This window comes from Pleurodeles waltl, chromosome 8 (assembly GCF_031143425.1).
Source record: "Pleurodeles waltl isolate 20211129_DDA chromosome 8, aPleWal1.hap1.20221129, whole genome shotgun sequence".
NCBI lineage: Eukaryota > Metazoa > Chordata > Amphibia > Caudata > Salamandridae > Pleurodeles > Pleurodeles waltl.
Window position 1 is genome coordinate 1,389,635,494 of NC_090447.1, and position 123,171 is coordinate 1,389,758,664.

Below are 123,171 nucleotides of genomic sequence, written 5' to 3' on the forward strand. Positions count from 1 at the left end.
GTGATGTCATTAGGGTCAAGGTCATGTGACATAACTTCCTCTGTCGGTGGTGGCTCAAAGGTCATTTAATAGCACTTGCTGTGATCCCATTGAAGTAACAGAGTTTGTTATGTCACTTCTGCTGCCCCTGACATTTTGGTAAATCCACGCCCAAGCCTACCTCTTCTTTATACTATTGATATTACATGTAAGTACCTTGCTGCATTGATATCTGACCTGCTGGCCTCAGTGGTAGCCTTGCAGTATCATTGAGATGCCCCAGTAGTAAGGAGCACCACATAGGCATTCAACAAAACGTCCTTAAGAGGGTCGCCTCTTTCCTCTCAGGCTGCACGCAGAGCATCCGACTTCCTTCCGTCACTTCTACACCCAACAACATCACCTGAGGCGTACCCCAAGGTTCCTCCTTCAGTGCAAGCCTGTTCAACATCTACATGACCCCCCTCGCAGGCATTGTCAGATCCTACAGACTCAATATAGTCTCCAACGTAGAGGACACTGAACTAATCCTCTCACTCACTAAAGACCCCCAGAACACCAAAGCCAACTTCCGCAACGCCATGACCAATGTAACAACATGGATGAAAAACAGCTGCCTCAAACTAAACATCGACAAAACGGAAGTCCTGATCTTTGGGAAGGACACCTCCATATGGGACCACAGCTGGTGGCCAGCAGAACTCAGACTAATGCCCTTTCCATCAGACTATGCATGAAACCTCAGCATCATCCTTGACTGCCAACTATCCATGAATCGGCAAGTAAACTGAGTCACCTCCTCCCATTTCTGCATCTTCCGTGTGCTCCTCCTAATCTTCAAATGGATCCCTACCGACACCTGAAAGACAGTCATGCACGCCATGGTCACCAGCCGATTTGACTTTGGCAACGATCTCTGTGCCGGAGTGCCCTCCCAGCTAGTTAAAGGACTCCGGACTCTACAGAATACCTCAGCCTGACTCATCCTCACCCTCCCCAAGTGCTCAAGCATCACCCCACACCTCAGGAACCTCCACTGGCTCCCTGTCTAGAAGAGATGCCAAGTCAAAATCCTGACACTCGAATACAAGACTTTCCACAACCCACATCAACCATTGACTGAGCTTCTATAACCCCAGCAAGTAAACTATGCTCTGCCTCGTTAAACCGTGCACACACAACACCCCTCATCCATTGCAGCTGCAGCGGAGGCCACTTCTTCTCCTACACCACAGCCAAGTCCTGGAACAGCCAGCCCCTTCACCCCTGAACAGCTCCCTCCCTGGCGGACTTCAGAAGGAGACTCAAGACGTGGCTTTACGGAGGCGACACACACCCTTATGGACCAGATGCCATTAGGGGTTATAGTGCTGCGCTTTACAAATGCTATGCTTGATTGATTGATTGATTGATTGGAGCGGACTGCAAAAAAGTTCAAAGCTGTTAATTTGTTCCTTTGGCTTGATTAGACAAGTGCAATATGACAAATGCTGAATGCACCTACTCTCAACAAAAGTGCATGTTCAATCTGCTCCACTATCGGAAGTGCACCTAAAAATGTGTGCATTCTGTTAACATATGTTTAAGATAAAACAAATATGGAATGGAGCAACATGTATGCAGTGCTTAATTTGTAAATAATAAGGTGCCGGTGCCCAAAGCCCTCCTCTTAAACACGCGGCTGTTGCAATTAAATGTGTGAACACAGAATACTGAGGCGGCGTCATCCTGAAGCCATCTCGGGCCTCTTCAATCCACTTCTAGCCACTCCCTGCCCATTCAGCTCACTCTTGCAGCTTTCTACTTTCTCCATTTATGACTCTTTTTCGTTTTTCCCTTCCTCCGTCTTTCCCATATGTGTCTTGCTCGCAGCACATGCTGGAGGCAGTAGAATAAGCCCCGACCCTAAGAAATAAGTGCTCAGCACCGGAAACAACAACAACAAATTAAGCACTTCATGTATGTCTACATTTCACATTATACACGCAGCACAATAGTGCAAAATGTGATTTCACAGTTTTACTGTAGTGTGAAGGTTCTGTAATTTGGCTGCTGCAGCTATTACAGAAACTGCTCTGGCGCAAAAAAATTAAAACAAAACGCAATATAGCATTTTTGCTACGAAATGGAGTAAAATATATTGCAGCAGATCATATTACAGAAAGAGTTGTGCATCGAAAATGGAGGACATTGCGTGTACAACCATACGTAAGGCACGTGTCACTGATAAACCGTTTTAAACGATCAAGTGGTGCGAAAGGATTTACACTAGTGCAAAGCTTCTGTAATCTAGCCCTCATCTAAGTATTTTCTTTATTAAACGCCCCCCTGCCCTGTGCTGTGTACGTCACGCACGAGGGTGAGGCAGTGAGTTACTCATATTCGCTGCTGTGCTTTAGGATTTTTTTACCCTCAAGCAGGCGGAAACAGCACCGCACGTAATGTTGTTGGTGTAATGAGTCACGCACAAACACCCAGCACTGCTGTGCAGGACCGGCAACAGAGGATTGTACATATGCTTTGATTGACAGCAGGGCGTAAACAAAAAGGCGTCTCGCGCAGCACTGCTCCTCTGATAGGTATGCGGAGTGAGACTGGTTAGCCCAGCACCTCCCACTAAACCATGAAGCTTTGAAAGTCAAAGCCTGCAGTGTGAGAGGGTCCGTGCTCGACAGGGAGTGTGTCCACACAGGAAGGCCACGATGCTTTCCCATCCCAGGCTTCCCGGCTGTGAGGCTTTGCACGCATGATAGATCTGTTTCTCATGAGGAGGACGTGCACACTGCCGGGAGTGTACATCGTGTTGAGCCTCACCGAGCTGTGTCTGCAATGTAAGTACACACGTTGACAGGTGCGCGCCACCAACACGGGCACCCTGCACTGCACATTGAGATCGGGACGTGTATTTTTATTTATTTCATATTCCTTGCGTGTGTCTGGGGCACACACATAGGTGTGTCAGACTGGAGAGGCTCATTTACCACAATACAATATCATACATGAAGGGACCCCAGACAAACATGAATCAGTGGGCGTTTGTTAACAGCAAATGTAGTTTAAGTGTAGTTGTAATACTCATATTACGTTGGTGTACATATGCGTCACGTGGCTCTGTGATTATTACACAGTGGTGCACGGGTAGCTCTGGTGACAGGTTATAGTGAAGCTAGACCTCCTGTGTAGAAACAAGGTGTTGTTAGTGTAAAGAGTAAACGGAGAGCCACTCGGGCTCTCCGTGTTTCAGTAACGTGCTCAGCGTGTCCGGGAGGGGCACGGAGCACCAAGCTATAAATAAAGGACGGAACTGTGGTGACGCAGTTCCGAGTGTGGCAGCACATATACCAGTCTGTGCGTGTTCCTTCCATGTCGATGCGCCACATCTACAATGGCGACGAGCGGGATGCGAGTCATCGCGCCGTAGGTGCAGAACATATAACGGTGTACAGAATAAAAACACACGTACCGATTGAGGAGTGCAGGCTGCCGCGTGTGAAAGAAATTCACGTGGTGCGGCGTCAACCTGGTGACGATCGATTGAAGTCTGGGGCCTCGTGGTGTGCCTCGCGCTAGCGGTGGGTGGTGCCGTGTGGTTTCCCAATCGGGGAAACCCAGGAAGGTGAGCCCTGCCCCGCCCCGCCCCCAGAAGAGGATCGTCGGCGGGAGCGAATCGCTCCATTGAGTGCCCGGCCCTAGGGCGTGTCCGCGCTGCCGGGAGAGCAGCTGAAATTGACGAGGTTCGTCAATTTCAGCCGAGCGCTCTGTTTGGAGCGTCTCCGGAGGCGTGACGGCTTCGTTTGAGGAGCGCGTTCCCCGAGGCTGGGGAGCTTGGGGAAAGGACGTGTTCTCCCCGAAGTAACAAAAAAAAAAAAAAAAAACGAAACCGTTTTTTTCCGATTTCGAACCGGACACGTGCTCCCCGAGGCTGGGGGATCTCAAATAAAGAGAAAAAGAACAAAGAACGAAGAAAAAAATTATAATAAAAGGAGGAGACCTGCAAATAAAAAAAAACAAAAAAACAAATAAATAAAAAAAAAAAGAAATAAAAGAAAAGGAAATAGTAAGACAAACTGGCAGGCAGACCCTCAGGAAAAAAAAAGATAAAAAGATATCTTAGCCTGTGCAAGACACCGGAGTGAGACAGTGCTAACATGAGTGCCCAACCACAAGACAATGCTAATAATGCCAACCCCCCTCAACCACCAGGACATCCTCAACTTCCAGCACAACTAAACAACAGTATTCATTCCTCACTTACCTCTTTACCACCGTTTAGCCAGCTGATTGACCCAGCCACAGCTGCGCCAAGGTGGCGACTATGGATAAATCGCTTAGAAAACTATTTTTGTGCCACCCGAGAGACGGATGGAGCAGTGCGCAGGTCTGTGATGCTTTTGATGGGTGGAGATGAGTTACAGGAGCTTTTTGATTCTCTCCCTGATACAGGGGATAAATCTGATTTTGACGCAGCGGTGACTGCTTTAAATAGGCATTTTGATCCTCAACTTAACTCTGATTATGAACGTTTTAAGCTCAGACAGGCGCAACAGACAGAGGTAGAATCAATGGATATGTTTTATGCCAGGTTGAGAAAACTGGTGAGCTCGTGCACGGGTCTCAACCAACAAGAAGAGATTCGAGCGCAGATCATTCAAGGATGTCGGTCGAATGCTTTGAGAAAACTCATTCTTCGGCAACAGGGAATGTCCCTTGATGACATTCTGATTCTGGCGAGGTCGCATGAACTGTCAGCGGTACGAGCAGATGCTATGGCGGCAGTGAGAGGTCAGTCAATGGCTGCAGCGTCGTCGACTCGTGTGGTTCAAGTCAAGGAGGAACAAGTGGATGCCGTCCAGACACGCCCGGCAACGCCTCGTAAGCTGAACCCCGCTAAACCTAGTGAGAGGGCCTGCGGAAGTTGTGGCTATGAACATCGATCGAATGCTGGGTGCCCCGCAAAAGGGCAATCGTGTAACCGCTGTGGTAAGCCGAACCATTTTGCGAAAATGTGCAGGTCCAGGAGAAACAAGCCGGGTGAACAAAAAGGAAGAGAAACGAATGTCAGAGCTGTGTCCAAAGGGGCGGAGGAAGGAAGGGAGCAGGCGACAGCGAGTGGTCCGGTATTTGAGGAAGATGAAGATGAGGACATTTTTGTAATATCTTTCACGGGAGGAAAACCAGGGAAAAGGAGGCAGCCGCCCATGAGTGATGTCTACGTCAATGGCACGCGGGTTTCTGTACTCATTGACACTGGAGCGTCTGTCAATGTCATGGATGAAACCCTCTTCAAAAAGTTGGTACCTGCCCCGCCGCTTACGTCAACAGCTACTAAAATATATAATTATGGGGGAAGAGAGCCCCTTCCCCTCAAAGGAACTGTGGAAGTGGCCGTAAGCAGTGGAGACAGATCAGCAGAGGCAAAGTTCTATGTCGTAGCCGGGGATCGTGGCACTTTGCTAGGGTGTCACACGGCTGAAGAATTAGAGCTGGTATTCTTTGCGCGTCAAATATATGACACTCACGTGGAACGCCTCCTCCATGAGTTCTCGCAGTTGTTTGAGGGTTTAGGACGTTTGAAAGGAAAACGCATCAAGTTGCACGTAGACCACAATGTGACCCCTGTGGCTCTACGACACCGTCGGGTGCCTTTTCATCTGCGGCCGGTTGTTGAACAAGAGTTGCGGTCGTTGGAAGAACAAGGAGTCATTGAAAAAGTGGATGGGCCTACGCCCTGGGTATCACCGTTGGTAATCGCACCGAAACCGAAACAGCCAGGAGCGATTCGTCTGTGTGTTGACATGCGCCTGCCGAACAAGGCTATCAAAAGAGAGAGGCATATAACTCCCACCATGGATGACATTATTGCGGATCTGAATGGAGCCCAGTGGTTCTCCAAGTTGGATCTCAATGCGGGGTATCATCAGCTGGAGCTGGACCCTGAAAGTAGGAACATTACCACTTTCTCGACACATGTGGGGCTAAGACGGTACAAGAGACTGAGTTTTGGAGTGTCGTCAGCTGCTGAAGTATTTCAGAATGCGATTCGAGAAACGTTGTCCGGATTGCCAGGGGTAATTAACCTAAGTGATGATATCCTGATCTACTCCAAGACGAGAGAAGAGCATCATCGTCATTTAAGGTCAACGTTGAATCGACTGATGGAAGCTGGGCTAACCCTTCATAAGAAGAAATGTGCTTTCTATCAAAACTCAGTAGAGTTTTTCGGATATGTCTTTTCAAAAGATGGTCTGCAAGTAGACCCATGGAAAGCGGAAGCGATCCGTCAAGCCCCTGTTCCGCAAAATCCAACGGAAATTCGCAGTTTTCTAGGGATGGCCACGTATTGCGGCAGGTTTATACCACAACTTGCCACCATGTCTGAACCTCTTCGACGACTAACAAAAGGGCAACATCGGTGGGACTGGACTCCGGATGCACAACAAGCGTTTGTGGATATTAAAAATGCATTGCTGGATAAAGCGACTATGGCTTATTTCAACCCCGGTAGGAAAACTGAAGTGGTGGTGGATGCGAGCCCCGTTGGGCTTGGAGCCGTGCTCTTACAAGAACAGAGGCATCAAGAGTGGGTCCCTGTTGCCTACGCTAGTAGAGCACTGTCAACGGTTGAAACCCGGTATGCGCAAATCGAGCGTGAAGCTCTAGCCATTCGTTGGGCGTGCCGCCATTTCCATCTATATTTGTATGGGCACGAGTTTCAAGTAGTGACTGACCACAAGCCGTTAGTCCCTTTGTTTGCGGGTAGTACACGTTTGGCGCCTCCGAGAATTGAACGATGGGCTGTTCTACTTCAACCTTATAGGTTCACGGTTGTGTATCGGCCTGGTGCGAATAATCCTGCAGATTATCTGTCTCGACACCCTCCTCCAAAGCTGTGTGATGGTCATCAAGAACAAGATGAAGAAAACACTGAACTCTTTGTTAGCATGGTTGTGCAGTCGGCATGCCCTAATGCACTTCTCGTAACTGACATTGTGAACGCTACCCAGGAAGATGTAATGTTGAGTCACGTCAAAGAAGCGTTGAGTCACAAAAGATGGAAATATTTTCTAGAGAAGACCCACATGTCCTGCCCTGATCAAAGAGTCGCTATGCAGAGTATTTGGAAAGTGCGTGAGGAGTTGTCTACTGACAATGATGGGTTGGTTCTAAGAGGAAGGAGAATCGTGCTTCCCCAATGTCTCTGGTCGAAGGTGATCGAATTGGCTCATCAAGGGCACCAAGGGGCTGCTAAAACCAAAGCAAGACTACGAGCAAAGGTTTGGTTCCCGGGTATGGATACTCAGGTTGATGAAATGGTAGGGAGATGTCATTCTTGCATTATCACGTCAATGGATCCTTCGAGCTGCCCAGTAGAAACTGAACCGGCCACTCTGAAACCCTGGGCTAAAGTGAGCATGGACTTTGGGAGTTTCCCAGATGGTAGACTGACTGCTGTCTTGATTGATTCATATACCAAGTTCCCCGTGGTGGAAGTTATAGCGTCAACGGCGTTTGAAAATGTACGGCCTGTTCTACAAAAGACGTTTGCTTTGTTTGGTTTGCCTGACGAAATCCGAACTGATAATGGTCCTCCTTTCCAAGGGCAAGAGTTTAGGTCATACCTTGACTGTCTGGCAATTCGTCATCGTAAAATAATGCCTTACTGGCCTCAGGCCAATGGGGACGTGGAAAGGTTTATGCGCACCTTGAACAGAGCTCTAAGGATTGGAGTCGAGCAAAATGAAAACAGTGAACAATGTCTGTATCAGTTTTTGAGTGCGTATCGTCAAACACCTCATAGCACCACTGGCTGTGCTCCCTCTTCTTTGATGTTCAAAGTGTCTCCACGTGATTGTATTCCCTCTGGTCCTAAGTGGAGACCCCCTGCATTGGACGTAAAAGCCACTCAGAACCGGCGAGAAGCTACCAACCAACGAGCAAGTATCCGACGACGAGCAAAATATCGAGGGTTCCAAGAAGGGGATCGAGTGGTCGTGAAACATCGGCGAGGAGGAGGAGGAAAGTTCAGAACGCCGTTTGAGCCGGATGTATGGGAAATAATTGGCATAAAAGGGTCCATGATAACTGCAGCACGAGGGAGGAAGAGAGTAACACGAAACGTGTCACATTTTAAGAGGGCTGGTCTAAGAGAGTTGACCAATGATGAAGGAGAGATAGAGGACTTTTCGGATGACTTACCACTGCCGGCAGTGGAAAGGAAGGATGTTACCGAGCCAACAAGGATCGAGCAAACTAGACCTGGTTGTGCTTTTGAACACAGGAGTGGTAGCGCTAGAAGTGCGAGATATGACTTGCGCCCTAACCCTGTACCGAATAGTCAGCTGAGGGATTTCGTTTGTTGAACAGGGTGAAATGATCTCCAGCTGTCTAATTTGGACTTTGTGAGTGACTTGAAGGTTCAGGGTGCTAAGGAACGAATTTGTAGTGTTCTCAGTTATTGACTATTCATGTTTATTCATTTAATTTGTTATTGAGGGTTGTTCCGTATTGAAAATGTTTTCACCTTTTGTTTAAGTTCAGTTTGGTTATCTATGTCCATGTGGAGTAAAACATGGGAGGGATGTAAAGAGTAAACGGAGAGCCACTCGGGCTCTCCGTGTTTCAGTAACGTGCTCAGCGTGTCCGGGAGGGGCACGGAGCACCAAGCTATAAATAAAGGACGGAACTGTGGTGACGCAGTTCCGAGTGTGGCAGCACATATACCAGTCTGTGCGTGTTCCTTCCATGTCGATGCGCCACATCTACAGTTAGTAAACTGGCAGCCCAAAAAATATCAAATAAGTACAAAAAGAGTGAAAAAATCATATGGAAGGCAGAAAATAAAAAAACATAAACTGCCCTCCACTTTTGCATCCCCCGTTCCTTATTTCCTGGGCCCTTATGCCACCCGTTCGCCAAATCAACCTAAATGCGTGGAGCCTTTCTCGCACATGACCCTTGCAGAACATGCGACTCAGCAATCCTCAACTAATCTGTGATGGCCGTTCCTGCACATCGATGCCGCTACATTGGAATGCAGTGCTGTAAACAGGGACTTTAATCAAACACACAAAGGGGGTTTGTAAGGAGGGCTTATTTAAAATACATAAAAAAGAAAGGAATCGATTTTAGGACAGACAATTCATTAATTATTTTAGTTTCCTGAATTTTGAGACTTTATAAATCTCAGGCTGGTACAGGAGTACCTACCATATGGTGCACTGGATTTCTGTTTAATTTGGCATTTTTGTATATTCTTGAGTTTATTTTCAAGGTATTGCTGGTTCATTTTTTCGGTAGTCTGACTAGATACCACTGAGATCAGCCTCAATATTAGTTATATAATGAGAGTTTTCCACTTAGTCTACTGTTTGCTAATGTATAAGTGATAATATATAAATGTAAATATTTTGCAAATGAATAGGTTTCATTTATATTTTTACTACCAAATATCCTTTGTAAACACGTTTGTTAGACCTGACATTCTTGCTAACTTTTTGCCCTCTGACCGCTTATTTTTCTGACTCATTTACTGCTTACTTTTAGGAATCTGTGCACTTTACCACTGCTGACTAGTGCGAAAGTGCAAGTGCTTTGTACTCTAAAAAATTGTAACATTGGCTTCTCCACAACTGGCACATTTAAATTACCTACAAGTCCCTAGTAAAGTGCACTACTTGTGCCCAGGGCCTGTAAATTTTATGGCAAGACCGGAGGCTCCTATTATGCAACTGTCTTTTCTTTATTTCTAATAGCAGCTTCCAGTCAAGAAAAACTACCACTCCCATAAGGCAAACGACAAGTAGCCAATGGGAAAACAAAAGTAGTTTACAACAATAATGCACCAATCACCGCCGTATCCATGGAATAATACCCCTCTTGACTGAAGACAGCCCTCTTTTCTTGCTGCTCTTCAGTCAAGATAAGTATTACTCGTTTTCCGTTTTTTCTTATCGTAGCGCGTTATTAATATGCACCAGGTGTTTATATGGTAATTGCGTTTGTAGTTTTACAGCCAGCTTGTCAGCCGCATTCTTTGGTTTTCCCCTAGCGCGCGCGCTGTTTGTAACGGTCTTCGTGACCGTTTGTGTCTCTGCAGCGCGCGAAGGCTTATTTCAGCCTTCGTGCGTTGGTAAGCTCCCCGCGTTACCTCAGCTCTGCTCTGGGACGCTCCGGTTGTGTTTGTTTACACAAACCGATCGGCACAGGGCGATCATCTGGATTTCCGCTGGCCGAGCTCCCGGCTTGGTTTTCTCTCAGGATTTATCCCCGCCCGTAGGCAGAGCCGGATACTTTTTTCTCCTCTCTTAGAGAGAGGTTAACCCTTTCCTACCTGTTTGGGAGGGCTTGTTTGCTTCAGTACCATGGACAGCTCTCAGGCACAGGTTTCTCATGAGGAGGAGGATGATGCTTTAAAGGAACATTTGAATGATTTTATCCAATCTTCAGTGGATCAGGCTATGGTTGCCTCTTGGCAAAAACTTTAAAAAAATTTGGAGAATTCTGTGGTAAATATTGTGTCCAAAACCATGCTGGCCCATTCTGCGGTGGAAAGCAGAAAGCGTCAAACCTCTTTAAAAGATGCAAAAGCGACGCTAATTGGAAGTGACTGTGTTTCACACAAGGCGGAGGACGCGGTTCCTCAAGGGCCTCCTAATAAGGAGGGGTTAATTGCTAAGTCTTTAAGAAAATGCATGGTGAAAACTAAACATATATCGTCCCCTATTAAAATAACTAAAATTTTGGACACAGATGAGGACATGATGAGGCGAACGACCCGAATTCGGATGCGGTCAGTTCTGATGAGGACGTTGGAGATTTGTACTTTCCTCCTCCAATTAAGAAAGCCAAACATGCTTCAGGGTCCACCGTGGTTCTGGATTCAGAAGGGGTTCCTATGTTTGATCCTGGGGACATTCAGCACCCAAATTCCACAGAGTGGCTTCCCTCAGATCATGTGGCGGACTATGTCACTGCCAGACTCCGGACCCCTCTGGATAAGCAATTAAAATCAGAGTGTCCCGCCCTGCTTTATCTTCTAAAATAGCAGTGACACCAGCTATTGACTCTTCACTCCTGACGTTCTTTACCAGGTACGGCAAAGACCCCCGTAAAGGGGTAGATAAAGCTTGGTCCACGTGCCAAGATAAGCTTTTGGACATTGTGGGTCCCTTGACTCGCATATTCGATATAGCGGAATCAGCTCGGTTGGATCAGAGGGCCATTGATCCTGAAGAACTCTCTTTATGGGCGCAGCGTGCGGTATGCCTGTTGGGGAATGCTAATTCCTCCATTACTCACGAAAGGAGGAAAGGTCTCCTACTCAAGTTGGATCCAAAGTTGGTTAATTTAGCTGGGTCAGATCCGGGTGTGAAAGCGGAAGGTTTGTTGTTTGGTGATTCTTTCATCAGAGAGCTAAGCAAATACGTGACTACCTTTTCCTCGTTGGACAAGGCGCAACAATCTTTAAAAAAGGTGTTTGCTTCTCGGGTTTTCTCCAGGGCCGGTAGAGGTAGGAACCGCTTTACCGGCCGAGCCTACGCTAATCAAGGTTCCCGCGGTCCCTCTCAGAGCACCTATCAAGATTACAGGCCCCAATTCTATCCCCAAAGGAGCAGGGGCTTCAGGGCCAAGGGAGGCCGTAATTCCAGAGGCTCTTCACAACTCGGTAAGTCCGACTTCTTTTACTCCTGTGGTGGGAGGTCGCATTGCGCAGTGTCTGTCAAAATGGGAGGATCTTACAAAAGATCCTTGGGTTTTAAACACAGTACAAGGTTATGTTATAGAACTCTTTTCAGAACCTTTTCAAGAGATTTTTCCTCCTCCTCTTCAATTTTCAAACCAAATGTCAAATTTAATTTCGTTAGAGGTCCAGTCTCTTCTGCAAAAACAGGCTATTACTCCTTGTTCACTAGACTCTTCAGGTTTCCTCAGTTCTGTTTTCCTAGTCCAGAAAAAGAACGAAAAAATGCGTCCAGTTATCAATTTGAAACAGTTCAATCAATTTGTTCTTTATCGACATTTCAAGATGGAGACCATTCTCCATCTCAGAGATACTCTTCTTCTAGGAGATTGGTTGGTAAGGTTGGACCTTCGGGATGCTTATCTTTCGGTTCCCATCCATCCCGCTTCGCAGAGGTTTCTCCAGTTCCACTGGGCAGGTCAGTACTTTCGTTTCACCTCTCTTCCATTCGGCCTCTCCTCCGCCCCTTGGTGCTTCACGAAACTAATGAAGCCTGTGGCGGCTTTTCTCAGAGCGCGAGGCATCCGCCTAGTGATTTACTTAGACGACATTTTAATCAAGAGTCAGAGTCGCACCTTGCTACTGTCTCAGGTTCGTCTTGCTTGCACTCTGTTGGAGGATCTGGGTTTTGTTGTAAATTACGAAAAATCCTCCTTAGATCCGGTTCAACAGATCGAGTTTCTAGGTTTCCTAGTGGATTCGGTATCGGCTACTCTCCTTCTCCCGTCATCGAAGATCAAATCCATAAAGTCCGAGATTCTTATGATTCTTCGCAGTTCTTTCATATCCCTCAGATCTCTAGCAAGGATTGTAGGTCGGCTTTCCTCCTCAATTCAAGCGATTTTTCCGGGCCCCCTGCATTATCGGGCGTTACAAAGGTTGAAGATTCGTCATATACAAAAAGGTCTCGCTTATTCAGATATTATAGCTCTAGACCAAGATTCACGTGCAGAACTCCAGTGGTGGATAGACCATTTAGACGCATGGAACGGCAGGACTATCTTCGCATCACCCCCAGATCTTGTATTAGAATCAGATGCAAGTCTGTCAGGTTGGGGAGCCCGGTGTGGTGCAATCTCGACTGGAGGTTCATGGTCTCTAGAGGAGTCAAAATTGCACATAAATTGTTTAGAGATGCTTGCCGGCTCCTTTGCAATCAGGAGCCTTGCAAGAGACAGGATTTCTTGTTCAGTTCTGCTCAGAATGGACAACATTTCGGCGGTGCGTTACATCAATCGACTCGGAGGCACCAAATCCAAACCTTTAGCGGAATTAGCGAAAGGGTTTTGGGAATTCTGTCTTCAAAACAAAATCTCTGTTCAAGCCGAGTATCTTCCGGGCAACCTCAATCTGGTAGCGGACTGGTACTCCCGTTTCTTTCGGGATTCCAGCGACTGGATGCTCAACCAGCAGGTGTTCAACGCCCTACTTCACAAGTGGGGACCCTTCCACATAGATCTCTTTGCTTCACGGCTAAACGCTCAACTTCCACGATTTTTCAGTTGGCTTCCAGACCCTCTAGCTCTAGCCTTCGACGCGTTTACTCAGGATTGGTCGACTTCCCTCAATTACGCCTTTCCTCCTTTTATCTTGATTCCCAGAGTTCTGGCACAAGTCAGGCGTCAACGAGCTTCTCTGGTCCTCATAGTACCTTATTGGCACTCCCAGGTGTGGTTTCCTTCCGTCCTGGAACTGTCATTCGAATCCCCGATTCTGATACCCTCCTTTCCAGATCTTTTGACCAATCATCAAGGCCTTCGTCACAGTCTGGTTCTACAAGAGTCCCTGATCTTATCGGCGTGGAAAATTTCGGGGAATCCCGATCTAACATTTCAATTTCGGCAGAAGCTGCAGCCTTCATTGACCGGGCTACAGCTCCTGGGACAAAGAAGGCTTATAGATCAGCTTGGTCTCTCTGGTGTAGCTGGTGTGTGGGAAGACAGATTGATCCCTTTACAGCGGATGTGTCTCTGATGGTCAACTTTCTAGCGTCGGAAGCTAGTAAAGGTAAGTCCTTCCGTACTATTAATTTGTATAGGTCTGCGATTTCTTCAGCTCATGTTTATTTTCAAGGAAAACCTATTGGGGAACACCCATTGGTTTGTCGTCTTTTAAAGGGAGTAAAATTTTCTAATCCGCCTAAACCTAAATACAGTTCTTTATGGGATGTTAATGCGGTGCTAAAATTGTTTGTTTCTTGGCCTGACAATTCTTTGTTATCTTTAAAACAGTTGTCATCTAAGCTGGCTATGCTTTTATGTTTGGTTTCTTTCAAACGGTTATCTGATGTTAGAGCTCTCGATGTTACCGCTGGTTATTTTACCCCCTCCGGGGTCCTGTTTAATGTGGCAAGGCGTACCAAAACTAACCTCTCTTCAGTTTTTTATTCTTTTTTTCCAGATCATCCTAAACTCTGTGTGGGTCAATGTTTGAAGACTTATGAACAACGGACAGCCGATCTGAGAAACTCCTCTTCTACCCAATTATTAATCTCTTTTAGGAAGCCTTACAACCCTGTTTCCTCTCCTACGTTGGCCCGTTGGGTTCGGGGGATTATGTCTTTGGCTGGTATAGATACTTCTGCTTTTGGAGCACATTCAGCGAGAGGAGCCATGGCGTCCAAAGCTTTTTGGGCCGGTTCTCGTTTAGAGGATATTCTCAGGTCGGCTGACTGGTCTAATGATAATGTATTCAAAGTATTTTATTGTAAACCAATTCAGCATGCCTCTTTAAATGTGATTGAATCGCTTTAAAATTGCATAATAGGAGCCTCCGGTCTTGCCATAAAATGTAGATTTTCCTAGTAATTTATGAAGGAAAGTCTTAATTTTATTAAAGACACGGAGGCGAGTATTATCCCGCCGCTACAAATTCTAACTCTGTGTTTTGTTACCCTCCCTTTTAGCTTCTACTTCAACACAGCAAACCTCTTCATAGGAATCGTTTGTGTACGGCGACCCCTCCGGTGTTTCCTTTCAGGGATTGTCAAGAGACGGGTCATCAAAACCTGCCGGTCTTCCTTCAGAGACTTTTATTCTATCTACAAGAAGTTTTCTCACTCTGTTTGGCGTTCTGTATTTGTTGTGTTATTATTCCTTTGTTTACTTCTGATTGAGTTTCGCACAAGAAAAGAGGGCTGTCTTCAGTCAAGAGGGGTATTATTCCATGGATACGGCAGTGATTGGTGCATTATTGTTGTAAACTACTTTTGTTTTCCCATTGGCTACTTGTCGTTTGCCTTATGGGAGTGGTAGTTTTTCTTGACTGGAAGCTGCTATTAGAAATAAAGAAAAGACAGTTGCATAATACTCGCCTCCGTGTCTTTAATAAAATTAAGACTTTCCTTCATAAATTACTAGGAAAATCTACATTAAATGCTACTAGTGGGCCTGCAACACTTATTGTGCCATCCACTACAGTAGCCCTTCACACGTCTCAGGCCTTCCACTGCAGAGTCTTTATGTGATGTTTAAACTGACATTTCACCTTGGCAAGTGTAACACTTGTCAGGCCCAAATTTTCCTTTTTATTACATGTAAGTCACCTCTAAGGTAGGCCCTAGTTAGCCCCAAGAGCAGGGTGCAGTGTATTTAAAAAGTTGGACATGCACTTTTTAGTTTAGCATGTCCATATAGTGGATAACTCTTAAATTCGTTTTTCACTATTGCAAGGTCTATCTTGCCCATAGGAGAGCATTGGGATTACCTGAAAGCATCTTTTAAGTGTAATTTCCAATTGGGAAGAGATAGAGAAATGGAGTTTGGTGTCTCTTGACTCACAATTTAAAATCACAAGTTATGGTGAAGCCAGATTTTAAATTGTTAGTTGGAAAATGCCACTTTTAGAAAGTTGTCATTTTCTTACCTCAAACTATTCCATGCCTAAGTCTGTCTCTAAATACACACCTGGGTTGGGCTGGGTGACAGCTACACTTTGTGAATTCCCTCTAGACAGCCAAAAACACAGAACACTCAGCTGCATCTGCATTCATCTGCATACTGATGGGTCTTCCTGGGCAGGGAGGGGCGAAGGGCTGACACTTGAATTTCAATACGTGGTGTCCTCTCCCCACTCAAAGGACTGATCAGCCCCACAGATAGCTTGCAGACAGGGCTGGGATGAAAGGGACTTGTGATCTTCAGAGAACTCCTTTGAAGTCTCCCCTACATCAAAGGCCTTTTTGGGTATAAGTTCTGTACCCCGAACCCCTACAAATCAGATCTCTAATGGAACCAAGGACCCTCTGCCAGGAAGGAGGACTGCTGTGCTGGCAGGAGAGACTGCCCCTCTGCAACTGCATTGCTGCATTGGCTTACTGCTGCTGCTGTAGGAGAGACTGCCTCTTTACTGCTTGCTCAGTTGTGTTGGCCTGCTGCTTCTGTCCTGCAGTGCGAAGGACTGGACTTGCTCTCTATATCCTTGCAACCAAGAATCTCCAAGGGACTGCTGGTTTGCCCCTTGTTCTCTGCAGTATCAGGGGCATCAAACACTGCTTGCAACTCACCTGGTGCTGCTAGACTCTGCCCCTGTGAGTCCTACCCTTGCCCCTCTCCAGTTATTTGCCTCAGAAGTGGGTTCTGCAGCTGCAAACTGCAAAGACGCAATGCGTCGCCCGAGTGCAGCAGAAAAATCAACACATCACCTCAAAAAAATGAAGCATCGCATCTATAGCTACAAAAAGCGACACATCGTCCAAAGTGTGGCAGAAAAAACAACGCTTCACATCCCCGTCAACAACCCAGCAGCTACCCAACAACAGTGGCTTCACCACTGCGTGACCCGACGATGACGCTCTGCTCAGTCCAGTGACAATGCACTGCATCCACTTCTACAGTACCTGACAACGGCACAGCGCCCTGAGTGCAGGAAATATACCGACATATCGTACCCCTGCCAACGACACATTGTTCCTCCAAAGGTACTGTTTCAGCAGATCCTGTGCGGGTTCTGTAGCCAGCCTACTCCACATCGTCGTTGGCCTAGATTTGTACTTTGCACCACTCCCTCCCAATCGGCGTTGGCCTAAATTTCCACTTTGCACCGGTCCCTCGTGACCTCAAGTAACCTTTCTATCGCTATAGAGTTCTAAGCACTGTTTTCACATTCAATCTTTAAAATGTATATCTCGACTTCTACTGATTGGATTTTTGTCATTCTGGTCTTGTTTTAATCAGATAAATATTATCTATACATATAACCTGGGATCTTTTTGTGGTGTCTTCCTCTATATTATTGTAATTAAATGTTCAACAAATACTTACACATTGCCTCCTAAGTTAAGCGTGACTGCTCTGTGCCAAGCTACCAGAGGGAGAGTACAAGTTAATTTGTGGTGTGCATCTGACTTACCCTGACAAGGATTGTGGTTTCCACTTGGACAGGGTACATACCTCTGACAACTAGGAAAACAATTTCTTACAATGCTTACAAATGTGTGGTATAATCTACAATATACTAACCAATGTAAATTATATGGTCATTTTATTTCACCCCAATAATTGCATACATTATATAATTGTGCATAATAATTACTAAATATATTTTATGGATGCACAATTCCTATGGGACATAAGTTTATTGTATTTTGCCTTATTACTAAAATAGACATCATTCTAAACATTATGAATTTATTGTATTTCACAATGGAAGACCATATTGCTGAAATTACCAGTTTGGGTCAAAAAGTATGCAGACCTCAGTTATATGTCATAAAAAATAACACTTCTGACAACTGCCTTCCCTTCAGGACAAAGTCAAATTGGTTGTCACAAGACTCATATTTGTCAGCCAGAATGCATTAGTTAGATGTTCCTTCCTAATTCAAAAAGGCATGTAAGATTCCATAAAAGTGTACTTTATCAGCACATTTTTATGTATTCCAAAATTCGAAAATTTGTTTGTGAATAGGTCTCGATGTCTATGGTCAATTTCTTACTTCAGTCAATGTCACTAGTTTTGTGCCAGTCTCCTACTGTCAGGTTCATAGGCTTATAGTTCTCCTATCCCCCACAAGTTTAAATTTCAGTTTGGATGAGTTCGGCATCCATTGGTCAATGACTGAGAAACAGTGATCCAGTTCTGACGAGCCTGAGCCCGAGCCCATAAGGACTCCCGAGGAGGAGGAGGAGGAGGAGGGTGTGTGTGTGTTAGAGAGAGAGAAAGAGAGAGAGAGAGGTCTGCATAGTTGTAGAAGGTTAGGTTGAAAGACTTGATGAGGTCGGGTAGCAGCCTTAGATAGGCATCGCCATGTGGAAATGATTGAGCCTTGAGGTAAGCAAAAGTCAGTACTAAAAGAAAGTGAAGTGAGATGATGTTAGTTCTGTTGGAGAGATAAGATAAAATCCACTCTAAAATCATCCCTAGGTTTAAGGTACTTGTGTAGACAGAGTTTGAAGTAGCACTGAATGTCTATGTTTTGTCTTTATATATCAGAAAGGTCCGGTTACATAGATTGCTATAACAAATTACATGAACAAAGCTCTTAGTTTAAAAGGGAGTACATTCTTCTATTCTTGATTTCTTCAGAATGTTTCACAAAATATGTTACATTTAGATATCTTCAAAGGTACGCATTTTCTCTTCTATTTAAAGACGATACGTGTTTCGCCCTTTAATGATGTGGACGCCTAGGGCTTTCTCAGGCTTTAGAATCAGGGAGGGCAGTCTGGAAAAGTGAGAGTGAGCCATACTGCGCTCTGTCTTGGCCGTTTAGTCACTTGTATGTATCCTGGTCCAGATGGTGACTCCAGATGAGGGGAAGTTTCTTGTTCCTGTGAAGAGTCAAATCAGAGGAAAGAGTGTGTGTCTATCTGAGTGTGTGTGTCGGCTGGGGTACAATTTGGCAAGGAATGTAGGGTGGGTCATGAGAGATCATTTGAAGAAACTCACTTTTTATTTATAAAATTAAGTGTCAATGAACTGGATTATAATAACTCTTGTAATTTACAGAGTGCGTAGTGCCAGCAAAACTCTGGTATGAAGCATTGTGCAAAAACAAGTTATTACGTAAATAGATTAGTGTATATCTGTCACTGTTGGGAATTTCAGAAAGCTATGAGAGAGCGAGAATACTTTGGGTGTGTTTTCGGTATTTTAATAGATTTTATATAAAGAACATACTTAAAAAATATTAACACATTAGAATTAGGGGCCAGATGTAGCAAAGGGTTTTTCCCATTCTGTGTCAATGGGAAAATGTGTTCGTACATATGGCCCTAGATGTCTTCTTGGGTGTTGTTTTTTCAAAGATATGAAGGCAAAGCAGCATCTATTAAACAAGCACTTGGTGTAGGACGTGCCCTCCCTGTAACCTTGGTTCATTGGAATGCTCTACGTAATTGGCCTTCTTTGTTCAACATTTGTTGCAGATAACGCTTCTGATTGTTTCTATAGCAAGACTTGGTAGACCAGAAACAATTTCCAAATGAAATAAATTTAGTGAGGTAAGAAAGTAAATTCTCTTAATTCAGATGTTTCTCTCTTAAGCACACATATTAAGCTTTTAACTATGCCAGCATTGCGAAGTTCATAGGTACAGTCACTATAACACAAAACATATAGGCCCATATTTATACTTTTTGACGCTAAACTGCGCTAACGCAGTTTAGCGTCAAAAAATTTAGCGCCGTCTAACGCCATTCTGAAGCGCCATGCGGGCGCCGTATTTATGGAATGGCGTTAGCCGGCGCTAGCAGACCGGCGCTGCCTGGTGTGCGTGGAAAAAAACCACGTAGACCAGGAAGCGCCGGCGTAGGGGGAAAATGGCGTTAGGGCGTCTTAAAATGGGGCAAGTCAGGTTGAGGCAAAAAAATCGCCTCAACCCGATTTGCGCCATTTTTTTCGACACCCAGACGCCATTTAAATGACTCCTGTCTTAGTAAAGACAGGAGTCATGCCCCCTTGCCCAATGGCCATGCCCAGGGGACTTATGTCCCCTGGGCATGGTCATTGGGCATAGTGGCATGTAGGGGGGCACAAATAAGGCCCCCCTATGCCACCAAAAAAAATTAAAAAATATAAAAAATTATACTTACCTGAACTTACCTGAATGTCCCTGGGGTGGGTCCCTCCATCCTTGGGTGTCCTCCTGGGGTGGGCAAGGGTGGCAGGGGGGGTCCCTGGGGGCCGGGGAGGGCACCTGTGGGCTCATTTTGAGCCCACAGGCCCCTTAACGCCTACCCTGACCCAGGCGTTAAAAAGTGGCGCAAATGCGGGGTTTTTTGACCCGACCACTCCCGGGCGTGATTTTTGCCCAGGAGTATAAATACGACGCATTTGCGTCGCCGTCATTTTTTTAGACGGGAACGCCTTCCTTGCATCTCATTAACGCAAGGAAGGCGTTCACGCAAAAAAATTACGCTATTTGCCCATACTTTGGCGCTAGACGCGTCTAACGCCAAAGTATAAATATGGCGTTAGTTTTGCGCCGAATTTGCGTCGAAAAAAACGACGCTAATTCGGCGCAAACGGAGTATAAATACGGGCCATAGAGTGTATGTATTTTGCTGTTTAATGCACAAAGCAGTGAGTTAGTACAGGCCCACACCACGGCCATTTAGAACCAGCTGACCAACGAAGAAGCACTTTAGAATGTGGCAGAAGCTGTTATGTGTGCATCTCAGTTTGTGGCCAATGGGTGAGAATGTCTAATCCCTGCTTCTTTTCTTTCACTTAAGGAGGATGGCCGCAGTACAGCACACATGCATGGCAGAAGGCCTTCTACTCAATGTGCTGTTGCCAGCCGTGCCGGAAATAGGGAAAATGTGTTGAGACCAACACAAAGGAAGTAATGGGGTGGGATCATGAGGACTAGAGTCATGAGGGGCAGAGCAGTGACATTCAGTATGGTCTACCAGTACATATGTATTTTTTTTAATTATGCCACCATAGACATTGAGCCCACATTCCCTTTGCAAGCTAAGCGAAGGACACACACAATGGCCCATATTTATACTTGTTAAGCGCCAAATTTGCGTTATTTTTTGACACAAAAGTGGCGTAAACTTACAAAATACAATTGTATTTTGTAAGTTTGCGCAGCTTTTGCATCAAAAAATGACGCAAATGCAAAGCTAAAAAAGTATAAATATGGGCTAATGTGTGCTAATGTGCCTGTATGTGCTCCATTGTCAGCACATTGGAAAGCTACCCAGTTCTGGATGATTCAGTGAGGACGGCTCTGAACATGACCTGACATAAAAGCTGGCTCTGTTGGAATGCCTTTGGTTGCTAATGAGTGCCAGCACTGGCTATCAGACATTGACCTGACATTTGTGTATCCAATGAAACAGCCCTCATTGCGGCCACCAATGACATCAGAACCATCCTCGACTGAGGAGAAACAGACGCACTCCTCTTCCTGGACCACTCCACAGCTTTCAATACAGTTTCCCACAACTCATTCATCAGAAAACATCAGCACTTGGATATCTGCAGACTGGCCCTCAAGTGGATATCCTCTTTCCTCATGGACAGAACTCAATGAGTTATTTTTTCCCCCTACACCTCAGAACCCAAGAAACTCATCTGTGGACCCCCTGATGGATCATCGCTTAGCCCAACAATCTTCAACGTCTACATGAAGCCCCTCACGAACATCGTCAGCATTGTATCCTACACAGACGACGCAGCTCTTCCTACCTCTCTTACTGACTCAACCAGCCCCGCCAAAGCTAATTTCGCCAACTGCATGAGCAACATCACTGCTTAGATGAAAAACAACTGCCTCCAACTCAACACAGACAAGGATAAAGTCCTTATTTCAGCAGCAACCACGTCTGCTGGGGTGGCTCTTGGTGGCCCTCTGAATTTGACCCACCTCCCACCCCTATAAACCATGCCAAGAACCTTGAGATCATCCTGGACACCCCTCTCCAGAGCAGACAGATCAACACCATCGCCTCATCATGATTCCACATCCTACGAATGTTACACAAGAATTTCAAGTGGATCCCACTTAACACCAGTCACCCAGGCTCTTCTCACAACTAGACTTGACTATGGAAATGCCCTCTACTTTGGAATCCTAGCTTATGTTCTATGCTAACGCCAAACCACGCAGAACACTGCACCCGCACTCATCCTGAACATCCAAAGAAATAGCCACATCTCTCCACACCTCAACAATCTCTACTGGCTCCCAATCCAAGAAATATGTAAGTTCAGGCTACTCACCCACATCTATAAAGCTTTCCACAACACTGGCCCAGCGTACCTCAAACACCGCTTCAACTTCTACCAACCTACCAGACACCTCCAATCCAACCTCCAATCAACCTCCAATCTGCATTCAAGGAAAGAGCACACCACCTCGCATGAAGAAGGCCGGAAGCAGGGGGTGCTCCTTCTCATACCTCACAGCCAAGACCTGAAACGACCTCCTGCAACACCTCAGAATCTCACCCTCCCTCATTGACATGGCTCTTCCAGGTGAAACAAGCATGAGGTTCTCCTTCCCCTTCAGGCCTGCCCATCTCAGTGCCTTGATACCCTCATGGGTGATTAGTCACCTTCTATAAATCCACATTACAAAACATAACAATGGTAGGTGATAGCAGAATTAGTAATTACACAGACCTCTCTACTAAACTCCTTTCCCTACCAGCTCCACCTTCAATATCACAGTGCTCAGTGCCTACATTATCAGAGTATGTGGTGGGAATGAAGGTGTCCTGTGTATGGAAGGTTATAGAACAGATGCACCATTGTTGAGGCCTAAGCCTGCATGATACATACTGAACATGCTGGGATGACAAAGGCTGTGAGACTGGGAGGCAAGGAACACAATCACCAGGCAGAAGAGGCAACAATAGAAGCAAGTGTGGCACCTAAGAGGGATGATGCATCTCTGGAGACAGAGGAGAGGAAGCAGACTGGGCAAGGAGCTAACCTGTGGCTAACACATAGATAGTGAGCTAGAATGACATTGAGGGAGTAGACGAGAGGGTAACTAATTTCTGCCTCCTGTTAACTGGGAGGGGTAGCTAGTGTGTGTGACTGTGAGTGACAGTGATGGGCAAGCAGTTGTCAGACCAGCTTTCCAGAGACATGGAAACTCGGGGACAATTACACAATTTTATAAGACATGGTGCCTGTTAGTTCCTCAAACTGCAGGAACTCGGTAATACTGTGTGTTCGCTAAATTAGTGAATTAACAAGTACCTTCTTTTCAGGCTTTGACTTTCAGAGTGTAGCGGGGATGAACAGCCACAACATACTTTTAAATACAATGAACTCCCAAATTGACAATCAATAACTATATTGTCCAGCCTGTGGCATATGTTTAAAAAAGAGATTATTCACCAACACATTCACAAGTTTATTATGGCGTGATAGATCCACAGGTAATTACGTTTTGATTCAAATAGGAAATACTTTGGGGTTGCAAAACAACCTAAATGTGCACATCTAAGAGGGGCATAAATGGGCCGAGGTGTGAATGGTGCGGTCAGCATGGTCCATACATTTATTTATTATCCATGATACAGTTCAGATTGTTTTGCACAAATTTTAGTATCACTGGATTCGCGACAATCATCAGCACTTTATTTAGTTCAGCCACATCCAAAGGATGCTCGGATCAGAGTAGAACACAAAAGAGAGTTGCTGCAGTTGGCCAGTCAATGGGTCCTGGGTTGAAGTTAAGAAGGACCTCCGGCTTCAGGGAGCACACCTCCCAAGGGTTGTGTTTGGAGAGTTAATGAATAACTACGACTGCAAGCAACAATCTTGAACTCTATCCACCTTTCACAGTCATAGGGGGGATGAGAGGATCCTTCAGACACCACAATAATGGTTCATCTCAAGGGGAGGCACATTGCCTCATGCATCTTGCTAATGTCAGCGATTCACCTTGGAGGTCCTTGAGCTCTAACCTTCAGGACCTGTAAAGAAATGGCTCCCTGTTGCAGTTACCCCCCCACTTTTTGCCTGATACTGATGCTGACTTGACTGAGAAGTGTGCTGGGACCCTGCTAACCAGGCCCCAGCACCAGTGTTCTTTCACCTAAAATGTACCATTGTTTCCAAAATTGGCACAACCCTGGCACCTAGGTAAGTCCCTTGTAACTGGTACCTCTGGTACCAAGGGCCCTGATGCCAGGGAAGGTCTCTAAGGGCTGCAGCATGTCTTATGCCACCCTAGGGACCCCTCACTCAGCACAGACACACTGCTTGCCAGCTTGTGTGTGCTGGTGAGGAGAAAATGACTAAGTCGACATGGCACTCCCCTCAGGGTGCCATGCCAACCTCCCACTGCCTGTGGCATAGGTAAGTCACCCCTCTAGTAGGCCTTACAGCCCTAAGGCAGGGTGCACTATACCACAGGTGAGGGCATATGTGCATGAGCACTATGCCCCTACAATGTCTAAGCAAAACCTTAGACATTGTAAGTGCAGGGTAGCCATAAGAGTATATGGGCTGGGAGTCTGTCAAAAACGAACTCCACAGCTCCATAATGGCTACACTGAATACTGGGAAGTTTAGTATCAAACTTCTCAGAATAATAAACCCACACTGATGCCAGTGTTGGATTTATAAAAAAATGCACACAGAGAGCATCTTAGAGATGCCCCCTGTATTTTACCCAATTGTTCAGTGCAGGACTGACTGGTCTGTGCCAGCCTGCTGCTGAGAGACGAGTGTCTGACCTCATGCGGTGAGAGCCTTTGTGCTCTCTGAGGACAGAAACAAAGCCTGCTCTGGGTGGAGGTGCTTCACACCTCCCCCATGCAGGAACTGTAACACCTAGCAGTGAGCTTCAAAGGCTCAAGCTTCGTGTTACAATGCCCCAGGACACTCCAGCTAGTGGAGATGCCCGCCCCCTGGACACAGCCCCCACTTTTGGCGGCAAGTCCAGGAGAGATAATGAGAATAACAAGGAGGAGTCACTGGCCAGTCAGGACAGCCCCTAAGGTGTCCTGAGCTGAGGTGACTCTGACTTTTAGAAATCCTCCATCTTGTAGAAGGAGGATTCCCCCAATAGGGATAGGAATGTGATCCCCTCCCCTTGGGAGGAGGCACAAGGAGGGTGTACCCACCCTCAGGGCTAGTAGCCATTGGCTACTAACCCCCCAGACCTAAACACGCCCTTAAATTTAGTATTTAAGGGCTTCCCTGAACCTAAGAATTTAGATTCCTGAAACTACAAGAAGAAGACTGCTGAGCTGAAAAACCCCTGCAGAGGAAGAACAGAAGACACCAACTGCTTTGGCCCCAGTCCTACCGGCCTGTCTCCTGCCTTCCAAAGAACCCTGCTCCAGCGGCGCTTTCCAAGGGACCAGCGACCTCTGAATCCTCTGAGGACTGCCCTGCTTCAAGAAAGACAAGAAACTCCCGAGGACAGCGGCACTGCTCCAAAAGAACTGCAACTTTGTTTCAAGGAGCAGACTTAAAGACCCCTGCAACTCCCCGCAAGAAGCGTGAGACTTGCAACACTGCACCCGGCGACCCCGACTCGACTGGTGGAGAACCAACACCTCAGGGAGGACCCTCCGGCGACTCCAAGACCGTGAGTAACCAAAGTTGTCCCCCCTGAGCCCCCACAGCGACGCCTGCAGAGGGAATCCCGAGGCTCCCCCTGACCGCGACTGCCTGAACTCCATTTCCCGATGGCTGGAAAAGACCCTGCACCCGCAGCCCCCAGCACCTAAAGGAACGGAACTCCTGTGCAGGAGTGACCCCCAGGAGGCCCTCTCCCTTGCCCAGGTGGTGGCTACCCCGAGGAGCCCCCCCCTTGCCTGCCTGCACCGCTGAAGAGATCCCTTGATCTCTCATTGAAATCTACAGAGAACCCGACGCTTGTTTGCACACTGCACCCGGCCGCCCCCGCGCTGCTGAGGGTGTACTTTTTGTGCTGACTTGTGTCCCCCCCGGTGCCCTACAAAACCCCCCTGGTCTGCCCTCCGAAGACGCGGGTACTTACCTGCTGGCAGACCGGAACCGGGGCACCCCCTTCTCTCCATTGAAGCCTATGCGTTTTTGGGCACCTCTTTGACCTCTGCACCTGACCGGCCCTGAGCTGCTGGTGTGGTAACTCTGGGGTTGCTCTGAACCCCCAACGGTGGGCTACCTTGGACCCAAACCTGAGACTTGTAAGTGATTTACTTACCTGACAAAACTAACAAAAACTTACCTCCCCCAGGAACTGTGAAAATTGCACTGTGTCCACTTTTAAAACAGCTTATTGTGTTTTATGTAAAAAGTATACATGCTAATGTAATGATTTAAAGTTCCTGAAGTACTTACCTGCAATACCTTTCTTTCAAATGAGATATTACATGTAGAATTTGAACCTGTGGTTCTTAAAATAAACTAAGAAAATATATTTTTCTATAACAAAACCTATTGGCTGGATTTGTCTCTGAGTGTGTGTTCCTCATTTATTGCCTGTGTGTATGTACAACAAATGCTTAACACTACTCCTTTGATAAGCCTACTGCTCGACCACACTACCACAAAATAGAGCATTAGTTTTATCTCTTTTTGCCACTATCTTACCTCTAAGGGGAACCCTTGGACTCTGTGCATACTATTCCTTACTTTGAAATAGTGCATACAGAGCCAACTTCCTACATTGGTGGATCAGCGGTGGGGTACAAGACTTTGCATTTGCTGGACTACTCAGCCAATACCTGATCACACGACAAATTCCAAAAATTGTCATTAGAAATTGTTTTTGCAATTTGAAATTTTTCTAAATTCTTTAAAGTCCTGCTAGGGCCTTGTGTTAGTCCCTGTTAGCATTTCCTTTTAGAGTTTAAAAGTTTGGTAAAAGTTTGAATTAGATTCTAGAACTAGTTTTTAGATTCTTAAAAAGTATTCCAACTTTTAGAAGCATAATGTCTAGTGCAGAGATGAATGTGGTGGAACTCGACACCACACCTTACCTCCATCTTAAGATGAGGGAGCTAAGGTCACTCTGTAAACTAAAGAAAATAGTAATGGGCCCCAGACCTTCCAAACTACAGCTCCAGGAGCTGTTGGCAGAGTTTGAAAAGGCCAACCCCTCTGAGGATGACAACCCAGAGGATGATGATAGTGACTTGGAGGAGAATTCCCCCCTTCCAGTCCTAATTAGGGAGATCAGGGACCCTCAATCCCTGACTCCAAACATAATAGTCAGAGATGCTGCTTCCCTCACAGGAGGGGCCAGCACCTCTGGAATCACTGAGGATAGCCTCAGTGAAGATGACCTCCTGTTAGCCAGGATGGCCAAAAGATTGGCTTTGGAGAGACAGCTCCTAGCCATAGAAAGGGAAAGACAAGAGATGGGCCTAGGTCCCATCAATGGTGGCAGCAACATAAATAGGGTCAGAGATTCTCCTGACATGTTGAAAATCCCTAAAGGGATTGTAACTAAATATGAAGATGGTGATGACATCACCAAATGGTTCACAGCTTTTGAGAGGGCTTGTGTAACCAGAAAAGTAAGCAAATCTCACTGGGGTGCTCTCCTTTGGGAAATGTTCACTGGAAAGTGTAGGGATAGACTCCTCACACTCTCTGGAAATGATGCAGAATCTTATTACCTCATGAAGGGAACCCTGATTGAGGGCTTTGGATTCTCCACTGAGGAGTATAGAATTAGATTCAGGGGGGCTCAAAAATCCTCGAGCCAGACCTGGGTTGATTTTGTAGACTACTCAGTGAAAACACTGGATGGTTGGGTAACTGGAAATGAAGTGCATGACTATGTTGGGCTTTATAATTTGTTTATGAAAGAACACATTTTAAGTAACTGCTTCAATGAAAAGTTGCATCAGTATCTGGTAGACCTAGGACCAATTTCTCCCCAAGAATTGGGAAAGAAGGCGGACCATTGGGTCAAGACTAGGGTAACCAAAACTTCCACTGGGGGTGACCAAAAGAAAGGGGTTACAAAACCTCCTCAGGAGAAAGTGGGTGACACTAGAAACAAAGAAAAAGAGTCCTCTGTAGGCCCCCAAAAACCAGACCAGGTGGGTGGGCCCCGAGACACAACTCAAAACAAAGGTGGGTACCAGGGTAAGAACTGGGATGCCACTAAGGCATGGTGCCATAACTGTAGACAGACAGGGCACCACACCAAGGACACTTCTTGTCCCAAAAACAAACCCCCTAGCAAAATCCCAGGGGTAACCAGTGTAGCCATCTGAGGAGTCATCCTCCTCAGATGAGGAGGTCTTCATAGCCTTCAACTGGAAAAAGGGCCCAACAGGTGAGTTGGAGATTCCAGAGGGAAGTAGACACTTCCACCACCTACTGGTGAATGGGATCCCAGCCACTGCCCTGAGAGACACTTGTGCCAGTCACACTATTGTGCATGACAGGCTGGTGTTCTCAAACCAGTACATCCCAGGTGAGACTGCCAGAGTAAGAGTTAGCCCAGACAGGGTCACTGATAGGCCTGTGGCTTTTGTGCCCATAGAAGTGGGTGGGACTTTTAGCTGGAGAAGGGTGGTAGTCAGTACAGACCTCCCCCTTGATTGTCTCCTTGGAAATGACTACCCAGAGGTTAGTCAGAGCCCAAGAGAGGAACTGGTCCAGTGCCAGTCCTCTCCCAAGGATTCTGGAGGTGCTGCCTCTGCAGTAACTGCAAGTAGGCCCCAGAAGAAAAAGAAAAGAAAACAGTGTAGGAAGGGTGGACAACCTTTAGCCAAGGTTCCAGCAAGCCAAGGAGATTCTGCTCCAGTAGGGGAGAACTCCACAAGTGGCTCTGATAAAGTCCAACCTGACCCACAAGAAGTCCTGGCTAGTCAGGCAACTGTTAAGCCTGAGTGGGTGGCTCCTCAGCTAACAGAAGAAAGAGTGGAAGAAGGGTGTTTACTACAAGATGTGGTAACCCCCCACTCTAATACAGCAGACAGGCACCCTGAACCCAAAGAAGCCTGTAACTTAGCCCCTTCCCTTGTAGGTGAAGAACTAAAGGTGTGGTTCTGGGCACTGACAGCTATCAGTGGCCTCTGCTGGGTGTTAGCCTTTATGGCTGCACTATCCTTGGCATGGTGGTCTGACCCCATACCAAATAGCAAGTTAGGCCCCCTGACCCTGGTGGTCATGGTGGGATTACTCCAGCTCTGGGTAACCTCTTTGGGTAAGCTAGGGGTGACCCTGGCTAAAATAAGATTAGCAGAGGTGGATACCTCTAACCCCAAAATAGACAGAATGGGTGGGGACATTAAAGACAAAGACAAGAGGCAATTCAGACTAGGTCCTATTACTGTGGAAGTGGGTCAGTTCCCCAGAGGGAATGACCTGAACAGGAGGATGTAATGCAGAGTAGGCCCTGCAACAAACCAGCCTATTTCCTCTACTCTTCCTCGCCTGACAGACTAGGAAGACTCTCCCAGCTTTGGCTGAGTCTCCTGGCCTGTGGGCTGGGGGGGGCTTGTGTAAAGAAATGGCTCCCTGTTGCAGTTACCCCCCCACTTTTTGCCTGATACTGATGCTGACTTGACTGAGAAGTGTGCTGGGACCCTGCTAACCAGGCCCCAGCACCAGTGTTCTTTCACCTAAAATGTACCATTGTTTCCACAATTGGCACAACCCTGGCACCTAGGTAAGTCCCTTGTAACTGGTACCTCTGGTACCAAGGGCCCTGATGCCAGGGAAGGTCTCTAAGGGCTGCAGCATGTCTTATGCCACCCTAGGGACCCCTCACTCAGCACAGACACACTGCTTGGCAGCTTGTGTGTGCTGGTGAGGAGAAAATGACTAAGTCGACATGGCACTCCCCTCAGGGTGCCATGCCAACCTCCCACTGCCTGTGGCATAGGTAAGTCACCCCTCTAGTAGGCCTTACAGCCCTAAGGCAGGGTGCACTATACCACAGGTGAGGGCATATGTGCATGAGCACTATGCCCCTACAGTGTCTAAGCAAAACCTTAGACATTGTAAGTGCAGGGTAGCCATAAGAGTATATGGGCTGGGAGTCTGTCAAAAACGAACTCCACAGCTCCATAATGGCTACACTGAATACTGGGAAGTTTAGTATCAAATTTCTCAGAATAATAAACCCACACTGATGCCAGTGTTGGATTTATAAAATAATGCACACAGAGAGCATCTTAGAGATGTCCCCTGTATTTTACCCAATTGTTCAGTGCAGGACTGACTGGTCTGTGCCAGCCTGCTGCTGAGAGACGAGTGTCTGACCTCATGCGGTGAGAGCCTTTGTGCTCTCTGAGGACAGAAACAAAGCCTGCTCTGGGTGGAGGTGCTTCACACCTCCCCCCTGCAGGAACTGTAACACCTAGCAGTGAGCTTCAAAGGCTCAAGCTTCGTGTTACAATGCCCCAGGACACTCCAGCTAGTGGAGATGCCCGCCCCCTGGACACAGCCCCCACTTTTGGCGGCAAGTCCAGGAGAGATAATGAGAATAACAAGGAGGAGTCACTGGCCAGTCAGGACAGCCCCTAAGGTGTCCTGAGCTGAGGTGACTCTGACTTTTAGAAATCCTCCATCTTGTAGAAGGAGGATTCCCCCAATAGGGATAGGAATGTGACCCCCTCCCCTTGGGAGGAGGCACAAAGAGGGTGTACCCACCCTCAGGGCTAGTAGCCATTGGCTACTAACCCCCCAGACCTAAACACGCCCTTAAATTTAGTATTTAAGGGCTTCCCTGAACCTAAGAATTTAGATTCCTGAAACTACAAGAAGAAGACTGCTGAGCTGAAAAACCCCTGCAGAGGAAGAACAGAAGACACCAACTGCTTTGGCCCCAGTCCTACCGGCCTGTCTCCTGCCTTCCAAAGAACCCTGCTCCAGCGGCGCTTTCCAAGGGACCAGCGACCTCTGAATCCTCTGAGGACTGCCCTGCTTCAAGAAAGACAAGAAACTCCCGAGGACAGCGGCACTGCTCCAAAAGAACTGCAACTTTGTTTCAAGGAGCAGACTTAAAGACCCCTGCAACTCCCCGCAAGAAGCGTGAGACTTGCAACACTGCACCCGGCGACCCCGACTCGACTGGTGGAGAACCAACACCTCAGGGAGGACCCTCCGGCGACTCCAAGACCGTGAGTAACCAAAGTTGTCCCCCCTGAGCCCCCACAGCGACGCCTGCAGAGGGAATCCCGAGGCTCCCCCTGACCGCGACTGCCTGAACTCCATTTCCCGACGGCTGGAAAAGACCCTGCACCCGCAGCCCCCAGCACCTAAAGGAACGGAACTCCTGTGCAGGAGTGACCCCCAGGAGGCCCTCTCCCTTGCCCAGGTGGTGGCTACCCCGAGGAGCCCCCCCCTTGCCTGCCTGCACCGCTGAAGAGATCCCTTGATCTCTCATTGAAATCTACAGAGAACCCGACGCTTGTTTGCACACTGCACCCGGCCGCCCCCGCGCTGCTGAGGATGTACTTTTTGTGCTGACTTGTGTCCCCCCCGATGCCCTACAAAACCCCCCTGGTCTGCCCTCCGAAGACGCGGGTACTTACCTGCTGGCAGACCGGAACCGGGGCACCCCCTTCTCTCCATTGAAGCCTATGCGTTTTTGGGCACCTCTTTGACCTCTGCACCTGACCGGCCCTGAGCTGCTGGTGTGGTAACTCTGGGGTTGCTCTGAACCCCCAACGGTGGGCTACCTTGGACCCAAACCTGAGACTTGTAAGTGATTTACTTACCTGATAAAACTAACAAAAACTTACCTCCCCCAGGAACTGTGAAAATTGCAGTGTCCACTTTTAAAACAGCTTATTGTGTTTTATGTAAAAAGTATACATGCTAATGTAATGATTTAAAGTTCCTGAAGTACTTACCTGCAATACCTTTCAAATGAGATATTACATGTAGAATTTTAACCTGTGGTTCTTAAAATAAACTAAGAAAAGATATTTTTCTATAACAAAACCTATTGGCTGGATTTGTCTCTGAGTGTGTGTTCCTCATTTATTGCCTGTGTGTATGTACAACAAATGCTTAACACTACTCCTTTGATAAGCCTACTGCTCGACCACACTACCACAAAATAGAGCATTAGTATTATCTCTTTTTGCCACTATCTTACCTCTAAGGGGAACCCTTGGACTCTGTGCATACTATTCCTTACTTTGAAATAGTGCATACAGAGCCAACTTCCTACAGGACCTTTAGCTCTTTTTGAGTAATACGGGCTTCCTCATCAGGAATAAAAGGTGATGTTGCCCATATTTCAGGGATTGTTGAGCAGGCAGTGTACCATCAATAATTATTAGGCTTTGAGCAGGTACCTGCAGGAACATGGGGTTCTCACAGCCTGGTTAAGAGCAAAGCCTCTCACAAACAGTAGAATGCCTTCTTCTTTGTAAGGCGTAAACAAAAACAGAATTGGTTTACCCAATCCGGGAGTCTGGTACTGGATCTGTGGAGTACCGTCAGCCAAACTTTGTGTCCTGGGGCCATTCTTTCAGGGCAGGTGCACATATCGCCCACTTGAAATCAAGGAGCTTGTAATGTGTTTCAAATGGCAAAACGTATATCCCAAATAGTACCAGTTTGTGTCAGACTTCGTAGCCATTCAGAATTTGTGCAGCTGTTGAAAGGATCCCAGGAATACTAGCACACTTTTATTCAGGTACAGTCCTACTACATGCAAACAGTAACTGTGAGAAATTGGGTTGTTCGTTGAGGAAAGGTGTGAGCCATTCTCAAGCAACATCCACAATCTCTGTCAGGGTGAAACACAAGCAACCCCAAATTAACTTGCGCTTAACCTTCTGGTAGCTTGGCACAAAAGCAGTCAGGCTTAACTTAGAGACAATGTGTGAAGTATTTTTGCAGCACACAAACAGTGATAAAGGGAAAACACAACACAAGTAAAATCCCATACCAAGTTAGGAAAAATAGAGTAAAATGTAATTAATTATTTGACACCAAAGTGACAAAAATACAATTAGTAGAACTGGAGATGCGTCATTTTAAACGTTTAAATAAAAATAGTGCTTAAAAGCACAAAGCGATAATCTGGTCGCACCGGACAGGGCAAAGTCACAAGTTCAGGTTGATTGCAAATGGGAGCAGCCTGGATACAAGTACCAAGTTAGGCTTGCTGATGATTGTACCCTAAGTCCAGGATGTGGAATGTTGCACCTCGCAGCAGCGGCTTTGAAGAGCAATGCTAGATCCGTGCCGATGATGCACCATGCAGCAGCGGTTACGATGAGTTGTGAGGACTGCGACATGGGCTTGTATTGAGTCTGTGTCGCTCTGTGTCGGTTCCAATGAGAAGCTGCAAAGTTTGCGATGCCAACTTATGTTGAGGCTGTTTTGTGCTGCATCGTTTCCGATGAGGAGCCTCACGGCTCCATCAAGTTTGCATCATGCTGTATTGGATCTGGTGAAGTCCACAGCTGGGCTGGCAGAGCACCTTTCGTCACACTTCCAAGGGCCCAAGACTGAAGGGACAACAATTGAGGGGGGGTTAGAACTCACAGAAGACAGAATCCGGGTTCAGGGTTCAGAAGGGTTGGAACCTTTTCCATACCAGATGCCTGATCAGGAGGCTAGCCAACTAGACGTTGGAATTACACTGGTGGCCATGGGTTCAAGGTGCAGGTGCAGATCCAGTCCTTCTCACTCAGGAAGCAAGGGAGAAAAATAGCAGACAAAACGGCAGCAGAGTCACAGGGTAGCAAAGCAGTACGGTAGCAGAGAAGTCCTTGCAGCTCAACAGCGAACAGTCCTTTTGCTGTCTTCTACAGGTCCAAAAGCGATCAAAAGAGTGAGCCTAAGGTTCCAATATTTATACCTGGTGCCCACTTTGAAAAGGGAGGTCCATTCCTTCTCACTCAGGCAGCAGGAGAGCAAAGCAGAAGGGCAACAGGGCAGCAGAGCAGCAGGGTAGCAGAGGGGTACTTCTTGCAGCACAACAGCAAGCAGTCCTTCTGAATCTTCCATAGGTCTAAATGTGATCTGAAGAGTAAGTCTGAGGGTCCGATATTTATACCTGGTACCCACTTTGAAGTGGGAGAAGCTTCAGACGTTTCCCCTTACAGAGGTGTCTGGAATTTCCTGTCTCTCTGCCCTGTCCCATCCTGTCTGGGGGCACAGTAAGCTAGTGTGATGCCCTTTGTGTGTGAGCTGATCCAGTGCCTTTGAAGTGCAAGTCTGGTGGGTGACAGCTCTGCCCTCCCCTATCAAGTCAGACATGGCACATCCTGCCAACACACAGGCTTTCTATTGTAATGCCACCTGGGAGAAATACACAAAGGCCAATTAAACATAGTCATGTGACCCAGGAACAGGCTGCACACACCAAATGGTTAGGACATGAAAATGCGAACTTTCTAAAAGTAGACTTTTCAGAATTGTGACTTAAAATCACAATTTTTCATTTAAGAGGATTTACAATTACAATTCCTCAGACACCAAACTCGATAGTCTTACCTGTTTCCAATCAAATGTTACCACTTATTAAATGTAATAAGGGATCCCAATGTTATCCTGTGGGAGAGGCAGGCCATGCAATAGTGAAAAACAAACGTAATGGCTTTTTTATTGCCAGGACATGTAAAACCTAACAATACATGTCCAACTTTTTAACTGCACTGTACTCTGCCTTGTGAACTGTGTAGGGCCTACCTAGGGTTGGCTTGCATGTTATTAAAAAGGCAACCAGTTTATTTTTCCAGGTTGAAATGGCAACTAAAGACTGTACAAACCGGTTGTAATGGTAAGCCTGAGACATATTTAAAGAGCTACATAAGTGAGTGGTACAAGAAGTTCTACAGTTGCACTAGTGGCATTTAATGTACAGACCCTGGTTACATGTAGTGCCACTTCACTAGGGACTCATACATAATGTGCCAAATGGGTGTCATCCAATTTTATCATGTTTCAAGGAGAGAGCACAAGCACTTTAGCACTGGTCAGCTGTGGTAACATGCAGAGTCATAAGGCCAACAAAAGCGAGATCAGCAAAAATGTGACAATGACGGCAAAATGTTTGGATGAAGACCACACCAAGGCTGACGGGTCTAACAGTATCCCTTAATGATCATGGTTGACCTGGTTTCATGGTCATGGCAGGCTTCCTATAATATTCCTATTGAGTGTATATAATGTCCTGGTACTCCCTTAGCTAACCTGAAGTTGTTGAGCTTCAGCTGTCTTCTGAGAGAGCTGGCTACTGGGGGCGTGAAAGACAGACACAGCATGTCATTTTTATTCAGCTGATAACACTTCCATTCCCTTCACCACAGTCTTTGTTAGGGAATTTCCACTTTCAGGCCACAGTCTTATCTTTATGAACTAGTTGGATCCAATAAGTTCCATTTAAGGTTTTTTGATAAACCATACACACAACAACTTGGCTGCAGCAGCCTGAGCAGGGATGGAGTAAAGTAATCGGCCTCACATAGACATGTAGGAAAACAGAAATAGGTGAGACTGCTGCTGGGAAGGACAAATCGTAAGTCACTTTATTATCCAACAAACCTGGTGCTGCTATAAACTCCCAGCCACACTCTTATGTACATAAATGCAATCCACCTATACCTCTGACACTAAGGGGCACAGTAACTACTGAGAATATGGATTTATCAGGCAGGACCAACAGACAATCTGCTACTGGTGTGAGCCTGAAGGTACATCTCGTGTATGTACCACCCTTTCAGCACGTCTTTGCAGAGTGCATATGGAGATGAATGATTGTCCTAACTTTGACGATTACTAGATGTCACTTTCCATGGTATTCAGCCTTCATGTGTGCCCAGTTACGTTGCCCCATTCCCAGCACCAGTGCTGAGTATGCCTTTTGAGCCAAAACCCTGGGTATTGTGCCCCGAACAGGACATTCACATACCTTGTGCCCAGTCACCACCACCCCATTCCCATTAGACATGACCATTGGCTATTCGGTAAGGACATTAGGTGAATGGTGGGGCTTCATCCTGTCCATTCATCCAGTCTTCCCACCCCTTAGTGCCATTTTGGTACAGCCACAGGCTATACTCAACTATTTCTAAGTGCAGGATCTTGCCTTTCCCCAGGCTCTGCACTCAGTCCATGCCCAAAGTACCTCCTGAACACAGCCTTTGATTGTGTTCACTGAGCACTGGTTATAAGGTACAGCCTTCCACAGTGCCCTCTAGCAAGTCTTTTACAGCATTTCCTTATAGGCACAGCAGTCAGGTCAAGGACTGGAGGGAGTCAGTTACTGGTAGCGGGCCTGGGAGTGAGTGGGGTGAGTTCTTAACAGATATATTCTGGCAAGCCCATATTGAATCAGTCTGCCACTTCTGCTTGTGCTGTGTCCATTGAGATGCTACTCCTTGACCTGGATCTAAACCCTAGCACAGTGGATGTACACAGCACGTCACTGGACATATTGGAGGAAGGAAGGGGCAATCCTTGATGCATGGTCTAACATTGGACTGGAAGGGCATTCATTGAATACTTTTTTTAAGTGTCTCAGAGAGTACTACCCTTCCCAGTCTTATGGATTCCCACAGAGAGGACGTTGTGGGGTTTCTGATTTCTGGCAATTTTCGTTGTATGCTTTGAGAAACTTCTGTAGGTATATTTCTGTTTGTTTTTTTGTTTCTTTGGAACTCCCGTTGTCCAAGCCATTTGGAAAACCAATGCCTTTGGAACCTGAAAGGTAACCGGTTCTTCCTTGCCACATATCCTTTATTATTGATGCATTTCTTTTGTTAAATCTGAACCATCAAAGCATTTTGGATTCTATTTTTGGGAATTATTGGGTACTAATCATTGGAAAGTATAATGTGATTTTGAACAAATCTTGTGGATCCTTTGACTGCACATTTTGAGCAATTACTTTCTATGTGAATAACTAGAGGGAATACCACTTCTAGGGTCTATGGTATGAACATTGCCTTTAGAATGCGTGAGGGATTTGCAAATATCCTAACTAACAATTTACTTTCCTAATTTTAAGTTTTTAAACTCTTACGCTATGTACATGTGTTTATAATGAAAGAGACAGTCAAGGTAAATAGATTACAGAAAAAGGTTGATGGAGCTGTGATTTCGTCATTCTCTTTCTCTAGGTGTCCACCATCATCAGGTCTTCCTTCTGTTCTTCACTGATTAGTATTTTCTCTTTGACTGTTCCTAATTGGTTCATTCTGCTAGAACATTTTTATTGTAGAGGTGGAACTGGGGTGTAGAAGGTGTGAATCAGGAATAGAGATCCATAACATCAGCTGGATGCCGATCAGATATCATATCATACTGACAGATTTGGAGTTATAAGGGTAATCACTGCCCATGTGTTGTGGATCCTTAAAAATTCACCCTGAATGAGATGGAGAAAGAGATTACTGACTTGTCCTACAGAGTGGACAGGTTACATGCCACACAATCTCCCTTGCTGTGAAACTCCACTTTAGATGGGTGTTCAGGAACCATAGCTATTGCTGGGAGACCAGCAGCAGAGCCAACCATGGTACCTTCACAATAATTTCTCCTGCCTCCTCCTGAGAGTTATGGTGGAAAGTCACAAAAAATAAATAGATTTCTAAGTCAGTGCAGTCTACGCTTAACCTTTAAAGCCTCATTGTTCCCAACTCCACAATCATAGGTGGCATCTGCCCGTTCCCATTTAACAAGACGCTTCTCTGTAATCTATGCCTCTGGTTAGTCAAGATACTCCTCTGCCTATATAATTATGAATATTTTCTCAAACAAAAGAAGATTTTTGAGAGAAGAACTCTTACTCAAACTGCAGCTGGAGAATTATGAGAGCTAAAATAAGGGAAGCAAGACCTCTTTACATATCTCACTCATTCTGATCATCATAGTAACAGGATGGCTTGTTGAGAAGACAGGAGTTCTTTTTTTCCCATGATCTTAATGATGGCTCTCAGTGAGGGTTACATGCGGATCGCTGACAGAGTAAAAGAAGGGTGAAAGGAAAAGGACAGGAAGTAGGCCTGTGTGTAGATTTAAAATAAGTTGAAATGTAAGTCTCAATCGACATCACCAGAGCCCATGCAGATAGGAGCGGTGAGACCTCCCCTTTCTTAGAATGAGAGGCAAAGGAGACGGAAACATAGGGGCTTATTCCCAAGCCACTCTGCGCCGCCAGCACCTCACTTTTAGTGACGGTCCAGTGGTGAACACTGCAGGGTCATATTTCAAGGCCACATAAAGCCACCCTGCGTGGCTTTTCATGGTCTTTTAAAGATGGAGTGAGGCAGCGCAGCCCAAGTCGCTGCTTTGCCTCACCCTGCAACAGTGAGGTGTGCCATGGGCGTTACGGTAGGTGTTCCCACGTAACAGCCATGACGCATTCCCAGAATTACGAGATTTTGTAAAGCTGGGAATGCGTCAAAAGCCAGAGGAGGTGTAAGGGAGGCCCAACAAGGAGAACTACTGTCAATTCTCCTAATTTTTTCTTTTCCTATGTGGGTTGCATCTTGCAGCCCACATAGAAAGAGGAAAACACGTCTCATGATTGTTTTTTTGCAGGAAGGTGTCTGTTCCTACACAAAAACAATCATCCCTGCAATGCAGGCACCCTTGTACCATTGTGCAAGGGTGCCTGTGTTTGCACATGGCAGCCCATTGTTAGGCCAGCACAGGGGAAAGGGGCAGGAATGTGCCCTATCTTATAAATACTGCGCATTCCTGCCCTTGTCTTTTGATGCATGGCAGCGCAGCACCAAGGCTTGTTGCGCTGCCCTGTGCCAAAAACTTGTAAATATGCCTCAGAATATTTGCAGAGAATCATTTTGGCCCCAATCGCAGTAAAAAAAAATCTATGAAACGTTGTGTCCAGCGGCTTCAGACAATGATTAAAACTCAAAGTGAAGGTTGTGTGAATTGCAGTTACCCCACTGGAGCTCGTGGAATTGCCTAAAACTAAAACTGCAGGCTGATTGCTTGCAGAGCAGGGGATGACTTTGGTTATTGGAGCCTGAGTGACAGTGAATACCATCTGCGGCTTGAGGCTACAACTGAGTTACGAAGCCAGGAACCAGTATATAGTTAGAAACAAGGTGATTCTGTCGGATGTATTTATGAAAACTGGCTATGATCTTCAGGGGGAGACCAAGAGAAGGTCCTCTACATGTTTTCAACAATGAAATTACAGTACACACATGTGAGATGGTCCGATAAGGTTGGACTGTACATTGTATCAGTTGTCAAGAGCAAGTAAATTGATGTAGTAACAAGGTTGGTGATCCACAATACACTATATGTGCGGAGGCGCAGTGCTCGTGAGGAGTGAAGGGGATGCGAGCATAAGGAAAAAAGTACACAGATGCCAAAGCCTAGCAAAGTAAATCAGCTGCAGTTATGGTGTAAGGAAATGCCTCCTTGGCATGGTTGCCCCCTGACTTTTTGCCTTTGCTGATGCTATGTTTACAATTGAAAGTGTGCTGAGGCCTGCTAACCAGGCCCCAGCACCAGTGTTCTTTCCCTAACCTGTACTTTTGTATCCACAATTGGCAGACCCTGGCATCCAGATAAGTCCCTTGTAACTGGTACTTCTAGTACCAAGGGCCCTGATGCCAAGGAAGGTCTCTAAGGGCTGCAGCATGTCTTATGCCACCCTGGAGACCTCTCACTCAGCACAGACACACTGCTACCAGCTTGTGTGTGCTAGTGAGGACAAAACGAGTAAGTCGACATGGCACTCCCCTCAGGGTGCCATGCCAGCCTCTCACTGCCTATGCAGTATAGGTAAGACACCCCTCTAGCAGGCCTTACAGCCCAAAGGCAGGGTGCACTATACCATAGGTGAGGGTACCAGTGCATGAGCATGGTACCCCTACAGTGTCTAAACAAAACCTTAGACATTGTAAGTGCAGGGTAGCCATGAGAGTATATGGTCTGGGAGTCTGTCAAACACGAACTCCACAGCACCATAATGGCTACACTGAAAACTGGGAAGTTTGGTATCAAACTTCTCAGCACAATAAATGCACACTGATGCCAGTGTACATTTTATTGTAAAATACACCACAGAGGGCACCTTAGAGGTGCCCCCTGAAACTTAACCGACTATCTGTGTAGGCTGACTAGTTTTAGCAGCCTGCCACAAACCGAGACATGTTGCTGGCCCCATGGGGAGAGTGCCTTTGTCACTCTGAGGCCAGTAACAAAGCCTGCACTGGGTGGAGATGCTAACACCTCCCCCAGGCAGGAGTTGTCACACCTGGCGGTGAGCCTCAAAGGCTCACCTCCTTTGTGCCAACCCAGCAGGACACTCCAGCTAGTGGAGTTGCCCGCCCCCTCCGGCCAGGCCCCACTTTTGGCGGCAAGGCCGGAGAAAATAATGAGAAAAACAAGGAGGAGTCACTGGCCAGTCAGGACAGCCCCTAAGGTGTCCTGAGCTGAGGTGACTCTAACTTTTAGAAATCCTCCATCTTGCAGATGGAGGATTCCCCCAATAGGGTTAGGATTGTGACCCCCTCCCCTTGGGAGAAGGCACAAAGAGGGTGTACCCACCCTCAGGGCTAGTAGCCATTGGCTACTAACCCCCCAGACCTAAACACGCCCTTAAATTTAGTATTTAAGGGCTACCCTGAACCCTAGAAAATTAGATTCCTGCAACTACAAGAAGAAGGACTGCCCAGCTGAAAACCCCTGCAGAGGAAGACCAGAAGACGACAACTGCCTTGGCTCCAGAAACTCACCGGCCTGTCTCCTGCCTTCCAAAGATCCTGCTCCAGCGACGCCTTCCGAAGGGACCAGCGACCTCGACATCCTCTGAGGACTGCCCCTACTTCGAAAAGACAAGAAACTCCCGAGGACAGCGGACCTGCTCCAAGAAAAGCTGCAACTTTGTTTCCAGCAACTTTAAAGATCCCTGCAAGCTCCCCGCAAGAAGCGTGAGACTTGCAACACTGCACCCGGCGACCCCGACTCGGCTGGTGGCGATCCAACACCTCAGGAGGGACCCCAGGACTACTCTGATACTGTGAGTACCAAAACCTGTCCCCCCTGAGCCCCCACAGCGCCGCCTGCAGAGGGAATCCCGAGGCTTCCCCTGACCGCGACTCTTTGAACCTAAAGTCCCGACACCTGGGAGAGACCCTGCACCCGCAGCCCCCAGGACCTGAAGGACCGGACTTTCACTGGAGAAGTGACCCCCAGGAGTCCCTCTCCCTTGCCCAAGTGGAGGTTTCCCCGAGGAATCCCCCCCTTGCCTGCCTGCAGCGCTGAAGAGATCCCGAGATCTCTCATAGACTAACATTGCGAACCCGACGCTTGTTTCTACACTGCACCCGGCCGCCCCCGCGCCGCTGAGGGTGAAATTTCTGTGTGGACTTGTGTCCCCCCCGGTGCCCTACAAAACCCCCCTGGTCTGCCCTCCGAAGACGCGGGTACTTACCTGCAAGCAGACCGGAACCGGGGCACCCCCTTCTCTCCATTCTAGCCTATGTGTTTTGGGCACCACTTTGAACTCTGCACCTGACCGGCCCTGAGCTGCTGGTGTGGTGACTTTGGGGTTGCTCTGAACCCCCAACGGTGGGCTACCTTGGACCAAGAACTGAGCCCTGTAAGTGTCTTACTTACCTGGTTAACCTAACAAATACTTACCTCCCCTAGGAACTGTGAAAATTGCACTGTGTCCACTTTTAAAACAGCTATTTGTCAATAACTTGAAAAGTATACATGCAATTTTTATGATTTAAAGTTCCTAAAGTACTTACCTGCATTACCTTTCAAATGAGATATTACATGTAGAATTTGAACCTGTGGTTCTTAAAATAAACTAAGAAAAGATATTTTTCTATACAAAACCTATTGGCTGGATTTGTCTCTGAGTGTGTGTACCTCATTTATTGTCTATGTGTATGTACAACAAATGCTTAACACTACTCCTTGGATAAGCCTACTGCTCGACCACACTACCACAAAATAGAGCATTAGTATTATCTATTTTTACCACTATTTTACCTCTAAGGGGAACCCTTGGACTCTGTGCATGCTATTCCTTACTTTGAAATAGCACATACAGAGCCAACTTCCTACATTGGTGGATCAGCGGTGGGGTACAAGACTTTGCATTTGCTGGACTACTCAGCCAATACCTGATCACACGACAAATTCCAAAATTGTCATTAGAAATTGATTTTTGCAATTTGAAAAGTTTTCTAAATTCTTAAAAGACCTGCTAGGGCCTTGTGTTAGATCCTGTTTAGCATTTCTTTTAGAGTTTAAAAGTTTGTAAAAGTTTGAATTAGATTCTAGAACCAGTTGTAGATTCTTAAAAAGTATTCCAACTTTTAGAAGCAAAATGTCTAGCACAGATGTGACTGTGGTGGAACTCGACACCACACCTTACCTCCATCTTAAGATGAGGGAGCTAAGGTCACTCTGTAAAATAAAGAAAATAACAATGGGCCCCAAACCTACCAAAATACAGCTCCAGGAGCTTTTGGCAGAGTTTGAAAAGGCCAACCCCTCTGAGGGTGGCAACTCAGAGGAAGAGGATAGTGACTTGGAGGACAATTCCCCCCTACCAGTCCTATCTAGGGAGAAAAGGGTCCCTCAAACCCTGACTCCAAAAATAATAGTCAGAGATGCTGGTTCCCTCACAGGAGAGACCAACACCTCTGAAATCACTGAGGATAGCCCCAGTGAAGAGGACATCCAGTTAGCCAGGATGGCCAAAAGATTGGCTTTGGAAAGACAGATCCTAGCCATAGAGAGGGAAAGACAAGAGATGGGCCTAGGACCCATCAATGGTGGCAGCAACATAAATAGGGTCAGAGATTCTCCTGACATGTTGAAAATCCCTAAAGGGATTGTAACTAAATATGAAGATGGTGATGACATCACCAAATGGTTCACAGCTTTTGAGAGGGCTTGTGTAACCAGAAAAGTGAACAGATCTCACTGGGGTGCTCTCCTTTGGGAAATGTTCACAGGAAAGTGTAGGGATAGACTCCTCACACTCTCTGGACAAGATGCAGAATCCTATGACCTCATGAAGGGTACCCTGATTGAGGGCTTTGGATTCTCCACTGAGGAGTACAGGATTAGGTTCAGGGGGGCTCAAAAATCCTCGAGCCAGACCTGGGTTGACTTTGTTGACTACTCAGTGAAAACACTAGATGGTTGGATTCAAGGCAGTGGTGTAAGTAATTATGATGGGCTGTACAATTTATTTGTGAAAGAACACCTGTTAAGTAATTGTTTCAATGATAAACTGCATCAGCATCTGGTAGACCTAGGACCAATTTCTCCCCAAGAATTGGGAAAGAAGGCGGACCATTGGGTCAAGACAAGGGTGTCCAAGACTTCAACAGGGGGTGACCAAAAGAAAGGGGTCACAAAGACTCCCCAGCAGAAGGGTGATGAGACAACCAAAACTAAAAATAGTAAAGAGTCTTCTACAGGCCCCCAAAAACCTGCACAGGAGGGTGGGCCCAGAGCCTCTTCACAAAACAATGGGTACAAGGGTAAAAACTTTGATCCCAAAAAGGCCTGGTGTCATAGCTGTAAACAGCATGGACACCAAACTGGAGACAAGGCCTGTCCCAAGAAAGGTTCCACTCCAAACTCCCATCCAGGTAACACTGGTATGGCTAGTCTCCAAGTGGGATCAACAGTGTGCCCAGAGCAAATCAGGGTCCACACTGAAGCTACTCTAGTTTCTGAGGGTGGGGTGGATTTAGCCACACTAGCTGTCTGGCCGCCTAACATGCAAAAATACAGACAGCAACTCTTAATTAATGGGACTAGAATAGAGGGCCTGAGGGATACAGGTGCCAGTGTCACCATGGTGACAGAGAAACTGGTTTCCCCTGGCCAATACCTGACTGGAAAAACTTACACAGTCACCAACGCTGACAATCAGAGAAAAGTACATCCCATGGCAATGGTTACTTTAGAATGGGGAGGGGTCAATGGCCTGAAACAGGTGGTGGTCTCCTCAAATATCCCAGTGGACTGTCTGCTTGGAAATGACCTGGAGTCCTCAGCATGGGCTGAGGTAGAACTAAAAACTCATGCAGCAATGCTGGGTATCCCTGAACTGGTGTGTGTGAAAACAAGAGCACAGTGCAAGGCACAGGGTGAACAAGTAGAGCTGGAGTCTGGAAGAATGGCCCAGCCTACCAAGAGAAAAGGAAAGTCAGTTGGGAAACCAACTGCAACACAGCAAAAGAAAGGGAACCTCTCTTCTCAGGAAGAAGTTCTGCCCTCTGAAGGAACTGAGCCTTTGGAGCTTGAACCTTATCAGGTTGAGCTCTTGGGCCCAGGGGGACCCTCAAGGGAAGAGCTGTGTAAGGGACAAGAAACCTGTCCCTCTCTTGAAGGCCTTAGGCAGCAAGCTGCTGAAGAGTCCAAAGGCAAGAAAAATGGAACACATAGGGTCTATTGGGAAGATGGGCTCCTGTACACTGAGGCCAGAGACCCCAAACCTGGTGCCACTAGGAGAGTGGTAGTGCCTCAGCTGTTCAGAGAGTTCATCCTAACATTGGCCCATGACATTCCCCTTGCTGGACATTTGGGACAAACCAAGACGTGGGAGAGGTTAGTCAACCACTTCTACTGGCCCAATATGTCCAACATGGTTAAGGAGTTTTGCCTCTCCTGCCCCACCTGTCAAGCCAGTGGTAAGACAGGTGGGCATCCAAAGGCCCCCCTCATTCCACTTCCTGTGGTGGGGGTGCCCTTTGAAAGAGTGGGTGTGGACATAGTTGGTCCACTAGAACCTCCCACAGCCTCAGGAAATATGTATATCCTGGTAGTAGTGGATCATGCTACCAGGTATCCTGAAGCTATTCCCCTTAGGTCGACTACTGCCCCTGCAGTAGCCAAGGCCCTCATTGGTATCTTTACCAGAGTGGGTTTCCCTAAGGAGGTGGTGTCTGACAGAGGTACCAACTTCATGTCAGCATACCTAAAGCACATGTGGAATGAGTGTGGAGTGACTTATAAATTCACTACACCATACCATCCACAAACTAATGGCTTGGTTGAGAGATTCAACAAGACATTAAAAGGCATGATCATGGGGCTCCCAGAAAAACTCAAAAGGAGATGGGATGTCCTCCTGCCATGTCTGCTTTTCGCTTACAGGGAGGTACCACAGAAGGGAGTAGGATTCTCACCCTTTGAACTTCTGTTTGGTCATCCTGTAAGGGGACCACTTGCCCTTGTTAAAGAAGGCTGGGAGAGACCTCTCCATGAGCCTAAACAGGACATAGTGGACTATGTACTTGGCCTTCGCTCTAGAATGGCAGAGTACATGGAAAAGGCAACCAAAAACCTTGAGGCCAGCCAACAACTCCAGAAGTTTTGGTATGACCAAAAGGCTGCACTGGTTGAGTTCCAACCAGGGCAGAAAGTCTGGGTTCTGGAGCCTGTGGCTCCCAGGGCACTCCAGGACAAATGGAGTGGCCCTTCCAGTGCTAGAGAGGAAGAGTCAGGTCACCTACCTGGTGGACCTGGGCACAAGCAGGAGCCCCAAGAGGGTGATCCATGTGAACCGCCTTAAGCTCTTCCATGACAGGGCTGATGTGAATCTGTTAATGGTAACAGATGAGGATCAGGAGGCAGAGAGTGAACCTCTCCCTGATCTTCTGTCATCAGACCCAAAAGATGGCACAGTAGATGGAGTGATCTACTCAGACACCCTCTCTGGCCAACAGCAGGCTGATTGTAGGAGAGTCCTACAACAGTTTCCTGAGCTTTTCTCCCTAACCCCTGGTCAGACACACCTGTGTACCCATGATGTGGACACAGGAGACAGCATGCCTGTCAAGAACAAAATCTTCAGACAGTCTGACCATGTTAAGGAAAGCATCAAGGTGGAAGTCCACAAGATGCTGGAATTGGGAGTAATTGAGCGCTCTGACAGCCCCTGGGCTAGCCCAGTGGTCTTAGTCCCCAAACCTCACACCACAGATGGAAAGAAAGAGATGAGGTTTTGTGTGGACTACAGAGGGCTCAATTCTGTCACCAAGACAGATGCCCATCCAATTCCAAGAGCTGATGAGCTCATTGATAAATTAGGTGCTGCCAAATTTCTAAGTACCTTTGACTTGACAGCAGGGTACTGGCAAATAAAAATGGCACCTGGAGCAAAAGAAAAGACAGCATTCTCCACACCTGATGGGCATTACCAGTTTACTGTTATGCCCTTTGGTTTAAAGAATGCCCCTGCCACCTTCCAAAGGTTGGTGAATCAAGTCCTTGCTGGCTTGGAGTCCTTTAGCACAGCTTATCTTGATGATATTGCTGTCTTTAGCTCCACCTGGCAGGATCACCTGATCCACCTGAGGAAGGTTTTGAAGGCTCTGCAATCTGCAGGCCTCTCTATCAAGGCATCCAAATGCCAGATAGGGCAGGGAACTGTGGTTTACTTGGGACACCTTGTAGGTGGAGGCCAAGTTCAGCCACTCCAACCCAAGATCCAGACTATTCTGGACTGGGTAGCTCCAAAAACCCAGACTCAAGTCAGGGCATTCCTTGGCTTGACTGGGTATTACAGGAGGTTTGTGAAGGGATATGGATCCATTGTGACAGCCCTCACTGAACTCACCTCCAAGAAAATGCCCAAGAAAGTGAACTGGACTGTGGACTGCCAACAGGCCTTTGACACCCTGAAACAAGCAATGTGCTCAGCACCAGTTCTAAAAGCTCCAGATTATTCTAAGCAGTTCATTGTGCAGACAGATGCCTCTGAACATGGGATAGGGGCAGTTTTGTCCCAAACAAATGATGATGGCCTTGACCAGCCTGTTGCTTTCATTAGCAGGAGGTTACTCCCCAGGGAGCAGCGTTGGAGTGCCATTGAGAGGGAGGCCTTTGCTGTGGTTTGGTCCCTGAAGAAGCTGAGACCATACCTCTTTGGGACTCACTTCCTAGTTCAAACTGACCACAGACCTCTCAAATGGCTGATGCAAATGAAAGGTGAAAATCCTAAACTGTTGAGGTGGTCCATCTCCCTACAGGGAATGGACTTTATAGTGGAACACAGACCTGGGACTGCCCATGCCAATGCAGATGGCCTTTCCAGGTTCTTCCACTTAGAAAATGAAGACTCTCTTGGGAAAGGTTAGTCTCATCCTCTTTCGTTTGGGGGGGGGTTGTGTAAGGAAATGCCTCCTTGGCATGGTTGCCCCCTGACTTTTTGCCTTTGCTGATGCTATGTTTACAATTGAAAGTGTGCTGAGGCCTGCTAACCAGGCCCCAGCACCAGTGTTCTTTCCCTAACCTGTACTTTTGTATCCACAATTGGCAGACCCTGGCATCCAGATAAGTCCCTTGTAACTGGTACTTCTAGTACCAAGGGCCCTGATGCCAAGGAAGGTCTCTAAGGGCTGCAGCATGTCTTATGCCACCCTGGAGACCTCTCACTCAGCACAGACACACTGCTACCAGCTTGTGTGTGCTAGTGAGGACAAAACGAGTAAGTCGACATGGCACTCCCCTCAGGGTGCCATGCCAGCCTCTCACTGCCTATGCAGTATAGGTAAGACACCCCTCTAGCAGGCCTTACAGCCCAAAGGCAGGGTGCACTATACCATAGGTGAGGGTACCAGTGCATGAGCATGGTACCCCTACAGTGTCTAAACAAAACCTTAGACATTGTAAGTGCAGGGTAGCCATGAGAGTATATGGTCTGGGAGTCTGTCAAACACGAACTCCACAGCACCATAATGGCTACACTGAAAACTGGGAAGTTTGGTATCAAACTTCTCAGCACAATAAATGCACACTGATGCCAGTGTACATTTTATTGTAAAATACACCACAGAGGGCACCTTAGAGGTGCCCCCTGAAACTTAACCGACTATCTGTGTAGGCTGACTAGTTTTAGCAGCCTGCCACAAACCGAGACATGTTGCTGGCCCCATGGGGAGAGTGCCTTTGTCACTCTGAGGCCAGTAACAAAGCCTGCACTGGGTGGAGATGCTAACACCTCCCCCAGGCAGGAGTTGTCACACCTGGCGGTGAGCCTCAAAGGCTCACCTCCTTTGTGCCAACCCAGCAGGACACTCCAGCTAGTGGAGTTGCCCGCCCCCTCCGGCCAGGCCCCACTTTTGGCGGCAAGGCCGGAGAAAATAATGAGAAAAACAAGGAGGAGTCACTGGCTAGTCAGGACAGCCCCTAAGGTGTCCTGAGCTGAGGTGACTCTAACTTTTAGAAATCCTCCATCTTGCAGATGGAGGATTCCCCCAATAGGGTTAGGATTGTGACCCCCTCCCCTTGGGAGAAGGCACAAAGAGGGTGTACCCACCCTCAGGGCTAGTAGCCATTGGCTACTAACCCCCCAGACCTAAACACGCCCTTAAATTTAGTATTTAAGGGCTACCCTGAACCCTAGAAAATTAGATTCCTGCAACTACAAGAAGAAGGACTGCCCAGCTGAAAACCCCTGCAGAGGAAGACCAGAAGACGACAACTGCCTTGGCTCCAGAAACTCACCGGCCTGTCTCCTGCCTTCCAAAGATCCTGCTCCAGCGACGCCTTCCGAAGGGACCAGCGACCTCGACATCCTCTGAGGACTGCCCCTACTTCGAAAAGACAAGAAACTCCCGAGGACAGCGGACCTGCTCCAAGAAAAGCTGCAACTTTGTTTCCAGCAACTTTAAAGATCCCTGCAAGCTCCCCGCAAGAAGCGTGAGACTTGCAACACTGCACCCGGCGACCCCGACTCGGCTGGTGGCGATCCAACACCTCAGGAGGGACCCCAGGACTACTCTGATACTGTGAGTACCAAAACCTGTCCCCCCTGAGCCCCCACAGCGCCGCCTGCAGAGGGAATCCCGAGGCTTCCCCTGACCGCGACTCTTTGAACCTAAAGTCCCGACACCTGGGAGAGACCCTGCACCCGCAGCCCCCAGGACCTGAAGGACCGGACTTTCACTGGAGAAGTGACCCCCAGGAGTCCCTCTCCCTTGCCCAAGTGGAGGTTTCCCCGAGGAATCCCCCCCTTGCCTGCCTGCAGCGCTGAAGAGATCCCGAGATCTCTCATAGACTAACATTGCGAACCCGACGCTTGTTTCTACACTGCACCCGGCCGCCCCCGCGCCGCTGAGGGTGAAATTTCTGTGTGGACTTGTGTCCCCCCCGGTGCCCTACAAAACCCCCCTGGTCTGCCCTCCGAAGACGCGGGTACTTACCTGCAAGCAGACCGGAACCGGGGCACCCCCTTCTCTCCATTCTAGCCTATGTGTTTTGGGCACCACTTTGAACTCTGCACCTGACCGGCCCTGAGCTGCTGGTGTGGTGACTTTGGGGTTGCTCTGAACCCCCAACGGTGGGCTACCTTGGACCAAGAACTGAGCCCTGTAAGTGTCTTACTTACCTGGTTAACCTAACAAATACTTACCTCCCCTAGGAACTGTGAAAATTGCACTAAGTGTCCACTTTTAAAACAGCTATTTGTCAATAACTTGAAAAGTATACATGCAATTTTTATGATTTAAAGTTCCTAAAGTACTTACCTGCATTACCTTTCAAATGAGATATTACATGTAGAATTTGAACCTGTGGTTCTTAAAATAAACTAAGAAAAGATATTTTTCTATACAAAACCTATTGGCTGGATTTGTCTCTGAGTGTGTGTACCTCATTTATTGTCTATGTGTATGTACAACAAATGCTTAACACTACTCCTTGGATAAGCCTACTGCTCGACCACACTACCACAAAATAGAGCATTAGTATTATCTATTTTTACCACTATTTTACCTCTAAGGGGAACCCTTGGACTCTGTGCATGCTATTCCTTACTTTGAAATAGCACATACAGAGCCAACTTCCTACATTGGTGGATCAGCGGTGGGGTACAAGACTTTGCATTTGCTGGACTACTCAGCCAATACCTGATCACACGACAAATTCCAAAATTGTCATTAGAAATTGATTTTTGCAATTTGAAAAGTTTTCTAAATTCTTAAAAGACCTGCTAGGGCCTTGTGTTAGATCCTGTTTAGCATTTCTTTTAGAGTTTAAAAGTTTGTAAAAGTTTGAATTAGATTCTAGAACCAGTTGTAGATTCTTAAAAAGTATTCCAACTTTTAGAAGCAAAATGTCTAGCACAGATGTGACTGTGGTGGAACTCGACACCACACCTTACCTCCATCTTAAGATGAGGGAGCTAAGGTCACTCTGTAAAATAAAGAAAATAACAATGGGCCCCAAACCTACCAAAATACAGCTCCAGGAGCTTTTGGCAGAGTTTGAAAAGGCCAACCCCTCTGAGGGTGGCAACTCAGAGGAAGAGGATAGTGACTTGGAGGACAATTCCCCCCTACCAGTCCTATCTAGGGAGAAAAGGGTCCCTCAAACCCTGACTCCAAAAATAATAGTCAGAGATGCTGGTTCCCTCACAGGAGAGACCAACACCTCTGAAATCACTGAGGATAGCCCCAGTGAAGAGGACATCCAGTTAGCCAGGATGGCCAAAAGATTGGCTTTGGAAAGACAGATCCTAGCCATAGAGAGGGAAAGACAAGAGATGGGCCTAGGACCCATCAATGGTGGCAGCAACATAAATAGGGTCAGAGATTCTCCTGACATGTTGAAAATCCCTAAAGGGATTGTAACTAAATATGAAGATGGTGATGACATCACCAAATGGTTCACAGCTTTTGAGAGGGCTTGTGTAACCAGAAAAGTGAACAGATCTCACTGGGGTGCTCTCCTTTGGGAAATGTTCACAGGAAAGTGTAGGGATAGACTCCTCACACTCTCTGGACAAGATGCAGAATCCTATGACCTCATGAAGGGTACCCTGATTGAGGGCTTTGGATTCTCCACTGAGGAGTACAGGATTAGGTTCAGGGGGGCTCAAAAATCCTCGAGCCAGACCTGGGTTGACTTTGTTGACTACTCAGTGAAAACACTAGATGGTTGGATTCAAGGCAGTGGTGTAAGTAATTATGATGGGCTGTACAATTTATTTGTGAAAGAACACCTGTTAAGTAATTGTTTCAATGATAAACTGCATCAGCATCTGGTAGACCTAGGACCAATTTCTCCCCAAGAATTGGGAAAGAAGGCGGACCATTGGGTCAAGACAAGGGTGTCCAAGACTTCAACAGGGGGTGACCAAAAGAAAGGGGTCACAAAGACTCCCCAGCAGAAGGGTGATGAGACAACCAAAACTAAAAATAGTAAAGAGTCTTCTACAGGCCCCCAAAAACCTGCACAGGAGGGTGGGCCCAGAGCCTCTTCACAAAACAATGGGTACAAGGGTAAAAACTTTGATCCCAAAAAGGCCTGGTGTCATAGCTGTAAACAGCATGGACACCAAACTGGAGACAAGGCCTGTCCCAAGAAAGGTTCCACTCCAAACTCCCATCCAGGTAACACTGGTATGGCTAGTCTCCAAGTGGGATCAACAGTGTGCCCAGAGCAAATCAGGGTCCACACTGAAGCTACTCTAGTTTCTGAGGGTGGGGTGGATTTAGCCACACTAGCTGTCTGGCCGCCTAACATGCAAAAATACAGACAGCAACTCTTAATTAATGGGACTAGAATAGAGGGCCTGAGGGATACAGGTGCCAGTGTCACCATGGTGACAGAGAAACTGGTTTCCCCTGGCCAATACCTGACTGGAAAAACTTACACAGTCACCAACGCTGACAATCAGAGAAAAGTACATCCCATGGCAATGGTTACTTTAGAATGGGGAGGGGTCAATGGCCTGAAACAGGTGGTGGTCTCCTCAAATATCCCAGTGGACTGTCTGCTTGGAAATGACCTGGAGTCCTCAGCATGGGCTGAGGTAGAACTAAAAACTCATGCAGCAATGCTGGGTATCCCTGAACTGGTGTGTGTGAAAACAAGAGCACAGTGCAAGGCACAGGGTGAACAAGTAGAGCTGGAGTCTGGAAGAATGGCCCAGCCTACCAAGAGAAAAGGAAAGTCAGTTGGGAAACCAACTGCAACACAGCAAAAGAAAGGGAACCTCTCTTCTCAGGAAGAAGTTCTGCCCTCTGAAGGAACTGAGCCTTTGGAGCTTGAACCTTATCAGGTTGAGCTCTTGGGCCCAGGGGGACCCTCAAGGGAAGAGCTGTGTAAGGGACAAGAAACCTGTCCCTCTCTTGAAGGCCTTAGGCAGCAAGCTGCTGAAGAGTCCAAAGGCAAGAAAAATGGAACACATAGGGTCTATTGGGAAGATGGGCTCCTGTACACTGAGGCCAGAGACCCCAAACCTGGTGCCACTAGGAGAGTGGTAGTGCCTCAGCTGTTCAGAGAGTTCATCCTAACATTGGCCCATGACATTCCCCTTGCTGGACATTTGGGACAAACCAAGACGTGGGAGAGGTTAGTCAACCACTTCTACTGGCCCAATATGTCCAACATGGTTAAGGAGTTTTGCCTCTCCTGCCCCACCTGTCAAGCCAGTGGTAAGACAGGTGGGCATCCAAAGGCCCCCCTCATTCCACTTCCTGTGGTGGGGGTGCCCTTTGAAAGAGTGGGTGTGGACATAGTTGGTCCACTAGAACCTCCCACAGCCTCAGGAAATATGTATATCCTGGTAGTAGTGGATCATGCTACCAGGTATCCTGAAGCTATTCCCCTTAGGTCGACTACTGCCCCTGCAGTAGCCAAGGCCCTCATTGGTATCTTTACCAGAGTGGGTTTCCCTAAGGAGGTGGTGTCTGACAGAGGTACCAACTTCATGTCAGCATACCTAAAGCACATGTGGAATGAGTGTGGAGTGACTTATAAATTCACTACACCATACCATCCACAAACTAATGGCTTGGTTGAGAGATTCAACAAGACATTAAAAGGCATGATCATGGGGCTCCCAGAAAAACTCAAAAGGAGATGGGATGTCCTCCTGCCATGTCTGCTTTTCGCTTACAGGGAGGTACCACAGAAGGGAGTAGGATTCTCACCCTTTGAACTTCTGTTTGGTCATCCTGTAAGGGGACCACTTGCCCTTGTTAAAGAAGGCTGGGAGAGACCTCTCCATGAGCCTAAACAGGACATAGTGGACTATGTACTTGGCCTTCGCTCTAGAATGGCAGAGTACATGGAAAAGGCAACCAAAAACCTTGAGGCCAGCCAACAACTCCAGAAGTTTTGGTATGACCAAAAGGCTGCACTGGTTGAGTTCCAACCAGGGCAGAAAGTCTGGGTTCTGGAGCCTGTGGCTCCCAGGGCACTCCAGGACAAATGGAGTGGCCCTTCCAGTGCTAGAGAGGAAGAGTCAGGTCACCTACCTGGTGGACCTGGGCACAAGCAGGAGCCCCAAGAGGGTGATCCATGTGAACCGCCTTAAGCTCTTCCATGACAGGGCTGATGTGAATCTGTTAATGGTAACAGATGAGGATCAGGAGGCAGAGAGTGAACCTCTCCCTGATCTTCTGTCATCAGACCCAAAAGATGGCACAGTAGATGGAGTGATCTACTCAGACACCCTCTCTGGCCAACAGCAGGCTGATTGTAGGAGAGTCCTACAACAGTTTCCTGAGCTTTTCTCCCTAACCCCTGGTCAGACACACCTGTGTACCCATGATGTGGACACAGGAGACAGCATGCCTGTCAAGAACAAAATCTTCAGACAGTCTGACCATGTTAAGGAAAGCATCAAGGTGGAAGTCCACAAGATGCTGGAATTGGGAGTAATTGAGCGCTCTGACAGCCCCTGGGCTAGCCCAGTGGTCTTAGTCCCCAAACCTCACACCACAGATGGAAAGAAAGAGATGAGGTTTTGTGTGGACTACAGAGGGCTCAATTCTGTCACCAAGACAGATGCCCATCCAATTCCAAGAGCTGATGAGCTCATTGATAAATTAGGTGCTGCCAAATTTCTAAGTACCTTTGACTTGACAGCAGGGTACTGGCAAATAAAAATGGCACCTGGAGCAAAAGAAAAGACAGCATTCTCCACACCTGATGGGCATTACCAGTTTACTGTTATGCCCTTTGGTTTAAAGAATGCCCCTGCCACCTTCCAAAGGTTGGTGAATCAAGTCCTTGCTGGCTTGGAGTCCTTTAGCACAGCTTATCTTGATGATATTGCTGTCTTTAGCTCCACCTGGCAGGATCACCTGATCCACCTGAGGAAGGTTTTGAAGGCTCTGCAATCTGCAGGCCTCTCTATCAAGGCATCCAAATGCCAGATAGGGCAGGGAACTGTGGTTTACTTGGGACACCTTGTAGGTGGAGGCCAAGTTCAGCCACTCCAACCCAAGATCCAGACTATTCTGGACTGGGTAGCTCCAAAAACCCAGACTCAAGTCAGGGCATTCCTTGGCTTGACTGGGTATTACAGGAGGTTTGTGAAGGGATATGGATCCATTGTGACAGCCCTCACTGAACTCACCTCCAAGAAAATGCCCAAGAAAGTGAACTGGACTGTGGACTGCCAACAGGCCTTTGACACCCTGAAACAAGCAATGTGCTCAGCACCAGTTCTAAAAGCTCCAGATTATTCTAAGCAGTTCATTGTGCAGACAGATGCCTCTGAACATGGGATAGGGGCAGTTTTGTCCCAAACAAATGATGATGGCCTTGACCAGCCTGTTGCTTTCATTAGCAGGAGGTTACTCCCCAGGGAGCAGCGTTGGAGTGCCATTGAGAGGGAGGCCTTTGCTGTGGTTTGGTCCCTGAAGAAGCTGAGACCATACCTCTTTGGGACTCACTTCCTAGTTCAAACTGACCACAGACCTCTCAAATGGCTGATGCAAATGAAAGGTGAAAATCCTAAACTGTTGAGGTGGTCCATCTCCCTACAGGGAATGGACTTTATAGTGGAACACAGACCTGGGACTGCCCATGCCAATGCAGATGGCCTTTCCAGGTTCTTCCACTTAGAAAATGAAGACTCTCTTGGGAAAGGTTAGTCTCATCCTCTTTCGTTTGGGGGGGGGTTGTGTAAGGAAATGCCTCCTTGGCATGGTTGCCCCCTGACTTTTTGCCTTTGCTGATGCTATGTTTACAATTGAAAGTGTGCTGAGGCCTGCTAACCAGGCCCCAGCACCAGTGTTCTTTCCCTAACCTGTACTTTTGTATCCACAATTGGCAGACCCTGGCATCCAGATAAGTCCCTTGTAACTGGTACTTCTAGTACCAAGGGCCCTGATGCCAAGGAAGGTCTCTAAGGGCTGCAGCATGTCTTATGCCACCCTGGAGACCTCTCACTCAGCACAGACACACTGCTACCAGCTTGTGTGTGCTAGTGAGGACAAAACGAGTAAGTCGACATGGCACTCCCCTCAGGGTGCCATGCCAGCCTCTCACTGCCTATGCAGTATAGGTAAGACACCCCTCTAGCAGGCCTTACAGCCCAAAGGCAGGGTGCACTATACCATAGGTGAGGGTACCAGTGCATGAGCATGGTACCCCTACAGTGTCTAAACAAAACCTTAGACATTGTAAGTGCAGGGTAGCCATGAGAGTATATGGTCTGGGAGTCTGTCAAACACGAACTCCACAGCACCATAATGGCTACACTGAAAACTGGGAAGTTTGGTATCAAACTTCTCAGCACAATAAATGCACACTGATGCCAGTGTACATTTTATTGTAAAATACACCACAGAGGGCACCTTAGAGGTGCCCCCTGAAACTTAACCGACTATCTGTGTAGGCTGACTAGTTTTAGCAGCCTGCCACAAACCGAGACATGTTGCTGGCCCCATGGGGAGAGTGCCTTTGTCACTCTGAGGCCAGTAACAAAGCCTGCACTGGGTGGAGATGCTAACACCTCCCCCAGGCAGGAGTTGTCACACCTGGCGGTGAGCCTCAAAGGCTCACCTCCTTTGTGCCAACCCAGCAGGACACTCCAGCTAGTGGAGTTGCCCGCCCCCTCCGGCCAGGCCCCACTTTTGGCGGCAAGGCCGGAGAAAATAATGAGAAAAACAAGGAGGAGTCACTGGCCAGTCAGGACAGCCCCTAAGGTGTCCTGAGCTGAGGTGACTCTAACTTTTAGAAATCCTCCATCTTGCAGATGGAGGATTCCCCCAATAGGGTTAGGATTGTGACCCCCTCCCCTTGGGAGAAGGCACAAAGAGGGTGTACCCACCCTCAGGGCTAGTAGCCATTGGCTACTAACCCCCCAGACCTAAACACGCCCTTAAATTTAGTATTTAAGGGCTACCCTGAACCCTAGAAAATTAGATTCCTGCAACTACAAGAAGAAGGACTGCCCAGCTGAAAACCCCTGCAGAGGAAGACCAGAAGACGACAACTGCCTTGGCTCCAGAAACTCACCGGCCTGTCTCCTGCCTTCCAAAGATCCTGCTCCAGCGACGCCTTCCGAAGGGACCAGCGACCTCGACATCCTCTGAGGACTGCCCCTACTTCGAAAAGACAAGAAACTCCCGAGGACAGCGGACCTGCTCCAAGAAAAGCTGCAACTTTGTTTCCAGCAACTTTAAAGATCCCTGCAAGCTCCCCGCAAGAAGCGTGAGACTTGCAACACTGCACCCGGCGACCCCGACTCGGCTGGTGGCGATCCAACACCTCAGGAGGGACCCCAGGACTACTCTGATACTGTGAGTACCAAAACCTGTCCCCCCTGAGCCCCCACAGCGCCGCCTGCAGAGGGAATCCCGAGGCTTCCCCTGACCGCGACTCTTTGAACCTAAAGTCCCGACACCTGGGAGAGACCCTGCACCCGCAGCCCCCAGGACCTGAAGGACCGGACTTTCACTGGAGAAGTGACCCCCAGGAGTCCCTCTCCCTTGCCCAAGTGGAGGTTTCCCCGAGGAATCCCCCCCTTGCCTGCCTGCAGCGCTGAAGAGATCCCGAGATCTCTCATAGACTAACATTGCGAACCCGACGCTTGTTTCTACACTGCACCCGGCCGCCCCCGCGCCGCTGAGGGTGAAATTTCTGTGTGGACTTGTGTCCCCCCCGGTGCCCTACAAAACCCCCCTGGTCTGCCCTCCGAAGACGCGGGTACTTACCTGCAAGCAGACCGGAACCGGGGCACCCCCTTCTCTCCATTCTAGCCTATGTGTTTTGGGCACCACTTTGAACTCTGCACCTGACCGGCCCTGAGCTGCTGGTGTGGTGACTTTGGGGTTGCTCTGAACCCCCAACGGTGGGCTACCTTGGACCAAGAACTGAGCCCTGTAAGTGTCTTACTTACCTGGTTAACCTAACAAATACTTACCTCCCCTAGGAACTGTGAAAATTGCACTAAGTGTCCACTTTTAAAACAGCTATTTGTCAATAACTTGAAAAGTATACATGCAATTTTTATGATTTAAAGTTCCTAAAGTACTTACCTGCATTACCTTTCAAATGAGATATTACATGTAGAATTTGAACCTGTGGTTCTTAAAATAAACTAAGAAAAGATATTTTTCTATACAAAACCTATTGGCTGGATTTGTCTCTGAGTGTGTGTACCTCATTTATTGTCTATGTGTATGTACAACAAATGCTTAACACTACTCCTTGGATAAGCCTACTGCTCGACCACACTACCACAAAATAGAGCATTAGTATTATCTATTTTTACCACTATTTTACCTCTAAGGGGAACCCTTGGACTCTGTGCATGCTATTCCTTACTTTGAAATAGCACATACAGAGCCAACTTCCTACATTGGTGGATCAGCGGTGGGGTACAAGACTTTGCATTTGCTGGACTACTCAGCCAATACCTGATCACACGACAAATTCCAAAATTGTCATTAGAAATTGATTTTTGCAATTTGAAAAGTTTTCTAAATTCTTAAAAGACCTGCTAGGGCCTTGTGTTAGATCCTGTTTAGCATTTCTTTTAGAGTTTAAAAGTTTGTAAAAGTTTGAATTAGATTCTAGAACCAGTTGTAGATTCTTAAAAAGTATTCCAACTTTTAGAAGCAAAATGTCTAGCACAGATGTGACTGTGGTGGAACTCGACACCACACCTTACCTCCATCTTAAGATGAGGGAGCTAAGGTCACTCTGTAAAATAAAGAAAATAACAATGGGCCCCAAACCTACCAAAATACAGCTCCAGGAGCTTTTGGCAGAGTTTGAAAAGGCCAACCCCTCTGAGGGTGGCAACTCAGAGGAAGAGGATAGTGACTTGGAGGACAATTCCCCCCTACCAGTCCTATCTAGGGAGAAAAGGGTCCCTCAAACCCTGACTCCAAAAATAATAGTCAGAGATGCTGGTTCCCTCACAGGAGAGACCAACACCTCTGAAATCACTGAGGATAGCCCCAGTGAAGAGGACATCCAGTTAGCCAGGATGGCCAAAAGATTGGCTTTGGAAAGACAGATCCTAGCCATAGAGAGGGAAAGACAAGAGATGGGCCTAGGACCCATCAATGGTGGCAGCAACATAAATAGGGTCAGAGATTCTCCTGACATGTTGAAAATCCCTAAAGGGATTGTAACTAAATATGAAGATGGTGATGACATCACCAAATGGTTCACAGCTTTTGAGAGGGCTTGTGTAACCAGAAAAGTGAACAGATCTCACTGGGGTGCTCTCCTTTGGGAAATGTTCACAGGAAAGTGTAGGGATAGACTCCTCACACTCTCTGGACAAGATGCAGAATCCTATGACCTCATGAAGGGTACCCTGATTGAGGGCTTTGGATTCTCCACTGAGGAGTACAGGATTAGGTTCAGGGGGGCTCAAAAATCCTCGAGCCAGACCTGGGTTGACTTTGTTGACTACTCAGTGAAAACACTAGATGGTTGGATTCAAGGCAGTGGTGTAAGTAATTATGATGGGCTGTACAATTTATTTGTGAAAGAACACCTGTTAAGTAATTGTTTCAATGATAAACTGCATCAGCATCTGGTAGACCTAGGACCAATTTCTCCCCAAGAATTGGGAAAGAAGGCGGACCATTGGGTCAAGACAAGGGTGTCCAAGACTTCAACAGGGGGTGACCAAAAGAAAGGGGTCACAAAGACTCCCCAGCAGAAGGGTGATGAGACAACCAAAACTAAAAATAGTAAAGAGTCTTCTACAGGCCCCCAAAAACCTGCACAGGAGGGTGGGCCCAGAGCCTCTTCACAAAACAATGGGTACAAGGGTAAAAACTTTGATCCCAAAAAGGCCTGGTGTCATAGCTGTAAACAGCATGGACACCAAACTGGAGACAAGGCCTGTCCCAAGAAAGGTTCCACTCCAAACTCCCATCCAGGTAACACTGGTATGGCTAGTCTCCAAGTGGGATCAACAGTGTGCCCAGAGCAAATCAGGGTCCACACTGAAGCTACTCTAGTTTCTGAGGGTGGGGTGGATTTAGCCACACTAGCTGTCTGGCCGCCTAACATGCAAAAATACAGACAGCAACTCTTAATTAATGGGACTAGAATAGAGGGCCTGAGGGATACAGGTGCCAGTGTCACCATGGTGACAGAGAAACTGGTTTCCCCTGGCCAATACCTGACTGGAAAAACTTACACAGTCACCAACGCTGACAATCAGAGAAAAGTACATCCCATGGCAATGGTTACTTTAGAATGGGGAGGGGTCAATGGCCTGAAACAGGTGGTGGTCTCCTCAAATATCCCAGTGGACTGTCTGCTTGGAAATGACCTGGAGTCCTCAGCATGGGCTGAGGTAGAACTAAAAACTCATGCAGCAATGCTGGGTATCCCTGAACTGGTGTGTGTGAAAACAAGAGCACAGTGCAAGGCACAGGGTGAACAAGTAGAGCTGGAGTCTGGAAGAATGGCCCAGCCTACCAAGAGAAAAGGAAAGTCAGTTGGGAAACCAACTGCAACACAGCAAAAGAAAGGGAACCTCTCTTCTCAGGAAGAAGTTCTGCCCTCTGAAGGAACTGAGCCTTTGGAGCTTGAACCTTATCAGGTTGAGCTCTTGGGCCCAGGGGGACCCTCAAGGGAAGAGCTGTGTAAGGGACAAGAAACCTGTCCCTCTCTTGAAGGCCTTAGGCAGCAAGCTGCTGAAGAGTCCAAAGGCAAGAAAAATGGAACACATAGGGTCTATTGGGAAGATGGGCTCCTGTACACTGAGGCCAGAGACCCCAAACCTGGTGCCACTAGGAGAGTGGTAGTGCCTCAGCTGTTCAGAGAGTTCATCCTAACATTGGCCCATGACATTCCCCTTGCTGGACATTTGGGACAAACCAAGACGTGGGAGAGGTTAGTCAACCACTTCTACTGGCCCAATATGTCCAACATGGTTAAGGAGTTTTGCCTCTCCTGCCCCACCTGTCAAGCCAGTGGTAAGACAGGTGGGCATCCAAAGGCCCCCCTCATTCCACTTCCTGTGGTGGGGGTGCCCTTTGAAAGAGTGGGTGTGGACATAGTTGGTCCACTAGAACCTCCCACAGCCTCAGGAAATATGTATATCCTGGTAGTAGTGGATCATGCTACCAGGTATCCTGAAGCTATTCCCCTTAGGTCGACTACTGCCCCTGCAGTAGCCAAGGCCCTCATTGGTATCTTTACCAGAGTGGGTTTCCCTAAGGAGGTGGTGTCTGACAGAGGTACCAACTTCATGTCAGCATACCTAAAGCACATGTGGAATGAGTGTGGAGTGACTTATAAATTCACTACACCATACCATCCACAAACTAATGGCTTGGTTGAGAGATTCAACAAGACATTAAAAGGCATGATCATGGGGCTCCCAGAAAAACTCAAAAGGAGATGGGATGTCCTCCTGCCATGTCTGCTTTTCGCTTACAGGGAGGTACCACAGAAGGGAGTAGGATTCTCACCCTTTGAACTTCTGTTTGGTCATCCTGTAAGGGGACCACTTGCCCTTGTTAAAGAAGGCTGGGAGAGACCTCTCCATGAGCCTAAACAGGACATAGTGGACTATGTACTTGGCCTTCGCTCTAGAATGGCAGAGTACATGGAAAAGGCAACCAAAAACCTTGAGGCCAGCCAACAACTCCAGAAGTTTTGGTATGACCAAAAGGCTGCACTGGTTGAGTTCCAACCAGGGCAGAAAGTCTGGGTTCTGGAGCCTGTGGCTCCCAGGGCACTCCAGGACAAATGGAGTGGCCCTTCCAGTGCTAGAGAGGAAGAGTCAGGTCACCTACCTGGTGGACCTGGGCACAAGCAGGAGCCCCAAGAGGGTGATCCATGTGAACCGCCTTAAGCTCTTCCATGACAGGGCTGATGTGAATCTGTTAATGGTAACAGATGAGGATCAGGAGGCAGAGAGTGAACCTCTCCCTGATCTTCTGTCATCAGACCCAAAAGATGGCACAGTAGATGGAGTGATCTACTCAGACACCCTCTCTGGCCAACAGCAGGCTGATTGTAGGAGAGTCCTACAACAGTTTCCTGAGCTTTTCTCCCTAACCCCTGGTCAGACACACCTGTGTACCCATGATGTGGACACAGGAGACAGCATGCCTGTCAAGAACAAAATCTTCAGACAGTCTGACCATGTTAAGGAAAGCATCAAGGTGGAAGTCCACAAGATGCTGGAATTGGGAGTAATTGAGCGCTCTGACAGCCCCTGGGCTAGCCCAGTGGTCTTAGTCCCCAAACCTCACACCACAGATGGAAAGAAAGAGATGAGGTTTTGTGTGGACTACAGAGGGCTCAATTCTGTCACCAAGACAGATGCCCATCCAATTCCAAGAGCTGATGAGCTCATTGATAAATTAGGTGCTGCCAAATTTCTAAGTACCTTTGACTTGACAGCAGGGTACTGGCAAATAAAAATGGCACCTGGAGCAAAAGAAAAGACAGCATTCTCCACACCTGATGGGCATTACCAGTTTACTGTTATGCCCTTTGGTTTAAAGAATGCCCCTGCCACCTTCCAAAGGTTGGTGAATCAAGTCCTTGCTGGCTTGGAGTCCTTTAGCACAGCTTATCTTGATGATATTGCTGTCTTTAGCTCCACCTGGCAGGATCACCTGATCCACCTGAGGAAGGTTTTGAAGGCTCTGCAATCTGCAGGCCTCTCTATCAAGGCATCCAAATGCCAGATAGGGCAGGGAACTGTGGTTTACTTGGGACACCTTGTAGGTGGAGGCCAAGTTCAGCCACTCCAACCCAAGATCCAGACTATTCTGGACTGGGTAGCTCCAAAAACCCAGACTCAAGTCAGGGCATTCCTTGGCTTGACTGGGTATTACAGGAGGTTTGTGAAGGGATATGGATCCATTGTGACAGCCCTCACTGAACTCACCTCCAAGAAAATGCCCAAGAAAGTGAACTGGACTGTGGACTGCCAACAGGCCTTTGACACCCTGAAACAAGCAATGTGCTCAGCACCAGTTCTAAAAGCTCCAGATTATTCTAAGCAGTTCATTGTGCAGACAGATGCCTCTGAACATGGGATAGGGGCAGTTTTGTCCCAAACAAATGATGATGGCCTTGACCAGCCTGTTGCTTTCATTAGCAGGAGGTTACTCCCCAGGGAGCAGCGTTGGAGTGCCATTGAGAGGGAGGCCTTTGCTGTGGTTTGGTCCCTGAAGAAGCTGAGACCATACCTCTTTGGGACTCACTTCCTAGTTCAAACTGACCACAGACCTCTCAAATGGCTGATGCAAATGAAAGGTGAAAATCCTAAACTGTTGAGGTGGTCCATCTCCCTACAGGGAATGGACTTTATAGTGGAACACAGACCTGGGACTGCCCATGCCAATGCAGATGGCCTTTCCAGGTTCTTCCACTTAGAAAATGAAGACTCTCTTGGGAAAGGTTAGTCTCATCCTCTTTCGTTTGGGGGGGGGTTGTGTAAGGAAATGCCTCCTTGGCATGGTTGCCCCCTGACTTTTTGCCTTTGCTGATGCTATGTTTACAATTGAAAGTGTGCTGAGGCCTGCTAACCAGGCCCCAGCACCAGTGTTCTTTCCCTAACCTGTACTTTTGTATCCACAATTGGCAGACCCTGGCATCCAGATAAGTCCCTTGTAACTGGTACTTCTAGTACCAAGGGCCCTGATGCCAAGGAAGGTCTCTAAGGGCTGCAGCATGTCTTATGCCACCCTGGAGACCTCTCACTCAGCACAGACACACTGCTACCAGCTTGTGTGTGCTAGTGAGGACAAAACGAGTAAGTCGACATGGCACTCCCCTCAGGGTGCCATGCCAGCCTCTCACTGCCTATGCAGTATAGGTAAGACACCCCTCTAGCAGGCCTTACAGCCCAAAGGCAGGGTGCACTATACCATAGGTGAGGGTACCAGTGCATGAGCATGGTACCCCTACAGTGTCTAAACAAAACCTTAGACATTGTAAGTGCAGGGTAGCCATGAGAGTATATGGTCTGGGAGTCTGTCAAACACGAACTCCACAGCACCATAATGGCTACACTGAAAACTGGGAAGTTTGGTATCAAACTTCTCAGCACAATAAATGCACACTGATGCCAGTGTACATTTTATTGTAAAATACACCACAGAGGGCACCTTAGAGGTGCCCCCTGAAACTTAACCGACTATCTGTGTAGGCTGACTAGTTTTAGCAGCCTGCCACAAACCGAGACATGTTGCTGGCCCCATGGGGAGAGTGCCTTTGTCACTCTGAGGCCAGTAACAAAGCCTGCACTGGGTGGAGATGCTAACACCTCCCCCAGGCAGGAGTTGTCACACCTGGCGGTGAGCCTCAAAGGCTCACCTCCTTTGTGCCAACCCAGCAGGACACTCCAGCTAGTGGAGTTGCCCGCCCCCTCCGGCCAGGCCCCACTTTTGGCGGCAAGGCCGGAGAAAATAATGAGAAAAACAAGGAGGAGTCACTGGCCAGTCAGGACAGCCCCTAAGGTGTCCTGAGCTGAGGTGACTCTAACTTTTAGAAATCCTCCATCTTGCAGATGGAGGATTCCCCCAATAGGGTTAGGATTGTGACCCCCTCCCCTTGGGAGAAGGCACAAAGAGGGTGTACCCACCCTCAGGGCTAGTAGCCATTGGCTACTAACCCCCCAGACCTAAACACGCCCTTAAATTTAGTATTTAAGGGCTACCCTGAACCCTAGAAAATTAGATTCCTGCAACTACAAGAAGAAGGACTGCCCAGCTGAAAACCCCTGCAGAGGAAGACCAGAAGACGACAACTGCCTTGGCTCCAGAAACTCACCGGCCTGTCTCCTGCCTTCCAAAGATCCTGCTCCAGCGACGCCTTCCGAAGGGACCAGCGACCTCGACATCCTCTGAGGACTGCCCCTACTTCGAAAAGACAAGAAACTCCCGAGGACAGCGGACCTGCTCCAAGAAAAGCTGCAACTTTGTTTCCAGCAACTTTAAAGATCCCTGCAAGCTCCCCGCAAGAAGCGTGAGACTTGCAACACTGCACCCGGCGACCCCGACTCGGCTGGTGGCGATCCAACACCTCAGGAGGGACCCCAGGACTACTCTGATACTGTGAGTACCAAAACCTGTCCCCCCTGAGCCCCCACAGCGCCGCCTGCAGAGGGAATCCCGAGGCTTCCCCTGACCGCGACTCTTTGAACCTAAAGTCCCGACACCTGGGAGAGACCCTGCACCCGCAGCCCCCAGGACCTGAAGGACCGGACTTTCACTGGAGAAGTGACCCCCAGGAGTCCCTCTCCCTTGCCCAAGTGGAGGTTTCCCCGAGGAATCCCCCCCTTGCCTGCCTGCAGCGCTGAAGAGATCCCGAGATCTCTCATAGACTAACATTGCGAACCCGACGCTTGTTTCTACACTGCACCCGGCCGCCCCCGCGCCGCTGAGGGTGAAATTTCTGTGTGGACTTGTGTCCCCCCCGGTGCCCTACAAAACCCCCCTGGTCTGCCCTCCGAAGACGCGGGTACTTACCTGCAAGCAGACCGGAACCGGGGCACCCCCTTCTCTCCATTCTAGCCTATGTGTTTTGGGCACCACTTTGAACTCTGCACCTGACCGGCCCTGAGCTGCTGGTGTGGTGACTTTGGGGTTGCTCTGAACCCCCAACGGTGGGCTACCTTGGACCAAGAACTGAGCCCTGTAAGTGTCTTACTTACCTGGTTAACCTAACAAATACTTACCTCCCCTAGGAACTGTGAAAATTGCACTAAGTGTCCACTTTTAAAACAGCTATTTGTCAATAACTTGAAAAGTATACATGCAATTTTTATGATTTAAAGTTCCTAAAGTACTTACCTGCAATACCTTTCAAATGAGATATTACATGTAGAATTTGAACCTGTGGTTCTTAAAATAAACTAAGAAAAGATATTTTTCTATACAAAACCTATTGGCTGGATTTGTCTCTGAGTGTGTGTACCTCATTTATTGTCTATGTGTATGTACAACAAATGCTTAACACTACTCCTTGGATAAGCCTACTGCTCGACCACACTACCACAAAATAGAGCATTAGTATTATCTATTTTTACCACTATTTTACCTCTAAGGGGAACCCTTGGACTCTGTGCATGCTATTCCTTACTTTGAAATAGCACATACAGAGCCAACTTCCTACATATGGCAAACGATTTTATTTTTTAAAGTATTGCGAAATCACAGATACATATAACATCAAGGCCTCTGTTAGCGTTAGCTTTAACATTTCAGGGTGTAATATGTTGATTTGGCTTCAACCGGGTCTTCGTTAAGAGAGAAAAACAGTGGCTCCACCATGCACATTAACGAAAATGTATGCATGTGTGTAAATCAATAAATAAGGAATTTTATCTGTAGCGGGAGGATCAGGACATACAAATTTTAGATATCCTTTTCAAGGGGGATAAAGATATTGGAGCAAAGTTCTCAAGATAGTTCTGCCTGTATTCATATGTGAGACATTTTCAGTTGAAAAGTCAAATTATTGAGTAGAGTGACTATTTCCGAATTTTATATTTGAGCCCTGAATAAGTGATTACTCATGAAACATGTATTGGCTGTTATAAATTACTTTGTATGAGACATCATGGTTGTAATGTATTATTTTGTATGAAAAATCTTGTCATATTGGACATTCATCTGGGACAATGAAAAGACATATCTTGTATTAAACATTCATCCATGACAATAAAAAGATATTTCTATCAAATATTCACAGTTGAAGGACTTTATATTGTCTCTCAGATATCAGTTACATCTTGTTGTTGATAAAAAGTTTGATGATGATGCAATTACCTTAATGAGCCTGGTTTCTGTATATAGCAAGTATGGGGATAGATAAAGGTCAAAGGTGGGACTGCTACCTTCTAACTGCAATTCACGGCTATGACAGTAGGTATTGCAAGGGGGTAACTGCAGCAACATTTCTTGTGTATGTGATGTAAAAGAGCATATAGCTGTTAACCATAGTACACCATCCTTAAAATGCCATGTTTATAAATAGGCTCTTCATTTGAAGTATCAACACAGCAAGGGGACAGAGGTACCAACGGGCATATTTACAAGTCCCTAGTACCTTCCTGCGTCACATTAGTGTCATTTTTTTAACGCTATTGTGGTGTTAGGAAGGCTTTTTTGTCACATCGTACTTACAAGCATAGCACCACTTTGCGCCACATTATGCCTGCTCCAGGCATAATGTGTGCAAGGGGAGTGTTCCGGCGCTAGGAGGCCTGCAAAAATGGCACAGTGAAATCTACAAAATTTCACTGTGCCATTTTCTGCGTCATGTTTAACGCCTGCTCAAAGCAGCCGTTAAAATGACGCACCCATAGAAACCTACGGACCCTCTTGCACTTTGCTGCACTAGCGTAAAAATATTTGACACTAGTGCAGCAAAATGCCACAATAGCGTAAAAGGACGCTTTTGTCCTAACAACCACCGTGGTGCACCATATTGTAAATACAGCACACCCACGGTGTCGTTAGGTGGGGCAGGGGGGACGCAAGAACACTGGTGTCTCAGCACTGATGCGCCAGTTTCTTGTAAATATGCCCCCAGGTGCGTAAACTGTCCGGGAGCCAGGGTACGCAGTCAGAGCTTGTTGGTCACAACCAAAGACCCTGAATAGCCCGGCAAGTGTAGAGAGGTACCGGGCGCAAGACCTGTCCAGAAGCATTGACACTCACCTTTTATGGTGCATGGGCACTGAGTGGCTTTAGTGATGTGATTGACACATATAAGAAGTTCTGTTGGGCTGGAGGGGCCGCAAGATCAAACACTGAATGTATAATAAAACTATGTGATTATGTTCATTACTGTATTTTCATTCATATATAGAGTTAGCGTACTTCAAAGTTTCATGCACCTGAAAACTATAAATTAGCACTGCAGAATTGGACATAGCAAAAGTATTTCCCTGAGTCATCCAGTGTTACTACTTGGAAGGACAATCCTGTAAGTCAGTCCTCACTGCATATAACCATCTTCTGGTTTCAGCGCAAGGAATTGCATTGCTGATCCCGGAACCTGTCATAAATGCCACCGTGGCCCAAAACGTTTTACTCTCAATTGAATATTCATGCGAAGGAAAACCAGCCATCACCTGGCAGTATGTGTCGCAACGAGGAATTCAAAACATTATCTTCTGGAAAGGTGGATTTTACGTGAATGTTTCAAAAGGATACGAGAACAGAGTGCACCACCACGAGAACGGCTCAATTGAACTTACGAGCGTCGGAATAGAGGACAATGGCTTCTACACCGTCATTGTGACTGAAGATGCCGGGGCTTACACACACGCCACCATTGTGCTGAACATCAAAGGTATGTATGCATATATTTATTTATTGGGACAATACTGTTGCAATCAGGGAGGGCTCTAAAGCGGTGCGGTCGGTGCAGCTGCACCTGGTGCGGACCTTGGGTGGGGGCTGTTAGAAATAATACAGGTTTAAGAGCACATCCTGCAGAGTTCCTTGTATTTCCAGCAGTTTAGAGGCAACAATTAAAATGTCAAGATATCACTGGAGATTCTTACACCTTGTAATCCCCATTGCATCGTGGAACATTACCTATAGCCTGAATTGTACACGTATAATTCGTTGTCTCTTTAATGGATGTGTGATGCAAAGTGCCCTGACGCCCTACACTGGTATGAGTAGTGCTATACAACAAATGAAATGCATGTGAGAGAGGACCTATAGAGAGAATGGGGCACTGTTGGAGGGTAGTAGTGAGGGTATCTGGGAAGAAAGAGGTCATGAGGGGGCGTGCCAAAAAAGATTGTCGCACTGGGCTCCATCTGCACTACAGACGGCCCTGGTTACAATACATGTATCATTGGCTTCAGAGAGCTAGAGTAGCCTACAGTGTACAGATGAATGAAGAGAAAAGCAAGAAAGGTGTGGTCCGATAGGATGGACGGAGCTCATATTCAGTGTACTTCCATTCAGTCTTGATCTGAGGTGAGTTCTGTTAGGATGTAAGCCGGAATAGTTCACTTTTAAAGAGTTTCATGAATTGTAAGTGAAAGGGTTCTAATCTCAAGGAAGCTTGAGGACATTCCACAGTCTAGACCCTAGAGTGCCAGGAATATGTCTCCCTAGAATGACTGTTGATGTATTTGGTGGGCAGAAGATGATGAGAGGGTTCTGGCTATAGGGGTTAATTTTTTAATATATTCTGTTTTTTTGCTCAGTAGCCCTTAAGGATGCTGCAGAGAACCTTGAGTTTGTTGGTGGAAGATGGTGGAGATCCTTCATGACACGCTCGATGTGGGCGTTTACGTGGCTGGCTGCTTGGTTTGGTGGCCCTTGTAGTCTAGAAATGAGTTTCACGAGGAGGTCCTTGTACAAGAGGCTGAATCAGTGCAAACGTGCCATGACAAGGGCTCTTGTCAGCTATACCAAGTGAATGGAATGGAGTTCTGGGAGGACTTGGCAGAGTAGGGAGAGCTGGAGGTCAAGACCTTTGACTACAGTGTTGACCTGGGGGGCGAGCAACGGTTCAGAATCAAGGTAGCTTGACGTGCCCCTTTGAATACATCTTGTTGTGTTAAAATCAGTCCTTTCTTCTTCATCTCTTCCAGAGATCTCTTATGAAGATGTATATTTCACAGTCATATCCGTTGCATATCTTGTGGCAGCGACGGTCCTTGTGAGCTGCTTTATCCGGTTTTCAGATAATTGTGTGTATTTATTAAGGAAAAGAAATGCAACTCTACAAGGTAGGTTTTTTATTTCAAAATTCAGAATTGCTGCGTCCAGGGTTCCATGAATATGTTTTTAGCATCTGATGAGTTCGGACAAATAGAAGCACTGTCTAGACACAAGTGACACAAGTGATTGGTAAATTGATGTGACGGAAGGCTAATTCTAACAGGTAGATGCACCTACAAGGAATTGTCCCGTTAGAAGAAGAGAAGTTTGTTAAAGAAAATTAGGAACTGAAAACGTTTAGAGAGCAAGAGCATTAATGAATGCATGAGTAGCCCATGCCTGGCTTGTGGGCCTATGCAGGGATACCATTTTTATTAAGAGCGCACATGGAAAAGTGCCGTCTGTATGCTTAGGCAAAAGCCTCTGCCAATCATTGTGTTACTTTTAAAAGCAGGTCTTTGAGGGAACGCTAGTGTCCCTCCTTGTGACCGGACTGACATTGTGTTGGGTTTGCCAGGATGTGGCACACACTGCTTGTCTCCAGGCACCTGTGCTATTTGGCCTATAAATGTAGCTAAACCTACATACACCGTGCCTGGAAGGCATTGAACTTTCACCTCAGATGAATTTACCTGGAAGCAGTAATATCCCATTTCAAATGATATTGTTTAAAAGGTTAGCAGGCAAACATTATTTTAGTCACTCGGTCTTTTCTTTACCTTGGCCAGGGAAATATTGAATTAGGCTTTCTGATGTCTAACTTATTACCCAGAGAAAGCTTCCCAGTGAGGTGAAGGATCTAGGATAATCCATTGAGTTGGAAATTAGTAATGGGGGAGAGACATGGTGTCTCACTGGTCCCGGACACACCACTGGCCTCAGTCACAGGATATGATTTGTGCCCCTCTACCTCCTAGTTGACAGATGACCTTTCCTCTGATGTAGCAGGGGAGTGAAATAGATGGTGGCCAGTGTGGCTTCTTCCAGAGCACGGACCATGATGAAACAGAGTAACGAGAAGGTGAATGATGTGCCAGCTCTGTGGTCAACAGTGAGGTTCTGCATCCAGGCGGATAAGGGTCATTGACAGCTGTGGTGGATGGTCATTGCATGCAGGGAGGTGCATGGGTTTGTTATCACTAGGAGACCTAGATTGCTTATTTGCCAAATACTGTTAGTGCCAGGCTATTGGAGAGGGGCTATCGAGGGCATCAAGTGGTGTGCATGGTCCCTACCGACTCTGTTATCAATTAGAAAAGGGGAAGCCAAGTGGAGAGAAACTAAATATTATGGAGCTTGTGGTAGAAAGATTTGTTCTTTCCGTAGACCTGGAGGGATAGAATGTGAGAGGACAGGTTACTGGGGTGCCCACCTGCAGCGGCTCAGGTCACCTACATATCAACATTGTTTTACATGTATCTTAACTAACATTCGACTACCAACTGTAACCCAAAGAGGACTTTAATCATCAGTAAAAGGTTAATGCAGAGAGCAAACCTTTCATAATCTGACAGATAGCTGATTTAACTATGGCTAAAATTAAAACCACATATCTTCATTAGTTTACCAGCTAAAAGAGGTCCTACCTGTGCTGTGGAAGCAGCACAAATGAGTCACAGTTTAGCTGTAACACACAGCAACTGCTGATTGGGGACAAATGGTTGGCATAAGCATAATTTTGGTGTGGGTGGGTAACCTTTTTGCTGTTGAGTGTTTCTTCTTACATATTAGCCAAGAGCCTTTATATTAAGAACCTCCAGTGGCTCCTGGAATGTTGAGTTATCATGAACCTACTATCTCTTGCAACTATGTAAACAAAAAAAATACATTTAATTGAGAGGATAGTACCTCTAAGAATTCATTCCGCTCTTCATGGACCATACCACTACACCCGGGATATGTAGACAACTCAAATGTCAAAGCCAGATTGGGCTCCATGTGACTTTAGTTGAAACCATCTTTAGTATTGTGAACTTTTCCCGGGGGCCGAAGAGTCATAACATTTGCACAATCGCTACCACCTCAGCAGACCGATCTCATTCTGTGTTCTCCATATAATGTGTCACTGGACACCAGGTACCCACCAGCACCTGAGGTAGTGACTGAACTCTATGTATGGCCCATCTGACGCTTCCATGGGCTGTGAGTTTTTGGGGTGCTTGACAACTTCTTGTTGTCATTAGCTTGTATGGCCAGAAGGAAATGCATGGGTTTAGCTCATCTATATCTATGCCCATCCATTCCTTCGCCGCCTTGGATTCAGGCACTTTCTGCGTCTGCTCCGTCATGTGACCTCCAAGAGGTTCACCACAGTAAGTACATGATTAGAAGGGGCGTGCAAAAGCACATATCTTTTCTGCAGTAAACGTTGTGGCGTTTTCTTCAATACTTCTTAAGAAAGTAACCCTTTGCAAAGAGTTGTGAAGTTTTAGAAGCAAGATAAAATTCTGCAGCAATAGATAATGCAGAAAAAGTAGGAAAAAGGTTGCTTGCTTGGCCAGAATTCCCTCAAAATATTATTGTGAGCGAAAGTCTTCTTTAAGCAAAGGTTTATGAAGTTTATAAAACTTTACAATTTTCAGGCGTTTAGTATGTAAACTAAGCAAGGCTTTGCGGGTGAAATGTAAATTTGGACCTCACTTCCTGAGCACAGAGCTGCTTTGAAACTTCTATATTGTATTTGCTAATCAGCTCTAATGAACAGCAGATCTGTCTAATGTTTTCAGTGAGCTTATATGAATTGTGGAATATTTATTGCACCTAAGTTACATCTATTTTCACTGCTTCCCTTCATGTTCAGCTAACAAAATAGAAGAAACAGAACTGGAAACCATGGTGGTGGGAGGATGAACAAATGCATCCAGTCATCCTAACAGAGAACCGCATGCTATCCCACTCTCCAGCATGGAACACTGAACAACAGAATGAACAAGCCTGCTACACAACAACTCTGCTCATGGAGATCCATATCCAGTGTCAAGTACCAATTAGTTTTTTTGTACATAAAATTGCATTGGGGTTACTATTGGCCTCAAGCAACATCAATAGAAAAGAAGTGAAAAACAGGATTCATGTAAAATATAGTGAGGAGACAAAACTGTATGAAAAGATTGTCATTCTGAAATGCTGGAAGAAAAATGACAGCACTATACAGAATGGAATGAATAACAAAGAAAAAAATAAAAGAAAATAAACAGTGAGAGTAAATGGTATTATATTATGTTATGTTTTTTTACTAGCATTTATAAAGCGCGGATACACCAATTGGTTTCTTGGCACGAGAGTAACAGAAACATTACATACTTCTCACACTTTCCGCCATATACTGATTTAAACAGCCATATTTTTAGAAATTGTATAAATCTAGAGTAACAGGAGGTCGCCCTAATATTAAGTGGAAAGGAGTTCCAAATGGGGGGCGAGTACAGAAAATATGAAGCCCCCCAGTCTCATCGTTTTAAAGGCAGAAATAGTAAGAAGGTTCAAGCTGGTGGATCTCAATTTATGAGTGGTATGTAATTCTGGCTGCGGGCTAAGATAAAAGCTGGGCTGCTTCCATAAAGAGGTTTGAAAATGATGAACCCAGTCTTAAATATAGTTCTCTGTTTTACCGGCAGCCAGTGTAGTTTCATCTTCAGGGGGTGATGTGGCACTTTCTTGGCAGTTGGTAGATTAGTCTGGCTGGTTGATTTTGTGCTAGTTGTAGTCTATGGTTAAGACCCTCAGGAAGGCCCAGGTACAGCAAGTTTGCATAGTCTATCCTCGAGATGACTAATTTGATGATAACCTGAAAAAGAGCTTCAAAGGTAAGAAATGTACCTAGCCTTCTAATTTTACAGAGCTGTACGAAACGGGACGAAATCACTGCCAATAGTTGGGCTTTCATAGGCAGGTTTCTATCAGTCAGAACTCCGAGACTCTTAACTGAACTCTTAGGCGGGGTGTCGTACGCATTGCAGCTGGCCAGAATATGGGGTTCCACAAGTCATGCTTGCTGCTGGTTATGATGATCTCTGACTTGATGGAGTTTAATTTGAGTTGATTACTATTCATCCAATCCTGGATGAATAACATTATATTTTGGAAGGTCACTTTAGATTCTGGTGAGTTCTCGATAGCAAAAATCAATTTAAATTGGTGTGTATTAAGAGTTAGATTCCCAAAGAAATTTGTAAATTTTTGCCCCTGAGACATAGGTCAAAGTTTTACTCATGTTTTGGGATTTACAAAATTCCAAAGAGTCTGTTCAGAAACTTATGAAAGTCATAGGTTTCCATGAGTAATCCCAATTCCCCTAAAGATAATGATGCACATTGACCATGCAAAGAAAATCGGTTTATTTCTGATTAGAGGAAATGTTTATTTGAACATTCTTTCCTCCCATATGGAAATCTTATTTCTATGTGCAAAAAAATCCTTTCCCTTTATCCTTCACAGTCGAAAATATGAGAGTATTCGGGGCACTTTGCCACCATAAATTCACCCTCATTTTTTATTTTTTATATTCACTACTAATTAATGTGTCTGTATATACACCAAAGGAGGACGTTTTACGTGTGGTTAGTATGCCCAAAGGTCACTTCTGTGACCTTGCCCTTGTAACACCAATTTTCACACCATTTAACCAGAGGCATGTGTAGGAAAAATGTGGTCACCTGGCTGATTTTTCTCAGATGAAAGCGAATTACTGTAACAGATCTTGAGATCTATAGGAAGACAGTTATACTTTGATCACCAGACCAAACCATGGTATCATCCATCTGCAACTTTGCCCGGGACTAGAAGATAGAATAGGCCTCTACACAGATGATCCTGGTGACTGCAGTAACTTAATTACACAGTTCAAGTGAAAATGATATGAAGATTTAAGGAAATTTGACGAGTGGCCATGAAGCAGCGTCTAATACTCAAATCATCCATTTTAAAAGAGTACAGTGAGAGATGTGAAACATGCAGGAGCTTTACAATGTGGGGTGTTTGCATATTGGAGATCATCACGCCATGACGTAATATTTTCAAGCATCTCTAAGTTTCTGAACTATGTAGAAGAGGCAGGAAGACTTCCAGTGAATGCTCCGGGTTCATATAGTGAGGGGTTACTATCAGAAATAGAAGGTTTTGTTGCTATTGTACATTAACATTGGCAAGAGCACATCAAGAGTATTATGTTCGAATTGAGTCCACAAGTGACGTAGGATAAGGACAGACTGAAGACAGTCCAACCTACCGCAACTAAGATAGTTCAAGGCATGTGCCAGAAAAAAGTCATAAATGTGAATTTGACATATCCAAACTAGGCAGCGCAGAAGGTAGATGTAGATGAAGGTGCCTTCTGGAGGGAGGTGCTGGAGTTAATGTAACAAACAAAATTATTCGACTTAAGAAAGTCGCGAGTTAGAGAACATCTGGTTAACATTCTGTGAGGTATCCAGATGTGGGTAGAGTGCATAGATTAGAAGAAGAAAGGGGCCATCAATTAAATTTGCCCATTTCCAGCTTGTGGTAGCACACAGAAGCTTATTTTTAGTCTAAAGCTTTGTTATGTCAGCCCTACAATTCTTACTGACATTTTTCACTCACAGGCTGGGTGAAGTTTGTTTTCTTTGCATTGCAGCACATTTAATTATTCTGTATTTGACACTTTATATTATGAATGTTGCTGTGCCAAGTGAAGAGTTTGCTCAAAGTACTATGATCTAGCACAGACAAGACTTTGATAACTATCTGATTGGACCTGCTATTTCAAAAGTATCTGTGTACGGCAAAAATAGAGCACCCCTCTTTATCTCGACATCCCACTTCTGCAACAGCCACGCGGTAACGTGCCTTCTGCTGAGCAATGGGGAGATTCCTTACACTGTGAATGATTGTTAGAATTATCCATTGGGTGATGGTTGAAACGAGTCATTCAATCTAGCAATGAACAGCCTCAGGATGCCCCTCTGTATACAACATATGAGCTCTGTGAGAAAGCTAAAGCTGTCTCTGGCTGACCCATGAAACACTTGAACAGACACCATAGAAAAATAATATCATGAGATCCAAGAGGCAGTGTCTAGGGTATCACACCAGCCATGGAGCAGGGCGGACTCAGTTTCTGGCAGCAGGGTCATTCTAAAGATTTTGTGGGCCCACGCAAGACATATGTTGGGGGCCCTGTTTGGAACAACACTCACATGTATTACACATTTCCTGCACATTCAAACCCACATAATTCCACACTATCGGACATCTGTCTAAGAACCTACTGCAGTGTTTTTAAAAAACGGGCTCGGAGGCATGTGCTGGACGTCAAAGGAAAGATGACTGCTTCTTCCGGGCTTGGTGCGTTGATGTGACGGGGAAGCAGCAGGTATTTGTAACAGAGGTGGACCTAATAGTTGAAAATCGGACTGGAAGTGCGAGAGGGTCTTATCGTGGGGCATATTTTGCTAGAAGCACAGTACCACATCGTCAACAGTGACCTGGGGGCGACTAACAGAGATGAAACACAAATTAAGTGAGGATGGAAGCTAGGGTTTACGATAATGTATGTAATGATGAGCTTTGCCTTACATGGATTGAGGTTCGTGAAGTTGGTGGGCATCCAGTAGCGTGTCAGATATAGTCTTCAACTAAAGATGGTCAAGGAGAGAGGTGCTCCAGTGAATAAGCCAGTCCAAATGTCAACTGGGTGTCATCTGCACACATGCAGAGATGTGACCTATAAACACTGAAAAGTTTGGGGAAATAGTACATCTAAATATTGAGCAAAAGGGGCAACAGAATACATCTTTGTGACACATCACAACCGAGAACTTTAGGATTGGAATGAATAAGGTACAGGGCTACAGATTGTTGGCCACCAGAGCCAGTATTATCCATTTCAATGCGTTATTCCTATATGAGAGAGCCTAAAGGCAAGCATGACTTGGCTAACGGTGTCAAAGGCCATGGAGAGATTAAGTAAGATCACGGCCCCTCCAACTCCGCCACCATCAAGCATCCCACAAAGATCATCATTTACTCACACTATCACCAGGTCCATGCTTCTACTGGCCGGAAACCGACATTGTAAGAAAATTTGTGTTTATAAAGCACATTAAACCAAAAAGGCATCAAAGTGCTAGAAACCAGGTCGCAGAAGAGAAGACAAAAGAAGAAAGGCACACAGAAGCGAGGGTAAGCCAGACCAACCATTATGCTGCAGAGAACATCCACGTTTTCACCAGACTCTGAAAAATCATATAGGAGTCCGTTCCTCCGATGACATCAGGCAGCTTGTTCCATAGCCTGGCAGCAGATACTGTGATGGCTCTGTAAAATGGGCTACTGGTTGAAGGTATTAAAACACTAATCAACAGCAAACACAGTTCTCTGTGTACAGACAGCAGCTACTGTAGAGGTTCTGTAAAATGGGTAACTGATTGAGGGGGTTGTAATGTACTCAAACAGCAACCACAGTTCTCTGTTAGGATGAAGTCACAAGCAAACCGCAAATTAAAGTGTGCTCAACCTTCTGGTCGCTTGGCGCAGAGCAGTCAAGCTTAACATAGAGGCAATGTGTGAAATATTTATGCAGCACTTCAAACTGTAATAAAGTGAAACACAACACAAGAAAACTCTCATAACAATTAAGAAAAATGGTGTAAAATGTAATAAATAATTTATGACCAGAGTGACAGTCAGTCTCGTATAATTACGCCACTTGGTAGTTTAGCGTTGAGAAGGTGCTCCCTGGCTCTCTGCACTGCTGTAAATAGGCCAGGGGTGGAACCTGGTGGAGAAAACAAGCATTGGATGGAGGGATGGAGGAGAAATGGCTCACCTTCACCTGAAGAGATTCCTGAGAACCGCCTGGCCCACTGCTACCTCTCCGTGAGAGAGGGATTCCAAGCAGCAGTGCTTAGTGAAGGTATGACAGATCTTCCACGTTGCTGCCCTACAAATGTCTTGTAGTGGCACTCCCGCAAACAGTGCAGCTGACGATGAGACTTTTCTCGTCGAGTGAGCACGCACAGATGACTGCAAAGGGGACGCGCTGAAACATTTCTGATTGGGCAGGAGCCCTTTAAACCTTCTCATAGCGCGCCCGCTGCTCGGGACGCGCTGAAACATTTCTGATTGGGCAGGAGCCCTTTAAACTTTCTCATATCGCGCCCGCTGCTCGGGACGCGCTGAAACATTTCTGATTGGGCAGGAGCCCTTTAAACTTCTTTCGCCCGGGCCAAGGGTGGGCCCATCCTGCGCCCATCAGCGGCCGACAGAGGCTGGGCTGGGCCACCCCCCTGACATCTATCACCCAAGTAGGCCACATTGGACTTAGCCCCATTTGCTATTGACAACTCTGTGACCCCAGTCAGCTGCTCTACTAAATCTGACACCTTATCGTTCAACCTTGCACCAACACCAACATCAGATGGGCAAAAGGAAAGCAATAGAGGCAGGGGCCGGGGTCGTGCTAAAAGCCAAGCGAAAAAGGCATAAGCATGCAGCTAGCAACTGCGTCATGGATAGAATCGACTCTCTCCTGGGCGAATGCAATGGAATACTAACTAGCCCCCAGGGAAATATTTCTATTGAAACTGGGGGGGGGGGGGCACTTCAATTAACAGGAAGGATGGTCCCATGAAAATCACTGAGATTTTCGTGAAACGTGGACAACAAGTCATTGACACTACAGGGCTGGGCGAGAGTAGGAACGTTATCACCCATACCACCCCCTCTCTAGAAGAAGACCTACCACTTGCCACCAATGATTCCATCCAGCTCAGTAACCGTTTTAATCCCTTAACCGACATCCCTGAATCACACGACGACATCAACCCAGACACCCTGGCAGATGTGCCAGCAGCCACCAATACGCATTTTCCTCATGTAACCCCACAGCATATTGAATGCATACAAGCTCTAAGGAAGGAAGTCACAGAACTCAAGCATATGGTTAACTCCTTAATTGCAATAGTAAAACAGCTAACACACGCAAATAACACGGCCACCACAAACCTTGCCCAAAACCCAATCCTATCAGGCATCATAACAAACCCGCCCAACTTCTCAGCTTCTAGCCACGTCGGCCCTCACCCTATCGGAGATAAGACCTTGAACTCTTACCAGACACCCTTTTTCCACAATTCAGGCATAGGAAACTCACTAGACATCTATCATAAAACCCCCAAACCCATAAGCAACACTGCCTCAAAATACTGTGCACAACCTGCCACTGATCAGTCCCATTTAGGTAATATAGTTCTAATGGTTAACGTTCCCAAGTTAACCACATTGACACGCAAGGAAGGGGCAGACTCTATCAAAAACAAGGCAATCCATTGGATTTGCCATGTTAGAGGCTGCCGATCCATAATATGCGAGGACCTAATGAATGTAGTACGACGGCCAGACCCGGGAACTCACTTTGATATCCTAAAACTGACACTCAAGAACAGGACCATGGTGAACAATCTGGTGGCCCTAGACGCAAGAACAAGCCCACCAGCACACTCATGCATCCAGTTTAAATACCCCAGGCCACCTACGCTCCACGAGGAGTGTTCGAGTTACCACCCAGCAGAACATGTATCCTCTCTTGGTAAATATGATTGACTCACAGCCTCACCTAAAATCTATGTAGGCAAACCTTGCAACCTTCTAACATCTATCACCCCCAGCTCCTCCTTTTACCCCACCACTGTTTGTCCATGTATTCTCTCCCCTACCCATGACACTAAGACCACTTCCAGTCCACTGAACAATCATGACAACGATGCTCCTTCCATCTTGCAGGCACATTGCCCACCAAACCAAGTGCTGCTGCCTAGGCCTGCAAGCACTTCCTGGATCAGGACCAGGTCAGTTCCAACAGAGGAACATCACCAACCACCGCAAGCCTCACGGGTAAACATTGGTATCAACCCATCTCTGCTCACTCAACCACATCTGCCAGACCAACCCCCGACAGCCAACCTTACAAACCCCAGGCATTTAGACAGGATAATTCAGCCACAAACCGGGGTACGACTTGTTTCATGGAACGTGGCAGGTTTGAAATCTATTCTTCCCCTTCCATCCTTCTCCTCCTTTATTGACGAACATAACATATGTCTCCTCCAAGAGACATGGTCACTCAACCCACTTTTTCGGACAGGCTACACAAATTTCCACATCCCCGCTGTGGCCAGCACGAGAGGCAGGCCCTCAGGGGGTCTGACCATCTGGATCAAAACATCACTTAGCTGCCATATATCACAGCTACCTACCGTCTCTCCCGACCTGTTAGGCCTTTGTCTATCCTTTGGGCCTGACTCTGTGGTGAACATCTTTAATATCTACACTCGAGGGGTCAGGGGGGGTCAAGTCTCCAAAACCCTCTGCGCCCTCGTAGCCCTCTTACAAAATTATCCCCGCCATCACAAAACCATTGTGGCTGGGGACTTCAACGTCACATTCGAACCCCTTGACTGGGACGATCTCAGGTCCACCCACGAGGAAGATCAAGCCTGGTTTATCCCCGCCCTGTCAATCCCACCCATCAAGAGATGGACGCCGGTCGCTATCCAGGTCAAATCACTGACCATGGAGTTTGGGCTCAGGGCGCTAAATGGCAGAACCAATTCAGACACCAATGGCAGTCACACGTACAACAAAACTAACCACACCAGCAGAATCGACTATTGTCTATTCGATATAAGATTATGGCCTCTAGTCATCGACATGACGATCATCGAAAGGACTGAAAGTGATCACAACCCTCTCTCTGTCCACACATTAGCTCTAGGTAATCTCCCAGCCACGTCTAACTCCCCAGCAGTAGCACCCGAGGGTATTAGCCTGGCCAACAATAAAAGACACTTGAAATGGGACACGGTCGTGGCTCGGCCCGCACTCATCAACGCTGCCAATAACCCCCTAAAATCCACACTAATGGGCCTAGAGGCAGGTTCTGCAATTCCCCACCAGGAAATAAGCTTAATCCACACCTCCTGCTTTAGGGATATCGCAGCTCACTTCTCAGTACCCCCAGCCCACGACGACAAACGACCCATAGGTAGGCACCGCTGGTTCAACAAAACGTGTTGGTCCCTAAACAAGCGACTAGTTCAAGCCATTAAATCCAAGGACCCCACCGCCACCCGCGTAGCTAGGAAGTCCTATAAATCTGCAATACGCATAGCCAAGGGTGACCAAGATAACAAATGGTGGACAGCACTCAGTGACGCTGTGCGCGAGAGGAACCATAGTCTGTTCTGGTCCCTGGCAGCGCGAGGCCCAGAAACTAGTGGTTTGGACATCACAACCAATATTGCCCCAAGAGACTGGATAGTTCATTTTAGTAGTCTGTACTCCCCTGATCATGATAGCCCCATCCCTGTTTGCACAGGCCCCCACCTAAATCACTCATTAGCACCCACCACCGCAGCACCCCTGTTGTTTTCCCAAAGTGACATAACCTATTCTCTAAGCACTTTAAAACGCGGCAGGGCCCCTGGATCAGACTGTGTCCCAGCAGACCTGTTCTCAACAGACCTAGCATCCTGGTCAAGATACCTCACCATTCTAGCTAACGCAATAGCATCTGGGGCGCCAAGTCCTGAGTCTTGGAAAGCGGCTATTGTTATTCCAATCTTTAAAAAGGGCGACAGATCACTTCCCTGCAACTATAGACCTATTAGCCTAATTGACTGTGTCCAAAAAGTCTTCTGTCACTGCCTCCTAGGAAAGATCGAAGAGTGGATGACTGACCGCGATATCCTTAGCCCCCTCCAAGCCGGTTTCCGAAAGAAGATTTCCACCACTGATCAAGTCCTCAGATTCCTATTATTATATTGGAAAACAGTGTTCATTGGTAAAGGCAGCCTTTATGTAGCTTTTGTGGACCTCAAATCTGCTTTTGACCTAGTACCTCGCAACAAACTATGGGTCACTCTCTCTCGGATGGGAATCCCGGAGCACATTCTTGCCATTTTGATGCGACTCCACGAGGACAACTATGCACAAGTCAGGTGGGGCAACAAGGGCCAACTAACTGATAGAATCCACGTTTCCCGTGGTGTGCGGCAAGGGTGCGTACTTGCCCCGACCCTCTTTTTCCTGTATATCAATGAAATTGTCCCCTCCCTCCTCAGACTGCAGGCTGACGCACCCTCACTTGGCACACAAAAAATCCCAGTCTTACTTTTTGCCGATGACACTCTTCTGATATCCAAGACCCCTAGTGGTCTAAGGAAACTCCTTGCGTGCTTCGAGCATTTCTGCTCATCACAGGGACTCAAAATCAACGCCTCGAAAACAAAACTAATGACCCTTAATCCCCACAGATCTTTTAAAGGGAAGTTTACTTTAGAGGGCTCCTCACTTGAGAAGGTGGGCATCTTCAGCTACCTGGGCATAACATTCACTGACAACATGTCCTGGAAGCCACACATAGGAAAACAAGCCCTAAAACTAAGACAAACAACAGGGGTTCTACTAAAAAATGTCCACCTCTCACACACAAAACCAATTCGCCCAGCATTTCAGTTATACGAAGCCCAGGCCGTTTCCTCAGCGCTTTACAGGGCTGAACTTTGGGGCTATACCAAAACCCAACACTTAACCACCGCTGAAAACAACTTCCTAAGAAACCTTGTGTCCCTTCCGCTAAGCACCCCACTGTTCCCTCTTTTCAAGGATCTCGGTATCAAACGCATTGGTCACAAAGCCCGCCTGCGACCTCTACTGTACTGGCGGCGTCTCTGGACCACTCCGGAGCTCGACATCTTCACTGAAGCTCTAGAGGACATCCTAAAAGCCGACCATCTTCACAGAATCCCCTGGCTACGATGCATCAAGGGTTCACTGTACTCACTCGGGCTCGATGATCTCTGGAACTCACCAGCCACGTCAGTCTTTCCCTCGAAAAGCGAACTAAAGAAACTATACTGGCAAATGGCTAACTACGAAGACACAAGGGCAGCACTCCACACTACACTATCTTGTGACTTTGCCAACCTAAAAGAGTCATGCAAGTACGAAGCTTTTTGGGATCTAATCACGGCCTCAAGGGAAAGGAAACTGTACTTCCAGCTCCGCATTGGAACACTCCCATTAAGACTTTTCACCATTAGGTGGTCACACAATGAATCAACCGTATGCCCAGCTTGCAAAGCCCCCGTCGAGAATCTCCCTCACGTCCTTTATGCCTGCCCTGCGTACACCACCCCCCGTAGGAAATGGCTGGCCCGGCATGCAGACTACTGGGAGTCCACAGCTCTGCGCTAGCCCTGCGAATCCTCAGATCAGACACCGGGCCAACGCTAGTGATCGCCATCGCCAAATTCCTCGGAGCTAGTTGGCTTGTTAGAGGGGAAAACTCTCCTGGATAAAGACTCCAAATAAGACTGCCCCATCACCTGCGCAGCACATTTTATTCCATTTTTATTCCACTTTTTCCATTTTCTCTTATCTTTTACTCCCTTTTATCATTATACTTACCTGTAATTTTCATTATGTGTATTTATTTGTATTTATTACTGCTCGCGCATTTTTGGCTCTTGTAGCCGCAATAAAGCTCCTTTGAATTGACCAGAGTGACAAACATCCACTCATCAGACCCTGAGGTATGCAATTTTAAATGTTTAAGTAAAAAAAGAACGAAAAAGCATCAAATAATAACTATGGTTATCTGGTCGCGTCGGACTTGGACAAAGTCACAAGTTTGGGCCGACTGCAATGGAGCACAAGCCGACTACAGAGAACCATTTAGGCCCACTAAACAACAGCACCTTAAATCCTGGTTGCGTAGTGATGCGGAGTCCTGCTTACAGGATAGTTTGCACAGGCATGATTCCTACAAGCTGTGAAACCCTTGATTCAAGGTCCTGCATCTTCATTGAGGATGCTGTCAACAAGGGACTTGCAATGCAAAGTCCTGCATCACACACCTGCTGGTTCCGAAGAAGTTGCGAGGCTTGCAATGTGGAGTCCTGCATCATCATCGAGGATGCAGTCAACCAGGAGCTTGTGTTTCAAAGTCCTACACTGAGGGCCAGTCGCGCAGGTGCAGTTCCCAGAGGGCTGGTGACTGTGAATCGAAGTCCTGCACCAGAGATGGGTCACACAGTGGTCCAGATGCAAAGTTTGGAGAGACAATGCATTGGGCTGCAGCTCCAATGCATTGATTCTGCTGGTAGCACAGTTGGTGTGGCAGAGCACCTTCAGACCCACTTCCAAGGGTCCGGGACTTAGGTGGCACCACTTGGGAGGGTAGGACACACACCTGCTAGAGGAGGAGAAGCTTCTAGAGCAGTGGTTCGTAACCTTTCATCAGGCGACCCCTTGGGGGTCTACAAAACCTGTTGAGGGGCCCCACAACTACTTATATACATTTTAATAGTCTGTTAATATTTTATAATTTTCTAAGTAAAAAAGCAAAATGTATAATTGAAAAGTTCAAAACATTCTGTGAATGTGAAGAAATTTGTAATTGGACCCTAAAAATTAAGTTGGTATATTCAAAATGATTTGTAGAAGCAGTGCAAGTTCATCACACCGATTATAGCATGGATGGTGGGTAGCCTTAGTTACATTTAGAAGAGATACAAATTCCCTATTAAAGTGAAAATTGTGATAATTTTTTATGTTCGTAGTTTAAAACAATATTTCATCAGTTGTGTATTTGTTAGATGAATGCTTGTTTCCATAATTGTGTCTATTATTTTGCAGTTCAAATTATTTAAATTGCTTAAGACATGGTCTCCAGATTCAGATGACTTAGTGAGGGGTCTCCGCATTCCAGTAATAATTAAGTGGGAGTCCAAAGAAGTCAAAATGTTAAGAACCACTTCTCTAGAGGATTCCAACACCCAGAGGTGCTTGAAATTTCCTGCCTCCCTGCCCTGGCCCACAATAGACTAGTCTCAAACCCCTTTGTGAGAGAGCTCAGACAGGGCCTTTGTGATGTGTAAATGTGGTTAGTGACAGCTCCTCCACCTCCTCATCCTCCGCCTCCTTTTCCTCCTCCTCCTCCTTAACTCAGATATGTCCATCCTGCCAAAACCTACCCTCTCTTTGCCTCACTCCAAGTGACCCAGGATACAGGCAACAGACACAAAATGGTTGGGACAAGAAAATGACGACTTTCTAAAATTGGCATTTTCAGAATTGAGACTACAAATCTGACTTTACCATTAAAGAGAGGTTTTATTTATGTAAAGTAACTTTTACAGTGCACCATTACCGAGGTGTCTTGGCACTAGCTCTGTTGAATGGGCTCAGAAAACTATTAATTAGAGAAAAATCAAGTTTTTAATTCCTTCCTAAAGGAAATCTTCAAAGCCTGAAGAATATTGCATCAAATTGGTGAGCGTGGCCTTTGCTGTTTTGACCATGTCTCGGCAGTATGCCATGATCTGCAATGGTTGCCATTCAAGCAGCAAATTCAATTGAAGACGCTTGTTGGGTACATCGGGCATCTTATCAAAAAGGACACCTATTCTTTCCAAGAGTAACTCCTTATGTCCCCAGAAAGACTCGGTGTCCCCCATTTTAATTGAGTCAGGTGCAGCAAGAGAAAATTTGGAGTCTGTAGGCGCTCACTTGAAATGTCCTCTGTGGCAAGGGGCAGAAAACATACTTGCTCTGTTAGAGATCTTCTCAGTTGCTTTTAGTACTCATGGTGGCAAGACGTTATTGGGCAAGCGTGTGCTTTAAAAATAAACACAAATACACAACTGCTTTATTCAATCCCTTGTTATGGAAAAAGCATCAAAAAGAGAGGAAGTCAGCCTCGCTACATTTTTCACCGAGGCAAAAATCTTCTTGTAATATTTAAAAGTGCAAAGGTAAGGTAATCAGCTTCCAGGACAATTCCATTTTGTGGACACCAAACGTGAATACTTAAAGAACTGGTTTGCTGGGATTCCATAAGTCACTTTTATTGTCGCTCTAATTTTTCATAGGCTTGTTATAACATGCTTCTGGGAGCTCTTGAGTGGCAACTGGTTGGTTTGTATGTCATGTGTGATTGACGACTACGCATCCATAGCAACAGAACAATACTGCACTTTAAGCAATCAGTCAAGCATTTGCAGTACATGCATTTAATTTGCCACTGGACAAAGCAGTTTCCTCTGAATTATGTGAACATGACCTTTTATAAATAAATGTACAACAAAGCCAATGACATATTTATTTATAAACGTCATTATCTTTGTAGGACTATTTACTGCGTGTTAAAATTGTATTATAAATTGGACTCCTGTCTCAAATGCACATTTGCTTTTTTTCTAATTTCTTACACGAGAGGTCCATTTGCTCCGCTCCCTTTATTACACAAAATAAACATTAAGCTTTAAGGTCATCTTTTGGCGGGGCAGTTGCCCTTAAAAAGAAACACAGAGAATCGGATACCTAAACTTGTTTGATCAGCGCTATTGCATGCTTACCAAGTGGATTTGATGTGGACATGTTTATGCGGACTGATATAAGTTAAAGTGTAACACAACTGTACATCAGAATAACACAAACACGGCATAGCACAACAGCACCAACAAAACAATTACAAATCAACAACACGACACGCCAACACACCAATAAAGTATAACACGTGAAGACATCAGAACAACAAGCCAACGAAATAACAAGTTCACATTACAACACAAAACACAACATAAACATACAACACAGTTTTGCAGTGTGTGCATGTTCTGTTGCTCTACCCTATTGTTTGTGTTATTTTGTTGTACTGCACTATTTTCAGCATTTATTTTGGTGTTGTGGTATTTGGGGTCTCTAGTCTTGTGTTGTTTTGGTGTTGTTGTTTTGTAGTCTTTTACTGTGTTATCTTGTGTTCTATTTTTGTACTGTGTAGATTACGTTACAGACTTAAACACGTGCAGTCAAGTAAATTTCTAGTTACAACATCCAATTACTACTGTACACACAATAGTTTGTGTAGAACGATCAAACCTGTGTGTGTTACATGTTAGTACTAGTGATATGAAGATACTGAATTTCATTGCTACACATGTAAGATTATAGCGAAGAGGTTAGTGATTAAATGCCATGGAGAGAACTGCTGCTAAAGGGGACCATTCCAACAAGGGCACTGATTGAATGGGCATGGAGGCTCAAGTGTATCATCACACAGCAGAATTGATTTCGCTAAAGAGAGACCAAGGATTGATAAAGCTGACACCAAACAAACAAGTTACTTATCTTCAGGAACTCTCTTTCTGGTGGATTCTCTACCTAACCAGGTATTACTCACCTATGATTTCTCCCAGGTGCCAGAATGGATTCAGAAAACTTTCTGCCATATCTCTAGTGCACCGGTAGATCGCACCTTCAGAATCCAAGGCAACTCTGTCCCACAACCAGATGTGACGACACACAGCCTCATAGAAGCACCACCCCTGCACACTATTGAGAGATCATTTCCCAACATTAAGATACGGAGCGACTGACAAGTGTCGACAGAGTGCGTGGTCTAACTTGGGACCTTATAATCTACAAGAAGTTCACTCGACAGAACATGGAGGCAGACAAGCATTGAAGAATCTCAGGCTAGATAGCGTCCACCAGAATGAAGATCACGGAATGGAACATGTTTTTTCTGATGACTATTGACTGCAGATTCCTCAACCTATGAATCAATACCAAAGTAGTAAACTCTCCACAAAAAGTGTCTGAGGAGTGGACTTTATGACAGGAAGTCCTACAAGACTGAAAGAGCAAGATGACTCTTCCTGCAGACTTGAGCGTTAATACAGTAGTGCTTGGTGAACATATAGGCAGAGGTCTGTGTAGCAGCTCTGCATATGTCAAAATTGTAGTCTTGGCCTTTGCACTAATCGAGTGATCTTCAGGGCCTGCATGAGGCTCCTTTTAGACCACAGCATAGTACAAAGGACAATCCACAATGATAATGTCCTTTTCTGGACTGCCTTTACATTCTTTGCAGCACCAAACCCCCCCAAAAAAGCGTTCCTCATCAACCTGGTGCTCCATAGTCCTATTAGTGTAGAAACTAAGGCCCGGATCTATTAATTTTTTTACACAGTGCAACACAGCAAGCCACCTTGCTGTGCTGCACTGCGTGAAAGGTTAAGGGCATGATTGCGCCGTATTTCACATTATATGGTGCATTTCTGTCCTTTCCTTGCACTGGCACAGTTTTGGCCGCCTAGCACCATTATAGGCACCCTTGCATCATGGTGCAAAGGTGCCGGCACTACAGGCAGGATTGTTTTTGTGCAGGAAGGGACACCTGCACAAAAACAATTCTCAGAGGCACTACGTTTGCTGCGGAATGCATCACATGCAGGAAGAGGAAAAAACGAGGAGAAATACAGATCTTGCCATCTTCATGTTGTGCAGAGCCCATGGCCCGCATCGGAGTTTGAACTAAAAATGGATTCAACACCGGACAGTAATGGCATTGATGCAAAGGAACAGTAGGGAAATCCTCCCAAGACACAGGTTGTGCTTCAGTTATTTCATAGTGCAACATAGATTGAGATCTTGCTGTGGATTTGGCATTGGTATCGGAATTCCTTGAACCTCTAACTGGAACCTCTGGAGCAGTTGTACATAACCAATGGGACTTGCTGCAATGATGGCACAGCACAGCCTGGTTCCGACAGAGGGCCATGCTGAGGCTGAACAGGGTCAGACAGTACCTCGGGTAGACCTGACAGCAGAAGTCCAACTGGAGGTCCTGATGGATCCATTTGGCCGAAGTTAGGGGGATCCCGAACAGTATTGAACAACTGAATCATCAAAGTTGATGACTGGAGCTGAAGCCCCCCCAAATTTCACAGGCAATCTTTGAATTGGGTCTGAATCGGAGGATGGCATCAGAGTCAGTTTTTTGAGTGTAGACTGCACAACTACTCACTCGAGTGGGAGCGGAGTGACGTGGGTCAAATTCAGCTTGGCTTTGTGCTTGCATCGAGACTTCTCCTTCAACCTTATCTTGGACTTACCAGAGGACAACAACTTGGAACAGCCCCAAGACATTGAATAGGATCAACCTTGTTTCTTGTGCCTTGGGTTGTAAACCTTGTTTTCATGGTCCCTGATGGCCTTCAGATGTGTCAGGGGGCATTTGTCACAGTAATATGAGCCATCTTTGGAGCCAAGCCACCAAAAAAAGATGTTGTGTGGGATTGTGCCCAGCAACTGCTTCCCAAAGGTGTGGCAGAACTCAAATCTACTTCTTTTAGGGGAAGACATCATTGCACAGTATCACAAAAATAATTTTGGGGAAAAGTCAACAAAACACCAGAAAATTTGGAAGCACAGCTCAGGATCCACATCAAGGGCAAAATATGCCACATGCAGGTCCTCAGAAATTAGAAACTGATATCAGCATGCAAGGGTGGTGCATATATGCAGCTCCATGCCACAGAGTCTGATGGCACTACCAATAGGTGCACGGTGGGATGTTGCAGAAGGTTTACTCTATCTAGTCTGCCATCTGAGATGCTTCAAAAGGTGCTGAATCCATCAGAATTTACTTTACCTGAAATGAGGTTTCATAAGCAAAGGGTCTAAATATAAAGTGGACATGAAAGCTGCAAACCTAAATCAGTGTGTCTTTGTGTCCGTTGGTTCCACGTTCCCTCTTCGTGTGCCTACTTGAGCACAGTCTAACCATGTCTTGTGGGGTAAGAAAGTATGCATGCATGTATGCAAGTTGTGTTTCTGTATATGTAAGTATGGGTGTCAGTCTCTGTGTAGTGTTTTGTGGCCAGGGTATCTGACTCCCTGATTTGGCCGTGCATCTCTAACAGTCTACAAACTGTAATTCTCTGTGACGCCCCTATTTCTCAAGCTCCTTGATCTCCTTGACTTGTAACTCCTACGCTCCTCTATCATACCCTTTTTTCTGTAACTTATTTTTCTTGTGTATCCTCCTTGGCAACTAGACACCATGTACAGTGTTCTATTATAGGAAAGACACAACAGAAAAACACCCCTATTGCCATAAATCAAGCACTGATTAATATGATGCACATTGAATCAAAACATTGTGCAGTCATAAGTTACTTTGTGTTATTTCAAAAAATAGTTATAAAGCCCTCCATATTAAACTGTTAATATCTCTCTCTCTGTCTCTCTCTCTCTCTATATATATATATATATATATAAATGTGTGTGTATATATGGAAAATGTCACTTACCCAGTGTACATCTGTTTGTGGCATGTAGTGATTCACATGCTTTGCATAAGTCCGCCATCTAGTGTTGGGCTCGGAGTGTTACAAGTTGTTTTTCTTCAAAGAAGCTTTTTCGAGTCACGAGATCAAGTGACTCCTCCTCTCGGTAATAGAGCGCATGGGCATCGAGTCCTTTGTTAGATTGTTTTCTCACAGGAGGGTGAAGTAAGGAGTGAAGAAATGTATATGTACATATATATAGTAAGAAAAGAAGATGTCCATGCAATGTATATACATATTTACATAAAGAAAGTACTACAATGGCTACAGGCTTCCAGGGAGGAGGGAGGGCTCATGTGAATCTGCAGCACTACATGCCACAAACAGATGAACACAGGGTCAGTGATATTTTCAGTTCGATGGCATGTGTAGCTGCAGATACACATGCTTTGCATAGACTGAAAATCAGTCCCCTCCTAAAATAAGCAGTGGCTAACCTGTAGGAGTTGGAGTAGTTTGAAATAGTGTTTTAAGCACTGCCTGACCAACATTTGCTTGTTCGCGAGATAGCACATCCACACAGTAGTGTTTAGTAAAAGTGTGTGGTGTGGACCATGTGGCTGCTTTGCATATGTCTGCCCTTGGTATATTTCCTAAGAATGCCATTGAAGCTCCTTTCTTTCTAGTAGAATGTGCTTTAGGAGTTACTAACAGTTGTCTTTTAGCTTTAAGATAGCAAGTTTGAATACACTTTACTATCCATCTGGCCAATCCTTGTTTTGAAATAGGATTACCCTTATAAGGCTGTTGAAAAGCCACAAAAAGTTGTTTAGATTTTCTAAAATCTTTTGTTCTGTCTATTTCATACATGAGAGCTCTTTTGAGATCAAGAGTGTGGAGAGCTCTTTCAGCAACTGAATCTGACTGTGGAAAGAAGACTGGGTATTCCACTGACTGATTGATGTGAAATGGTGAAACCACTTTGGGTAGGAATTTTGAATTTGTCCTAAGTACCATTATGTGTTTGTGAATTTCAAAGAAAGGTTCTTCTAAAGTGAATGCTTGGATTTCACTAACTCTCCTTAAGGAGGTAATTGCTACCAGGAAAGCAGCTTTCCATGAGAGAAATTAAAGAGTGCAAGAATGCATGGGTTCAAATGGTGGACTCATAAGCCTTGTGAGCACAATGTTAAGATTCCAAGCAGGAGCTGGTGGAGCCCTAGGTGGAATAACTCTTTTAAGGCCTTCCATAAAAGCTTTTATGACAGGAATTCTGAACAGAGAAGTATGCTGTCTGTTTTGGAGGTAGGCTGATATTGCTGTTAAATGAATTTTAATAGATGAATATGCAAGATTTGCTTTTTGTAAGCAAAGCAAATAACATTCAATATATCCTGTACTGATGCTTTAAGTGGATCACTGTTTTTGGGTTGACAATAATATACAAAATGTTTCCATTTAGCTGCATAGCACTGCCTAGTTGTAGGTTTACGTGCTTCCTTTAGAATGTCCATATATTCTGATGGAAACTGTAGATATCCAAACTCTATGACCTCGGGAGCCAAATCACCAGGTTGAGCATACTGGGAATGGGATGCCTGATTTTACCTTTGTTTTGAGTCAATAGGTCCGGTCTGTTTGGGAGCTTGTGATGTGGTACTACAGATAGATCCAATAGTGTTGTGTACCAGTGTTGATGTGCCCACGTGGGAGGTATGAGTATCATAGAGAGGGAAGTGTTATGGATCTTGTTGACCAGAAACAGAATTAGTGGGAAAGGGGGAAAAGCGTAAGCAAATATCCCTGACCAGTTGATCCATAGAGCACTGCCCTTGGATCGAGGGTGTGGGTACCTGGATGCGAAGTTTGGGCATTTCGCATTTTCCCTTGTTGCGAAAAGGTCTATGTTTGGTGTCCCCCAGATGTGAAAGTACTGTTGAATTACTTGTGTTTGAATCTACCATTTGTGTATTTGTTGGTGTGTCCTGCTATAAGGTCCGCTAGTTGGTTGTGTATCCCTGGGATATACTCTGCTAGTAGGTGAATGCGATTGTTAATTGCCCACTTCCAAATTGTCTGTGCTAGAAGGAACAATTGGGATGAGTGTGTTCCCCCCTGTTTTTGCAGATAATACATTATTGTGATGTTGTCTGTCCTTATTAACACTGACTTGTGTATGATCTGTCACTGGAATGCTTTGAGTGCTGAGAACACTGCAGGCAATTCCAAGTGGTTTATGTGGTAAGTCTGATGGATTGAGTCCCATTCTGCCTGTATAGCAAGATTGTTGAGATAGGCTCCCCATCCTGTCATTGATGCATCTGTGGTGATTATGGTCTGGGGCACAGGGTCCTGAAATGGCCGCCCTTTTGATAAGTTGGTGTGATTTCACCATTGCAGAGAATGGTTAGTCTGGTGGTGCAACAACACTAGATCATGAAGATGACCCTGTGCCTGAGACCATTGTTGTGAAAGACACTGTTGTAGGGGTCTCATGTTTAGACGTGCATTGGGCAGTATTGATAAGCACAATGCCATCATACCCAATAGTTTCATAATAAACCTTACTGTGTAAGTTTGATTGTATTGTAGCTGAGATATGAGACTGTGGAACGCTTGAATTCTTTGGGTATTTGGGTAAGCTAATGCTGACTACGTGTTCAGAATTGCTCCCAGATATGGTTGTATTTGCGCTGGCTGAAGGTGAGATTTCTGATAATTGATTGCGAACCCTAGACTTTGTAGGGTATTGATTGTGTATTATGTGTGTTGTTGACAGGTTTGAATGGTGCCAGTCGTCCAGATAAGGAAAGACATGTATGTATTGTCTTCGGAGGTATGCTGTAACCACTGCTAGACATTTGGTAAATAACCTTGGTGCTGTTGTTACTCCAAAGGGTAGCACTTTAAATAGGTAGTGCTTGCCTGCTATCACAAACCTTAAGTATTTGCGGTGTGCTGGATGTATGGGAATATGGAAGCATCTTTTAGATCTAATGCTTTCATGCAGTCTTGTTTTTGTAGTAAAGGAATGACATCCTGAAGAGTGACCATCTGGAAATGCTCTGAGAGAATGTATTGATTGAGGGGTTTGAGATCGAGGATTGGTCTGAGAGTGCCATCCTTCTTTGGTATGAGGAAGCATAGAGAATATACTCCTGTCCTGTGTTGAGTTATGGGTACTACCTCTATTGCACCTTTGAGTAGAAGTGATTATACCTCTTGTTTTAGCAGAACGGGGTGTTCTGGAGAAAACCTGTGTGAGCGAGGGACAATATTTGGTGGAGAGGAGATGAGTTCTAAGCAATTGTGGATAATTGATAGCACCCATTGATCTGATGTAATTTTGTGCCTTTGATGGTGGAAATGTTGCAGTCTTCCTCCCATAGGAAATGTGTGCTGTCTGGGGATGCTGAGAACATCACTGCTTGATGGGGTGGAGGCACCTCTTGTGGCAGTGGATTTCCTCCTACCTCTAAAGTTGTGTCCTCTATAGGATCCTTTGAAAGATCCTCTAGAGTAATATTGTTGTCCCTGCTTTTGTTGGGATGTAGAGGCCTCTGATGTTTGTGGTTTAAACCCTTCTGAATTGGGCTCTGCGAAAAGTACCCCGAACAGGTGTTGCGTAAAAGGCACCCATGGCCTTAGCTGTGCCAGAGTCCTTTTTAAAATTTTCGATGGTGGTAGCCACCTCTGCTCCAAATAACTGCTGTTTGTTAAACGGCATGTTAAAGACCACTTGCTACATCTCAGGTTTGAATCCTGAGGATCGCAACCAAGCATGCCTCCTGATTATTACGCTCGTGTTTATACTCCTAGCTGCGGTGTCTGCTGCTTCTAGAGAGGATCTAATCTGGTTATTGGAGATAGCCTGTCCTTCTGCAACTACCTGCTTTGCCCTTTCTTGGTTTTCGGGTGGGAGATATTGCAGGAACTCTTGGCATCTCATCCCAATGGGCCCTTTCGTACCTGGCTAAAAGAGCCTAGGAGTTGGCAATTCACCATTGATTTGCAGCTTCAGTTGCCACTCTTTTGCCTGCTGCATCGAGTTTCCGGCTTTTCTTATTGGGGAAGGAGCATCCCCGGTGGACTGACTATTTGCTCTCTTTCTTGCTGCCCTCACAACAATGGAATCAGGAGGCAATTGTTGAGTGAAAAAGAGGGGATCTGTTGGTGCAGCTTTATATTTTTTGTCCACTCTTGGTGTGAGTACCCTAGCCTTTACTGGCTCTTTAAAAATGTCATCAGCATGTCTGTAGGCATTGGTAAACATTGGTACTCCTTGTGTAGAGGATAGCGTGTTGAGTAAAAAAAATCATCCTCTATGGGTCCTGAGTGCAGCTGCACATTGAGGTATATGGCTGCTCTAGCAATAACCTGATTATAGGCCTTGGTGTCTTCAGGTGGAGATGGCCTAGTGGGATATAGATCAGGGTCATTAGATGGGATAGGGTCTGTAGCATACAAATCCCATGGGTCTACAGTTTAAGTATTGTCACCCATATAATACCCATGTGAGGATGCAGGAGATTGAATAAAAAACTGTGTAGGTGAAGGTGGCGATGGTGGAGAATCAGGTGGTGGAGAAGTGGGAAGCAAAAGAGAAGGCAGTGGTAAAGGCTGATGTACTGCCTTTGGTTTATCCTTGGGTTTGAAGATTTTGGCAGGTGAAGGCCCAGCTTCCAAACTTTCTTGGAAAGATAGTTTCCTTTTGGTTATAGAAGGAGGAGAGGCAATCATTTTTCCACTATCCTTATGGATTTGGATCTTTCGTTCTTTACGTGCATCACTTCAAGCATGGGCCTAATATCTGTTGATTCTTCTACAGATGGTGTAGGAAGTTGGCTCTGTGTATGCTATCTCAAAGTGAGAGATAGTGTGCACAGAGTTCAAGGGTTCCCCTTAGAGGATGATAGTGGCAAAATTAGATAATACTAATGCTCTATTTTGTGGCAGTGTGGTCAAGCAGTAGGCTTATCAGAGGGTAGTGTTAAGCATTTGTAGTACACACACAGGCAATAAATGAGGAACACACACTCAAATACCTAACTCCAGGCCTATAGGTTTTATATAGAAACATATCTTTTCTTAATTTATTTGAGAACCACAAGATTCAAGATTTGAGGTAAGTACATAAAATGCAAGGTACTTCACATAGGTAAGTATAGAACTTTGATTTAAAACAGTAGTACACACAATTTGGGTTAAAATGGCAATAAGCTATTTTAAAAGTGGACACCGCAAAAATCAACAGTTCCTGGGGGAAGTATGTTTGGTTAGGTTTCTCAGGTAAGTAAAGCACTTACACAGTCAGTCTCCTAGGCATAGGCAGCCCACCGTTGGGGGTTCAAGGCAACCCCAAAGCCAGAGCACCAGCAACACAGGGCCGGTCAGGTGCAGCGGTCAAAGGAGGGCCCAAAACACTTAGGTGCCTGTTAGAAATGGGGTCTTTGGATGACAGTCAGGTTACCCCCTGTTCAAGCAAGGACCCTCACTCTAGTCAGGGTAAAAGAGAATCACCCTCAGCTAACCCCTGCTTACCCCCTTGGTAGCTTGGCAGAGCAGTAGGCTTAACTTCAGAGTGCTAGGTGTAACTTATTTGTACCAACACACGCAGTAACTTAATGAAAACACTACAAAATGACAACACCAGTTTAGAAAAATAGGAAATATTTATCAAAACAAAACAATATAAAAACGACAAAAATCCACAATACCAAAGTCAAGTTATCAATTAAAAATGAAAAAGAGTCTTTAAATGGTTTCATACACACACTAACGCTGTTAGCGTGAAGAAGTACTTTGGGTGCGTCAAAAATAACCCCGCACGGGCGAGTGGCTGTCAAAAAGGGCTTGTGATGCGTCAATTCCACTTACAAACGGGACCTTGTGTCATTTCTCCTTTCGACGGGTTGGGCGCGTCGTTTCTTCTCTCCACAGGAGAGCGATGCTTCGATCCGGTCAGCACTCTCGGGTCCGGGAAGGCCTTGCATTGTTTTTACGCGCCCAGTGGTACTTGAGTCGAAAATCCAGCCACACGATGATCCGAAAACCACGCAGCGTGGGTTGCGATATCCCAGCATCCATCAGCGATGCTGCGCATCGTTTCTCCTGCTCCATGTGTCGATTCTTAGGTCGCATTTACGGTGAGCGTCGTTTTTCAGCTGCGGAGCCGGCGGCGCGTCGTTTCTTCAGCCGCAGATCGGAGTCGCAACGATCTTTTCCCCGCACAGCACTCTGTGCGTGGATTTCCTTTTCTTTAGGCTGTCAGCTTCTCCTTTCAGGGCCCCAGGAACTGGATGGGTGCCACAGGGCAGAGTAGGAGTCTCTACAGACACTCCAGGTGCTGGCAGAGAGAAGTCTTTGCTGTCCATGAGACTTCAAACAACAGGAGACAAGCTCTACATCAAGCCCTTGGAGAGATCTTCTCAAGATGGAAGGCACACAAAGTGTAGTCTTTGCCCTCTTACTCTGGCAGAAGCAGCAACTGCAGGATAGCTCCACAAAGCACAGGCAGGGCAGCTCTTCTTCCTCACCTCTTCAGCTCTTCTCCAGGCAGAGGTTCCTCTTGTTTCCAGAAGTGTTTCTACAGTCTGTGGTTTTGGGTGCCCTTCTTGTACCCAATTTCTCCTTTGAAGTAGGCCTATTTCAAAGTAAAGTCTCTTTTGAATGTGAAATCCTGCCTTGCCCAGGCCAGGCCCCAGACACTCACCAGAGGGTTGGAGACTGCATTGTGTGAGGGCAGGCACAGCCCTTTCAGGTGCGAGTGACCACTCCTCCCCTCCCTCCTAGCACAGATGGCTCATCAGGATATGCAGGATACACCCCAGCTCCCGTTGCGTCACTGTCTAGAGTGAGGTGCAACCAGCCCAACTGTCAAACTGACCCAGACAGAGAATCCACAAACAGGCAGAGTCACAGAAATGGTATGAGCAAGAACATGCCCACTTTCTAAAAGTGGCATTTTCAAACGCACAATCTTAAAATCAACTTTACTAAAAGATGCATTTTTAAATTGTGAGTTCAGAGACCCCAAACTCCACATGTCCATCCGCTCCCAAAGGGAATCTACACTGTAATCAGATTTAAAGGTAGCCCCCATGTTAACCTATGAGAGGGACAGGCCTTGCAACAGTGAAAAACAAATTTAGCAATAGTTCACTGTCAGGACATATAAGACACATTACTATATGTCCTACCTTAACCATACACTGCACCCTGCCCTCGGGGATACCTAGGGCCTACATTAGGGGTGTCTGACGTAAGAAAATGGAAGGTTTAGGCCTGGCAAGTGGGTACACTTGCCAAGTCGAATTTACAGTAAAAAACTGCATACACAGACACTGCAGTGGCAGGTCTGAGACATGATTACAGAGCTACTTATGTGGGTGGCACAGCCAGTGCTGCAGGCCCACAAGAAGCATTTGATTTACAGGCCCTGGCACCTCTAGTGCACTTTACTAGGGACTTCCTTGTGAACCAAATATGCCAATCAGAGATAAGCCAATTACATATATATTTTGTACAGGAGCACTTGCACTTTAGCACTGGTTAGCAGTGGTAAAGTGCCCAGAGTAACAAAAACAGCAAAATCAGAGTCCAGCACACATCAACAACCTGGGGAACAGAGGCAAAAAGTTAAGGGAGACCACGCCAAGGATGAAAAGTCTAACAGTGCCTATGAAGAACAGGGGTGCTCTGGTCCTAGTCTGCTTACAGGTAAGTACCTGCGTCCTCGGGGAGCAGACCAGAGGGGTTTTATAGAGCACAGGGGGACACACACACAAGCCCACAAAGCACAACCTCAGTGGCACAGGGGCGGCCGAGTGCAGTAGGCAAAGTAGGCATCAGGTTTGCTTTAGAAAGCAATGGAGGGACCCAGGGGTCACTTAGGCAATGTAGGCAGGGCAAAGGGGGGCTTCTCGGGCCAGCCACCGACTGGGCTAGGATGAGGGCCGCCTGCTGGTCACTCCTGCACTGGTAGGTGGTTCCTCTCTGTCCTGGGGGCTGCAGGTGCATTGCTTGGTCCAGGCATCGTGTTCCTTTGTTACCAGGCAGTCGCAGTCAGGAGGAGCCTCTGGGTGGATGGGGGCGACTCAGGGTGTCCGCGTTGTTGGAGTCGCCTGTGAGTCCTCTCTGCGGTGTTTGTTGTCCTGGACTCGAGCCGGGGGCGTCGGGTGCAGAGAGTGTGAAGACTCACGCTTCTGGCGGGAAGTGAGAGTATCTTTAAAAGTTGTTTCAAATTTGCAAAGTTGTTGCAGTTTCTGTACAGTGCAGCTGTTCTCTGGAGTTTCTTGGTCCTTTAGGTGCAGGGCAGTCCACTGAGTCCTCAGAGGTCACTGGTCCCAATGGATGCGTCGCTGTGCAGGTTCTTTGAGTCAGGAGACAGGCCGGTAGGGCTGGGGCCAAGTCAGTTGGTGTCTCCGTCGTCTCTGCGGGGCTTTCAGGCCAGCAGTCCTTCTTTCTTCAGGTTGCAGGAATCTGATTTCCTGGGTTCAGGGTCACCCCTAAATACTAAATTTAGGGGTATGTTTAGGTCTGGGGGGCAGTAGCCAATGGCTACTGTCCTTGAGGGTGGCTGCACCCTCTTTGTGCCTCCTCCCTTAAGGGAGGGGGGCACATCCCTTTTCCTATTGGGGGGAATCCTCCAAACTCAAGATGGAGGATTTCTAAAGGCAGGGATCACCTCAGGGCACCTTGTGAGTTGTCCTGACTGATAGGTGACTCCTCCTAGTTTTTCTCATTATCTCCTACAGACTTGCTGCCAAACGTGGGGGCTGTGTCCGGAGGGGTGGACATCTCCACTAGCTGGGATGTCCTGGGGTGCTGTAACAACAGGCAGGAGCCTTTGAGGCTCACCGCCAGGTGTTACGGTTTCTGCAGGGGGAGGTGAAAAGCACACCTCCACCCAGTGCAGGCTTTGTTCCTGGCCACAGAGTGATTAAGGCCCTCACCCCATGTGGCCAGAAACTCGTCTGGTTGTGGCAGGCTGGCAGAAACTGGTCAGACTAGGAGTAGGACTGGTATTCAGGAGGCATCTCTAAGATGCCCTCTGGGTGTATTTTACAATAAATTCCACACTGGCATCAGTGTGCATTTATTGTGCTGAGAAGTTTGTGATACCAAACATCCCAGATTTCAGTGTAGCCATTATGGAACTGTGGAGTTCGCAATTGACAGACTCCCAGACCATATACTCTTTATGGCTACCCTGCACTTACAATGTCTAAGGTTTTGCTTAGACACTGTAGGGGCATAGTGCTCATGCAACTATGCCCTCACCTGTGGTATAGTGCACCCTGCCTTAGGGCTGTAAGGCCTGCTAGAGGGGTGACTGACCTATGCCACAGGCAGTGGGTTGTGGGCATGGCAGTCTGAGGGGAGTGCCATGACGACCTAGTCATTTTCTCCCCACCAGCACACACAAGCTGTGAGGCAGTGTGCATGTTCTGAGTGAGGGGTCTCCAGGGTGGCATAATACCTGCTGCAGCCCTTAGAGACCATCCCTGGCCACACCAGTGGTACCATTTACAATGGACTTTTCTGTGTGCCAGGGCTGTGCCAATTGTGGGAATAAAGGTACAGTTTAGGGAAAGAACACTGGTGCTTGGGCCTGGTTAGCAGGGTCCCAGCACACTTTCAATCATAACTGACATCAACAAAAGGCAAAAGGTTAGGGGGTAACCATGCCAAGGAAGGCATTTCCTTACAGATGGAGTATATTTCTTTCCCACAGTTTTGATCTCCGAAAACTTGGTGACTGACTGCTTTAATCAGGCCAAAAATGTTGACCCCGAAGCAGATGGAAGTTTTTTCAGCTCCGAAGAGGAGCTTGGGTTATTCGGCTCCGAGGTGGAAGACGAATGCTTTGTTTCCGAAGTGGAAGCCTCTACTTTCCTACTCAATCCCGAAACCGGTGTGGCAGTCTGTTTGGTCGAATACCTTTTGGTCTTCTTCGACGCTGAACCCGAAGTCCGGTCGTCGAGATGTAACTTTCGGGTCCGACTATGGCCGACAAGCAGTGGTGGACCCAAGATCAATTGTGATGACTTCTTAAAATGTTTTTGTTGATGGGAAGAGGCTGGCGTGCTCATGCACTGCGCCGCACTAATCACTTGGCTGTCCCCATCAGAGTCACAGTCGGATTCGGAGTCTGCAATGGAAACTGCAGGGTGCGCTTGTTCCTCACCAAAAATGTCAGGCGTTTGTTCGGTCAACTTCGATGCCATCCCTAGCCGACGTGCATTCCAATCCTGCAGAGTCTTCTTGGATCGGAAGGATTGGCACACCTCACAGGTTACTTCCTTGTGATCGGGAGAGGCAGAGGTTGCACACCGATTGTTGGTCGGTGTAGGGGAACTTGGCGTGGCACTGACACCGACGATACAATCAGATCGAGTGTAGTTAGAAATACGCGTTTGAAAGTGATACTGACGTTTAAAGGGAAGATAGAGAAGTTCAGATAGTACCGAACCAAGATCTACAGGAGCATGAAGGAACACAACTAAACCCGACGGCGGAAAGAAAACAATCGAACAAAGGACTTGATGCCCATGCGCACTATCACCGAGAGGAGGAGTAATTCGATCTTGTGACTCAAAAAAGCATCTTCGAAGAAAAACAACTTGTAACACTCGGAGCCCAACACTAGATGGCGGACTTATGCAAAGCATGCGTATCTGCATCTACACATGCCTTCGAACATGCATATATATATATATGTAAAATGTCACTTACCCAGTTTGTGGCATGTTCCGCTGCAAATTCACATGCTATGCACAGGTCCTGCCATCTAGTGTTGGGCTCGGAGTGTTTCAAGTTGTTTTTCTTCGAAGAAGTCTTTTCGAGTCACGGGACCGAGTGACTCCTCCTTTTCAGCTCCATTGCGCATGGGCATCAACTCCATCTTAGATTGTTTTCCCACAGAGGGTAAGGTAGGAGTGATAGAGTGTAAAGAAAGAGATGTCCATGCAATGGAATAGAGATATATAAACATATGTACAATTTTAAATGTAACTTAAATGGCTATAGGCTCCCGGGGAGGAGGTAGGGTGCATGTGAATCTGCAGCGGAACATGCCACAAACAGATGTACACTGGGTAAGTGAAATTTTCCGTTCGATGGCATGTGTAGCTGCAGATACACATGCTATGCATAGAGTACAAAGCAGTTCTCCTCCCATAAGCGGTGGTCAGCCTGTAGGAGTTGAAGCTGTTTGAAATAGTGTTCTTAGTACAGCCTGTCCTACTGTGGCTTGTTGTGTTGCTAACACATCTACACAGTATTGCTTGGTAAATGTATGGGGTGTTGACCAAGTGGCTGCTTTACAAATTTTTGTCATTGGCATATTCCCTAGAAATACCATTGTTGCTCCTTTCTTCCTGGTAGTGTGTGCCTTTGGTATTACTAATAGCTGTCTTTTTGCTTTTAGGTAACAGGTTTGGATGCACTTTACTATCCATCTGGCTATTCCTTGTTTTGAGATAGGATTACTAGTATGGGGTTTTTGGAATGCAAAAAATAACTGTTTAGTTTTCCTAAATGATTTTGTCCTGTCAATGTAATACATTAAAGCTCTTTTAATATCGAATGTATGTAGCGCTCTTTCTGCTACGGAGTCTGGCTGTGGGAAGAAGACTGGAAGTTCCACTGTTTGATGTAAACGGTGAGATGACTTTAGGTAGGAATTTTGGGTTTGTGCGAAGTATGACGTTATGTTTGTGTACTTGTATAAAGGGTTGTTCAATAGTGAATGCTTGTATTTCACTAACTCTTCGTAAAGAAGTGATTGCAACGAGGAATGCTACTTTCCATGTTAGATATTGAATCTGACACAAGTGCATGGGTTCAAACGGTGGACCCATAAGCCGTGTGAGTACAATATTGAGATTCCATGAAGGCACTGGTGGTGTTCTTGGAGGTATGGTACGTTTTAGTCCTTCCATGAAGGCTTTGATGACAGGGACTCTAAATAGAGACTTGTTTTGTATATTTTGTAAATAGGCTGAAATAGCTGTGAGATGTATTTTAATGGATGAAAAAGCTAAATTTGCTTATTGTAGATGAAGTAAGTAACCCTCCATGTCTTGTGTGGATGCAGAAAGAGGTGTTATGTGTTTGGATTGGCAGTAAAAGACAAACCTTTTCCATTTGTTTGCATAGCACTGCCTGGTAGTGGGTTTTCTTGCTTATTTAAATACTTCCATACTTTCTGGTGGAAGATGTAGATATCCAAACTCTAAGACTTCAGGAGTCAGATTGCTAGATTGAGTATTGCTGGATTGGGGTGCCTGATCAGTTGTTTGTTTTGTGTCAACAGATCCGGCCTGTTTGGTAGCTTGATGTGTGGTACTAGTGATAGGTCTAACAATGTCGTGTACCATGGTTGACGTGTCCACGTTGGCACTATAAGTATGAGTTTGAGTTTGTTTTGATGCAGTTTGTTGACTAGAAATGGAATGAGTGGGAGAGGGGGAAAAGCATAAACAAATATCCCTGACCAGTTGATCCATAGAGCATTGCCCTTGGATAGAGGGTGTGGGAACCTGGATGCAAAGTTTTGGCATTTTGCGTTCTGGCTGGTGGCGAATAGATCTATGTCTGGTGTTCCTTATTGGTGAAAGTACTTGTGAAGTACCTGGGGGTGAATTTCCCACTCGTGTGTTTGCTGATGATCCCCACTGAGACCGTCTGTTAATTGATTGTGAATCCCTGGAATGTACTGTGCTACAGGGTGAATGTTGTTGTGAATTGCCCAATGCCAATTTTTCTGTGCTAGAAGACAAAGTTGTGATGAGTGGGTTCCTCCCTGTTTGTTCAGGTAGTACATTGTAGTCATATTGTCTGTTTTGATGAGAATGTGTTTGTGAACGAGAAGAGGTTGAAAGGCTTTTAGTGCTAGGAATACAGCTAGCAATTCTAAGTGATTTATGTGAAGTTGTTTGTGCTTGTTGTCTCATTGTCCCTGAATGTTGTGATTGTTGAGGTGTGCTCCCCATCCAATCATTGATGCATCCGTTGTAAGTATGGCTTGAGGCACAGCGTCCTGAAATGGCCGCCCTTTGTGTAAATTTGTGGAATTCCACCACTGAAGCGAGATGTGTGTTTGGCGGTCTATCAATACTAGATCTTGAAGTTGACCATGTGCCTGTGACCATTGTTTTGCAAGGCACTGTTGTAAGGGCCACATGTTTAGTCTTGCATTGGGGAGAATGGTGATGCATGATGCCATCATGCCCAACAGTTTCATGACAAATTTGACTGTGTACTGTTGGTTTGGCTGGACTCGTGGTAATATGTTGTGGAATGATTGTACCCTTTGTGGACTTGGGCTTGCAAGTGCTGTTTGGGTGTTTAATGTGGCTCCTAAATACTGTTGAACCTGCGCTGGTTGTAAGTGAGATTTTTGGTAGTTTATTGAGAACCCTAGTGTGTTTATTACATAACGTGTATGGTATTGGCACTGTGTTTGACTGTTGGCTTTTATTAGCCAGTCGTCGAGATATGGAAAGACATGGATATGTTGTCTTCTTATGTAGGCTGCGACTACGGCAAAGCATTTTGTAAATACCCTGGGAGCTGTTGTTATCCCAAAAGGTAACACTTTGAACTGGTAATGTTTTCCTTGCATTACAAACCTGAAGTATTTTCTGTGCGCTGGATGGATGGGTATGTGAAAATACGCATCTTTTAGATCAAGTGTTGCCATAAAATCTTATTGTTGTAACAGTGGGACTACATCCTGTAGTGTTACCATGTGAAAGTGTTCTGATAGGATGTAAAGATTGAGAGCTCTGAGATCTAGTATTGGTCTCAATGTTCCGTCTTTTTTGGGAATGAGGAAATATAGAGAGTAAACCCCTGTTCCTTTGATGATGTGGTACAAGCTCTATGGATTGTTTGAGTAATAACGATTGTACCTCTGCTTGCAACATTGAAATGTGTTGGGAGGAGAGTTTGTGTGGTTTTGGAGGTATATCTGGAGGAATTTGTGCCAACTGTATGCAGTAACCATGTTGGATAATGGATAAGACCCAATTGTCTGTTGTGATGGGTAACCAGTGTGTGTGGAACTTTTGCAGTCTTCCTCCCACAGGGGAAGTGTGGTGAGGGAAGATGTAGAGCAAGTCACTGCTTGGTGTGTGTGGTTTGCTTTGATGGCTGATATTTTCCCTTCGTTCTGGGAAATTGTCCTCTGTAGGTTCCTCAAAACCCCGCTCTTTGGTATTGTGGCTGATAAGAGGGTTTGGATTGTGAGGTAGATGCCTCAGATGTTTGTGCTCTAAAGCCTCCCTGTTAGAAATGGGGGTTTTGGTTGGCAGTCAGGTTACCCTCTGTCCAAGCAAGAACCCTCACTCTAGTCAGGGTAAGTAACACACAATCCAAATTATCCTGTGCCCACCCTCTGGTAGCTTGGCACGAGCAGTCAGGCTTAACTTAGAAGGCAATGTGTAAAGCGTTTGTGCAATAAATCATACAATAACACAATATAGCACCACAAAAATACACCACACGGTGTTTAGAAAAATATATAATATTTATCTGGGTATTTGCAGGTCAAAAACGATCAAAGATGCAATATGAATTTGTAAAGATATCACTGAGAAGTGATAAAAGTGTCTTAAGTCTTTAAAAAGTAAACAAAGTCTCTTTCAAGCACAAAGTACCTGGTTTAAAGTGGAAAATATCCGCAGAGGGCCGTAGAAGAGGAGATGCGTGGAAAAATGGTGTGTGCGTCGGTTTTGCCCTTTCACACACGGACTTGCATCGTTATTTTTCACTCGGGGAAGACGTGCGTCATTTTCCGGCACACGGGCCGACTCCTTCTATGGTTTGCGGGATTACCAGATGTCCCAGGGACTGTGCGTGGAATCCTAGACTTGTTAACCGGCTGCGCGTCGTTCCGGGGAGCTGTGCGTGGAATTTTCTTCCTCACGGCAGGCGTTGCGTCGATTTCCTCTCTGGAAGTCGGGCGGCATTGCCCAGGCGAGGCCGTGCGTCGAAGTTCCGGTCGCACTGTAGGCGTCGCGTCGAGCGGCGTCTTTCCGGATCAGCGTGCAGTGAATTTCTCACTGCGGAACAAGCTGTGCGTCGAATTGTTCGGCGCACACGCCGTCTAGGTGAAAGAAAGAAGTCTTTTTGGTCCTGAGACTTCAGAAAACAGGAGGCAAGCTCTATCCAAGCCCTTGGAGAGCACTTTTACAGCCAGACAAGAGTTTAGCAAGGCAGCAGGCCAACAGCAAGGTATCAAGTCCTTTGTAGAAAGCAGACAGGTGAGTCCTTTGAGCAGCCAGGCAGTTCTTCTTGGCAGGATGTAGGTTCTGGTTCAGGTTTCTTCTCCAGAAGTGCACCAGGTCCCCTTTCAGTTCAATCCTGTCTGCCAGGGTCCCAGTAGTGGGTGTGGCAGTCCTTTGTGTGAGGGCAGGCCCTCCACCCTCCCAGCCCAGGAAGACCCATTCAAAATGCAGATGTATGCAAGTGAGGCTGAGTACCCTGTGTTTGGGGTGTGTCTGAGTGAATGCACAAGGAGCTGTCAACTAAACCTAGCCAGGCGTGGGTTGTAAGGCACAGAAAGATTTAAGTGCAAAGAAATGCTCACTTTCTAAAAGTGGCATTTCTAGAATAGTAATATTAAATCCGACTTCACCAGTCAGCAGGATTTTGTATTACCATTCTGGCCATACTAAAAATGACCTTCCTGCTCCTTTCAGATCAGCAGCTGCCACTTCAACAATGTATGAGGGCAGCCCCAATGTTAGCCTATGAAGAGAGCAGACCTCACAGTAGTGTGATAACGAATGTAGGAGTTTTACACTACCAGGACATATAAACTACACAGGTACATGTCCTGCCTTTTACCCACACAGCACCCTGCTCTAGGGGTTACCTAGGGCACACATTAGGGGTGACTTATATGTAGAAAAAGGGGAGTTTTAGGCTTAGCAAGTACTTTTAAATGCCAAGTCGAAGTGGCAGTGAAACTGCACACACAGGCCTTGCAATGGCAGGCCTGAGACAAGGTTAAGGGGCTACTGAAGTGGGTGGCACAACCAGTGTTGCAGGCCCATTAGTAGCATTTAATCTACAGGCCCTAGGCACATATAGTGCACTCTATTAGGGTCTTACAAGTAAATCAAATAGCCAATCATGGATAAACTAATCAACAATACAATTTACACAGAGAGCATATGCACTTTAACACTGGTTAGCAGTGGTAAAGTGCCCAGAGTTCAAAAGCCAACAACAACAGGTCAGAATAAATAGGAGGAAGGAGGCAAAAAGTTTGGGGGATGGCCCTGTCAAAAAGCTAGGTCCAACATCTGGAGGAATTTGTGCCAACTGTATAAGGTAACCATGTTGGATAATGGATAAGACCCAATTTTATTACAAGACCGGAGGCTCCTATTATGCAGTCTTTTCTTGCTTTAATTACAAACAGCAGCCAAGCAAGAACTACAGTATCCAGAAACAAAGAACTACAAAATGACATCATAGTGAAGTAACCAATGGGATATCACAATGCACTACTAATATCTTAACTGCGAGCAACAAGTCCTCTTTTCTTGCTGCTCGCAGTCAAGATAAGTACCTGCATTACTTGCTCGGTTATTTATTGTGCTTTTCTATATTACCATTGCATTGTGAAACTTGTGTGTTTAGCGCGCGGTTATCATAAGGGAACGCGCGTCCTTTTTTTCTGTCCTTCCGACGCAGCGTCTCTCAACGGCCGTCTTCGGCCGTTTAGGACGCGCGCTCAAGCGCGTCGCATTCCTCACATTCTTTGGGCCGGCATACCTTGTCAGCTGATACTCGCGTCGCGTCTTTATTTCCGACCGGGTTTGTTTGTTATTTGAGCATAATTTGGCTCACTTTGTCTCGTTTGGCATTCTCAACTCCTGCCCACGTCTGTCAGTCGACTTCGACTGCATTGAACCGCCTCCCTTGGCTCGGTCCCGCCCCTTCAGACACTCCTTTTTTCTTTTTCCTCAAAAAATTAACCCTTCGGTGACCAGTGCTTGCTACTTGGTTGTTTTTGTTTATTTTGTCTAGTGTTTTTACATTATGGCTGGGGAGGAGGATTCCCAGGTGTTTCAGGAGAGTTTGAAGTCCTTCATAAGGGACTCTGTACAGCAGGCAGTCTCAGTTTCCATGTCTGAGGTTACCAAAAATGTTGAAGCCTCGGTTTCAAAGATGATGTCTTCTTCCAAATTGCCTCTTAATAAGAGCAGGAAACGTGCGGCCACTCTCCCAATGACGTCCAAAGGCGTTTCCTCTGGTCCTTCCACCCGAGAGGTCTATAAATCGGGTCCCCCTCCTTCTCCTTTATATATTTCGCAGTTAAGAGACACGGATGACGATGATAATGTTTCCAGCCATGATGGCGATGTGGACGGATCAGAAGATCCAGTTTCTTATGGGCCTCTGGAGAAAAGGCGTAGAATTTCTCCTCCTGACGGTGGTGACGTACACCTAGTGTCTCACGATTTAGTCGACCATGCTGGTGAACCCTTATTTGATCCCTCCTTCATGGTCCATCCAAATTCAAAGGAGTGGTACCCATCAGAGCATGTGGCGGATTATGTTTCTTTCTTCTTACGTCACCCTCTGGATAAGGCCGCTCGTAATAAACTCAAGTCAGAGTGTCCTCGTCCCTCTCTTCCGGATAATATAACAGCAACTCCGGTAATTGATCCTAACATGCTGATGTTTTTCTCAAAATTCGGCAAGGATCCCAAAAAGGGCGTGGATAGAGCCTGGTCAGGTTGCCAGGACAAGCTTCTTGATTTGGTGGGCCCTCTCACCAGAATTTTTGATTTGGCGGAAGAAGCAAAAATGGATAATAACCCTATTGATCCGGAGGTCCTTTCAAACTGGGCGCAACGTGCTATTTGTATGCTGGGGAACGCCAACACTCAACTTTCGATTGAAAGGAGGAAGAGTCTGCTTTTAAAGATCGATCCCAAATTAACTTCTCTGGCCTCAAAAGATGAGGGTCCTTTGGCCAAAGGCCTGTTATTTGGAGACTCTTTTATTAAAGATTTGGGCAAATATGTGTCCACCTTTGCCTCTCTGGATAAGGCCCAGCTTTCGATGAAGAATTTTTTTTCGTCTCGGGTTTTTGCCAGGGCCGGCAAAGGCAGGAGTCGCTTTGCCGGCCGCTCCATCAGGAATCATTATTCCAACAGAGACTCCTTCAACCAACAATCTCAACCTGAATCCTATTCAGGATACAAACCGAAGTTCTATCCCCGTCGTTCAAGAGGCTACCGGACCAGAGGTTACTCCAGCAGGGGAGACCAAACCTCCGGTAAGTATTTCCGCTTCTGGCCTTCCTCCTGTAGGGGGCAGATTAGCTCTGTGTCTCGATTCATGGCGTTCTCTCACCTCAGATCCCTGGGTGATTCAATCTGTTCAAGGGTACCGGTTAGAATTCTATCAGATGCCAGTTCAGAGTCGCGTCCCTATACCCCTAGTTTTTTCCCAAGAGCAAAACGAGCTTTTGCGCGTCGAAATCCAATCTCTCCTGGCCAAGTGCGCAATAGAGCCTGTTCAATTCGACTCTTCGGGCTTTCTCAGCACCATCTTTCTAGTTCAGAAGAAGAATCACAAATTTCGTCTGGTGTTGAATCTCAAGGCTTTCAACAATTTTATAATCTATCGTCACTTCAAGATGGAGACTATTCTCCATCTCAGGGACATTCTGCTTCACCGAGATTGGCTAGTCAGACTGGATCTGCAAGACGCATATCTCACAGTCCCAATTCATCATTCACACAGGAAGTTTCTTCAATTCCAATGGCAGGACTCTTTTTACCACTTTCGAGTTCTTCCCTTCGGCCTTTCTTCCGCTCCTTGGTGTTTCACCAAGATTCTCAAACCCGTCGCAGCCTTTCTCCGGTCTCACGGGGTGCGTTTAATTCTCTATTTGGACGACTTCCTTTTGATGGCACAGGACAAAAATCTACTTCTAGATCATCTTCAACTGTGTCTAAACCTCCTTCGCGATCTGGGTTTTCTCATCAATGTGCAAAAGTCGGTTTTAGTTCCGACTCAATCTTTGGAGTTTCTCGGTTTTCGAATAGATACCACTCTATCGGTGTTGCAGCTCCCGCAACACAAGGTTTCATTGATCAAGAAGGAGATTCGTCACTCCCTTTCCCTTCCGCATATCTCTCTCAGAAATCTGGCACGCCTGGTAGGTCTGTTAGCTTCTTCCATTCAGGCAATCTTCCCAGGTCCTTTACATTATCGAGCCCTGCAACGGCTCAAAATAAGTCATCTTCACAAGGGTCTCGCTTATTCGGATCCCTTGGTCTTAGATCCAAAGAAGAGCTTCAGTGGTGGCTAACCCATCTAGATGCCTGGAACGGCAGAACTATCTTCTCTGCCGCCCCAGATCTTGTATTAGAATCCGATGCAAGTAGGACGGGTTGGGGCGCGAGATGTGGTCAGTTCTCGACTGGGGGCGCATGGTCTCTGAAGGAGTCCTTCTTGCACATCAACAGTTTAGAGATGCTTGCAGGTTCCTTTGCCATCCGCACTTTTGCAAAGAACAGGGTAAGTTGCACCATCCTTCTCAGGATGGACAATTTGTCCGCTGTCAGATACATCAATCACCTGGGAGGTACCAGGTCAAAAATACTCTCCTCTCTGGCAAAACATCTTTGGGAATATTGTCTGCCTCGTCGGATTTCAGTCAAGGCGGTTTTCCTGCCAGGCAGATTCAATACAGTAGCGGATTGGTATTCCAGACACCTTCACGATTCCAGCGATTGGCAACTGCACCCTTCAGTGTTCAGTCACCTTTCTTTTGTCTTTGGAGAAATGTCTATAGATCTGTTTGCTTCTCGCCTCAATTCTCACCTTCCTTCATATTTCAGTTGGAGGCCAGATCCACAAGCCCTGGCCACAGATCCCTTTCTTCAGATTTGGCCGACTTCCCTTCTATATGTTTTTCCCCCTTTCCTTCTCATCCCCAGAGTCCTCGCTCAGGTGCGCAGGCAACGGTCTATTCTGGTGATTGTAACTCCTTTCTGGCAGACCCAACCGTGGTATCCGACTCTATTAGAGCTGGCGATCGCTCCGCCTCTTTGGCTGCCTCAATTTCCCGATCTCCTCTTGAATCCTCAGGGCCATCAACATCAGTTGATTCTCGACGGATCCCTGTTCCTCATAGCTTGGAAAGTTTCGGGTCGTCCTGGGGAGTCCCAGGAATTTCGGAGGACGCTGTTAAATTTATCCAGCAGGCCAGAGCCCCGGGAACTTCCAGGGCCTATAAGTCAGCTTGGTCCCTTTGGTGCAGCTGGTGCCTGGTCAGGAATTCAGATCCCTTTTCAGCGAATGTAGTATTAATTATACATTTTTTGGCTTCTTTGGCTTCTCAAGGTAAGGCTTATCGCACTATTAATTTGTATAGATCTGCCATTTCTGCGGAGCATCAAAGAGTTGATGGTAGGCCAGTTGGAGAGCATCCCCTGGTCTGTCAATTGTTAAAGGGAGTAAGATACGTTAATACACCGTCTCCTAAATATAATGTTATGTGGGATGTTACTCTGGTGTTGCGTTTTCTTACCTCGTGGCCTGATAATGAATTATTATCTCTCAAACAGCTTTCGGCTAAGTTAACCATGCTTTTATGTTTAGTTTCTATCAAGCGGATCTCAGATGTTAGAGCACTGGATGTTACTTCCTTTTTCTTTTCTCCCCTAGGTGTTTCGTTTCAGATCAAAAAACGTACGAAAACCAACTTGTCTAGTATTAATTATCCATATTTTCCCTCTCAACCCAAGATATGTGTTGCAAATTGCTTAAAAACTTATGTAACCCGTACTGCAGATTTGAGATCGTCCTCTTCATCCCAACTACTTATTTCTTTTCAGAAGCCTCACCTTCCTGTGTCTTCCCCTACCCTGGCTCGTTGGGTTAAATGGGTTAGGTCCCTTGCTGGCATTGATATTAGTGCCTTTGGTGCCCATTCGGCCAGGGGGGCTATGGCCTCTCGTGCTTTTTGGGCAGGTTCCTCTTTACAGGATATTCTCAGATCTGCAGACTGGTCGAATGAAAATATGTTTAGAACTTTTTATTGTAAACCGATTTCTCATGTCTCAGATTCTGTGATTGCAATGCTTTGAACATGCATAATAGGAGCCTCCGGTCTTGTAATAAAATTGAGATTTTCCTAGCCTTGGTGTCTGAAAGGCTAGATTTTATTAAAGACACGGAGGCGAGTATTATCCCACCACGATTTAACCCGCCCTGTTTCTCTCTTTCAGTACCAACTCCCTCTTCCGGTGTTGGCTCAGCGTGATACACACCAACGTCTCTTACCAAGCTTGGATTTGTGCGGCATCGACTATGCCTTCCAGTCGTCCTTCGGTCTCCGTCATCTTCGAGATGGTTGCATGGACTTTATGACTTTGGTTTTTATGTTCTATGTGATTGTTTTGGTTACTTCTCCTCTTTAGTTCGCATCAAGAAAAGAGGACTTGTTGCTCGCAGTTAAGATATTAGTAGTGCATTGTGATATCCCATTGGTTACTTCACTATGATGTCATTTTGTAGTTCTTTGTTTCTGGATACTGTAGTTCTTGCTTGGCTGCTGTTTGTAATTAAAGCAAGAAAAGACTGCATAATACTCGCCTCCGTGTCTTTAATAAAATCTAGCCTTTCAGACACCAAGGCTAGGAAAATCTCAATTGTCTGTTGTGATAGGTAACCAGTGTGTGTGGAACTTTTGCAGTCTTCCTCCCACAGGGGAAGTGTGGTGAGGGAAGATGTAGAGCAAGTCACTGCTTGGTGTGTGTGGTTTGCTTTGAGGGCTGATATTTTCCCCTAGTTCTGGGAAATTGTCCTCTGTAGGTTCCTCAAAACCCCGCTCTTTGGTATTGTGGCTGATAAGAGGGTTTGGATTGTGAGGTAGATGGCTCAGATGTTTGTGCTCTAAAGCCTCCCTATTTTGAGGCTTTCGAAATGAGCCTCTGTATTGTGTTGAGTAAAGCACCCCCATAGCTTTAGCAGTGTTGGAGTCCTTTTTCATTTTCTCAATGGCTGTATCAACCTGTGTGCCAAACAGCTGTTTTTCATTAAATGGCATGTTAAGAACAGCTTGCTGGATTTCAGGTTTAAAGACTGATGACCGAAGCCATGCGTGTCGTCTAATGGCGACAGCTGTATTAATAGTTCTTGCGGCTGTGTCTGCGGAGTCTAACGCTGACCTGATTTGATTATTGGTAATGGCCTTCCCTCCTAGACTATTTACTGGGCTCTTTTCTGTTGATCCTTGGGGAGATGCTGGATGATGTCTTTCATCTCGTCCCAGTGGGCCCTGTCGTATCTACCCATTAGCGCTTGGGAATTGGCTATACACCATTGATTAGCCGCTTGTGATGCTACTCTTTTACCAGCAGCATCAACTTTTTTGCTTTCTTCATCTGGTGCCGGTGTACACCAGACAACTGGGAGTTATCCCTTTTCCTTGCTGCGCTGACCACTACGGAATCTGGGGGGAGGTGTTGGGTAATAAAAGCTGGGTCAGAAGGAGGAGGCTTATATTTCTTTTCTACCCTAGGAGTGATTGCTCTTGCCTTAACTGGTTCCTGAAAGATTTGATGTGCATGTTTTAACATGCCAGGAAGCATGGGTAGACTCTGGTAGGTGGCGTGAGTTGAGGACAACGTATTAAATAAAAAATCATCCTCAAGAGGTTCTGTGTGCATGGCTACGTTATGGTATGATGCTGCCCCAGCTAGAACCTGAGTGTATGAGGTGCTATCCTCTGGGGGTGATGGCTTTGACGGATAGCACTCTGGACTATTGTCAGAAATGGGATCATCATAAAGGTCCCATGGGTCGACCTCATCCTGGTGTGACTCTGCAGTGTACTGGAGGTAATAGGTGGAGAGACAGTTATTTGGGGAGAATGAGGAGGAGACTGGTGAGGTGAGAACTGAGGAGGTGGAGATTTTTGTCTCGGTTTTGGCACTTTAGCCAGTGGCTGGTCAGTGTCCAAAGGTCCTTGAAAGGCCAGCTTTCTCTTTGTTTTTAGAGGAGGTGCAGTGAGGATCTTGCCAGTGTCTTTATGAATTTGTATTCTGGCCTGTTTTTTGTCAAATTCCTCCATTTGCGTAAATTCTTCCGCAAATCTATGGCTTTCTTTCAATTGTTTGGAAAGTCCATGCTCCTCTGTATATATGGGTCTTTTTGGCTCCGAAGCCTGTTTCCTCGGGATCGAAAGGCCTGGAGTAGATGTTGGCCTCGGCTCCGAGAGGGATTTTCGGGGCTTTGACTCGATGGGTTGATGCTTGAGTATTTCGGAGCCTGTGCTTCGGCTTGAGTCCGAAGGCTTCGGTGGCGTGGCCTTTCTCTGTGCCGATGTTGTTGCTTGGTCACCAGCAGTCTTTTCACGGGTGGAGTTTTGGCCTTCCGGCAGTGGTGTCCCAGAGGCCTTGTGTTTGGGCTTGGACTGGGTAGGGGCAGGCGTACTCACGTGCTGGCCCGCTGTTATTGGTCTGTTGTTGTCAGACTCGTGCTTAGAGTTGGACCTCCGAACGGAGACTGCGGTGTGGATCATCTCCTCTTCTGCGTCGAGGCGTTCATTGCTTCTCGACGCCATTTCCAACCTTCGCGCTCTTCGGCCTCGTAGGGTATTTTTTTAGTGGAAGGATCTGCAGGCCTCGCAAGTATCCTCTCGGTGGTCTGGAGATAGACACAGTTTACAGACTAGATGTTGGTCCGTAAACGGGAACTTGGCGTGGCACCGAGGGCAGAATCGAAAAGGGGTCCGGTCCATGAGGCTTCGACAAGACTTTTGGTCGGGCCGACCAGGCCCGAGGTGGGTGCGGGTGCCCCGAAGGGCAAGTAAAGATCTGTATCCGCCGGTACCGAAGTGTCGATGATAGATGGTACGCGATCGAAAACAATACTGATGAATTTAGAGAGTTTATAGTACTTTTCCGACTCGAACAACCGGAGTGAAAAGAAACAAGTCCGAACACGATGACGGAAAGAAAACAATCTAAGATGGAGTCGATACCCATGCGTAATGGAGCCGAAAAGGAGGAGTCACTCGATCCTGTGACTCGAAAAGACTTCTTAGAAGAAAAACAACTTGTAACACTCTGAGCCCAACACTAGATGGCAGGACCTTTGCATAGCATGTGTATCTGAAGCTACACATGCCATCGAATATATATATATATATATATATATATATATATATATATATATATACACATATTTAACCGTGAGTAAATATACATTTGTTAAACAGGTTTAAAGAGAATATATGTAATTTTTTGTTATGACATAGTAGCAATACATATTTCCTAAAGAACTATACATATCTAGAATATACACATAATCAGATAAAAAATATTTATCAACACAGGCATATGCAGTCCATTGCTGTCTGAATATGGTGGTTATGAAGGAAACAGCCAACTCTTGAGTAGTCTTCTGAAGACAAGATAGTTAGCCGTGGATCTTATATTTAGGGGTAATGAGTTCCATAGTTTGGCTACTTGAACGGAGAAAGAAGTACCACCTACAGTCTTTTTCTTGTATGGTGGTGTTCTAAGGCTGGGCGTCAATCTTGAGCGGAGGTTTCTTTGTGGAATGTATTTATTTTGTTTCTGATAAAAAGCGGTCCTGTTCCATGTATAGCTTTGTGGGTGATACAAAGCAGCTTGAAGGTGGATATGCTGGCAACGGGTAACAAGTGTAGTGCTCTCACGGCAGGGGAGATGTGGGCTTGTGGTTTTACATGTAATAGAAGGCAGGCAATGGAGTTCTGAATACGTTGTAGTTTTCGCATAACAGATAGAGATGATCCATGGTAGAGGCGATTGGCATAATCCAGTTTGGATAGTACAAGAGAGATAGCCTGCACCTTGTGTGGAAATCCATGGTGGGGGAAGATGCGTTGCAGAGTCTTCAAGGTGATGAAGCTTGTTCGTGCTAATTTGGCCACTTCGGCATTCATTGTTAACATGGAGTCCATGGTAATTCCAAGGTTTTTTACTTCCTTAGATGATTGAGGAGGTAGTCTGAGATAGTCAGGCCAGGCGGACAGTGGGTCATAATTTTTCCATGAGTATTTCCGTTTTGGAGGCATTTAGTTTGAGATGGCTCCAAGTTATCCACTTATCAACGGCTCTGAGGCAACTATAGATTTGTGAGTTTTCAATGTCTTCGGGGCATTCCAATTTAAGTAGCATTGGTGTGTCATCTGCATAGTTGTAGCATGTTAGTTGAAAATCATTGACCAGTTCTGGTAATGATATAATGTAGATGTTGAAAAGCAAAGGTGAGATGATTGATTGTGAAATCTTGAGTAGTGGGATGACTTCCTTCCATGCATTTAGGTTTTTGAAATTCATTGAGAATGTTATCAAATTCTTTGGCTGCAGATTTAGCATTTTGAATTCTGTAAGAGTCGTACCTTTTTTAGCTTTTTGGATTTATGATTTGTATATTCTGTTACGTTTGTGTAGCTGCAGTTTGTCTTGAATGTTGTGTGTTTTGAGCCAGGTCCGCTGCAACCTTCTGATTTGTTGCTTTATCTTTTTTAAGTTCTGTGTTTCTCCAAGGTGTTAGTTTTCTTTTGTCCTGTTTAGATTTTCTGAGTGGTATTAGGATATCAAAAGCTTCCTGTAGCCACTCATGTAAAATAACTAATTGTAGTTAGATCTGTGCTGGCTGTTAATTGTGCTTTTAAGTCATAAAAACTGAGTTTGCTCCATGGTCTATAGATGCCTGTATAAGTAGTTGTGGCGTGTGTTGATTGGTGGTGTTTTATGTCAGAAAGTTATCAAATGGTGGTCTGACCATGTGATTGGCATGATGCTATGAACGGTAACTAACTTAGGCTTAGTAAGAAATGACATCTAGGATGTGTCCAGTGATGTGTGGGATTAAGTACAATCTGATGTAGGTTCAATGCGACTAGGCCAGTGGTGATAGCTTTTGGATGGGGCATATTGTGTTTGTCAAACCAAATATTTAGGTCCCCAAGAATACATAGGTTTGAGTATAATGCAATAAGGTTTGAGACTGTATCTAGAAAAGTGTCTGGGAATGTTGAGTTGTTAGGTGGAGGACTGTAAAGGCAGAGAAAGTTACAGGAGGAAGTTGGAGAAGGGTGGCATCTGGTGAGGAGGGCTCCACAATATTGTATGGGAATGTCTGTTTTACTGAGATTTATTGCTTGTTCGAATATAATAGCTAGTCCACCTCCTCTCTTGCCTATACGGTTTTCTGTGATGGTTTGATAGCCCGCAGGCTACACTGGGGCCATGTCATCTCCCAACCATGATTCCGTTATGAATAGTAATTCAGGTTGTGTGTCTGTGAGTAGGTCGTAGATGTGGTGCTTGTTTTTTTAGAGTGATCGAGCATTTAGGAGCTCGCAATTTAGAAAAAGTGTGTTAGTAGTGGTGTTGTTTTGTTTAGGAGAAGGGTGAGCAGTATAATTTGAGCTTGTAGCAGGTGTGTTGATAGTTGTGATAACTGTGAGGGTCACAATAGTCTTGTTTTTCAATATAGTGTTCCTCTTCCAGCAGGCTTAGGAGGCATTTTGTTGGGTCTGTGTGTGTCAGGGGTGGACTTTGTGGCCGAGAGAGACACGAAGAGTGTACTTTTTTTGAAGGGCAGCCTTATTATTTAATAGACAAGGGGATACAAAGTTAAGAGTGGCATGTTGTTTATTTTGTTTGCGTCTGTTTGGTTTGGAAGTAGTATGGGTTAGGGGTGATGGAGAAACATGTGGATTATAATGTAAGGCTCTAAACTGTGCAATGGATGAAGCGGGTAAATGAATGTTGCTGTGTTGGGATGCTAGTGGTAGATGTTAGTGAAGAGTGGGAATGTAGGGGTAAAGACTGGTCAGGATTTGTATTCTTTGTGTAGTCATGAGGGTAGGAGTGAGTGAGTGTGACGGAAAGTATAATGAGTTTGTGTTATTTTGTTGTGCTGATGTGTGTGGTCTATTGTTTTTGTGGAATAGTGAGAGGGGATATTGATGTAGTGGTTTTCTGTGAAGGATTTGTATGTGAGTTGGTGCTGGTGAGTGGTATTAGAGTATTACAGGGGGCGCTGTGTATTGGAGATGAGTGTAAGCGGTGTGTAAGAGGGGATGGATGTGTGTCAGGGGAGTTTGTGTTAGTTGTGATGACTGGAAGAAGTAATATGTGTGGTGGAGTGTGAGGATTGTATGGTTGTATGTAATTGGTGAAGAGAGGGGAAGGGTGTTTGTAGATGTTGTGTTGGAAGGCTGGGTTTAGGTATTGTCATGATAAAAGGGGGTCAGGCAGGAGCAAATAGAGGATAGTGCTGTTGGTTTGTATGAACAGGGAGTGTGTATCTGGATGAAAAAGTTATGTATAATGTGGTTTTGTGTTGTGGGGGTGATAGCAGGTTGTGTTAGTGGGAATGGACAGAGTAGTGTTTGCTTTAAGAATGAAGGTGTTTTGATGTTGTAGTGGATACGTGTATAGGTGTGATATATGGGGTTTTGTGTTAGTTGATGAGACATTGCAATCTGTGTGAGGTCAGTTTGTGATGCAAGAGTTGGATGTCTTTGCTGATAATGTGTTTGCACGTTGACTGGTGTGTAGGGAGTAAGGTCCTTTCTAGTCAATGGAGAAATGGGCAGCATTTCTGGTCCTAGGCCCGACAATTCCTGAATAGGCCCAAACAGGCAAATGCCCTTGTCCTCGCTGCCCTTCACCTTGACGCCTGGGCTGAGACACCTTGAGCCCTAGGCTTAAATAGCCCTACTGGCCAATAGAAACCTAGTCCTAACCCTAACCAATCAGATTTGTAACCCTAAATCTCACAACCAATGGGAGACCCAACCCTATTTACCAATCATACCCCTAATCCTGACAACCAGTCACAACCCCAACCCTAAAACCAGGAACCAATAGAAATCTCAACCCTAGTACCAATCACAAACCCAACCCTAAAAAAACAGAAATCTCAACCCTAGTGCCAATCACAAACCCAACCCTAAGAAACCAGGAACAAATAGGAATCTTAACCCTAGTACCAATCACGAACCCAACCCTAATAAACCAGGAACCAATAGGAATCTCAACCCTAGTGCCAATCACAAACCCAGCTCTAATCCCGAAACCAATAGAAAGACCAACCCTAAAAACACCATATGCAGTAACCAATAGAAATGTATATAGTTAACTGAAGCCCCGCACCTGTGGGAAAAGAGAAGGGTGCTGCTGCTCTATTCAGAATCTCCTTAGATACAGACAGGCTGAATTCACACTTCCAAGCTAGCAGAGTCTACTTTCCAGTTAAGGGAGAGAAAGTAAAAAACACTGAAATACTGCTTGTCACGCACTCAGAAATGTGGCTTTTTCAAGGCAAAAACAGGTGATGCAGACAGTTTCTAAACACAATTTAAATCACAGAAACAGATTGAGAAGTCTCCTAAACACCCTCTGGTTAGCCACTGAGGTGTATGTAGCCTTTTTACTTAAAAAAGAAGGGGGGGCTTTATGCAGTCTTTTGCCACAAGCTAGGAGGCAAACAGCACTTTAAAAAGGCCAAGCTGCCTGAAACACAGAGAGTCTACAGTAAACAGGCACGGTTAGCAGTAGAGAACACTTTTAAACAAATAATATTTCCCAGACAAGTCTGTGGCTCCTTCCCTAGGTCTCCTAGGAATCCTTGATCAGTTGTGGGTGTTACAAGCCCATTGTAAGGAAATGCCTCCTTGGCATGGTTGCCCCCTGACTTTTTGCCTTTGCTGATGCTATGTTTACAATTGAAAGTGTGCTGAGGCCTGCTAACCAGGCCCCAGCACCAGTGTTCTTTCCCTAACCTGTACTTTTGTATCCACAATTGGCAGACCCTGGCATCCAGATAAGTCCCTTGTAACTGGTACTTCTAGTACCAAGGGCCCTGATGCCAAGGAAGGTCTCTAAGGGCTGCAGCATGTCTTATGCCACCCTGGAGACCTCTCACTCAGCACAGACACACTGCTTGCCAGCTTGTGTGTGCTAGTGAGGACAAAACGAGTAAGTCGACATGGCACTCCCCTCAGGGTGCCATGCCAGCCTCTCACTGCCTATGCAGTATAGGTAAGACACCCCTCTAGCAGGCCTTACAGCCCTAAGGCAGGGTGCACTATACCATAGGTGAGGGTACCAGTGCATGAGCATGGTACCCCTACAGTGTCTAAACAAAACCTTAGACATTGTAAGTGCAGGGTAGCCATAAGAGTATATGGTCTGGGAGTTTGTCAAACACGAACTCCACAGCACCATAATGGCTACACTGAAAACTGGGAAGTTTGGTATCAAACTTTTCAGCACAATAAATGCACACTGATGCCAGTGTACATTTTATTGTAAAATACACCCCAGAGGGCACCTTAGAGGTGCCCCCTGAAACTTAACCGACTATCTGTGTAGGCTGACTAGTTTTAGCAGCCTGCCACAAACCGAGACATGTTGCTGGCCCCATGGGGAGAGTGCCTTTGTCACTCTGAGGCCAGTAACAAAGCCTGCACCGGGTGGAGATGCTAACACCTCCCCCAGGCAGGAATTGTCACACCTGGCGGTGAGCCTCAAAGGCTCACCTCCTTTGTGCCAACCCAGCAGGACACTCCAGCTAGTGGAGTTGCCCGCCCCCTCCGGCCAGGCCCCACTTTTGGCGGCAAGGCCGGAGAAAATAATGAGAAAAACAAGGAGGAGTCACTGGCCAGTCAGGACAGCCCCTAAGGTGTCCTGAGCTGAAGTGACTCTAACTTTTAGAAATCCTCCATCTTGCAGATGGAGGATTCCCCCAATAGGGTTAGGATTGTGACCCCCTCCCCTTGGGAGGAGGCACAAAGAGGGTGTACCCACCCTCAGGGCTAGTAGCCATTGGCTACTAACCCCCCAGACCTAAACACGCCCTTAAATTTAGTATTTAAGGGCTACCCTGAACCCTAGAAAATTAGATTCCTGCAACTACAAGAAGAAGGACTGCCTAGCTGAAAACCCCTGCAGAGGAAGACCAGAAGACGACAACTGCCTTGGCTCCAGAAACTCACCGGCCTGTCTCCTGCCTTCCAAAGATCCTGCTCCAGCGACGCCTTCCAAAGGGACCAGCGACCTCGACATCCTCTGAGGACTGCCCCTGCTTCGAAAAGACAAGAAACTCCCGAGGACAGCGGACCTGCTCCAAGAAAAGCTGCAACTTTGTTTCCAGCAGCTTTAAAGAACCCTGCAAGCTCCCCGCAAAAGGCGTGAGACTTGCAACACTGCACCCGGCGACCCCGACTCGGCTGGTGGCTATCCAACACCTCAGGAGGGACCCCAGGACTACTCTGATACTGTGAGTACCAAAACCTGTCCCCCCTGAGCCCCCACAGCGCCGCCTGCAGAGGGAATCCCGAGGCTTCCCCTGACCGCGACTCTTTGAATCCTAAGTCCCAACACCTGGGAGAGACCCTGCACCCGCAGCCCCCAGGACCTGAAGGACCGGACTTTCACTGGAGAAGTGACCCCCAGGAGTCCCTCTCCCTTGCCCAAGTGGAGGTTTCCCCGAGGAATCCCCCCCTTGCCTGCCTGCAGCGCTGAAGAGATCCCGAGATCTCTCATAGACTAACATTGCGAACCCGACGCCTGTTTCTACACTGCACCCGGCCGCCCCCGCGCCGCTGAGGGTGAAATTTCTGTGTGGGCTTGTGTCCCCCCCGGTGCCCTACAAAACCCCCCTGGTCTGCCCTCCGAAGACGCGGGTACTTACCTGCAAGCAGACCGGAACCGGGGCACCCCCTTCTCTCCATTCTAGCCTATGTGTTTTGGGCACCACTTTGAACTCTGCACCTGACCGGCCCTGAGCTGCTGGTGTGGTGACTTTGGGGTTGCTCTGAACCCCCAACGGTGGGCTACCTTGGACCAAGAACTAAGCCCTGTAAGTGTCTTACTTACCTGGTTAACCTAACAAATACTTACCTCCCCTTGGAACTGTGAAAATTGCACTAAGTGTCCACTTTTAAAACGGCTATTTGTGAATAACTTGAAAAGTATACATGCAATTTTGATGATTTGAAGTTCCTAAAGTACTTACCTGCAATACCTTTCGAATGAGATATTACATGTAGAATTTGAACCTGTGGTTCTTAAAATAAACTAAGAAAATATATTTTTCTATATAAAAACCTATTGGCTGGATTTGTCTCTGAGTGTGTGTACCTCATTTATTGTCTATGTGTATGTACAACAAATGCTTAACACTACTCCTTGGATAAGCCTACTGCTCGACCACACTACCACAAAATAGAGCATTAGTATTATCTCTTTTTGCCACTATCTTACCTCTAAGGGGAACCCTTGGACTCTGTGCATGCTATTCCTTACTTTGAAATAGCACATACAGAGCCAACTTCCTACACCCATTATGAGAACTAGAGAAAAATGTAAATGTGCTTGGTGTGTTTAAGATCCAAGAATGGTGTGAAACTGCTGAAAGGATTAAGCCTCAAAAATGTGAAAGTTGTTTATTTTGCAGTTGAGAAACCAGTAGTTGATTAAGAAACAGTGTATGCTGAAGCAATTTCCTGAAACCCGAATACTCTCATTCCTATAGTAGTAGCTTAGTAACCTGCTGTGGTACCAGAAATATTTCTCTCAATATCTCTAGATCTCTCTTATTTTATAGTTTGGAAAAAAACAATTCTCTGGAAAAGAGAGCTCGTCTAACAGATGGGTGATGTAACATTTTGTTTTTTAGATACGTAATGTAACACATTGTGCGAGTATTACGATGTTGGGATGAAACAAAAAGAACACGTTACTTACCTTTGATAACAACTCATCTGGTACAGACAATATCTAGCCACAGATTCCTTACTTTTGAATTTCCACAGGCGTCAGACTGGATCCAAAAGGTTTTTTTGTGAGCAGTACCCCTGTTGGTGTTAACTGGCTCCACGCAGCGCCGAAAATTACGTCTGTGTCACCTATATAGGCAGTACCTTGGCGCGATGACGTCCGTTACTTTCCACACCAAATGAGCGGAGCCATGAAGTGCACTGACACTGTTGTGTTCAAACTAAGGCCCTGAAAGGGATCATCCCTCACCCTAGAAATCAGCCCGGAGAGTAGGGAGGATGATTGGGTGGGTAAGGAATCTGCAGCTAGATATTGTGTCTACCAGGTTAGGCAGAACCGAAGGTAAATAACTTGTCCATCTGATACAGACTTCTATCTGCAGATTCCTTACCTTTGAATAGATACCCAAGCAATACCATCCCTAGTGGAGGGTCTCAAGACAAATTTAAACTAGATGCCCTGCAGGACCGAACAGGCGAAATGTCTGTACATGCGGACCTGATCATACAGGCAGCAGTGGTTGGTAAACGTGTGCAGGGAAGCCCGCATTCCTACCTGGCAGAAGTCCATGACTGGGACTCCATGTGCTAACGCAGTGGTCGCAACTTTAGCTCTGATGGAATAAGCCCTTAGGCCTTCAGGAGGGTGCTTCTTTGCCAGTGCAGATTTTGATGCAGAGAACAATCCATCGCAAGCTGGTTTGTTTCTGCACTGCCCAACCCTTCTTTGCTCCAATACAACCCACAAAGAGTTGTTCGTCCACCATGGAATTGTCTTGTGTGGACAAAGTAGAATGACAATGCTCTTTTTGGGTCCAGATGGTGGAGTCGATTCTCTTCTATTGAGGAATGTGGAGGAGCGTAGAAAATGGGCAAGGTGACAGATTGGCCCACATGGAATGGTGTTACCACTTTCAGAAGGAAAGAGGAATTAGTGGAAATCATCAGTTTGGAAAATCAGACAAGAATGGAGGCTTAGATAATAGAGCCTTCAGCTCACTCACTTTCTGGGCAGATGTTATTGCCCTGAGAAATGCGGTTTTGATTGTGAGCAGCCAGAGGGAACAGTTGTGTAGAGGCTCGAAACAAGCACACATTAAGAACGTGAGAACCAAATTAAGGTTCCACTGAGGCATAATAAAATGAGAAGGGGGGGAACATATGCAAAAGACCTTGGAGGAACCTATTTAAAACAGGGGACTAAAATAAAGAGGGTTGGTCAGGCAGCCGCAAGAAGGCAGGCAGAGCAGAAATGTAACCCTTCAAAGTACCCAAAGATGATCCCTGCTGGGCAAAGGTAAGAATAAAAAGAAGGACATCAGAAAGAGAGGCAGAAAGTGGGTCAGTAGGCTTTTCCACCAGCAGGTGTACACAGTCTTGGTGGAGGAACAACTGGCAGCCAGAATAACATTGCAGACTTCGGGAGGAAGATCAAAAGCTGTCAACTGTGGCCACTCAATCGCCACACAAGAAGCGGAGAGTTGACAGGTTTGGGGGGGAGGACCCTTCCTTAATGCTGCGACAGAAAATCCTCCTAAAGGGGCAACCTGATTGGAGGATTGATGTTCATGTTCAGAAGCTCGAGATACCAAACTCTCCGTGCCCAGTCCGGAGCCACAAGGATAACTTGGGCCCGGTTGTTCCTGATTTCCTTGAGAGGTCTGGGCAGGAGTAGTATGGGCTACAGGCATACAGGAAGACTAAACTCCACTCAAGAAGAAAAGCGTCTCTGAGTGACAGCTGCCTTGGAAATTCCAGTGTGCAAAACTGCTAACATTGCGCGTTCTCTGCGGAGGCGAACAGATCTAACCAAGGCTCTCTCCACTGCTGAAAGAGGCCTTGCACCACCTCCAGTTGGAGATACCACTCGTAATCTGCTGGGCATCGGCAGCTGAGTTAGTCTGCTCTGATGTTCACAGAACCAGCCAGATGTTGAACCACCAGGGATATGCACTGCTGTTGCAGCCATGTCCAGAGATGAAGAGCCTCTTGACAAAGGGTCCACGACCCCACCCTAATCTGTTTTTTGAAGTACCACATGGTGGTGGTGCTGTCAATGAACAACTACACTAGCCTTCCCTTGATTGAAGGTAGGAAGGTTTTCAATGCCAGTTGGAAATCTCGGAGCTCCAGCAAGTTGATGTGGAATCAGTATTCTGCCAGAGACCAGAGTCCTCTGATCTCCACCTTTCCCAAGTGGCCGCCTCATCCCAGGAGTGAAGCATCTGTCACTGTTGTCAGATCCGGTTGGGGAAGGGCATCTGACTCAATCGCGGTTCGTGAGCCACCACCGCAGATTTTGTGCAGTTCCCTATGAGATCTGGACCATGTCTGAGAGTTTCTCCTGATGCTGCACCCACTGGAACTTTAGGTCCCACTTCAGAGCCCGCATATGCCATCTGGCATGAGTTACTAGAAGGATGCAGGAGGCCATGAGGCCCAGCAGCCTCAGAGTCATTCTCACCGAAGTCCAGGATAGAGGCTGAAACATCAGTATCATAGCCTGAATATCCTGGACTTGCCATTCAGGAGGATAAGCCCGAAATTGCACTGTATCCAGAATAGCTTCAATGAAAAGGAGCGTCTCGGAGGGAGTCAGGTGTGACTTTGGCACGTTTACAGTGAACCCCAGCAAATGCAGGAGGATCGCCATAATTTGCAGGTGGGAGACGACAGCCTGGGGTGAGCTTGCCTTCAACATTCAGTTGTAGGGATAGGGGAAGATTGCCCCCCCTAATCTCCACAGATGTGTTCCGACCACCACCATCACCTTGGTGAACACCCGAGGGGTGCTGGTAAGGCCTAAAAGGAGCA

The 123,171-nt window shown here is 46.3% G+C and overlaps 1 protein-coding gene across 2 annotated transcripts; it reads left to right on the forward strand.

The window, feature by feature from the left end:
• Window positions 1–2,577: 2,577 nt before the first annotated feature.
• Window positions 2,578–71,603, forward strand: VSTM5 (V-set and transmembrane domain containing 5). 2 transcript variants are annotated; one of them, XM_069202435.1, is made up of 4 exons: window positions 2,580–2,810; window positions 66,743–67,069; window positions 68,334–68,471; window positions 71,204–71,603. In XM_069202435.1, the coding sequence occupies exons 1-4, from the start codon at window positions 2,726–2,728 to the stop codon at window positions 71,251–71,253; spliced, it is 600 nt and encodes a 199-aa protein (XP_069058536.1). In that variant the 5' UTR covers window positions 2,580–2,725; the 3' UTR covers window positions 71,254–71,603. The 2 variants fall into 2 exon arrangements, with proteins under 2 accessions (XP_069058537.1, XP_069058536.1); XM_069202436.1 differs by lacking the exon at window positions 68,334–68,471 and having other exon boundaries at window positions 2,578–2,810.
• The last annotated feature ends 51,568 nt before the right edge of the window (window positions 71,604–123,171 follow it).

Bases quoted from the DNA above. Each gene is read 5' to 3' on its own strand.
- VSTM5 (XM_069202435.1), top strand. From the start codon at position 2,726: ATGATAGATCTGTTTCTCATGAGGAGGACGTGCACACTGCCGGGAGTG. The intron at 2,811-66,742 runs GTAAGTACACAC...TTCTGGTTTCAG, and splicing joins CACCGAGCTGTGTCTGCAAT to CGCAAGGAATTGCATTGCTG. The intron at 68,472-71,203 runs GTAGGTTTTTTA...CTTCATGTTCAG, and splicing joins AAGAAATGCAACTCTACAAG to CTAACAAAATAGAAGAAACA.